The sequence below is a fragment of the Podarcis tiliguerta genome (assembly GCF_965153285.1).
Source record: "Podarcis tiliguerta genome assembly, chromosome: 17".
In the NCBI taxonomy this organism is placed as follows: domain Eukaryota; kingdom Metazoa; phylum Chordata; class Lepidosauria; order Squamata; family Lacertidae; genus Podarcis; species Podarcis tiliguerta.
The window spans coordinates 416,114-551,622 of NC_139550.1; the positions used below are offsets into that span (position 1 = coordinate 416,114).

A 135,509-nucleotide genomic window follows, 5' to 3' on the forward strand; every position below is an offset into this window, starting at 1 on the left:
TGTGCAGCTTTGCTATGGATTTACTACAGCAGCCCCTTCTCAAGAGAGGTAAGTTACACAATGCTGGAACCCATGAATTATATTTTTCACACACAAAATATTATTATGTCCATCTACCAAGCTGGGTAGCCATGCAGCCTACATAGAGCAAATCTACAAATTGATTTTGACCTCTGCTGAAAAAGGAGCTTGGCAGATTGCAATGGAGACTTGAGTATGTGCCACATCCTTGCCCAATCCAGCAGCACCTCTGAATTCAGCCAACTTTGTTTTTATTGATTTAGCATATTTAATTCCAGTGAATACATGGGAGGGTGGTGACATAGTTTCCCAGATACAACTGCATCATACAGGAGCCAGTTTTGTTGTGCTCAAAGGAGAGTGTTAAAACGTTTATTCAGGAGAATCTCTCATTTTATCACTTAGGCAGGATCCAGCCGTGGAAGAAGACTGTAACTCAACACACTCCTCTGATTGTAGAATCCATCGTATTTTTCCCCAATAAATTCATCTTCTGATAAATAAAACACCCGTGTTCAAGCAGCCATGAAGAGTAAAGTCCCCAAACTAATATTTCAACAGCAAATCACCTAGAGGGAAAAGGGAGAAAAGGTACAATAAGAAGCAGTTTTAGCTATATATCTCATCTATTAGCAATGATGTTCCTCTAAAACTTATGTTGGAAAGTTAGCTGTGAAAGCAGTACCTGCAAGTAAAACATACCAAGGATTAATTATGCCTTATTTGTAGTTATTTTACGTCTACCATCATCACCACTACCTGCCACCACAGAACTGGCGGTTTTACTTAACCACAGTGACTTTGAAGACTTACTGGACTTGGAAGGTTAACACAATGGACCATATACTTCAAACTTTTGACAGAATGTTTGTACCCAAAGCATACCTGGCAGAAGCCTATCCAAGGAAGGAGAGTCTGCAACTTGTTCCAGTGCTAAATTTCTCTTACATGTAACAAAATCTACCTCCTGGCATGTTACAAATCTAAAAGCATCAGTCATCCAACGCTTGCTTTTGTCAGGCATACAAAGTAGACAAATTGACATTTTTGCCCAACAATTTTTAAGGTGTTTGGTAAAGTATATTCACAGTACTTATGAAAGGCCTCTCTCATCATGTTTTGGTGTTCAAACAATACACTATAAAAGGAAGTTTATTTACTCCAAACTTCCTGTTTTAAATTCTTTACAAGCCTAAATCTGCAAGGGCAAGTTTACTATGTTAAAAGGTATTATCATGGTAATGACCCCTCGTTTGTTTTATTATTACATTCATATACCACATTCAAGTGGGACGCGGGTGGCACTGTGGGTTAAAATACAGAGCCTAGGGCTTGCCGATCAGAAGGTTGTTGGTTCGAATCCCCGCGATAGGGTGAGCTCCCGTTGCTCGGTCCCTGCTCCTGCCAACCTAGCAGTTCGAAAGCAAGTCAAAGTGCAAGTAGATAAATAGGTACTTTCCGTGCACTGCTCTGGTTCGCCAGAAGCGGCTTAGTCATGCTGGCCACATGACCCGGAAGCTGTACGCCAGCTCCCTCGGCCAATAAAACGAGATGAGCGCCGCAACCCCAGAGTCGGCCACGACTGCACCTAATGGTCAGGGGTCCCTTTACCTTTACCGTACCACATTCAAAGAGCTCAAAAGTGGCACAGACACTTCTCCCCCTCTCCATTTTATCCTCACAACAGCCTTGTGAGGTAGGCTGGGCAGAGAAAAAGCGACTGGCCCAAAGTCACCCAGCAAGCTTCATATGGTTGAGCATGGATCTGAACCCTCGTCTACTAGGTCCAACACCCTAGCCAGAAATCCACCCTGGTTTGTCATCATTATGATCATTCTCCGGAGAAACCTCATGGTTTCAGTGTAGTGTTGAAACACTGCATTTAGTTTAATGCTGCAGTGGTAGAACAAAGTTCTGAGACTCTATAAAAACTTTTTAAAAAAGAAGAAGAAGAAGAAGAGTTTGGATTTGATATCCCGCCTTTCACTCCCTTTAAGGAGTCTCAAAGTGGCTAACAATCTCCTTTCCCTGTGAGGTGAGTGAGGCTGAGAGACTTCAAGGAAGTGTGACTGGCCCAAGGTCACCCAGCAGCTGCAGGTGGAGGAGCGGAGACGCGAACCCGGTTCCCCAGATTACAAGACTACCGCTCTCAACCACTACACCACACTGGCTCTCAAAAAAGCAGTGTCACAGCATATTACAAAATTTAAAGGGGGAGTAGACCTACAGAAGTGTTGTAGATATCACAAGCTCTAACCAGCTGATGTCCTTGACATCACACAACAATCTCCATCTTCCACACAACAGTCAGTCACAAATGCAGTGGTAAAGAACTGCAAATCCACACACCATGGTTGAATTAAGTAGGTCGGGTTCTGAAGAGCTGCAATTCCCCCCCCCCCCCCAGGGGTTAAACTGCTGTAGCAATGTTACCTTGACAGCCACCAGCCTGCATTTCCCCTGAAAAATGGCACCGTTGCAAGAGGACATCCATTTACCTTCCAAACATTCAGATGTGTGCTTCATCTTCTTCATATCTTAAAACCCAAGGCTCTCATGCACTCCTTGTGGGCCTCAATGAGAGCACCACAGTGTTCTTCTCCTTTTTCGATGATGCTGCAAGACAAAATTCCCCAATTAAGCAATTTCACAAATTAGGTAGCAGACTTGATCAGCGCTGAGGAAGACTAGCCTGGAATTGACGGCACTCTTTGGTACAAGTAGCCAACTGTACTCCACCTGCGTTTTCAGATTATGCTTCCTTCCTCCAAAGGAATGAATGGTTGCAATTTGCATCCCATTCAGATCACCTTTCTGGGAAGGTTACAGGAAAGCTGCATGTTGTTGGTTAAAAAGAATCATGTGAACTGTCTTTTTTGTTTTACAAAATGCAGTGGCTGATGTTCTGATGTGAAGAGAGGAGGACAGGGGTCAAAGAGGCTTCCTAACCCTTTCCCCCAGAGGTGTTTTTCCACTGAAGCATTATCCGTAGCTACTCAGAAAGCATGGAAATATAAGGGATGGGAAATCCCTGTATGGGACACCTACATATTCCTGCACTGCAGGGGGTTGGAGTAGATCAGAGCTTTCCAAACTGTGTGCCGCGACACATTCGTGCGTCAACTGCAGTGTGTAGGTGTGTCAAGTGAGCACCCCCCCCCCACTCCACCCGGGGCTGGAAAGAGGTTAGTTTTGTCAGTTTGCATTTCTTAGCGCAGAAAGTATTGATCTGATGTGTAGAGATCTTTCATATTCTACTTAATTCAAGAGGGTTCTGGAAGCTTCTCTGTGTGAAAGAAACAAGCAGAAGGTTCATAACTGGATTATTCCTTCCGAGAAGCTAAGTACAGCTAGCTTAAAGTGGTTCTGTTATCTCTTCTGTCAAAGCCATGCTGACTACAGTGGTACCTCGGGTTAAGTACATAATTCGTTCCGGAGGTCCGTTCTTAACCTGAAACTGTTCTTTCACAGAAACTGTTCACAGAGCCAGTGTGGTGTAGTGGTTAAGAGCGGTGGACTCGTAATCTGGGGAACCAGGTTCGTGTCTCCGCTCCTCCACCTGCAGCTGCTGGGTGACCTTGGGCCAGTCACACTTCTCTGAAGTCTCTCAGCCCCACTCACCTCACAGGGAAAGGAGAATGTTAGCCGCTTTGAGACTCCTTAAAGGGAGTGAAAGGCGGGATATCAAATCCAAACTCTTCTTCTTCTTCTTACCCTGAAGCACCACTTTAGCTAATGGGGCCCCCCGCTGCTGTCGTGCGATTTCTGTTCTTGTCCTGAAGCAAAGTTCTTAACCCAAGGTACTATTTCTGGGTTAGTGGAGTCTGTAAGCTGAAGCGTCTGTAACCTGAAGCGTATGTAACCCGAGGTAATACTGTATAAAAGTAGGGCCAGAAGGAGCCTGGGTTTCACTTTCTCTGTCTCTTTCCCTTCCGGTGTGGTGTTCCGTACATAGTATGCTTAGTGTTAAGGTTTAGACCCGTTACAAGTTATTTGTAAGTTTAAGTGAAGTCTGCTGCAACTGGATTTCTTATGAACAGTGCCAATCCTGAATGTATTGGATTTGTGGCCATTATGCTCATTTGCCTTCAGGAGCAGTAAAGATCTGCTGGATGAAATATGAATTGCCTCTGGCCTATTTTTTGGAATCCTGCAACGTGTTTTAAGTTTTTACTCTGCTAACTATACATTGGAATCTGTTCTACTCGATATCGAGTAGAATTTCAATGACAAGTTTGACCTCAGTTTGCTAGTAAAACCGAATTACTGTGTTGTGAAAAGATGCGTGTCTAGAAAAGTGTCTTGCTGACGTGAAAAGTTTGGAAAGCTCTGTACCCTCTGTGTCCCTTAAAAGCCAAGGTCAAGGGACCCCTGACTGTTAGGCCCAGTCGCGGAAGACTCTGGGGTTGCGGCGCTCATCTCGCTTTACTGGCCGAGGGAGCCGGTGTACAGCTTCCTGTTCATGTGGCCAGCATGACTGAGCCGCTTCTGGCGAACCAGAGCAGCGCACGGAAACGCCGTTTACCTTCCCACCAGAGTGGTACCTATTTATCTACTAGCACTTTGAGGTGCTTTCAAACTGCTAGGTGGGCAGGAGCAGGGACCGAGCAACGGGAGGGGATTCAAACCACCGACCTTCTGATTGGCAAGTCCTAGGCTCTGTGGTTTAACCCACAGCGCCACCCACGTCCTGGGTCGCTTCCAACTCTGCAATTCTACAATTCTCCCACCAAGGCACTAATGCACATGGCAAGTCCCCCCAAGAGAAAAGGAGGAAGTGGGTGGGAGGCTGCCATTTCCAGCACTGGCTCCGCTTCCTTCTGCTCACTTCGCACGTGTGTAATTATGTAATTATCCAGAAGCCCAGACGCGTTTGGGGAGGAGGAGGAGGAGAAGGAGGAGGAGGAGGAGGGCTACAGCTCTCCTCTGCTGTCTTGTTTTTAACACTTGATGGGGAGCCTCCCAGAGTGGCTGGGGAAACTCAGCCCGATGGGCAGCGTAGAAATACAGTGGTACCTCGGGTTACATACTTTGCTTTAGGATGAGAACAGAAATCACACGGCGGCAGCGGGAGGCCCCATTAGCTAAAGTGGTACCTCAGGTTAAGAACGGACCTCCGGAACGAATTACGTTCTTAACCCGAGGTACCACTGTAATAATAATAATAAATATACAGTATTTGCTATATGAGGTGCCGGGTCCCCCGTCGCCCCCGAGTCGCGGATGCTCCAGGCGCCCGGCCCGAGTCTCCCGAGGGCCCCCCTGAAGCCCCCTTCCGGCCCGCGTTACCCACCAGGCGTCGCGGGCCCGCTTGGTCTCCGGGCAGGCGCAGCAGGGCTTGAGGGAGGCCGGAGGCTTCTGCTCGGCCGGCGCCGGCGCCGCGGGGGCCTGGAGAGGCGGGGAGTCGCGGGGCGCCACCGTCGACATGGCGGCCCAGTCGAGGAAAGACGCCGCCTCCCCGCCCACTCACTTCCGCCGCCTCTTCCGCCACACCCGGCTCGCCATTGGACGCCCAGCGAGGGGGCGGGGCGTGTGTGTGTCGGTGGGAGTGCGCCTGCGCGCGCCACAGAGCGGACCAAGACCCGAAATGATAGAGGTGGGAGGAGGCGGCGCAAAGAAGGGCGCGAGGGTTTAGTGCAGCAAAAGAAAATGAAATAAAAATACGCGACAGCACAATCGCCTTGCTTTGCAGTTTGGACCAAAGGGAGGATGGAGAGGAGACAGAACTAGGCTGAGCCAGCCAGCAGGCTTCAACCTTTTCAGGGTCAGATCCCGCATTTAATATTGCAGCTGCAAGAAGGGTTTGGGTTTTTTATCCACCCCTTTTTTGCCCATTTTTCTTTTTTAAAAAGAGTGGCCATGTCACGCAGGAATGGAAAAGTACCGCACTCCAAAAAAAGGGAAAAGATAAGGATAAAAGAAGGCAGGCGAAGGGGCAACAACGTCAGCGAGAAGCCGAGTTTGTTTGTTGGTTTTGAATGGAATAATAATGCACAATATTTAGCAAACCCCAAAAAAGAAAGAAAAAAAGAAAAGTATTACGCTCCAAAATGCTTTCTGACACAGTTACCGTATTTGGGACAGCAAGCTCTTCAGAAGAAGTGGCCTGCCCTCTGGTCTTCATAGATTCATGGAGTTGTGGAGGTGGAAGGGACGACGAGGGTCATCTAGTCCAACCCTTGCAAGGCAGGATTCTGCTGTGAAGTCCCATGCGCGCTGGCGATGCTATGCAAACAAATGCAGACTTAAAAGCTAAGGGAATTCTGGACTCCTTTCCCTCCCTCTCCTCTCCTAAAAGAGAAAGAAAAAACCCAAAGAGAAATTAGCAGCGGTGTCTCTGATACGATCAAGACCTGACCCAGTACTGGAAGACAAATGCACTAAGCAACACATGGATACAAGCATTACAGTGATATCTCGGGTTGCAGACGCTTCAGGTTACAGACTCCACTAACCCAGAAATAGCACCTCGGGTTAAGAACTTTGCTTCAGGATGAGAACAGAAATCGCGCGGCGGCAGCAGGAGGCCCGATTAGCTAAAGTGGTACCTCAGGTTAAGAACAGTTTCAGGTTAAGAACGGACCTCCAGAACTAATTAAGTTATTAACCTGAGGTACCATTGTATATCCCATGTCCTAAACATCTCTTTACCTGCCTTGTAAAAAAAAAAAGGGGGGGGGAACTGTCAGGCAACTCAGGTCTCCCTAGGGATGAAGTTCCACAAGCTTAGAGTTGCAAAGGAGGCCCTAATCCCACAGCTGAGCAGGAAAAAACCCCACAAACCCGTGATACAAAATTGGTCAATCTGCCTGCTGCCACGACTCCGTGAAGAAGCTTTGCACTCCTTTTAATTTGCATGCAGCAAAGCAGCACATCAGCATCCCAAGTTATTGAGAAGCCGGGCAGGGCACACACACACATCCTTCCTCAGAAGAGCATCGTTTCTCAAACTTTGGGGTCCCAGGACGTTGTTGGACTACAACTCCCATCATCCCTAGCAGGAAGGGCCGGCTGTCAGGGATGATGGGGGTTGTAGTCCAACAGCGACTTGGGCACTAAGGTCGAGATAGGCTACTCCACACTTCCGAAGAATCTTTATTTGCATCAGCCACTAGCCATAGCAATAAAACAAAATAAAATGTACTGAAGACAGAGGTAAAAACTTAACTATAGAAAATACATTTTGAGGTTTACACCAATAATCAAATAATTGCCCTCCCCAAAAAACCTTGCAGTTTTTGCTACCACCAGATCATCTTGATCTGCTAAAAAAAAAGGGACAAAGCAGCAATGGTTGAGCGACCTGGCAGGGACAAAAATTTGTTGTTTAGTCGTGTTGGTCTCTTTGTGACCCCCTGGACCAGAGCATGCCAGGCCCTCCTGTCTCCCACTGCCTCCCGCAGTTTGGTCAGACTCATGTTTGTAGCTTCGAGAACACTGTCCCACCATCTCGTCCTCTGTCGTCCTCTTCTCCTTGTGCCCTCCATCTTTCCCAGCATCAGGGTCTTTTCCAGGGAGTCTTCTCTTCTCATGAGGTGGCCAAAGTATTGGAGCCTCAGCTTCAGGATCTGTCCTTCCAGTGAGCACTCAGGGCTGATTTCCTTCAAAATGGAGAGGTTTGATCTTCTTGCCATCCATGGGACTCTCAAGAGTCTCCTCCAGCACCATAATTCAAAGGCGTCAATTCTTCGGCGATCAGCCTTCTTTATGGTCCAGCTCTCACTTCCATACATCACTACTGGGAAAACCATGGCTTTTACTATATGGACCTTTGTTGGCAAGGTGATGTCTCTGCTTTTGAAGATGCTGCCTAGCTTTGTCATCGCTTTCCTCCCACGAAGCAGGCGTCTCTTAATTTCGGGGCTGCTGTCCCCGCTCCTCCCCGCTCTCTCCCGAGTCGGGCTCCTCTATCCTTTTCCTATCTCTCCGGCTTCAGGTGTGCGAGGAGGCCACGCCCCTCCCGGCCGGACGGCGTTGCCATGGAGACGGCTTGGGCCTAGCAGCGCCGGGCGGCGGCGAGGCGGAGGCGTTGGCGTCGAGATGAGCCGCTCGGTGACGGTGGGTCGGGCGGCGGGCCTGGCGCCCCCCGGGGCTCGCTACCGCCGGTCCGTGGCGCCCAGCCGGGCCTTCGACTTCCTCTACGGTGATTGGCGGGAGCTGCGCGGGGCCGGGGCGGCGAGGGAGGCGCCGGGGCGGGGGGGGGGAGCGCAGGGCATCGCGACCGCCTTTTCCCTCCCCGGCGCTCCGGGCGCCTGACGGACAAACACAAGAACAGCTGGAAACAGGGGGCGGGGGGCGCGATCGCGTTGAACACACAATTAAACACCGAGATACCTTGGAAACACAGATAATTACTATGCAATCGTTTGTTTGTTTTTTTAAAAGCCCCACAATTAAACATGGAAATACATTAAAAACACAGGTATTTACAATACAGCACAGGAAGTGGCATTATTATTATTAATAATAATAATATTTTTTATACCCTGCTTTCCCCCCAGACACAGGGACTCACAGGCAGTTTACAGATAAAAAGAAGAAGAGCTAAAAACTGAGCGTGGGGTGGAGGGAGAGATGCAATATTTTTTTAAAAAAACAACCCACAATTAAACATGGAAATACATTAAAAACACAGGTATTTACAATAAAGACAGCACAGGAAGTTGTTACTATTATTTCTATACCCTGCTTTTCCCCCTGAAAGGGACTCCCAAGACCTCCCAAGCAGTTTACCCTACAGATAAAAATAAGAACAGCTAAAAACATGGGGGAGGGGAATAATCATTTGAAAATACAATTAAACATGAATAGAATGAAGACTAAAGCGCACCCATAAAGATATTCAAAGTTGTGCTTCAGGGAGCAGCGACCCACAACAGGCACACATAACCACAGCGTGCCGCAATAAAGGTGGATTATACCCTCCCTTCCAGTGAGTGCAGAAGACAGGAGATCATCTTCATTTCCAGCTTAAAAAAAAAGTCGTCACCAATGATGTTTCAATCAATAGTTGTAACTCATGTTAGATCACGTTGTCTTTACCACTACCACCCGCCGCCCTAGGTGAGTGCTGCAAAGTGGAATTTGTGTTTTTTTTCTTGCTACCTTTACACCTCTGCTCTAATGTGTTGGCTGCAAACGTCAATTTACACAGGTAACTACGGTATGTACCTGTTTTACTATGTTTAGGCATTTTACTCCGCATCCCAATGTGATTCCTGGAAATGCAAGTTGGCATGAGATTTTATTTTCCCTATATTTATCCTGTTATTGCCCCCCCCCCCCCGTAAAGTCATTTGGGAAGCTATTATTTCCACCAGTTTTTCTGACGCTTTGACACATTTTGACATTTAGCTCTTACCATTCGCTCACCGATGTAGGTGATGCAAGCAGTAATCAATATTATTTACCTGTTTCTGTTTTTTTGTATCACAGCCTTTTAACAGCGCTCCTCATCCAAATCAGCAGGAAAATTATGATATTTCCTTTCAACCTTTTTTTATTGTGGTAGCGCATCTGATTTGATTGATTGATTTAATTTCTATACTGCTTAATATATTAAAATTTTCTCTAATTGGTGTACAAAAAACTGAAGCAACAGAAAACTTAAGCAAACTATTACATTTTTAAATGTTACATTAATACCAAGTTACACACACACACACACACACATATATAAATTTATTTTCCTTCTGAAACATCTCTCAACCTCTGGGTTCTCACCCAGGGTCCAAACAAACTCTCAGCTCACCCTTGAAAGTCTCTCAACAAGAAGAGTTTGTGGACATGGCAGACATCACCCTAGTCTTTCACTCTAGACTTCCGCAGGCTGCCCACAGCTGTGCCCCATTCAGCTGCACACTCGACAACCAGCTCCAGGTATAGCAGGTTTGTTTATTTTTCTAAGGGGCCCAAAGAATGGGAAAAGGTACTCCCCACACTCACAGCTGTTTCTTCAACTGTGGGGCACACGCATCCCAACATGAGTGCTGTAAACAGCATCACCACCTTTTTATTGTGGCCTCCCCATCTGATCCTCTCCCCCTGCCTGTGTGGTTGCTGGAAAAAGGAACTTAAACCAACTATATTCCCCAATCTTACTTTCTTTTGTTTAGATGTGTAGCTCCCCCCCGCCCTTCCCGGCCCTTAAACACCATAGTGCTTACACAGCAAGTGACACACTAAGTCCACCTTTCAAAAAATAGGAAAACAATGGGAAGCGAAACAAAAATTTGACCAGGAGTGACACATAAAACAAACCCAGAGCTTAACCCGGTTCAGCTGTTATAAACAACGTTCCCACCACCAGCCAGATGTGCCACAAGGAAACTAGGAGGGGCTAAAAGGTACACGCCTCTGCATTTTCCATGGCAGACGTGACACGGAAAGGGTGAAGAAAACAGGCTGCCATGAAGCGCAGGGCAAATCATGGGTCAGCACTTCGCTCTCCAGACTGCAGGTGAGCCCTGCCATTGCCAAGGCTAGTTTGAGTCAGTCTTGGTGTCTCGTTGGTAGCCATGTTTCATCTGAGTCACCAGTTGCAAAGTGAAAGAATAGCTGGGAGGAAGGGTCAAGGTCCTATACGTTATCACTCAGCCTGATATTCCTTCTTAAGGTTACTGAAAATGTTTCTATTTACTGTATTTATATGTGTTTTAGATCCAATATATACACTTTCAAGTGAGAGAGACCACGCACAAGCAACAGTCCAGTCTCATCTGATTCACGATGAAATGGTAGGTGGTTACAGCCTTTAAACGGTTCTTGCAGAACTGTACTCTCATATTTCTATACAAAATACATTTGCTGAATGGCTTTTCAAGTTAATGGACTATGCAGAGATGGCGAAGCTGGCAGCAAAAATAAGAGGTCAAAAAGATGAGATCTTTGTTGAAGAGTAGAGGTTCTTTTCGGAAAAAACTATAGCCAAATGCAATTGTGAGCAGGATTTGAATAATAGGCAAGGGAAGTAGAATAAGTCAGTGATAAATATAAGGTATAATACAGTAGAATATAAATGGCAGCAGATAAAGAAGCACAACAGGAATAGAGATGTAAGGATGGAAAGTCAAAATGCAAGAAATTATTATATTGAAAGTGAATTGAGTATTGTCAAATTTTGTGTAAAAAAACTAGTAAAATTATTTTTAAAAAATTAAAAAATACATTTGCTGAGAGCTGAAATTTGAAATATACTTCATAAGCAGAGAAACAGCTTTAAAGACAGGGTATTATCTATACATGACACCAGTACTGATGTGTATCATTTTGCCCGCCCACAGATTTTTGATCAGTGCTGGCAGGAGATAATTGCACCAGCAAAAGCTGCCAACCTGCTAACACTGAGGGACACTGGGAATATATAACTCTTTATATAAAATTGTTACAGAAAGATTTTGGAATAATTACATAAAGGCAGTAACTGTCCATGGCTACTGTGAAACATTTCTTTTCAGATTCCTTTGTCATTTATAGTGTAAACCTAAAAGTGGCAGTTGATTCTCTGAGGATACACATTGGTGAGGCTTGGCAGTGAATGTATTTATTTCTCTACTATACGTTACCAGGGAGAGAAATTCCAGAAAAAGTTGTTTGTATCCTGGAAAGTCCTCTGTCATCAGTGCAGCCTTGTGTCTGTTTGAATTATCTAAGACGTTAGGCGTAGGAAAGCTGTGACTAAAAGGAAGAAGAAAAAGGCACTAATTTAAAAAGCACCAGCTTCTTGATTCAAAAGGTTTTGCAGCTCTGACCAGGCCAGGGATTTTTCCTTTGCAGCCACTGCTTGATTTGAAGTCAGGCTGCTTGATTTAAGCCCATTTGCAAAGGGACTTTTTTTGTTCAAGGCAAAGGAGGAACTGGAAGCAAAGTTGGAGGGCTTTCAAATCTTTCCATTAAAGCTGGCATCCCGTGGTTGACAAGTAGACAGCCCTGCCCATCTGTCAAGTGGTCAGCAGTAGTGGATGAGCTCAAGATCCTGGCTGTTTCCCAATATTTATGTTTCCACACAAATACTAGCTCTTGTGATGTTATTCTCCATATATTTACCTGCAATGTTTGCCTTTTCTATCTTTTTTCCCTATAAAAAAGAGGAAAGTGCCAGCATTTAAAACCATGTTCAGTAACCTGATTCACTATCCACCATACTCTATGCAATTGGAAGAAATAAACCCTGTTCCCCCGTTCATTGACCGAAGATGGAGAGGCAGGGCAGAACGGCGCATTGAGGCTCTTCAGAAGCTGGCTAGGTAAGGGCCCTCCGGAGTTGTAAGTGTTTTTTAAAACGACTGTTTAGCCTTAGTTACATTTCCCCACAAAGTAGGTCAGCCCTTGGCATTAATGTAGCTTAGCCCTAATTCCAGCTTAAATATGGCTGCAGAAACAAAGAACTATTTTTTACTTTACTTTAATTTATTGGTGTGGCTCATTCACTTCAGTGCTGATGATGGTCAGACTACCCATCTCTTTGCCATGATCACAAACTTCACGTACAGCAAAACTTTTCAGATGGTGGCTCTAGGAAATGGCCAAATGAACATATAACCAAATGGTGTAATTTCAAAGCTGAGGTCATATAACATGAGGACATAATATATTACATTATACTTTTCATGCACAGTATATTTTACTGCAATGTATGTAGTGCAGCACAGAAGCTTTTCTCACCAGTTTCACAGACCTGACAGCCCTTGCTAAGGATCCTGCTTCATTTTTTATCCTGCCTCATTTAGACAAAAAAAACCCAAGAAAGCTAGATATGCAATATTTAAAGCAATGGAAACATAGGAATCTGCCTAATACTGAGAGAGACCAATCATTGCTTTGTCTAGCCCAAAACTGATGACATTGACTTGTAGTGTAACAACTTCAGACCAGAGGGAATATGTCCGTGGTTGAGGTTTCTGACTGATTTCAAGGGCAGCCCCACATAGAATGCGTTATAATAATCAAACCCGGAGGTAACAAGAGTGAGAATGACTCTGGTGAGGTCTGGCCTATTTCAGCTGGCAAACCTGCTGAAACCGATAAAAAGTACTGCTTGTTCCTGCTTCTATCATTGGTGCCGATTCAAGGGCAGACCCCTAACCTTTTAGGGCAGGTGTGGGGGAACTATGGAACCGGCAGGGGCTGTTGGGCTCCAAGTCCCATCAGCTCCAGCCAATGGTCAGGGATGATAGGAGTTGTAGTCCAACATTGGGTAAACCACAGGTTCTCCATCCCTATTTCACGGGGAGTCAAACCCCATAACATGCTGCACCCCTAATTTCAAGACTGAAGGACACTAAATACCAGCACTTTAGTCTTGCCTGGATTGATTTCCATTTCAGCCACAAGTGACAAAGTTTAGTGTTTCTGCTGCCTCTCTGAATGTGATGTAAGTGTGAGAGGGCACTAGGTGTCACTAGCATACTGTTGGTTCCGTAGCTTCAATCTCTGTGCATCTTTACCCAAGAATTTCAGCTAGAATAATGGTGAAAAGCATGAGGGAAAAGATAGAATTCTATGGGTCCCGATAGGGGCTGTGCATTAATCTCCCGGCAATGCTTTCTGAAGTCTACCCTCTGGAAAGAAGTTTTTTTTTTTTTAAAGATAAAGGAGCCCTGACAGTTAAGTCCAGTCATGAACAACTCTGGGGTTGCAGTGCTCATCTTGCTTTACTGGCCAAGGGCAGCCGATGTTTGTCCACAGACAGTTTTTCCCGGTCATGTGCCCAGCATGACTAAGCCGCTTCTGGCAAAACCAGAGCAGCACATGGAAATGCCGTTTACCTTCCCGCCGGAAGGTAAACCTTTACCTATTTATCTACTTGCACTTTGACGTGCTTTGGAACTGCTAGGTTGGCAGGAGCTGGGACAGAGCAACGGGAGCTCACCCCATCATGGGGATTCGAACCACCAACATTCTGATCAGCAAGTCCTAGGCTCTGTGATTTAACCCACAGCACCACCCGCGTCCCTCTAGAAAGAAGTAGTGCCTTTTAAAAAGTGTTTCGCACGCCCAGAGAAGTCCAGGGCAATCAAGAGGGTCATACTTCCTCTGTGCATCTTGTGACACATCTCTTACCATCTCTGGGTGACCAGGGCAGGTTCCATCCCAACTTTGGGCCAAAAGTCCCATTGAAAGTGATCTGCATAATAACCAAGGGTGTCTGGAACAACTCTCCCTCCAGGAGATTCTTAGACAGGTGCCCAATTTATGCATTGTGTTCTAGCAGGAGATATCAGTTTCTTACCACACCTTCTTTTTTAAAAATTAGATCTCAGCCCTCACTTCAGATTCCAAGAATTGAATATGAAGATCCTGATGTTGGTGGAAGGAATCGCTGGAAGTATTTTGAACGGTGGGAACTGAACAGAGCAAATCATACTCGGTTGCAATACGTGTTTTTATTATGACCAAATAAATGAGTATTCCACCAAAATTTGTGGAAAGGACATTTCTGTCTTTCAGTTTCCCAAGGCACTCCTAGACATGGGAGTGTCTTGATCATATCGTTTGGTTTTATGTGTGTGTGAAGGCTGTCAATCACAAGAAGCACCTCTTGTAATCTATATCATGTTAGACACCCACATGCCTCCATCCAGGCAAGAAAGAGGCTTCACATGTTGAGGCCAGGAGGACACAGAGCAGGACTTGTTCAGGGTGGGTGGGAGAGTCTCATGGGCGAGAGAGAAAGGCCTGGAGGACCACAAATTGGCCCTCAAAGGCATCTTAAGCAATATCGTACCTCTAAATAGGAGTATAGTGACTGAAAAGTGTCCATTACAGCTGCAAGGTAGCTAAATCATAAACTTGTTAACGGACCAGACAGCCTAGGAGAGCTGTGCTAACTGAGGAAATGCTCTGCTTGTTTGCTTCCCTGAGTTCGCCTAAACTCACTTTTCTCTCTTTTCAGACCTTTCATCCCATTTCATAAGCCGATGCCACTAAATGTTGTCTATGCAATGTCCAAGTAAGTAATGATGTGCTGGCCTAGGTTTGTTCTCACATTGTGATCCCATTGTTTTTCAAGAAGCTGGTGTTTCTAGTACTGAAAAGTAAAAAAAAAAAAAAGGGGGGGAAGGAAGAAACTCTCCCCCCCCCCCCCCGTAGGAGAGGGTTGGCTGTTCTGAGTTATCTGATCATTGGTTGGTTGGCTGACTAAATGATTGGCAAAGATAAGGAGGGAAACATAGACTTCCCAATCCCTATAATGACCCTGTGGAAGGCATGCAGATACCACCCCAGTTCACAGGCCCAGTTATACCTTGACAAATTAGGAAGCAAATTTCTGTGGGGTGGGGACTTCAGGTAATTTTGGGGGGTGGAAGGGAGTTGCACTTACTTCATTTAACTGCTGGAGGGGTGTTTTTGCTATTATAGTTTCAGGTAGCACTTCCGGGAAAAGCCACAGTGGCACATCCAGAGAGTTTCAGACTATATTATGACTGTAAAAGTTGCATAGCAAAGAAAAAGAACCTTAGGTCTCAACCGATTGTCAGTGCAGTGCAATGCTGAGAGTGCGGGACTGTGACCATAGAGACCTGGGTTCAAATCTCTGCTTAGCTGTCAAGCAACTTGGATACTCTCATGCCAGCTTTCCCCAACCTGATACTCACCAGATGTTTGGGACTGCAATGCCCATCTTCTCCAGCCATTGGCCATACTGGCGGGCTGAAAGAGCGTTGTGGCCCCCCCAAAAGCATCTGGAGGGTAAGAGGTTGTGGAAAACTCAGAGAAACTACCTCACAAGATTCTTTTGAGGACATTGTACAGTCGCACCTCGGTTTTCGAAAGTAATCCGTTCCAGAAGACGGTTTGAGTTCCGAAACGTACAAAAACCGAAACTCAGTACAGAAAACTCAATATGTTTGACTTCTGAGGCATATTCGAAAACCGAAGAATTTTACAGTTTATGGCGTTCGAAAACCGAAATGTTCGTCAGCGGAGACGTTCAAAAACTGAGATACCGCTGTACATTGGTAATATAAACATGCGATAAACAAGGCAATAAAAAAATAGTTTGTTTCATAAAATTTATATACCGCTTGGTTGTAAAAACAACAAAAAATTCAATAACGATGGTCTATTTTTAAAAAAAATTACAGTTTTTTAAAAACAACAACAACAATGACCTTAATTTCCTTTTAGGTGGGTGAAAACATTTTGAAATGTATTGTTTTCTCTCATTTGCTTTTTAGGCCAGAGACATACATTGACAAGGTGAAATCCAGGGACAAGCCGGCTTATCTCATTTCACGAAATGTGGGCACACAGACGGATTACCGGGATGGTGAAGCTCAGACAGACCCCTACAGCCCTGAATATGTGGTGCCTCCAGGTTCCATCCCCGAGCTCTTGACCCTTGTCACGCTGACCTGGGGTGAGTTGAGCAAAGGACTGATAATTATAGGAGGGCTTTTTCCGACTTGCATGAAGCAAAGACACAATTTTCTGAATGTTAGAAGATGGGTTTGCTCCCACAGACGAAATGGACCCAGTTCCCTGATCTATTACCAGAGCATTTGAGTTGGTGGAAAATTCCTCAGTTAGGCTCAGCAGGTTTTTAGCAGTTCTAGTAATGCAGAAAAAGCTAGATCTTTTGCATTGTACATTGATTTTAACTTGTTAATAATTTCAGGTTTCTTATTCCTGCCTGTGCTAGTGGCTAAAAGACAGCTATGGAACAACAACATTCTTTATATCAGAGTTAGCATTAAACAATTTTCAACCCAGAGTTAATGCCTAATTAAAAAGCCTGACTGAATAAAATGTTTTCATCTGGCGCCAGATTCAAAGTCTATCAAAGCAGCAGCCGTACAGAAGGGCAGCAGAAAGTGCAAATTGCATTTGTCTTAATTAACATTACAGCAGCAGAAAAGAGGCTCACATCTTCTGTTATCCCAGCTACGCACAAGCGATGACCAAGCAGCCTCTCTAGTTCATTGGCCAAGTTCTGCAGGAGAAATCTGAGTCTTATCATGATTACTGTAATGAGAGCATCTGCAGTTTAGTCACTTTTAAAAAACGCCGGCTTTTGGCCACCTCGGAAGTGTATGTGTTTTTCATACTTCCGTTTAGGCAGGTTTTGGCATTGTGGTTTGTAAATTATATCACATTCGTAAAAAATAAGCTATACCCTCTTCTTGTCTCCTGCCCTTTGAAGGACGGGGCCTTCCGGCAACCCAGGCAGAAGTGGAAGTGATTGAACGAGCCCGAGAAAAACGCGCCTGGGAGGCCACGCTCCCCCCGCTCAGCGACGCGACACAGATTGCAAAGCGGCGGAGGATGATGGAGGAGATGGAGAGGAAAGAGTGGGCCTTCCGGGAAGTAGAAATAGAGGAGTAAGTCTTCCATTTTTACCTTCCTCTTTCGTGGCCCATGGTGCCAAGGAATTGGTGCTCAAGTTCAAAACAAGGAACCAAAACAGGTTCTGAACAGAAACAGTAACTTCAGGAGACCATCGCTTTAACCACAATTCAAAGTTTTGGTGCTGACCTTTAAAGCCCTAAATGGCCTTGGCCCAGTGTACCTGAAGAAGAAGAAGAAGAGTTTGGATTTGATATCCCGCCTTTCACTCCCTTTTAAGGAGTCTCAAAGCGGCTCACAATCTCCTTTCCCTTCCTCCCCCACAACAAACACTCTGTGAGGTGAGTGGGGCTGAGAGACTTCAGAGAAGTGTGACTAGCCCAAGGTCACCCAGCAGCTGCATGTGGAGGAGCGGAGACGTGAACCCGGTTCCCTAGATTACGAGACTACCGCTCTTAACCACTACACCACACTGGCTCTCAAGGAGCGTCTCCACCCACATCATTCTGTCCGAACACTGAGGTCCAGCGCCGAGGGCCTTCTGGCAGTTCCCTCACTGCAAGAAGCAAAGCTACAGGGTACCAGGCAGAGGGCCTTCTCGGTAGTGGTGCCCGCTCTGTGGAACGCCCTCCCATCAGATGTCAAAGAGATAAACAACTACCTGACTTTTAGAAGACATCTGAGGGAAACCCAGTTTAGGGAAGTTTTTAATGTTTGATGTTTTATGATGTTTTTAATATTCTGTTGGGAGCTGCCCAGAGTGGCTGGGAAAACCCAGCCAGATGGGCGGGGTATAAATAATAAATTATTATTAGTATCATCATCATCATTATCATCATCATATCCATGATGGATAAGTTAATGGTCTTCCATGTGCAGGTGTCCCTAGAGATTAGTTCCCAAACTGGGCCATAGTCAGTGGTATATAGTATATACCATATATATATATGGTATTTAGATTCTTTTGTCACCATGAACCCTAGATACCTAAGTTTGGTATGGCGTACCAGGATATGAAAACCCTCATTATCCTAGACTGTTCCCACAGTGGGATCTTAAAAAACATCATATCTGATTTGCCAAAATTAAATTTCAGGCCTGCCACCTCTTGAAAAGACCTCAAAGGCTCTTGACAACCAGCTGCTTCTTTTTAATTAGCAGGAAATGTTTGTGGGAGTGGCCACCATACATAGCTGGCAGGCTGCATTTATTTTATTGGGTCATTGGTTCTGCAAGCCATTATAAAAGGTGCATGATAAAAATGTGCACTGGATATTTGGAACAAAAAAAGAGAAACATTTGTTATAGGTAAATCCTCTAAATCAGGCTTCCTCAACCTCGGCCCTCCAGATGTTTTTGGCCTACCACCCCCATGATCCCTCGCTAGCAGGATCAGTGGTCAGGGATGACGGGAATTGTAGTCTCAAAACATCTGGAGGGCTGAGGTTGAGGAAGCCTGATCTCTATAAGGATGGCCGTAGTGTTTGAGATCTGTTGAACCCTCTTCTTTTCCTATTCTTTTTTTGAAGATTGCAAGAAGTTAGACTAGAACTCTTAAAGGCTCTGCTGAGGAAAAGGGAAGAGAACCGCAACGAACTGATGGTCACTCGCTTGGATGCTCACTGGTTTAACCTCATGCAAGAAAAAGAAGAAAAAATTAGAAAAATTCAGCATGAACATATAAAAGGTAAAGGAAATGGTAATGGAGTAGGAAGTCTATACCACTGTCTGCTTTCCCAAGCTACGGAAAGCTGATACAGATTTTCATTTAGATGTGCATCTTGTCTGAAATTCCTTCTTCAGCAATCCGAAGACTGATAGCCAAGGGGAAAAATGTGGAAAGAAAACTGGATAAAAGAAATGTCATCAGGGACTACACTGAATTTGATTCACAGCCTTATGCTCCTCTATCAAGAATTGGCTACTTTCCAGACAATAGAGCAGACCGTTTCATAGTGAAGAACCCCTTTCTCAACACCTATCAAGGTCAGTCCTGCTAAGGAAATCTTCTAGTCCATTTTCCCTTTTCCTGGACACATGTAAGCTACAAAGGACATGCAGACTTCATCTCCTTTCTGTTCTGGGGAAGGTCAGTTTCATGTGCTCTGTTGTAATCTCCGTGCCTGATCATGGGATCAAAGTGAGTCATTCTCTTCCATCACAATTCCAGTTTCTCTCTTCTTCCTCCACTTCCGCTTCCCCCCCACCCCAATGCTTGCATTCTGTCTTTCCTAGGATTACTTGAGCTGGAGGCATCTCTTCCTGACTCCGTCACTCAGCCCCGAACTGAAACTCCCAAAAGGAACACCACCACTAAGGATGGGTTCATTAAACGGTCGGCTAGACTAGAATTGGAACTGGCACAGGTTTACCAGGTACAGTGCTTTATGTGAGGCCATTGCAACTCTTCCTACCCGAAATCTGTCTCTTGCTTTGCTTCCTGAACCCCAGCTTTAGGCCATTCTAGGCAAGAAAACTGGGTGCTGAGGCATAGGCGCCATCTTGGCTGTCAAGGCTGTGGGAATGTTGTGGAAAGTAGGAGAGGATATAGTGATTAAATATTATCCCTCCTCACTCAAGCTAGTGAGCAAGGAGCAGAGCACATTTCCTTGTACATTTCAGGAAGCTAGTTGATGGATTCGTGAGAATCATTTAAGTTAAGCAATCCAGTCTGGCTTGTCCAGACTGGATTGTTCCTGGTAAATTTCCCCATTATTTCCCTCTTAAAAATAATAACAGCATGGCATTCTTCTTTAAAAGTAATGGTAGGAAGTTTACTTACATTCAATTCATAGTAGTATCCTGAAGGCAGGCTTTATCTTGTAGTTACAGTTACATTTATAGAGAAAAGAAGTCTGAGCTAGGCTTGTAAGGATGAGCCATGTGGAAGGATGAGCCATGTGTGTCCGAAAGGAGAAAATGGAAAAAGGCGAAAAGAGGAAGATGGCTGTGTCACTGTGTCACCTTTTGTAGGGTCTGCTAGGGTCACGCCCAGGGGGAGGAGGCTCCAGAGCAGGTATGGCAGGAAGTCCTTCCAGTCTGGAGCAACATTCCCGTGTGTGTCCACTCTAGGCAACAGGAATTGTATTTGACAGCTTCAGTGATGAGACATCCCACAAAGGCAGCGTGAGTGCTTTTTACTGTGAGTGCCTGGCCGGGCGACCAAATGTGTTGTGTGCTGCGACAGGGCGTTCCATCTGCCCTCCCACTGCGGCAGCGGCGTGTGACATCATGCAGGTGCATGACATCGCACACACACACACACACACACACACACTGGGCCCCCACAATGCTGGGTGGAACCTGGCGTGCCTGTGCTGCGGAGAAACCGTGCCATCTGTTTTTAGAGGTTGCAGGCTGCTATTCAACTTCTGTTGACCCTTTTACCTTCATACCATCCTTCTTCATTCTCTTCTCCTTCCCAGCCTCCCCTCATTATCCCATTACTTTCTGGCAGATTGGGAAAATATGTGAAATGAATAGTGCCAATGTAAAACATGGACCAGGTGCTATAAATGTTTTGTACTACTGCAACAGTTTTTTGGGTGAATTAAGAAAAGAATAATAGTGAAGAGATGCTCTTCAGGTCACTTAGGCCTAGTTCCTCCGATGCTACTAACTTCTTTTCCAGATACTGCAAGACAGAAAGAAAAAGGTTAAGGAGCCGCGGAAACCACTTCGTTTCCTTGAGAAGATATCAAAGATCCCCGCTCGTCCTCCCACTCCAACACTGGAAGTGCCTTCACTGGTAGGTGGAATATTTCTGACGCCTATCTCCAAGGCGGGCTGCCGTTTTGGTGTGGGGGGATGAAGATCAGAAAGGCAACAGGTAGAAATAATGACAGGCAGACAAGGGTCAGAGACGAGGGCGGAATCGAACCAGGCAGAAGGTCAAGTTCCAAGGCACAATAGAGGGTTGGAGAGCTCAGAATCGAGCAGTAGCTCAAAGGCAGGCAAGGGCACAACCTGAGAAGGTGATGGTGGTCCGGGAAAGAATGAGAGAAAGTGACTTCCACAAGAGTGGAGGCCACTGCAAGGGCTTGCTCACCGTCCTCCCTGAGCTGGGCAGCAGCACTGGAGTGGGAAAATGGGACATTCTGGGATCAAATCAGAAGCTGGGATGGCTTCTGTAAGTCCAGGATCTCCCAGGAAAGTTGAGACACTTGAAGGATATGCTAGAGTCTTCCTGATCTCCTGATCCTCTAAGCATCCTAAGCATCCTTAGAGTAGATTTGTGCTTTAAAAATCTGAAGGCCCCAATCTTTCCATTGCTAGGCTTCCCTTCTGCCCCCCCCCCCCCGCCCCATATCTGTAAACCGACTAGGCTGGGTATACAGGGATTAAAGTCAATAAATGTGAGCCACATTCTCAGAAATCTAGGTAATATTCTACAGCTCATTCAGTGCTGTCCTTTCCTGAGTGTCTTCCTGCAACGAAGCAGTTGGCAGTGGCAAACTCTTCTTGTCTTTTGCAGATTGAAGAAGAGAGGGAACTAGCTGTGATTACACTCCAGAGCTTAATCCGAGGCAGAGCTATCCAGAACATGGTATTCTCTTGGTTTTTCTTTTCTTTTCTTAAGCATCTAGTGGCAGATTAAAAACAAAATAATGAGAGAAAGGTGCTGATAGGCCAGCACAAGAATCTTGGGAGAAAGGAGAAATTGGGGTGTGTGGAATGGGTGGCTGCACTTGGAACAGAGTTTGGGTGGATCTTTAATAAATATGTAAGTAGGGACGCGGATGGTGCTGTGGATTAAACCACAGAGCCTAGGACTTGCCAATCAGAAGGTCGGCGGTTTGAATCCCCGTGATGGGGTGAACTCCCATTGCTTGGTCCCTGCTCCTGCCCACCTAGCAGTTCAAAAGCACGTCAAAGTGCAAGTAGATAAATAGGTACCGCTCTGGCAGGAAGGTAAACGGCGTTTCCGTGCGCTGCTCTGGTTCGCCAGAAGCGGCTTAGTCCTGCTGGCCACATGACCCAGAAGCTGTAGGCCGGCTCCCTTGGCCAATAAAGCGAGATGAGCGCCACAACTCCAGAGTCGTCTGCGACTAGACCTAATGGTCAGGGGTCCCTTTACCCTTTACCTTTAAGTAAGCCTGCAGTCCAGGGAGGAGGAGAAATAAGAAGACAGCTCAACCAGCCTCCTTTATTTTGTTTTGGAATGATGATATTTCTTCCCCCAAGATGTACCTTCTTTGGGCTAGATTCAAGTGGGTTTTTAAGTTATTCAGCTGCCTTGCTGGGTGTCAGGGGTTCAGGAGCAGAGTCACAGGAGAGGGAGGAAATGGAGAGCGAGGGGGAAGAGTCTGAAGGAAATGTAAGCGAAGACAGCAGTCCAAGGTCTCTGAGTCTCTCCAGTGACTCGGAAGATTCACAGAAAGGGGCCCCCATACTCAGGGCAAGGGGAGTGCCCAGGGGGGCACCTCAGGAAGAAGGGGCCAGAGGGGACTCAGAGAGTAGCAGCTGGAAATCCGGACCAGCGTCCCCCCCAGAGGGCAGTAGGGGGGAGGAGTCCCAAGCATCGGGATCAGGTGGCGCGCGGGCAGCGGGAGAACGTGAGGCAGGAGGGACCAAACCCTCGTCAGGGAGCGAGGAAACGGTCATCAGGAAAGTTAAACGCGTGCGCGCGCCAAGTTCAAATGTACAGGAAGGCGGCAAGGTGGGCAGCCCGGGTAGGGAGCCAGGTCCTAAAGCCCGCCGAAGAGAGGGGGAAGAGTCAGAGGGGTCAACGTCTGCATCAGAAGAGTCCAGGAGGGAGGAGACACCGGGGGGTAGTAGGACCCAGAGGAAGAGAGAGAGAAGGAAGAGGTGGAGTAAGATTAGAGTGTTAAGCTGGTGCGCAGGGGGGGAAGACTCAGATGGAGCTTCGCCGGTCTAGAGTTCAGACGTAGAGCTGGGACGCTGAGGCTTTGAAATGCAAACTATTCTTCAATAAAGACTTTGATACTATACTATCGGCTAGCGTTGGTCCTTGGTGAGCTGGGACCCGGAGCCAGCTCTGACAGTAAGCTCCATCTCCCACACTGAAAAGTTTTGGCACCAGGAACCTCGCCACGTGAGTCGACGCAGCGAGGGAAGAAGAGGGGTGCTTCCAGAGCTCACAACACTCAGGCAAGATGACTACGGAAGAGCAAATAAAAGCCCTGCAAGACGCGGTGACACAACTCAGCACAGAGGCACTTGCATCCAGGAAGAGAGAGGAGGAAATGGTTAACGCCTGCCGGGATCTCCAGGTCAGGTTGGACGTGCTTTCTAAACAGGGGCAAACGGGATCCAAGGCAGAAGGCATTGGCTTGGGGAGAAGGGGAGGCAGCCTCGTATCGCATTTCGACGGGAGTTTGCAGCAGTACCCCAACTTCAGAGCAGACCTGCTGTTTGCGCTGGATCTACTTGACAAAGACTTTAGAGATGAGAGAGAGAAAGTGGGGTTTATCTTGTCCCATTTGCATGGGGAAGCCAAAACGTGGCTGAGGAATCTATGGAGGGACAATGATCCAGCGCTCCAAGATGCAAAGGCTTTTATTAAAGCAATGGACTCATGTTTTTTATCAAAGGTAGACGTCGATATTGCCAGGAGGGACATACATGGACTTAAACAAGGTAAAGCCAGCGTGAGGCAGTACCATGCACGCTTTTTCGGACTAGTTCATGCCCTGGGGTGGGAAAAAGATTCTGCGCCAGTCAGAGACCTCTTTTGGGAGGGGTTGAATGCAGATGTAAAAGCGGAGATTGGAAGGGGGGAGAGACCAAGGAGCACCCAGCAAGTAGTCCAGAGGGCTCTGGAAATCGGGGTGCATCTGGAGGAACGTCCTTGGAACAGGGAAGAAGGGCGTTGGGGAAGGGCACCAGCCAGAGCACCTCCCTTCTTTCCCAGAGAAGCAGCGCGTGCGCACTCCACACCCTCGCAGGGAGGGGGAGAAGAGCCGATGGAGATCGGAAGTGCCAGGGCTCAGTCAGCTAACAGAGCCCTAACACCGGGAGCAGCCAAAACGAAGCCTCCTAGAGGGAACAGGAAGTGCTACATCTGCGACAGTGCTCAACACATGGCGAAAGAGTGTCCCCAGAGGCTCCACAAGCACACTGCAGCCTCTGCAACAGTATCAAACACAGCTTACCAGGGAGAACCACTGCAGGGAAACGGCAGAGTCTGGCTGGAGGAAGAAGCACTGGGGTCCAGCCAGACAAGTCAATGAAGCAATCCCCAGCACTTTTGCAACCCACAGACCCCCTCCCACCCAAACCAGTGGTGCAGCTTACAGCGTCTCTCCAACTGCCCAATGGACGCACTCTGGAGGTGCCGATCACCATTGACTCCGGAAGTAACGCTGACTTTATAGGACTGGAATTCATTCAGCAGCACAATATACCACTGCTGCCAGCCACGCTGCCACTGAACGTTGTCACGGTGGATGGCAGAGACTTGTTAGGGGGGCAGGTGGTGCAACAAACGCAACCAATGGTGATGCGGATTGGAAATCACCAAGAAGTCATCAGCTTCAATGTCACACACCTGTCGGACACGCCTGTAGTCTTGGGCATGAGTTGGCTGCACAGGCACAGCCCAGCATTGGCGTGGTACCAGCGCCAACTGACCTTCGGCTCCTCCTATTGCGCGGAACATTGCATCCTTCCTAGCCCGGAAGAAGGAGGGGACGACCCGCAGCTACAATTAGGCACGCTGCAAGCAGTGCCGCGCAAGTACGCAGCGTTTTTGGAGGTTTTCTGCGAGAAGGAAGCGGACAAGCTGCCTCCCCACAGGCCCTATGACTGCAAGATTGACCTCCTGCCAGGAGCGACGCTGCCAGCCGGGAAACTGTATTCCATGTCTGAAGACGAGCTGCAGGAGCTCAAGGAGTTCATAGACCTCAACTTGAAGCGCGGTTTCATCCGGGAGTCGAAGGCAGCGGGGGGCAGTCCTGTATTCTTTGTGAAGAAAAGGGACACGCCCCAAAAGAGGCTTGTAGTTGATTTCAGGCTCTTAAATGCCAAGACCAAGCCCACGGCCTTTCCCATGCCCAAAATAGATGACCTGCTGGCAACGGTGAGGAAAGGACGCGTTTTTACAAAATTGGATCTGCGAGGGGCGTACAACCTGATTCGCATACGGGAAGGAGACGAGTGGAAGACTGCCATGTTCACGCCCCTGGGCACATATGAATACAGAGTTATGCCCTTCGGTTTACAAAATGGCGCCCACTGTTTTCAAGCCTTCATGCATCACGTCCTGGCGGGTCTCCTCTACAAGACATGCGTCTGCTTCTTGGACGACATCCTGATATTCTCAGAATCTGAGGAGACCCACGAAGGTGACGTCAAGGAAGTTCTGCAGAGACTGCAGGAGCATCGGCTGTATGCCAAGCTGGAGAAGTGCCAGTTCGACAGGAAGGAGGTGGATTTCCTGGGCTACAAGCTGTCGGACAAGGGGCTTGCCATGGACAGCGCCAAGGTGCGCGCAGTGTTGGACTGGAAGAGCCCGCGCAATCGGAAGGAGGTCCAGCGGTTTGTGGGGTTCGCCAACTTTTACCGCAAGTTCATCAAGGGGTTTGCGATGCAGACGGCGGCCATTACCGACACGCTCAGCTCCAAGAAGAAGAAGTTCATCTGGACGGAGCAAGCGGAACAGTCCTTTCAGAACCTTAAGCGTCTCTTCTCATCCGAAGGGCAGCTACTGCATGTGAATCCCAGCAAACCGATGAGGGTTGAAACAGACGCCTCAGACAGAGCCGTGGGCGCCGTACTGTTGCAGAAGGACCCGCATGGGGACTGGAGACCGTGTGCCTTCTACTCTAGGAAGCTCAGCAAGTCGGAGCAGAACTACACCATCTGGGACAGGGAGTTGCTAGCCATTCATGCAGCATTCAAGGCGTGGCGGCACTTCCTCGTCGGGGCCAAACACACAGTGCAGGTTCGCACGGATCATAAGAACCTGGAGTACTGGCGCACGGCAAGGTTCCTGAACCAGCGGCACATCAGATGGGCGGAATTTTTTGCGGATTTCGACTTCAGGATAGAATACATCCCAGGCGACAACAACATCATGGCGGATGCACTGTCCAGAAAGCCGCAATACCTCGAAGAGGCGGCACCAGCAGCGGCCAAGCACATTTTCGCTCCGAAAGCGTGGGCGTGCGCTTCAGCAACCGTGGACTTGGAGGCGGTCCGTCGAGCACTGCAAGAGGACCCCTTCGCACAAGCCAAGATGGAGGAGGTGCACAAGGGCACGGTGAAGGACGACGAGTTCCAAGTACGAGACGGATTGCTCATCCGCAGAGGAGCACTCTATGTACCGGGAGACGACCTCCGGGCGAAAGTACTGCAGCAGTTGCACGACGCACCCACCGCCGGGCACTTTGGCAAGGAGAAGACGGCAGAACTAGTTGCCAGAGATTTTTGGTGGCCCAAGATGCGGGGGGAAGTCGCGGAGTACGTCTCGAGGTGCGACACCTGCCAAAGGGCCAAGTCAGTGCACAAACCTCCGGCGGGACTGCTCGAACCGCTGCAGACCCCGAGCGAACCGTGGGAGAGGGTGGCCCTGGACTTTGTCACGGATTTACCCAGCTCAAGGGGTAAAACGGCAGTGCTAGTGGTGGTGGACATGTTCACTAAAATGGCCCACTTCATTCCATGCGCGAAGGTGGCCACGGCAGAACAGACCGCCAAACTGTTCATAGACCACGTCTTCAGGGTGCATGGTCTGCCACGGTCTATCTTGTCCGACAGGGGGCGCCAGTTCATTTTGAACTTCTGGCAGAAGCTGATGGGTTTCCTGAACGTCAAGATCAACCTAGCGTCGGCGAGACACCCGCAGACCAACGGCCAAGCGGAGCGCGTCAACGCCATCATGCAGCAGTACCTGAGATGCTATGCAAATCAGCAGCCGGCAACATGGGTGGACTACCTGCCGCTCGCTGAGTTCGCCTACAACAACACGAAGCACGTGTCCACGGGGGTGACACCGTTCTTCGCCAACAACGGGAGGCATCCCAGAACCTTCCCGGGATTAGGGAGACTGGGGGAGGGAGAGCCACAAGCAGCGGAAGTCTTGGCGGCAGAATTGCAGGAGGTTCACGAACAGCTTAGGAGGCAGTTAGAGCTTGCAAAGCACGCATACAAACTGCAGGCTGACAAGCACAGAAGGGTTGGGGAGGACATAAAGGTGGGAGACTGGGTGTGGTTAGCGGCACACGCAGTGCCGGCCAGATCACTAGCTAAGAAGAAACTCGGACATAAGCAGATAGGACCTTACCAAGTTGAAGCACGGATCAATCCGGTGGCTTTCCGGTTGACACTTCCGGAGGGATCCAGAATGCACCCAGTATTCCATAGGTCGGTGCTCACGCCCTACAAAGCACCTCACCGATTTCAGGCGCAGGACATGGCACCAGACCCAAATGGGGAGACCCCCCCAAGGAGGGAGTCGCCAGGAAGGGAACTCATCAACCAGGTCACAGAGATTTTAGACTCGAGATGGGGGGAAGAGGGAGTAGAATACTTTCTCGCCAGTGAAGGTACCCCGGCCAGCGCCAACCGTTGGGTGCCGGACTATGCACTGAACGAGCCTCTTCTCAAGGAGGAGTTTCATGCCTTGTTCCCACACAGGCCCATGCCAGCCGAGTATTTCGACGACTGGCTTTTCACACCCACGCTTTCAACCAGCACCTTCCAGGGGTTCACCTCGGACGAGGAACCAGCAACGGAAACACGTTCCCCGGAGGGCTCGCCCTCGGGGTTTGCCTCAGACCGCTCGTTTTGGTGGGACGATCGAGGAGAGGAGCGGTGGAGCAGGAGGTGGCTGAGGGGTCCTTGGCGGGCAACGGACCCAGAGGACACCGAGGGTGAGATGGACATGGACGGGCTGGGGGAGGACGTTGGGTTCGAGCATGGCGGCACGGAGATGGAAGCAGAGGAGATCGAGGTCGACAAAGACAAGGAGGACGAGCCGGACTTATCCGGATGGATGCACGCCACGGGGGACGAACTGTATCCGCCATTCACCCCCACAACGACGGAGCACCCAGCACCCCCGCCGGAGGAGGGGGAGGGGGGAACGGGGGGCTTCGAGGGGGGGATGGATGTCAGGGGTTCAGGAGCAGAGTCACAGGAGAGGGAGGAAATGGAGAGCGAGGGGGAAGAGTCTGAAGGAAATGTAAGCGAAGACAGCAGTCCAAGGTCTCTGAGTCTCTCCAGTGACTCGGAAGATTCACAGAAAGGGGCCCCCATAGTCAGGGCAAGGGGAGTGCCCAGGGGGGCACCTCAGGAAGAAGGGGCCAGAGGGGACTCAGAGAGTAGCAGCTGGAAATCCGGACCAGCGTCCCCCCCAGAGGGCAGTAGGGGGGAGGAGTCCCAAGCATCGGGATCAGGTGGCGCGCTGCCAGCGGGAGGACATGAGGCAGGAGTGGCCACGCCTCCATCGGAGAGCGAGGAAACGGTCGAGAGGAAGGTGGAAGGCTGCGCGCGCGCGCCAAGTTCAAATGTACAGGAAGGCGGCAAGGTGGGCAGCCCGGGTAGGGAGCCAGGTCCTAAAGCCCGCCGAAGAGAGGGGGAAGAGTCAGAGGGGTCAACGTCTGCATCAGAAGAGTCCAGGAGGGAGGAGACACCGGGGGGTAGTAGGACCCAGAGGAAGAGAGAGAGAAGGAAGAGGTGGAGTAAGATTAGAGTGTTAAGCTGGTGCGCAGGGGGGGAAGACTCAGATGGAGCTTCGCCGGTCTAGAGTTCAGACGTAGAGCTGGGACGCTGAGGCTTTGAAATGCAAACTATTCTTCAATAAAGACTTTGATACTATACTATCGGCTAGCATTGGTCCTTGGTGAGCTGGGACCCGGAGCCAGCTCTGACACTGGGCTTTAGAGAAAATGAATCCCTTGACCTCACATATCTATTCAGGACACACTTGAGTCAGTTACTAGGGAGAAATTCATTATAAATAGAAGAGGAGCCTGGCTGGATCAGGCTGATGACCCACCTAGTCCAGCACCTTGTTCTTCCAGTGGCCAGCCAATGCCTCTGAGAAGCCTGCAAGCAGGAGCTGAAGGCAAGGGCTCTCCTCCTGCTTGCCTTCTGGGGATATTTCACATGGCTGTATTGAGAAAGACCAGCAATGTGCTTTGGCCTAGTGTAAGACCTGGTCACCCCTTGTCTGCGCACCAGGGTCTCCTTTCCGGGTTTATTTCTCACAGTCAAGATCAGGTCCCCCCCCCCCCCCTTGCTTCTCTGGAGTGCATAATCAAAGTGTGGAAATTAATGGTTCTGCAAAAATTAACTTGTCAAATACATGAAAAGCAAGTGTGATTCCTTTCCCGATATATTGTTTCCTTTCTTTAAAGACATTGTGACTCTGAAAGGGAAACAGAACACTCCCCATAAATCCAGATTTGTGTCCCTGTCTTGTCAAGCATAGCCTGGTTCTTTAACATAGGTTGTTTCTCTACCTGGAGAGATTATTCTCTTAGGAGGGAGGAGGCGGCTATATTTATGTTTTATTTGTATTTTACTTGTTCTGCTTGTTTATAAAACCATGTAAAAACTAGGGTAATTTATATTTTAAAACATGAGATGACAACAATAAAGTTTGGTGGAAGAGAAGATTCAGCAAAGCTGCTGCATCTTCCTTCCTTCCTTCCCTCTGACTTCCTGGCAGATGTTTGAAGGGAAGGAAAAGCGACTGGAACTGATCCGCGAGTTGCGCACCACTCATGCGCTTCAGGAGGATGGGCAGCTGCTGAAGAAGGCGGAGAAGCAAGTGACCTTGGCCCTGCAGAGGCAACGGGATCTGCATGAACACAAGGTTGGGCCGTTGACCAGTATCTTGTTTAAAGTCTTCTGTCTCCCACAACAATGTGAGCAACAGAAGCTTATGATGGAGGATGGCATTTGGTCAGCCAAGGGAGGAATAGAATCTCATAGTGAGTGCTTTGTTCAAGACGGGGCTTACTAGGAGTTTTGTATGCTAGTGTTACACAGAGGAACAAGATGGCTGGGTTAGCCAGTCGTTGGCGTCATTACTTCAGGCAACTCGCGCCGACTGAGGAGGGAGCTGTTAGGTGGCTTTGCAGCTAGTTGCCTGACCAAACCCAAAGAGTGCTCATTAAAGGTTCCTCATCATCCTGGGAAAAGGTGACAAGTGGTTCGCTGCAGGGCTCTCTCCTGGGCCCATTGTTGTTCAACATCTTTCTAAACAACTTGGATGAAGGAATTGAGGGGTTGACACCAAACTGGGAGGGGTAGCTGATGCTGTATAAGGCAGAACCGGGTTCCAAAATGACCTTAACAGGTTGGAAAACTGGGCTCAAGCTAACAAAATGAATTCCACTAGGGATAAATGTCTAGGTTCTGCACTTAGGCAGAAATAACCAGCTGCACAAATATAAGATGGGGGACACCTGGCTTGCCAGGAGTACATGTGAAATGGACCCCTTCTTCCTTTGGGGGTTCTCCAGCTGTTTGCTCCCCCCATTCCTGGGTCCCAACTCCCATCAGCTCCAAACCACCAACTAGTGTGGGAATTGTAGCTCTGCAACACCTGGAGGGCACCACGTTGCCTATCTCAGTGCAGCAGCAGAACACGGTTCCAGATTACTTTCACGTCTCTGAAAATAGCATGCATAATCTGTTCAAGGCTGGGTTCTGATGCTCAGGCCTGGAGCTCATTTCCTGTGGAAAAAGCAACTGGTTTTATATAACGGGGAATAATTCTTCCTTGTTGAATTTAGATGTCTCTCATGGAAAAGCACTTGGCTCGGGTGGAAGGAAGAGCCCTTTCCAACATGCTAGACTTCCTCTCCAAAGAGCTGATTCGGCTCCAGGACGAAAGGAGGATCCACGCTTTTGCGATGCTTGCCGAGAGGCAACGCCGAATTCGGGAAGCCGAGGAGAGCGGCCGCCGGCAAGTGGAGGAGCGGCGCAGGCGTGAGGAAGATGAGATCTTTAGACAGGTATGTGGGGGGACTGCAGCCACAGGGCTCAGAGGGGCCTGTCCCAGTCTTGGGGGGTTAGGTTTGTCCTGATACCTGCACAGTAAACTGAGTCAAGTGTGCTATCCCTGTGGGAATTATTTGTAGAGGACTGTTTCTGTAAGAGGGAGCTAGACTGCTGTGGGGATATGCAGGGCTCTCACAGTCAAGGGAGCATAGATATCATACTTTTTATCATCGTGTTTCATCCCAGTATTCGACATGTACCCTGAGATCACTTTCTGAGGCCCTTCTTCTTGTGCCTCCTCCTCGAGAGCCCAGAGGGTGGCAACACGAGAACGGGGCCTTTTCTGCAGTGGCTCCCTGTCTGTGGAATGCTCTCCCCAGGGAAGTTCACCTGGCGCCGTCATTATACTCCTTTAAGCGCCAGGCAAAAACGTTCCTTTTTAACCAGGCCTTTGGTTGACCTGATTTTAAAAAGTGGCTCTTTTTTTGAGGGGGAGGGTGTTATTGTTTTTATTTCATATACAGTGGTACCTCTGGTTGCGAACGGGATCTGTTCCGGAGGCCCGTTCGCAACCCTGAAAGGAACGCAACCCACGTTTGCGCATGCATGGGTCGCAGTTTGCGGCTTCTGCGCATGTGCGAGCGGTGAAACCCGGAAGTAACCCATTCGGGTACTTCTAGGTCACCACGGGACACAACCTGAAAATGCTCAACCTGAAGCAAACGTAACATGAGGTATGGCTGTATTGTGATCTTTTCTGTGAACCGCCCTAAGACCTCCGTGTATAGGGTGGTATATAAATTCAATAAATGATCATAATAATAATAATGTCTAGATTCTGTCACAGAGTACACATTCCATACTTTGGAGTAAAGTCTGACCATTCTGCGTACCTGACAGCTGATCCTTTGGCTGAATGTACCGTATCTGTGCTAAACTAAATCTGCAGATAGATAACTTAGTCACACAAACGCAAAAGCGAGCTTCGTGTTATTTATTCTTATATCTCACCCTTCCTCCCAGCTTGGGTTGGCTGGCAATGATCATTAGGCCAAGTGAGGCCAAGTCTTCAGGTGGCAGATGCTCTGGGAGGGGGGCAGCAGCGGAAGCCCCCAGCTCACTCCTCCTGAGCCTCCCCCCCCCCAACATCTTCCTCTCTTGGAGGACAGAACTGAGTAAGCCATGCAGCCTCTCCGAAGGCCACCTCACGTGCAGAGGAGGAGCCGATCCCATTGTGTATATCGAAGGGAGCTTGTGTGTTGGAAATGAAGAACCACCACCATCTTGGCCTCAGGTAGCAAATGTATTGGACTGGCTATAGGAAAACAAGAGTTGGAATCACATCAGTCCCTTCCACAATAGAGCCCTTTAGGGCTGGAGAGGCGATGCTTTTCCACAATAAATTGGAATTGCGATTAAAACTGTGATTCTACACAGCATTTAATCTAGTGCTATTTTAACTATAAATGCCTCCCCCCTCCCCCCGCCGGCCAAGAGCTTCTGAAATGCCTACTCAGAAGTAAGCTCCATTCAGCAGAGGTTATTGGCAACTTAAAAGTATATTGCTTGCCAGTCAGCTCTTCTTGTTGCTTCCAGTTGATCCTGGGGCTGACAGATTTTTGAGAAATTTATCATTGAACAGCCCGTTAATTGACACATGTCAAATTCTTTGGGGTGCGGCACCAACTAAAAAGGGGAAGAGATCGGTAGCTAAAGAATCTCTCCCCTATCCCTTCAAGAAATAAGCTGAAATGAGGCAGTTCAGAAAAAGGCTATTTAATGGGAAATTACACACTAATCCATCAGCCAGAATCAATAAAACAGGTGCAGCCAGCAAAGTGAATGTGTTTCATTTAAAGGTACAAGATGTGAAAAGCCTTCATAGCCTTTGGACAGGCACCTGATACAATTGCATTGTAGGATTTAAAAGTCACTACAAATCTTTTTTTAGGGGGTTGCCAGATAGGGGGCATGAAATGCAGAAAATACCGGAAGTCTACAATTTGGAAACATCATTTGAACACGCTGTAAAATGGGATACAAAGGTGGAAGCAGCCGACCTATAAATGATTTGTGCTCCCTCATCATAGGAGATGGTGCTAAGAAGGGAATTCTGCTTGGGGCTATTTCCAGGTTGTTAAGGTGCACCAGAGTACAGTTGACTCCTACCTGGAAGATGTCATCCTGGACAGCATGGAGACGACGGCTGACGAACAAGCCAGAGAAGAGATTCAACGAGTGGCTGTGGAAATCAACGACATCGCTTATGAAATGGAAGCACGGTATATTCTCAAGGGAACAGCAGCATAGATCGCAATATAAAGTCTTGTGGCACCTTAAAGTCTTAACCATTTTTGTGCAGGCTCGTATCCTGCCGGATACACGCAAAGTGTAATATTTTGGTTCCCTGCAGATTGCTCAGTGGGTGGATTTTATTGTGACATAAAGGTTTGTGGACTAGAGCCCCTTTGGCCAATAAAGTGCACTTCATAAAAGTGTATGTCACAGTAAATCTGTGTTCTTTGAGGTGCCACAAGACACTCTCCTGATGTTGTTGCAACAGACTAATTCAGCTATCTGTGTGAGATGCTGTGACCCTTAAAGCCTAGCAGATGCTAAAAACAAAAAGATTTGAAATGGCCATCTAACCTAGGAAGAAGCTAGATTCAAAAAGTATTTCACTGTGAGTGTGATGTGAACACCAGTTCTCTGTGCCGACCTGTGGTTTTTGTACCATATTGCAAACTTTAAAAGTCTGTGTATATTCCTTTGTACAGAGTTGTTCCAACTCGGGCATGTAGCTCGTCTATATTTTATGATATATTTTCCACACCAGCGAGATGCCTCTCCTTCCTCCGTTTGCCCTGGATCCTGCACTGCTCCTGTTTCCTGAAAGATAGAGAGCAAATGCAGGTCCTCCCCTTCCCCTGGAGTAGCACCCATCCTGATCATGGTGTGGAAGTCAGGTATCACCCCGCTCCTGCCAGATATGGTCTCACGCCCCCTTCCCATCATGTAGGAAGTGTCCTCACTGACAGAACGTCCACAAATATTACTGTTTCTCTTTTTTTAAAAAAAAAAACAACAACCCTCCTGATATGAAACAAAAAAGAGCGAAGGAATTGGGATGAGAGAGGAAATGAAGATAATGACAAAAATATAACCTTTTGTACAAATGATCTCCTCTTTAGTCGAACACATCTTCAGTCTGAAGAAATTGTGGCCGAGCTGGTTTATAGTTTCCTGATCCCTGAAGTGAGGAAAATGGCCATCAAGGAGAAAGGTAGAAGTGTGAACAGCTTGTTTATCTCCCGAGATTACTTATGTCTTAAAAGGGGATGCGGGTGGTGCTGTGGTCTAAACCACTGAGTCGCTTGGGCTTATTGATCAGAAGGTTGGCAGTTCAAATCCCCGCAACAGTGAGTTCCCGTTGCTCTGTCTCAGCTGCTGCCAACCTAGCAGTTTGAAAGCACGCCAGTGCAAGTAGATATATAGGTACCACTGTGGCAGGAAGGTAAACGGTGTTTCTGTGCGCTCTGGTTTCCGTCATGGTGTCCCATTGTGCCAGAAGCGGTTTAGTCCTGCTGGCACATGACCCGGAAAGCTGTCTGTGGACAAACACTGGCTCCCTCAGCCTGAAAGCGAGATGAGCACCGCAACCCCAGAGTCGCCTTTGACTGGACTTAACCATCCAGGGGGCTTTACCTTTACCTTTGTGTCTTACCATAAATTTTGGGTATGGTGTTTTTTTCCTTTTAAAAGAAGAGGCTCCTGCTGCAGTGTGAGCCTTTGATGCCTGCTCCCTTCCTCCACTACCGTCCTAGAAGGAAGTGGGGAATTCCTGTACATGAGTGTCCTCTGCCTTTGCCATTTTTAATTATTTTGCTCTAATTCCTTTGAGATCTCCTTTGCATAGCTCTCTGCCTCCTTTAGAAGGCCCTCCCCTGGGGGCCTCTGATTCTTCAAATTTAATCCAGGGTGCATTTTCCCATCCTTGTTCTGAAATGAGTGTGGGAGCCAGGTCTGGCAGAGTTCTATTTCTGTGTCACAGGAGTCTCTCAAAGGGTGGACTTGGTAAGCCACCTAGGTCTCTGCTGGTGATGTTAGCAGCTCTTGCTGGCCAGAGTTTCCCTTTGTTTTGGCTGACTTTGCTGAGCAGAGGCTGGCCCCTTGGTCAGGAAGTTTCTCTTACACCTCGGTCTCCTGCCGAGAATGATGTGGGAGGTTAGGGAGCCCGATTCACCATTCTCATTGTTGGCCTGCCTTGGATCTGCCACTTTCTCCTGCACAGTGAGACAGTCCCAGAGAAAGCACATTCACGCAGCTCATCAGATCATTCATGGGACTACAGAGACGACCGTGGGGCAGCTCTTTGAGCTCCAACAGGCAACTGGTGTTGAACTTCCTCAGCTAGCGATCCCAAGTGCAGATCTGCCTCCTGCAACAGCTGAAGAACAAGGAGCTCCGGAGCCCCATGAGCCACAGATTCCAGACAGTCAAACAGAGCCTGAAATGCCACCTGAAGGTGATGGTACAGACCCCTCAGGCAGTGAAGAAACAGAAAAGAAATAAGGTGTGCTTAGAATTGTGTTCTTTCCCAGTCCTGCTCATTAGGCATCATGGTCCCACCTATGCACAACAAGGCCCACCCTGGGGCTTTTTTTTGGGGGGGGGAGGTTGGTTTCAGGGAAGCTTTGGCCTTTGTTTGTAGCCGTCACTTGAATTGTTTGCTTTTCCATCAGGCATATGAGAGATGCCAGTTAGCAAGCAGAGTGGATGTACCTGCAGCAAAGTTGGGGGTGGGCTGGGCTTTTGTTGGGGGTTGCCGATACTTGCCTGGGAATTTTTTTCTTGCCCATTTTCAGAGTGATGCTTCTGTATGTCTCTCTGCCCACCCCCCCTCCAAAAAATTTGGTGAAATAACTTTTTAGTTGCTTACCCAGGGGCAAGAAAGCTTGTCCTGGACTCCAGTGAAGTCAGAAATTCTGAAACAGTGTGGAAAACAGTCGTCCTTTGAATGGATACGTAGCCTATTTCTGTGCATGTTGGCTCAGTCCTCCTGTGGTCAGTGGAGCTTACTTGCAGGAAAGAATGCAAAGGGTTAGTTGTCATTACATAGCTAATATGAAGCTTACCCTTGGGTTGGATTTTGTGAGAACTATTTGATCAGGGTTACAGATATGTTTCCAAGAGAATTCAGCTGTTGTAAGTTGAGTATTTTTTATTAAGTTCGAGTTTGTGTGTCTCTGTGTGAATCGATAGTGTCTAATTGGGCCATAAATCTGATGTTTATAGTATTACAGTGGACCCTCTGGATATGAACTTAATTTGTTCCAGGGGTCCGTTCGCATCCCAAAAATTTCATAGAGGTGCACTTCTGCGCATGCGCAGAAACCTGGAAATATACACTTCTGGGTTTGCCGTGGCTGGCTTAACCCGAAGATTCTGTATCCAGAGGGATATGTAAGTAGAGGTACGACTATATAGGGATTCTTTAGGAGAAATCGGATGAAGTTTCATTAATGAGGTGTTTTCATGTTTAAGACCCATTATGCAAACTCTTGCACACTGTTTCATAATGATGTGTATTTTTACAATGAGTTTTACAATTCTCATTATTCATTGCTGATGGTTTGTATATATTGCTTTTCTAGTTGCCCCCGAGGAACCACCAAAAGGCTTGAAGCACCTTGGACTAATATGCACCTCTGAGGTCTTCCCCCCCCCCCATTTTTTGCACTGTGCCCTCCTTTCTTTCTAAAACATCTTTGTGTGTACCATATCAAACAAACCGAGAGCAACAGCAGAATAATTTTTTAAATATTTTCATAGACTGCAGCGGTAAAATCTTGAGATCCAATTGGCAGCAAGAAAAATAAGAGTTTTGCAAGAAAAGCAGAACAATTAGAGAGATACTTCAAAAAACATACATTTCCCACCCTGAAGCTTAGGGTTAGGGCTGGGTTTTTTTGCAGCTGTGGGGAAAAGACAGCAGCACACAGGAGAGCTTGGAAGTCTTCTATCTTCTCATCACAGAGTAAATCACGCCCAACTACCAAAACTCTGGGACTAGAGGGAAGGTCTTGCAGAGAAGCCCTACAACCTCTCTTTGTCTCCTCTTCAAGCTCCAGCATCCTTGGAAAGACTTGGGCAAAGGAAACCAGAGAGAGAGAAGCAAGTAAGGAATCTGCAGAAGAAGGGATGTTCTTGTGAAGGACAGAACAAGAACAGGGCACACAAGAAGAGACGGAGTAAAAGAAGTCAGGGCTGGAACATATTGCTGCCCCGTGATCTTCCAGCTTTGGTCCAAGGAATGACTGGGTTGGCACTGGGACAGTTGCTCATAGGACAGGGGCCATTTCCTGAAGGTAGGGCATAGGAAGGTAAGACTAGTCAAAGGTCCTAGGCATGGCCAGCTCAGGGTAGCAGGGCGCAAGGCGCAGCAAAAGGGAGCTTGTGGAAAGCTCACAATAGGCATCGCCTGCCATGACACACTCAGGGACAACTGCTGAAACTTCAAGGCTTTCTGAAGGTAGGCTGGCTGGCACCTTAACCTCCCCCACCTTGGGTTTTCTGTTCTTTTCAAGGACCATCGCCTTGTTCTAGAACCACGGACTGCTGTGCATTGAGGGATGAAATGGTGGAGTGTCCTTTGGAGGAGTCCACACCTTTTGGCCTAGATGGTCTACAAAGGAGTAGCACCTCCTCCTAAGGCATCTCTTCTCCCAATCTGCCTGTGAGTCAGATGGAGGATATGGGCAGAGAAGGCAACAGTGGTGGGAGAGCCAAGGGCAAAGAGAAGCGGAGTAGGGGTGGGGAGGTGAAGCAATAGGGAGAAAATCAGAAGCAATGTAGGGGTGGCTGCCACCTCCCTCCCCCAAGATGGACTCTTCTTATTGGCTATCTAAGAACTGAAAACGAGAAGTGCCCAGGATGACTTCAAGCGTCTTCCCACAACTTCTGCTCTGCCCCAACCTGGCTGTCGCGTGTATGATTAATAAAAATGAAGAGGAGTCTTTTTTGCAATATATTTTTTTTAATTTATTGAAGCAGTAGTCACATGACCTTGCATCTAGCCTTTTAGTATAGTAACAGAATAGATCTGACCAGTCATTCGGCTTGAAAAAGAAATTTTCTTTTGCGCAAACAGACATCACATTGAATACATACATTATCCAGGACTGAAACCCAGCTCAGAGATAGCAACGTGCCGATTTGTTGGAGGAACAGCCCCACAAGACATGGTTATTATAAACTCTTCACACCATCACCAGATTTACTCAGGGGCTCAAAGAAAGGAAGTGCATTATAATATGTCTCAGCACATCTTGCAGATAAAGGAGGGTCATCGAGGATGAGAACTGTCAAAGGGTTCCTCTTCCTTTCCATCAAATCAAATGGTTTGGTGGAAGACAGAAGCTGTTATCTCTTGCAAAAGTATCACAGATTAATACAGACCATTTAAGAAAACATGCTAGCTCCCTGTGTTTATTATATAAAGAGTCAAAGCCCCCTTGTTGGGCGGGGTGAGGAGCAGTTCTGGAAAAGGGTGAATAGGAGCAGAAGAAGAGACTTTTAATGGAGGTGGGATACAGAAAAGTTCCAAGAGTTTTGAAATAAAGACCACACACTTTGTATTTTTAAATTTCATGTCCAGGCTAACCTACTTTTTATTTAATGCAAATTACAGTACCAGTTAACTATTTCCGAACCAAGTCACACAGAACAAAATGTATTTACAAAGGAGCAGAAGGGAGGAGGCAAAATAATAAAACATTAAGCATACTCTCCACAAAAAAGTTTATATTTAAAATGAAAAAATTAATCAGTCACAGAGGCATTCAAGTAGTAATAATGTTATACATGTTTTGCTTCTTCTTTGAATCAAGACAGCTTTGTACGTGTATGCAATAGTTTGTATACAACCCACAGTCCATTATATATAGATTTTAGATTTTCTGCTTTTAAGATGGAAGTGATCACGGTAATTGTGTGCACAAGCCCAAGTGATCTATCAGCAACATAGTAACAAACGCAAATTTTACAGGCAAGCATATTATTTATATATATAAACGTTCATTTATATATATAAATTGTTTTTTTCCCCCAAAAAAACAAGAACAAACAACACAAGGAAGGAAAATATGTATCTCAAGCTAACCCTTTAGGTACAAGTCTTTATTACGCCTTTTCGTTTTGCTTTTATTGCCTTGTCACAAATGAAGCAAGAAATTAGCCTCTATAGAAATATTGGGGATTCAAAGGCTTTCTGATGTGGACACACCTGGCAAATGTAGGTTCTGGGTTACATACTAAACTGTGCTTTTCATTACTGGCTTTGACCTCTAGTGGCTGGGATTTATAATGGATAATAGTTTATTGGTAGCATTTCTTAAGAAGCATTACTAATCTGGGAACATTTCAAATTAACACTAATTACGGACATTCACCATCACTTGGCTTATTTATAAAAAGAAGTATATGCTCAAGTATCAGTTAGATGACTTCAGAGTAATCTTTGTTGATTCCACACACCCCTTTGTTTAAAGGAAGGTACTTCAAAATTAAGAGAGTGTCTTGATTGACTTTCAGCTGGGGACACAGAATATTGTTAATGCCATCTCAGGGACATGCACAGTTGCAATGCAGACAAAGGATAGATCAAGAGACCATTAAGGTACTTCATTTAAAAACAAGCCACAAAACAGACTTCTGAGTGGAGTGTCAGAAACAAAATGCTATCACTGACCTTTGTGTCACCAGAAAAAGTGCAGCCTCTGCCTTACTGGAATGAACACAAGATGATTACAAAAAGACAAAAAGCCAAAAAACAAAACAGCAACCTTTGGTTTGATAAAAAGTTCAGCATTTTGCCACCGAAGAAGAGCATCTCACGTGGAATACTAACAAGGTAACACACAAGTGAGCAGAGTTTTCAAAGCAAGGCCTTTGTGCTGGGCACAGAAATTAAGGTCAACTTCAAAATGACTTTCATAAGAAAATAAAACTCGAGGGTGAGAGGGAGGGCAGGTGATAATCTACAACTACAGACTCTCAATACCACAGATTAATCTCTGGCCAAAAAAAGCAGAAAGGATGTGTGAGTGAGACCCCAATTCTTCCACCCCCCCTGCTGCCCCCACCCCCATTCCACGACAGCTTCTTTGCAAAGCCCTATTTTGCCTCTACGGAAACAAAGACTAAACTAAAGCTCCTATCTAGAAGCTGTTGTCTACAAGTAACTCCTGACAAACGTACTGGGAAAAGACGAGCAAAATGTAAACTTGCCACTTAGATGCCAAGATAGCAAACGTAAAATGAAACCGGTCACTGCTATTGTGGGTAAGAGAGGGAAACTTTTAAACGCCTACGAACAAAGCCATGGTTTGAAGTAAAAATAAAAAATAAATTGAATGAATTTTCTTTTTAATTATACTACTGACATGAAATAACTCAAAGAAGGGAAACAAAGATTTCCATGTGTGAGACATCTGGTACAAAAAAAGGAATAAAATAAAATAAAAAAAATTATGGAAGCAAAGGCACTCCAAACTATATAGATATACTATACATCGCTAGAGTTATTGTTACAATAATACAGGCCGGTTATCTACTGTACAGAGTTAAAACTATATGGCTTTAAAAAGCTCGTCTACATTTTGTCTGATTATTAAAACAGATTTAACTGCCCTGAATGGTAACGTTTTGCTCATTAACAGCAGTTCCTGGGTCCACATATTTACATACAAAGCAATACAACTCAAAATTTTAAGAACAACTAATGTACAAACTTGAATTTGGTGAGGAGCTTTTTGTCTTGTTTATTTACAAAAATGGTATTGAAACACCTGGATCTAGATTTGTATAAAATTTTGTCTGCAGTCCCGCCATGATCCTCGAGAAAATAAAACCACCAGGATCTCAGTTTACACATACACACACACATACACACACACAAAACAATTGTTTTAAAAAAATAATTAACGCTTTTCATTCTTCTTCCCTGCTAGCATCAAACTAACAGAAAGTAATGCAAATCCTAAGACACCATCTGTCTTCTGAGCCTAGACTGTCCTGCTCCCCTGACTGCAAACTGAGTTTTCTCTCTGTCATCCTCCTGCTTGTTCAAGTGTCTCAGGAGCTCTGATCGCGAGGGCTATAAATCAACATGGAAGACACCTATCGGCTCCTTTCCTACAGCAAGATCCCCTTCCAGGCCTCTCATTCACCATAGGCTCATTTATAGAAAACTGGAGGGTTTAAACAAATATGGGTTCCATACCCATTCCCCCTGAAGCTATTTTAATAACCATGTATCTGAACTTTCTGTTCATCCTTTTTTGAGACAGCCCAACGGCTCCCTCCTTGACAAGCCCCTTTAATCAGATTAGACTCTCAGACCCAGCTTCATAAACGTGAGAAGAGAGAGGAGGCCTTGTTGCCTTCCAGTGGCTGCATCTGCATAATGCTGAGTTTCCCCCGGGGCCAAATCAGCAAATCATGTTTCAAAAGATTCAACAATGAAATAAACTCTCACAAGCACCAAGATGACTGAGATTCATTTGAAGGAGTGTAAGGCTAGGTGAGCACATCTCTCAATCCAAGTAGAAAGCTAGACGGAAAGAGCCTGTCTCGGTTGCTCCGGCAGCAACGGCATTCCTTCCTGCAACTTCCCTAACGCCTTTCAAGAAGTATTGCTTTCGCTTCAAAAACAGAGAGACTTGACTTTTTGCCACTACAAAATAACCCAGAACACAGACACTAGAAACAGGCATTTCTGCTTCAGTCAGACCAATTATAGATTAAAAAATAAAAAGCAGCACTGTATCTATGTATATATTTATAATATATATATATATATGTATATGTATATGTGCATATATACACACACACTTAGCTTTTTATAAGTCAGCAAGAGCAAGTAAACTGATTTGTCTACTCATTAATATACTACCATTGTGAAAGCATCACAACAGCAACCGTGGAAGATCAATAAATAAAGATTAGAAAGAAGGAAGCTTTTTAAAAAAAGTGAAATTAAATACAAATTCTAGATTTGGATTTTAGAATCACCTAAAAATGTGTCGATTTGAAAGCTCTAATTGCAATGGAGGTTTACGTCCATTCACGTTATAAACCCCGGCATTTTTTTCCTGTTTGCTTCTTTGAGAAAGAAGCCAGTTTAGAGTTTAAAAAAGAAGGTGGGCGAGGTGCAGAGGTACCCCTCCACTGGTTTCCTGCCTGTTTTCTGCACCTGGAGGGAGGGTACACTTGCTCCCCCCACCTGCTGAAGAATGCAAGTGACTGACTATGGGCTCTTTTGTGCTTTACAGAACCTTTAATGTTCAGGGATCTTTAAGGTAGGTGAATGAGCATTTTTCATTCAAGCCGATAGTCTGTGTGTGTATATGTAACATACATATCTGCAGAATTCTCCAATGCTAGAACGGAATTTAAGATCAAGATTTGCCCTTAAGCGTTATTCATACAGCAATCGCCCCCCCCCCTCCCCTCCCCTGGCTTTGGCAATTCAGTGTATTTTAGACCTCACATTTTCCTTCCTCCTCATCCCAACTCAAAGATAGTTAAGGTCTCCTGTGTATGTTATTCACAGTGAGCAACTCCTGCTAAGCTCCCAACCAAATTCAAGTTGTGCACTACACCAAAAGTTGAAACTTCACTTAAAAATACAAGGCTTAAAAAAAGGAGCTTCAGCAGAATGAGGGTTCTCCTTTCTGTTGTGGGAGGGCATGAGATAAGATTCCTGATTCGAAAGTACACAACAGCAATTGTTTGACATTAGAAGATTGTCATGGGAAGAGACACTGGTGTGTTCTGTTGCTCCACTTCCCCTCTTCCCACCCCACCTCTTCCCCTGCCCCACAGGGCCCGCAGCAGAGTGAGCACACAATGAAACTGGTTTGAATTTCTATTTTACAAGGTTAAATAAGAACAACAATAATAAAAAAAAAATCGAACACTATAATGAACAGGGTTTTTTTCCTCTTTTTAAATTTTCTTTCCAAATGTGACCAGCGTTGCTGAGCAAGACTCAAAATTACTGGCGATTGTTCCTGTACAGGTTGCTGCTTGTGACCAGTTCAGGTGGAGTTGGAGGCTGATGCTGAAGCTACATTATTGGTCTGAACTCGATCTCCTGCGTTGGCATCTGCAAACACCGCAAAAGAAAGCAAAGGCACAGGTTAAAGATTGGAAACTTGCTGCATGCGGGCAGGCCTCTTACGGCAGCTGGGGCCAGGGGAGAGACACCTGAATGTCAGCGAGAAATTGGGCACTTTTTAAAAAGGGCCCGTTTGGTACCTGGAAAACAACAGAGTCCTCTTCTGGCAGGAGAGTTACAAGCGTGTAGAAGAGCAGACATAGGCCTCACCTCAACCCCCAATGTTTGCTGGCTCCTTTTCGATATGAAGTCCCTGGACAAGGCTTCTGCTTCCACATAATCAGGAATCCTGGAAAGGTCGGGATCCTGATCCTGTGGAGACTTCTAATTTATTTGGCAGAACATGCACAACAGCTCAGCAGGCAAAGGTCTGAGTGGAGCTGGTGTGCTGGGGGACATTGGGAGGGTGGTTTGCACTTTTAATCCTTGTGAGTTCCAGCAAACAAGCAAAGATGGCTGAGCCATAGATCAGACTATTCGGTTCAACTACAGCTGGACATGCCCCAAAACTCATGGCTCTGGGAAAGCAATAGCAGGGCCTGATGCCCAGAACAGGTTTCACGCGCCACACACTGAAGGGTTGGGAAAGCAGGGGGAAAACATCTCTGCCCCTTTTCTTGTGAACACAGCCAGCAGATTGTGAGGTACTGATAAATCAAGAGGAACCAAGCAATAGAGGAAGGCAAAGGTGGCAGCGTGTTACAGTGATGCCTGGCTATATCTGGGGCAGTTCCTTGAATAAAACCCATTTGACTAATAAACCTTGGCCAATCATGGTTCTTTACCAAATAGCTGAGGTTTAGGCTTCACATACCCAACATCTTTTGAACATAATTTACTGATGAACAGGTATTAAAACACCTGATTGATAAACAGACACAAATAAACAGGTGCTAAGAGGTGACACTATTTGATTCTACGGAGTTAGAAAAGTATTGGGAGCCCACTAGGCTCCTTTTCCCCAACTCCTCTCCTGAATTCAATAGACAATAAAAACAGGGTTCGGAACAGCTGTGTGATTTACTGAGTCCATAATAAAACACAGCAAGAGGGAAAGGATAATGAAGAAGGGTTTCATGGTGCAAATCAAAGCAATTACAAAATTTTATATCAAAAAAAGAAAAATGCTGCGAAGTTTACTGTGTCAGGGGCTCGCAGGTACTTGGTGAGCCATCTTTACAGAAGACAATAGCTCTGCAAGTTCTCATTCTCTGGTTGGTGCTGCTAAAAAGAAAGAAGGTTGACCTGATCCCTCCCTCTTCCAGAGGAGTGGGGAATCCACTTTCTGCTGGATGGTGTAGTTCTCCTAAAGTCTACTACAATGGGAAAGCTTTATTTTGCTTGAAACATACGCATTATGTGCTGGTGGAGCTCTGCTTTTGTTCTGCTAAATTGCAGGTGTGGAGGAGGGCTGCTCCCCCACTATTTAGCAAAGAAAAACCAAGCACTTCTGCACTTTGCAAGTTCTGCTTGGCATTCACAAAACCTGCTGTCATTGCAGGAGTCTTTGGGAGAACTACATTACCAGCAGACATCACCTTCTTCTCCTCTTCTAGCAGCAAGGGCAGCTGTTGCTGCCACTGCACTGGCTTTGGAGGGGGCAGTTGGTAAGAGGGTTGAAGCACAGGAATTCATATTTTGCTCAATAATGAATCAGTTTTGCCCACTGATTCCTGGATAAAGTATTTCTGAGACAATCTTATGTAAGCGAGAGCCATCTCTACCAAAAGGCTATCCATTAGATCAAACTAGGAAAATAAGGGGGGGGGGGACAGACACTTAACTTTGTGTAATATAATTAAGTAGCTCTTTAACATTTTTTAGCAGTCATATAAATACCCAAGTAGGAAAAAAAGATGAGTCAATAAATGCAGAACATACACATTAAACCAGACTCCACAGCCAGCTATAGATTACCAATACATTTTTCATTCTCTGATGAATCTGTAATTGTCCCAACATACAACGGTATGCTCCTGAATGTTTAGGCAAAGGTTGGCTGTGCCATGCAGGGCTTGACCCACAGCAGCCCCTTCCCTGGGACGAAGCGGCTGAGGAGCGCCATCCCTCAAGGACTGCCTCTCTCCTGATGAACCTCCCAGGCCCTTCTTTGGGCCCCTCCTCAAGCGCTCCAGAGGGTGGGAATTTGAGAGCAGCCCTTTTCTGCAACGGCTTCCCCTTTGCGGAATTCTCTCCCCAGGGAGGTTTGGCCTGGCACCTTCTTTATACACCTTTAGGCGCCAGGCGACAATGTTCTTCTTTAACTAGGCCTTTGGCTGACTGACATCTGATACCCTTTAAAATGTGTTGTGGAAGGGGGGGGGAGTATCAGGTTGTCTTTGCTCTTATTTCTGTTAGGTATTTTGTGTTTTTTACGTTGTAATTTTATGTTGTGAACTACCCTGAGATCTACGGATATAGGGAGGTATACATATACAAGAAATAAATAATCACAATAGGATTATACATGCACCATAAAACCATGCCTCCCAATCCCATCCCAGGGAGGCGTCCCACAGAGAAACCATGGCCAATGGTATCAAAAGTCCAGGAGAACCAACTCCTGCTGTCTGGCTCCTGGTGTAGCTCATCCACTAACACAACCAATGCTTTTTCTGTCCCATAATGGCTGGAGCCAGTATTAAATGGATATGGATGATCTGTCTCATTCAGAGAAGCTTGGAGCTGAGAAGCGGCCACACACTCCAGCCCCGTGCCTAAGAATGGAATATTGGAGACTGGCCAGCCATTATCCAAAACAGAGGGGTTCAGGGAGGGCTTTTTCAGCAGAGGTCTTATCACTGCCACCCTGCTTTGCTGAACGGGTTCCATCGCCACCCTTACCCACTTGGTTAGTCTTCCTCAGCTGCTTTCATGAGCCAGGAAGGGCAAGGATCCTGCACACACGTGGTGGCCCTCACCCCTCTAAGAAACCTGTCCCCACCCTCAGGCTGCACTGTCCCGGTATCTGATTCTGCCCAGCTTGGGGTTTTTTTTAAGTACGGGTGTTGCAGAATGCTGATGAAATTGGAAATCTGGAGTGGAAATTGCTGGTGTTCCCTCATTCACCCCACGTCTGAAATGGAAATCAATCTAGCAAACACAGTTGGTATTGGCTGCTGGTTTTTTTCTTTTCAGTTCGCAAACAAGGTATGATCAGTAACTGAGGACACTCCGTGTCAGGGAAGACAGTTTGGTGTGGGGGGTGGAATAGTTTAGCAAGCAAAAACGTGGCAGGCATGAAGAAAGTCTCACCTGAGGCTGCTGGAACATTTGTTGGGGTTGAAGCAGCTGCTTGATTCCGAGCGTGAGCAGGTATGAGGGTCGAAGCCAGAGACGGATTACTTGACAGTTCTAGAAGGAAGTTGAAGAAGAGAGTATTTACAGCCAGCCCACAGGGAGCCTCTGCCAGTAGCTTCACAGTGTCTCCTATCCCACATCAGCCACATGGCCATGTGTGGCTAAGAATCTATGATTCTAACATGCTTTCCCAGAGTTGGAAACTGCTCAGACAACTTCACTGGGGAAAGACTGTCATCCCTTGCATCTTCTTTTCTGTTGAAAAGGTGTTTCTCTGCCATGACGTCTGCCAAATTGCCTATATTGCATTTCTTTTAATTTAAATTTCCCCCTTGTTGTTTTTGTACAGACTGTGTATTTGTGCATTTCTACACCCACACACCCTGCTCTTGGAACTGTGAGCTATTTAAAACAAACAAGCAAAAGGATTAGTACGATTACACCACTAAATCACACCAATAATGTTGAAGGGAAGCGAGTATGAACTATGAGATTGAAGCAGCTGGTATTATATTGCAATCACTCTACCTTCCAAATCCCTAAAAGAAACTGTCGTTATCAGTACTATTTCAGCTAGAGCACAAAAACGAACTGCTACAGACATGCCCTTGGAATGTGAGTTTCAAAAGAGTATTATAATTGCTTAATGACCTATGGGACCGCCTCTCCTGGTATGTCCCACAGAAGAACTTATGGTCTGCAAATAAAAACATCCTGAAGATCCCAGGCCACAGAGAGGTTAGGCTGGCCTCAACTAGAGCCAGGGCTTTTTTGGCTGCGGCTCCGATCTGGTGGAACGCTCTGTCACAAGAGACAAGGGCCCTGCAGGACCTGACATCCTTCCGCAGGGCCTGTAAGACAGAGCTGTTCCACCAGGCCTTTGGTCAGGGCACAGCCTGACCCCCTCCTCTGGCAATCTTTACAAAACTTTAGTTTATGGTTGCCATCAATTTTGATTTTAATTAATTTTTATAATGAAAGGTTTTTAGAATGTGGATTATTTTGATTGTTGTTAGGTGCCCTGAGCCCAGCTTCAGCTGGGGAGGGCGGGGTATAAATATAATTAATTTATTATTATTATTATTATTATTATTATTATTATTATTATTATTACTACTGCATTCTTAATATCCTCCACTATGGCTAGAACTGCATTAATATATTTAATTAAATATATTTAATTAAATACACACTAGATTTAATTATTAAACAAATCCATTACACAGACGGAAGTATGTGCTTTCATTAACAATTTTTTAAAAAGGCTTTATGGTGTTTTTTCCTTGAATGTTGCCAAGGGCCACCCAAAAAGGCCCCGAGGGCTGCAGGTTTTGACCCCCCTGGCCTGAAGAATGCCCTGGTGGAGACCAAAGATAAGAAGAAGGAGCTTCCCCATAAGATGGTGGAGAGGAAAAGCCAGGAGGTTCCCTCCATCCAGCCTTTTGTCCTTGGGCAATAAGGACACAAGGGCTACAGATCCCCTGGAACTGGGGGGGGGGGGGGTGATTTCTGGATTACTTATTTTTGAAGTCAATCACAATCTGTCTGCTGGTGGCTAGCCAGATCAAAACAGTTCTGACCGTCTAAATGGCTAACTGAACTCTCCTCTGTCTCTAACAACTCATAGAGACTAGATGCCCCAATATTCATGGGCAAAACTATCCCTACAATGGCAGTTTTTTTGAGAGCTGAATATGTTCTTGCTAAAGCACCTCCAGATAAACCTGAGCCACAACAAAGGTTGTCCTGCCTGCTTGCTTGGGCCGGAGCCAACTAACGCATCCCATTTGTGCAAGGGGTCTCTTCAGCCCCCTCTCCCCAAATCTCTGTCAAGTTGGGGAACCCCAATAATAGATTTAAGGGGCACATGGGTGGGGGGAAGAGGCAAGGGAGTCCCTTTGCGTAAGTGGAAATACTTCCTCTAATGACAGGCTTAGTAAAGGTAAAAGGTAAAGGGACCCCGACCGTTAGGTCCAGTCGTGGCCGACTCTGGGGTTGTGGCGCTCATCTCGCTTTACTGGCTGAGGGAGCCGGTGTACAGCTTCCAGGTCATGTGGCCAGCAGGACTAAGACACCTCTGGCAAACCAGAGCAGCGCACGGAAACGCCGTTTACCTTCCCGCCGGAGCGGTACCTATTTATCTACTTGCACTTTGATATGCTTTCGAACTGCTAGGTTGGCAGGAGCAGGGACTGAGCAACAGGAGCTCACCCCGTCGCAGGGATTTGAACCGCCGACCTTCTGATCGGCAAGTCCTAGGCTCTGCGCCAGGCTTTCACTATGTTGAATACAACCATTAATTTCCCCTCCAGCCTGCCATTTACAGAACAGCAGAAATAATCCAAGACATACCAGTGATTTTAACAATATTAGTTTGAACTGCCTCAAGTAATTCAGTCCTGAGATTAAGGCAAATTAAACATCCTGTTCAGAGCAGTGTTGTGGTTACTTTCATATATGCAGAAATGGAAGTTGGCATGGTGGGTCTCGGGTCAAGAGGAACTGGCAGAATTTACTGTTACCAATGGAACCAGGGAAGGAAGTACCAGAACCCAGAGTGGAGCAAATGCTTTACAGGCAGAAAAGGTGCATCTCAAGAGCAGCAGCATTTGAGCGCTTAGAAAATACTATCCCAGCACTCTCAGCACCCTTTAGAAACCTGACAGGTGGCCACGGCCCTTTCACTGACTTTAACATAGAAAAGAGTATCTTCAAATAGGGCTGCAATATTATTAACTGGCTAGGTTTTTTTTAAAAAAAAAAGCTTTAAATTAATTAATTAACATTAATAAAAATAAATGTAAAAGGTACTGGTGATTAAGCAGGTAACATTTTATTTTAAAAAATTATTTTCCATATAAAGGCAGCAGATGGCAAATATTACCTTCCCTCACAGGCAAGCATAAATGCCTCTTCCAATGCCTGCTTTGACACATAGCATCCTATAAAAGAAAATACGCTTCTTGCTTCCGATCTTTTTTAACCATGTGCAAATTAAATTGATATGTTAACTATAGTTGCCATAAATTGTTGAGCTGCTTCTTCTTTTTGGCAAAGCTGTTTGGCAAAATTGCAAGAAGAAAAATGCTGTTTTTGAGCTATTTTTATGGGAAAACAGCCCTGCCGACATGGGCAAATCCAGACGTATGGCAACCCTATGTTAACCGAAATGCATATGAGTAATTGTAATTGGGTTGCAGCCATCTTTCCAAAGAATCTGAACAATACAGGCCACAAAGTATGCTTCTGTTTTACAACCCCTAACAATTGTACAGTTCTTGAAAACATGTGCAAAGCAACTGCGAAAACATACTTCCTTAGCCTGCATTTCAGCCGATTCCCTAAATCTGGACTCCTGGATGTTCTAAGTTATATACTCAATTAGCTTATTAAATACGATTCCTGGTAAAAATGTGAACATGAGCAGTAGTCTCTATTCTTCCAAGAATATTTCAATCTTCTATCTAACAAGCAATTTCATCTATGACTAACTAGGAATTGAATGTCCCAGTAATAATGGCAATCATGACACAGAAGCACCAGCCTATTGAGATTATGGATGCGTATCTATGTCAAACAGCCTTTCTTCGATCAAGCCAGATTGACTGAGGGGTAAAGAAGTCTCTTTCTCAGACTTTTTAAAAAACCCTTTCTCTACACCTTCTCAACACAGTTCACGCTTCCAGCTGCCCAACATTTCTATCCATCCCTTCTGACCACTATTTGAGATGATGCCATCTTTGTGCCATAAGAAACTGCGGACACACAATCTTCCTTCGTGCCCCCAGACTACCTTGAGTGGTGAAGTTAAAGAGTGCAGGTTTCTCTCGCCCACTCGGTAATTTGATGTTTGGGTCCCGTAATTCATCAAAGAAGGAGTGTGCGCAGGCTTCCAGCGGAGTCAGGCGTGCCGTGGGGGTATATTCCAGCAGGCGGCTACATAGCGCTATTGCTTCTGGTGGAGTGCGGGGCCGGAAGACCTGCGGCAGAACAAGAGGGACAGTCCGTCAATACTCTTCTTTGCTCTTGTCGTTGAAGGACTGAGAATCTGAGGAACTAAACCGCTCAGAGTAGGAATTAGACATTAGTTTATAAAGTACTGAAGCTTAATCAAGCTTCTAGGGTTGAATGGTTAAGTGCAAGGAAGGTTGTTGTACTAAGGTGAAGTTACAAGGTCACAGGGTGGGGGGGAACACAAGACACAGCTGAGAAGAACTTTTAGGAAGAGAGAAATAATCCATTCCAAACATAACAGGAATGCAGTCGGCCATGCATATGGGTTGGAGGAGAGAGAAAAGCAAATGAGCAGGATTTTCTGAAGACCACGTTCTGAAGCATTTACTGAAAGCAAAACTTTTAAGCAACCAACTGGTTTTGTACTGGGTGTGGATTTATGCTGACTGGTAGGGACACTGATCAGGTCTCATAGTTTTGGTTTATCCTTTAATAATACACAGCAAGTAATTAATTAGGATAACTTCCAAATTTTAGGCGTTTGGGAGTATTGCTGAAGCGTACTCAGCCAGCTAGTTTTTCTCTCAGACATTTGCCATCGGAGGTTAGGTCAAACAGCATATATTTCTACTATTCACAATCAGTCTTTTGTCCACCAATGTTGCACTCCATCTACCTTCTCCTCTCTCACACACATAAAAATTAAATAACCACACATTCACAGGTTCCTGAAGCATTTTCTTTCACCTACGCTACAGGTGCAATACAGCTCATGAGCAAACAGTATATGTAAAATCTTGAGACAAGGGTGGGACAAAAACTGGCAAATCCAACTCACAAAACACAAAGGATGAGATTCAGTTGTGGCAGCTCACTTGCACGGTGGAAACCTGCGCTTGCAACGAGACTTTTGGTTCTACTTATTCCCCATCCCTGCACACACCCAAAATCCGCCCAGGAAGGATACTCAATCCTCTGGAGCAGATTTCGGGGTGCATGGAAGGCTGCTAGCGGAAAGAGAGGAAGGAGAAACCCCACCGAGGGGACGGATTCCCACGCATGTAAAGTTGGACCAAACCCCAAAGCAATAGCATATACCACATGCAAAATCAACTGCAAATCTGCTCAAACAGATTTTGAAGAGAAGATATTTAAATTCAGCAGAACATAAACTGCGTCAAGAATCTCCTCATCAGCAATAATGGTATAGGCTATTGGTGGGATTTATCAAGAGTTCTGAGTTCATACAGAAAGCTAGTTTACATATGTGAGGGAAAGTAAAAAAGCTGAAGAATTAAAAGACAAGAATTAAGTTAAGGTAGGCAAACGATCACATAAGCAAAACTCTTCTGCCGTGCCCAGATGTTGCAAGAACTATTAGACTGAACCAGGCTGTGCTTACTTGCATGCCTGGGACAACTGTGGGAATAAGTAGTAATACCATAGTCTGAAAGGAATCCTGTGGACCTCTAAAACAGACAATGATATCAGGCCCTCTCCTGCTCTCGCCTGCTCAGGCCAAGAGAGAAGCCAAAGCAAGTCCTCTCCCCCCGTGGACTGAATGCAGGGGTGCTCTGTTCAAGCCAGGAGGAAATGACCATGTTTCACAGCCATCGTTTTTCTTTACTCTTAAAAATCAAAACTACACACGTGTCAATGTAGTATCAACGTAGAGGAGAAAAACTGGTCTGGGAGAATCAACAGGGGAAGGAATGTTTAACTATTCCCTCTTGCAAGCTCACTTGTCTCCCCCGCCCTCAACTGGATTTGTGCTTAGTTCTAGTTTCAGAACCAGCTGCAGAGGGAGAAAGGAAAGGGCTAAGCAACCTCACAAAACACCTCTGAAAACTCAGCACTTCTCCTCCTCTTGCTGGGCTGGGAGAGGTAATGAGAAGCTACTGCAGCTGGCTTTCCTAGTACTACTCCGGCAGCAACTCCTGAATAGGAGACAGTGGCACCTGTGCCCTGACATACTTCTTGGAGCTACCTTTAAGTGCAACCTGTGACGTGGGTTTATCTTTTACATTTTTACCAGGTACCCCCTTCACTTACAACAGGGATGGGGAATTGGTGGCCCAGGTGATGTGGGACTACAGCTCACACTATCGCTGCACACTGGCTCTTCTGGTTGGAACTGATGGCGGATGGAGTCCAACAACAAAATATCTGGAGGACCTCAGGTTACCCATCCTAGAAGCAATTTCACTGCCACAAGTAAGAGAAAAGGGCTGTCCATCTGTGATTGTGGCAAGACCAAGTTGTGGGGTCATGACCGAGTTGTTGAAGCACAATAAATTTAAAAAACCACGTTTCATCTCATAAATTTTGGGGAAATCATCTCCATTAAAGAAGTTCAAATTCTTTTTTCCAGATACATAATCCATCAAGTTACTGAAAATCCCACATTCAAATCTCAATATACATTAAACCAAAACTTTCCCCAAATTTTATGAACCTCAAATATTGTCCTAGAGCTTGTCAAATAAAACTGTACCCCACCACCATATGAAATCAGGTGGAAATTCAATCTAAGGTTGAAATGCTTTAGGTATACTTGCCTCCTTTAAAATAAAATGATGCTTTGTATTTTTCTTCATTACTATCTTTAGATGAACTGCTAACTGTGGAACATTCCTTTCTTTCTTTCTTTTTTTACTTGTCTAGCAGAACTCAGGCTGACTCTATCTTTCACTCCTTCCATGAGTAAGCAAAAGCTATTCACACTTAATATGTCCTATAATGTACTGTAGCATGTATTCTAGCTTCACTATAACTGCAGGCCCTCATGAAGATCAGGTTGCCCTTTCTCTGCTGGGACTTGGAAAAAGTAATATGATACAGAATGTACTACATTAACAATGCCAGAAAATTGAAAGCCCAACCGCCGCAAGAAACTAGCAGCTAAAACCTGAACAATGTTGAGAGAGAGAGAGAACATTTGGCTCAGTGACCTCAATGGCTGCTTGGTGTCAACTCTTCCATCCTCATTTTTGCCTCTCCTCCTCCAACAATAAACCTGATGATATGAAAAAATATTTATGTACATACCCGTACTCCTGAGGTGAAATGTCCTGTTCCTGACGAGTCCTAAAGATGATAATGCAGTGAAATAATCCAAACAGGGGGAGTCAATCCAAAAGAATAGTCCAGCAAGGAAAAATATATCCAATATTATCAGAAATCCATGGTGATGGGGAAATATTAAATGTTTAATACAATTAGAACCTTTAAACATCAGTCTCCATAGCAGCAAGTCCAACTTTAAAAAAAATGATTTTGCAAGGGTGAGGCATAGTAGAGAAACATTTTATTTTAAATGCATGTTCCAATGCCAGTGACTTTAGTAAAAGGTAACAAAAAGATGAAATCAAATGTCTATGTAGAAGTAAAATTATACTGAATTTTCAATATTAAACTGCAGTCTTCTTCCCAGTCTTGGAGACAGATTTCCACAGACATGGGGGGAAACATGAGACATGCTCTCATGTGCAGACCACTCTTCTTTTTTCTTCCTCCCCTTGTCCCAAAAGCACAAGATGAGAAGTGTTTTTGAAACCGCACATGTAATAGATAAAGGTCTTTAAGATTCAGTACTAAAAATAACTATTTTAAATTTCTATAAGCTATGTGTGTATCAGGCCGCCGCGGATTATTCTTCATTTTGGATTGACTTCCCCGCCAATGGATTGTTAGTGTTTAGCTTTTTTGGCAGATATCTCTTTAGGATGCTTCAGGAACTGGACATGACATTTCAGAAGTGCTGGTAGGATCTTAACTCTCCCCGGCCCCTTGATTGTGGCTTCCTTCCTTACGCCCTCATGGCCATTTAAAAGGGGGGAGGATTTGTTTGGTTTTTTCTTTTACAAGCGCACACTGATAATGAAAGAAACACACTACCGTTGTTTAGCTCTTCTTACTTACTGCAACCTGTTCTACTGCCTTATTCACCCACCAAGAACTACATAGAAGCATACAAACAACAAACATTAAAAGCAAGGGACTGTCACAGTTACAGGTTAAGTGGTCGATAATACAGGTTGCCAACACTTAAGCACAATGGGCCGCATTGCAAGCTGGGGGTGGTTTCAGCGTTCTATTGTGCCTAGGTGCAAAAGGGCAGGTGGCAGAGTACGCTGTTAGCTGTGAACCGTCCTCACTATTATGTTTTAAGCATCATGGTTACTGTGTTTAATGTAGTTTTCAGTGAGGGAATTTCTGGGGCAAATAATCCGCGGATTATATTTTAGTCTGCGGACTAAAATTTAGCACTCGGTCTGAAAACCGGCCCGTCACAGTGAATCTATTGCAATCTAAAATAAGTCTTGGTGAAGGAAAGGAAAAGCTAAGAGCACAAAAGAGAATGCAATTGGGCAGACTAACCTTTAGTATGCAGACTAAATACGGCCAGATAGAATGCACAGGAAAGCCACACGCAGAAAACAAAAACTAAAATAAAACATGTGAACACTGATAGGAACTTTTCAAGTAACTTTTAAACTCCATTACTGGAATGAAAAGTTAAGAATGAAGAGATGCTATTATCACCATGTAAGTTGCTTTGGACTATTTTATAAATTAACAAATATAATTCAAGTAATCTTAAATGAATTGGTTAGGCAGAAAGTAGAGATGACAAGTTTCTAAATTCTGTTTTGAAACAGTGGATCACAATAATTTAGAAAGAAGTACTTTCTAAATTATTGTGATCTACTGATTCAAAGCAGAACTTATGCTTGAAAAGCGGGGGAACAACTCAAAACATTCATTATTGAAAAAAGGTGATTTCCCCCCCTTTCCCTATTATTTGTACAAGAGCTCTACTTCTCAATATATCATCAGGGCTGAATCAGTGCCATGGTGGGTCCTGAGATGTAGCAGACTCTTCCAACTCCAAACTCATGTACCTGACAGTTGTGCACACATATGAGCACACATGAAGAGTAGAAGAGGGCTACATCATGCACAACAAAATGCAGGAGAGAAGAAACTGCTACACCTTTCCCATGCTTCCTGAAAGCAAAAAACTTCCACCCCCTCCCCACCGACATGCATACATTTTGCAAAGGGGCCTCCCTGAGTAAAGGGAAATGGGGCTGCTGGTCCTGTTTCTGACTTCATGCAACTTCTGTGGCCCAACCGATGCCGAGGATGGACAGAACGGGCACTCTTGTAGCTCTCCACTACCCTCAGAAGCTCAGAGTTGACACCCAGAGGAGGGCATTTTCACATAAGCAGTCACACAAGCTTATACAGTCATACCTCGGGTTGCGAAAGTGATCCATGCGGGAGGCTCGTTCGTAACCCGCAGCGTTCGCAACCCACAGTGCTGCGTCTGCACATGCTTGTGATGCGATTCGGGGCTTCTGCACATGTGCAAAGTACAATTTAGCGCTTCTGAGCATGTGCTGAAACCCGGAAGTAACCCGTTCCAGTACTTCTGGGCTTGGTGCGGTCTGCAACCCACAGTGTTCGCAGCCCTAGGTATGACTGTAAACCAAAGTCTGTTTTTATTTAAAAGGAACTGACTATTCAAAACTCAGCCTATCTTGGGGCAGTAGGCTGTAAGTAGAAAGCCTAAGGGCCGTCCTCCAGGAGCCTGTGGAGAAAGGGTGGACAACTCCCCCCTTCCTCCTCCTCCCGGCCTCCCTCTCTCTCATTCACACACCCACCAGTAAATCTGGAGAAGTGGGAGCATGTAAGAAGACATGGCTGAAGCAAAATACTGTGCTGTGGAATCAATGTCTGCAGGGCTGTCCCAAGACACTCTGCTAAGGTGGACCACCAACCAAGTTATTTTGGCACCTGAGGCAGAAAATCCCTCTCATTCCCAGAAGCAAAAACAATAATAGAACTAACAATTTGCTGCCCTTTCATCACCCCCCCCCAAAAAATCAGCTGCCAGAGGCGGCCTTCTCCTAGTGGCAGCACTGGCCCTTTACGGGAGGAAAATGAAGTTCTAAGGACACATCTGTGTGACACCCAAAATGAAACTTTTGCATCTCTCCTGTTCTGCAGGTGGCAGAAAACATAGGAAAAAAGAAGATGCTTTCTGCTCTACATGGTTCCAGCCATCAGATACAGCCTTTGGGACTGCATGAAGGGGGCAAATGAATTTTGACCTGGTGCAATGAAGGTTTGTCACTTGCTTTGAGGAAGGCAAGGTCTCCACAAATGCACATAATGGGAAGTAGCAACTGTCTGTTTTCAGAGGAATCCCAAGCGGCGAAAAATGAAGCAGCAGGTGAATGCAGGTTGTTGAAACATTGCAGGGAGAGACATCATGATGCAAAGCAGTGGGTCCTGAAGAGGAATGCAAGGGTGCGAAGGCACCTCATTTGCTTTCTCTCTCAGGTAGTGGGGCAACCTAAAGGAAGTGCCTGTTATAGGACTAGACAATAACAGCTATTAAGAAGAGGGAGGGAGGCACCCTGCAGCTAAAAATCCATAGTGCCAGTAGTCTTGCACACAAAGGTTACCCAACCTACAAAATGAGAGGCTGATGTGTAACCTATTTATTTAGTTAAAACATTTCTACCCCACCTTTTGAGTAAGATACCCAAGGTTGTGCAGAATAACTAAAGTCAACAAAACAGTCATTGCAACAATAAGATCAAGGAACACAACAGCAAATAAAATAAGTAGCTGAAAGGCCAAACATTTTGGTGAAAATAAAACATGCCAGGAAAAATGTAAATAATAACGTTCCGTGCACCACACTAAATACTCCAAGAGGAGCTAAAACACTTTCTAGGGGTGGCCAATAATGACTTACCTGGAACCTAAACCCTGTGGACTGGGATAATTTTTGTTGTTTTTACTAGGAGTCTTAATTAATACAAGCCCTAGGAGCACACGGTTATCCGAGGGCCACAGGACCTCAATTTCCCGAACCTAAAACTAGGGGTGGGGAGGAGGAAGCAGGGGTAACCCTGCCACTGGTCAGAGACCTTTCTAACGAGAAGAACTCTGGACTCATGGTCACCTGATGGAATACTTTGGTCCTGACCTGACCAGTTCAACCAGCGTTCAGACTTTCTTGGATGAGCTCCAATTTCCGCCAAGCAAGGCATACTTCTTATCGGTCTGGCAGGTGGGCTTGTTCCAATGGTGCCTCCCTTTGCTACTGTCTCCCCCAACCTTATGCCCTCCTGGATTGTGGATTTATCAGTTCATTTACTTCATTGGCTCCCTCTGTGACCCAGTAAGATTCCTATGTGTAGAATGTCTTTCGAGTTACACTTCCATATGCTCATTCTACAGTAACTTTATGGGGTAATTTGGATGTGAAAATGAAGAGGAAGTCCTTAGTGAAAGAATTGGGTTGACAGCCAGATACCAGTTAACAGCATCAGATTGAGAACATTTGCCATTTCCAATTTTGCGGTCTAGCTGCCACTTACCACTAGAGCTGAATCACCGTATCTTCAACTGCAGCTCCTTTTAGTGTCTATTTAGGAAATGTCAGATTTGAGTGCCTTAATGTCTCCTATTTTTGCTGGAAGAAATAACTGGATCTTCACGGAAAACTAATAGAGCGTTCTATTCATTCTATTAATGAAACACTGCTTTATCATCTATTTGGCTGTTTCTTTAATTTTTAGCCAAAACTGAGTCAACAGAACATGATGTTTCTGGTATGCTGGACTCCACCGTGCCTTTGTAGGAAGAAATGATGTAACACTGAAAATGTTTTGAGGCATACAATGTGGTCATGCTCCTATGGTGTCTTCTTTCTGGCCAGAAACTATTGTTCATATTAATGTTGTCTGGGATATTTGCAGATGATCACACACTCTTAAATTATATCCTTGAGGTATGGTGACTAACAGATGGACAACAAAAGTGAATTCTGTGAGCCTTTTGGTGGCCAAAAGATTAAATTGCAAGGTTAAAAGTCTAAACATCCACTATGTACCACTCAGTGGTCTGAAGATCTCTCCCTTTATCTGAGCACATGGTTTATAACTATTTGGACATAGGAACTGCTTATATTAATCTATACATTTAAATTAGGATTGATGTAATATTTGTATTATCAATGTCAACTGCCTTTGTTTGTTTTTTCTCCTTTCTCTCTATTATATTTTCAAGTTTGTTTTTAAATTGCCCCGTGCAACAAAAATTACCAGAAATCTACAAAGAAGGCTTCTAAATTGTTATGGCAGCAATTATAGCAATGAACTCTCAGTGCTCTAGCCACAGTAACAGAGGAAACATGGAGTAAGACTCCACCTACTGACCTGAAGATAAAATTAACCGGGCCATTAAAGGCTTTAAAAGTAAAATTGTAGTGCCTTGAACTGAACCTGCTACATGTTTCCTATACCCATGTTGAGCCTCACGAACTATCTACCAAGGATGGCTTCACACACATTGTGTTGGATAATTGTCATGAAATCATTTTTTAGTGAGGACAGGGTGCAACCAGCTCACACTTAAGGAGCTCTTTCACATAGAAAATAATCCCACTGAAAGCACAGAACCTGTTTGTCCCCAAATGAGCTGACCTCTTAAGCATCAACATTTCTACCTTGCCTGAATTCTTAAGTCAATTTAATTGCCCCCATCCAGTCAATAAAAGGCATTCAAGAAACCCTCACTATCTGGATTAGATGAAAATGAAAAACAGAGTTGGGCGTCTTCAGCATACTTATAATGTCACATCCCAAAACGTGCTTGTCTCTTCCAGCAGCCACAAATTTCAAAAGAATTAAATACTATTGGGTAGAACAGCAGTCACTCAATATTACCCTCAATTTTGCTCAGACAGGAGTGGAACTATCAGAGTGCGAAGCCTGAATACTGACAGCTTCCAGCAACCATATAGCGTACAATCCCCACAACCTTTGTTGCAGATGGTAAACCACCACAACAAAAGTGATTTCTATTCTGTATTCTGCCCTAATTCTGGATTGATATGGATCATGGAGATAAATATAATCCAAGGGTCACTGGAATTGCAACCCTGCTGCCTACCCATCATCTCTCCCTCCAATTTTGTCCTCAAAATTGATTTCAGCAAGACCCTCTCAGTTAAGAGGACATGTCTAAGCTTAAGTTGTCCGAGGACTAAATATATGTAGGAAAACACACTCTGTCCCATTCACAGCTGCAACCCTTCCCTCCAGAAGAATAATGTGGCAAGGGGGAGAAAAGCCTGCCCTGGCATCCACAGCAGAGATGAGGCAACTGCAGAGCTTGCTTCTCCCCACCCTGCTCTAAGTGAGCTGAAGAGAAGCTCACACTGGTTTCTGCCACTTTACAGAGAACCAAGTACTAAGAGGTGTGTGGATGTATGTTTTTTGCTTGTTTATATTTGTACTGTGATACTTCCCTGTGAGGCAGGAAATGATTCTATTTTAATTCTATTGCTCACCTAAAGAAAAAGAATCATATAGGTTCATAATACATCAGGCCCTGCTTGTCTCCTTATTGGTGTGGACAACAGCTATAAACATGAATAATAAGGCTCTCTATTCATTTTTCTTTTTGATTAATAGCCAGAACATTCATGACAAATGTGATATAATAACATCACCAAATTTTGTATAGTGAAGTGCTACTACTGTGGAGGAATCCAGTCGATACTTCTTTCCTTTCTCTCCCTACACACCTCACTTTTCTTTCACCCCCTCCAAAAACACTCAGCTTTCCATAGCCACAATGAGCATTCTTAACCCTCAATGGGCTTTAATTCCTAAATTTGTTTCATAAGTCTACAAGCCTTGGGGCTAACCTGAGCATACTGCAGCCTCCCTCTTGTTCCTCAGTTACTTTGTTTCAGCTAAAATCCTGTCAATATTCACCAGCTGAATCTCCTGTTAAACAGGGTGAAGCTAATCAAGTAATAAGGCACCCTGAAACTTCCATATTTACACAAGACTTCACACACACACACACACACACACACACGAGAGTTGGCTATGAAGAATAAAGGGTTGGATTCCCAGTACATAGGTAGGAGGGGTGGGATGTAAAGGAAGGTGCAGTTGAAAAGAGAAATATGTGTTTCACCCCACCTGACTGGAAGTGTCTTCCAGTTACAGTAGCAAAATTACTATTGTGAACATGGTTAAAATACTCGCATTAACATTTATAGGACCACTGAGTAATAGCGCCTTGGTTTGCCCATTAACTTGTAAAGATTAATGTATGGATCTCAGCGTATCCTCTCCAGGCACCCCCTACTAGTTCAAACAGGCTCTCACCTTAGTCCATGGATGTGCCTTAATCTGGGGAAATTTAAATTCAGTGTAGTTTGGATTCATTTCTCTAATCTGTTCTCTTGTAGGAGTTCCAAGGACCTAGAAAATAGAAAACGTGGTCTATTAGCACCTTGAGACAATGTAGCTACTGCAGCCAACATCTGTAGCGCGCAGCACTTATAGTAAAAGGAATGGATGCAAACAGGAACCGCACATCTAGGGATCTCTCCAACTGCGGCCAAGTTTACATTTTAATCACTGGCTGTATCTCTTACTATTCCCTGGAGTACCGATCACATAATTAATTCAAATGTATGTAGGACTATGCACCATAATTAACATTATGCAGACCATCTCTGAAGCACTTAGATAATTTTGTACAAAATGCACTTTAGATAAGCCAAGTGCTACCTTAAACATACTTTATTTTACTACCAACAAAAACAAGAACCTTCATATGAGTACGTTCTATATAAGAAATGCCCTTTTTTTCTCCTCATGGTGTGTGAGTGACGGATGATTTGTGTCCAGCTCCGTTAAAAAACATTGCCTTTGAGGAGATACAGCCCTATCTGCAGCATCTGATCACAGCAACTCAATCGCAGAATGTATATTCTACGAGACCTATTCAGACCTGCATTTGCAAGCACAAAAGTTGTATAAGGAGCCAAAGCACACAGCATGTTCTACAATGTGGACATGTTAAGACTTAAAATTTTGCTGTCAAGAGAAGATGAACACTGAAGGACAACAGCTGTAGCAGAAACTCCTACAGAATGAATTTCATTGGATATACACCAAGAGATCTAAATGAAGAACTAAACTGAATATGATGAACTGAACAAAATCTATTATTTTTGTCTGCATGAGAACAATATATCTGTGTGCATTTATATAAGTTTGACCATTGAATTTTGTGGAGAATGATTTTGTTCTGTCAATGACAGATTGAAAACCACCTCTTGACGCTGATATAAGCCGACCTAGTTTCACAACTTATCCTCTACGTTCCTCAATTCCAGGCATGCAATTCCTTTTGACAACTTCTCTGGCCCTGATATCTATCACATGTAAGTTACAGGGCTCTGTTTTTTGAAGTTGGATTGCGGGGACACACAACCAACTTAGAATTGGGTCAAAATACATTGAAGGAAACTTCTGAGTTGCAGCAAATACACCTGCTTCACAAATAAGCAGAAGGTTTCACTCCTTTCCATAGCTAGGGAAGACTGCTTGCTACTGGATCATGTCACAATTAAAGAGCAATGAACATTGTGAGGGTGTGGGGAGCAGGAATCATTATGTCTGGCCATTTGGTAGTGATTCCAATACGTATTTTTACACTTTTAGATACGTTTTCTGTTTTATATTTATTACTTATTTAGGTTATTCATATCCTGCTTTTCATGGTAGAAAGATACACAAAATGGGTTTCTTGCATTTCTAATGTAGTGAAGCGACTCTGAGTGTCCTATGTGCAGAAGGGGTAAAAATGACTTATTTACTTACCTGGAAAATAAAAGCCAGTATCACATTTACTTTTAAATAAAAGGAGGGTTTTATATAAACCAAAGTTACATTAAAATTACTATTATTTCATTTCCAATTTAAAATGATGCCCAAATAATAATAAAAACCCCTCATACCTTGATTATTTCCACCAACTGATCTACACCACTGTCGCCTGGAAAAATTGGTTGTCCTAGCAACAGCTCTGCCAATACACAGCCTGCAGACCAAACATCTGGAGATGGGGGAAGAAACATAGGAAGATATTGTGGGTTACATATATCCATTTTCTCTCACTCTATATATATATATGCACACGCACACGCGCGCACACACACACACACAGTATAAATAGAAATAGAAACAGAACAGTAAGGCTTACTTTACCAGGTAAGCATTTAGGCTGCTGCAGAGAAGCACCGACAATGTTCATACAAATGGTACCTTATATGAATCTGTACCAGGTCTAAACTTGCAAAGCAAAATTATATACAAAAGTAACTCAGTAAGACGGTGCCAGTGTTCTTTTCAGATTTTGCCAGTTTCCACACGCCCCTCCTCTAATATGAAATTCATTCTATTCAATAGATATTTCCATTTGCATCTCCATGCTGCCGCTCACACTCCCACTCACTCCCATTTCAGACCCTGAGGCCTTGGCTCACCACCTTCCTCTCCAACAACATCCCAATGCTCTTCCCTGGTGATTTCAACATGTGTGGTTCTTTTTAAAATGTGCTTTTAGTAACAAAATATTACTCAATATCACAGAGCCATTATTGGTTAGAGTGTTGGACTCGGAGCTGGAAAACCACGGTTCAAATGCCCACACCATCAGGAAGCTCACTGGGTTACCTTGGGACAGGTGCACACTCTCAGCCTAACCTACCTCACAGGATTTTTGTGAGAATAAAGTCAGGGAGGAGAACTATGTATGTCACTTTGAGCTCCTTGGAGGAAAAGTGGAATATAAATGTAACATAAATAAATAAATAAATAAAATGTTTATATATACAATGTAAAACTAAAATCTCAAAAGAGGAGGAAGGCATTGTGCATTCTGGCTTCAAAGAAGACAACTGAACACTCTTGTCTACAATACGGTATTGTGGCAAAGAAAGCCAAAGTCACTTTTTAGGCTGCCGGAAAAGAAGCCTAGTTTCCAATATTTTAGAAAGAACAGTGCTGCTCCACCAATACTGACAAGATCGCAAGTAGAGTACTCTGCTTCAGTCCCAGGTATATGTTAGAAAAGCCGTCCCCAATCTGGCGCCTTCCAGATGTTTTGGACTACAACTCCCATCAGCCTCAGCTAGCAGTATGCATTAGAAGAATGATCCTGCTATGCTGGAAAGGGTTGATGTGGCATGCTGAAAATGATTCAGGAAACAGCAATGATAAGGCAATGGACTCATTAACTGGAACGATGCATTTTCAAGTGACCACATAAGCTAACCATATCAGCTAGAAAACTGAAGATTTCACTTATGTAATAAATAATGGGTGGATCATGGCTGACATTCTGCTTCTTATATTTCTGTCTCATTTTAAATGCAACATGGTAGCAAACTGGATTTATACTGAGAGACCCAGATTCAAATCCTCAAGCATCCATGAAGGTCACTGGATAATTATGGACCAGCATCACTATTTCTCAGTCTAATTACTTAACAGTGTTGTTGCAAGGATAAGAACTGAGAGAGAAAGGCCATGTACATTGCCCTCAGCTCACTGGAGGAACGGCAGGATTTGTAAAATATGCAATTAATCAATCCAATAATCTCTATGCCAGTCCAGGGTCTGATGCCATAAACGTTCCTGCAGCAGACTTTGGGTAACCTTTATGCCTTTTATAGTTGGGCTGTCTCACTACAAAGCATAGCTTGCATCCTGCAGAGAAATAAACAAAGGTGGCATTGTTGATATGGCAAAAAAAAAGAAAAAAAGGATCAGAAAATGCCACGATGTCACACAGAAATAGAGGTGGAAGGTCCTGAATACTAGAATTTGCCTCAGCACCATTTAACAGGATGCTGAAAATATAGCAGATGAGAATCTTTTATCTTGATGTTCAGGTTGGTTTTATAATGGAACCGCATGGGTCACCTACAATTCATTGCAAATACTGGCTCTCCGTGTGAACTGTAGCTTTGGGGGGGATGGAAGTGCAGTGCTCCATAATAGCTCCTCAACAGGAAGATTTTAAGCGGTTTGGTTGTTGTTGTATTTCAGGATAGTTGCGATTGTGTAGTCTACCATTCTGATCACATAAAACATAAATATTTTAAAAATAAATACACACATACCTATACTGGAGGTATAATCTGTAGCTCCAAAGATCAACTCTGGTGCCCTATAGTACCGAGAGCAGATATAAGAGACATTAGGCTCTCCACGAACAAGCTGTTTTGCACTAGACATGAGGAAAGAAAAAGGAAGACGTTATTTTTTAAAACAAAAACATGCAGTGCCATTAAACATACAAATGTTATTTTGCTTTAAGATGAACCTTCATTTGCAGCTCTTCACTACGTAGACCTCCTGTTGCATAATACCTTTTCACTTTCCCAAAGTCTGGGAGAAGGCACAGATGTTTAGGATCAGGGGCAACAGAACCGCAGAATCCGAACTACAGAAAAGGCCCAACATCTTTAACAACAGCATGACAGCTGTGTTATCAAAATATTCTGTCTCATTATGAATCTAATTCAGAAAAGGATACCATTGCTATCACATTCAACAGACAGAGGGAGTTAAAACATCATGAAACACATTAACTGTGTTTTAGCTTCCTGGTCTTTGCAATACAATGTACCACAAGGTAAAATCTTGTCCCCAATGCTGTTTAAAGCTATATAAGGTCTATGGATGAAGTCCTTAGGAACTGGGGGCAAAGTGTCATCACTGCTCTACTTCGCCATAACACCTGAGTCACAAGGGGTTTTGCATGATCTGGGCCATTCTCTGGGTGCACTGCTGGACTGGATGAGGGCCAATAAACTGAGCTTAAACCTTGGAAACAAAGAGACACTCTGGGTTAGTAGTTCCCATGCCCACAAGACACATCACAGCTAGGCTACTGATGGGGACAGACCATGGCCAGAGCATAACTGCAGCGCTCAAAAGTCTGGAGCGCTCAAATGTCTGCAGCGCTCAAATGTACTGGCTGCCCGTACATTACCAGGCCAGGTTCAAGGTTTTTGTATTCATTTAAAAAAACCCTTAAAATGCTTAGAGACTATTGCATTTAAGTGGTATAGAAATTGTTCAAATAAAATAATGAATTCCCCAGACACTTCAATCATTAATTCTTCTATTGTCCTGTATTGGATTAGAAATGTCCTTATGCTGTCAAGTCTTACAAATTTCAACTACTCCATTAGGCACTAAAGTCCATCTAATGACCTGCTGGGGTCAAGAGGAGGGGTAGTCAAATGTTGCCTTCCCAGCCCTGCAGAACGGCTCTTCCATCCTCTCCTGCAGCCTGAGGAATGGCTGCTGCCAAGTGACAGCCGCTGGAGAGAGACGACTGGCATCTGAGCAAAGCAGATATTGGCCCTGCGTCCCGTCACTTCTATGCTGTAACAATAATGCTGCTGTGTAGTTTGCCTGTCTTTAAAATATTTACTTTCAGACAGATTTTCTTTGACAATATTTGCCACAAGACTAATGTATTTATTGCGACGAGACTTAATGTGTGGTACAAAATGGCCTAGCTGTTGCTTCACCATAAACTTCAATATACATACCTATCCGACATGACTCAGCCATGGAAAATTTAATGCAGAGGCAATCACGCACACTTTGCTCATTTCCAAAATTGAGTGTAATACTGTTATAAGTGGCAGCGGCCTTGTCATGCAAGCCAGAATAACCACAACTACTGAAATGGAGCTCAGGATAAACACCACTGTCCCCCCCCCCCTTTGTTCAACTGGACTAATTTTTGCCAGAGACACTTACCTTCCAAAATCACAAAGTTTTAGGACAGCTGTGTCGGGGTCCAGCAAAAGATTTTGTGGTTTGATATCCCGATGGCATATTCCAAAGGAATGGATATAGGCTAAACTTCGGAATAGTTGATACATGTATAACTGGAACATAAATAAGAGATTTTAAAATAAATATCATCTCCCATACTAAAACATGGCAGGAGGTTTAACATACTAACTTTTCTATAATGCTTGACAACTAAAAATATGGTTAAAATCAACACTTTGATGTAATGTCCAGACACTGTCCTTTTTTTTGATAATAAATGTATTCTGTGTTTTATTTCTTTCTTTCACACTTGTCTTCCACTTCAGAATTCAAAGCAGCTTAATAATAGAAACGATCAAAACAGTAGCAGAATAAAAAACAGAAGTATAAAATTATTAGAAAGATTAGACAATAGCAAATTTTAGTTCATCAGTTATTTTATCAATTAAACTAATTAACACTACTCCGCATCAAATCCAAAGAGGTTTAACACTTCCTCCTCATTTATAAAAATAGAAAAAAGCTGAATACTATTTCACAAACAAGTACTGTGGAAAGCTGAGAAAATATTTACATGCAATAAAAAAGAATGAAAATCGAAGGGAACAGGAAATACAACAATATTTTTTAAGAAAGGCCCAGCTGACAATGGGGACAATTATAGAACAATTAGCTTAGTATCCATTATGAACAAGTTATATTTCAGATTCTATGGCAGCGTTTGATTTGCTCCCCCAGAGACAAGCTATGGCTGCAACTGAGTAATGTCATTGTTGATAAAAGACTGCTCCATCTTAGTCTCTGAAAAGAAGTCTACACAAAAGAGTCAGTTATTGGATGGTCAAACTCCAGAACAGGTAAAGAGTATTAAATACCTTGGGTTACTGTTCTATACAGCATTTCCTGGACCACATATAGACTCTATGATGTCCAGAAAGTGAATACAAGTGAGAGAGGCATTACGAAGGGTGAGCTCTCTCACACAATTAAGTTACAGAGCTCAGCTCTTTTATGGAGTTCTACTGTGGGGATAGTCATCTGAGAACTGGGTCAAAATACATTAAAAAAAACTTATTGGAGTCCCCACAAATACCCTGCCTCATTAACAGGAGGGGTCTTTCACTCTCTTCCAGAGCTATGGGACAATATTTCTTACCAATTAGACTTATTAGTTGTTTGTTACCTGTGGAGACACAGGGAAGAAAAGCCGTTTGGCTCAAGCCACACCAAGAGCCTCCAAAGATCTCCAAGGAGAGTTGCACACTCTATTTTTGCAGTCAGCAAATGGGAAGCAGACGAGTGACTAAACCAGGGACCTAAAATGATCTAAATCCATCCCCTTTTCAAATTCCTAACTAATTCTCTGATTTTTATTTTATCTGTCCTAAATGTGAAACGGGTGCAAGATCTACTACCATTAAAATATAAGAGAGAAATGAAAGAGGTAGGTATACAATAAGCTTGTTTAAGTTTTACTCAAATCCATAATTGCAACTTCTGAACTCTATGGAACCATTCCATCCTGATATTTAAATTTATATTTTATTTGTATTTATATTAGATTTATGTTGTATTTAAATCCTGATATTTGAATTTAAATTCCACCTACTAATGGGTGGCTTCAATTATTCTCACATAGAGGATAATTCCAGGCATGACGAAGAGGTAAAATGTCTAAATATCCTTAAAAACGGTGCCATAGATTGGCTGGTCATGGAACCAACCAGAGGGAAGTCAGCCCTGAACTTAATTTTAAGTGGCAGGCAGACACACAGAAGCTAGTGCAAGCTGTGCTTTGGAACCGGCCGGGAAAAGTGACCACAGTACAAACAAATTCAACATATATGTAAGTGGACAACTGCCAAGAAAATCAAACACAGTCACGTTTAACTCCAGAAATGGAAACTTCCTCTTTTAGCAAAAAGAAATTTAAGCAGACAACAAAGGATACATAAATAAAATAAAAGACTGAGCAGTACGTTGCTAAAAATAGAATAAACAACGACAAAAATCTTTAAATACATGAGTAGCAGGAGACTGGCCAGGGAGCTGGCTGGATCATAGGATGAAAAGAGTGAGAAGAAGCTGAATGACTTCTCTGCATCTGTCTTTACAAAGGAAGATAAAGGGCGACTCCATACACCTGAACTTTTGAAGGAACTGAGGCAAATTGTAGAGACAAGGGACAAAGTCCTTGTACTTCTGGCCAATGAGCCAAACCATTTCCTCCAAACCAGGCATACCTGTTAAACAGCTGATGCCACTGGGTGATGGGCAGGGTTCAATTCTGCTGAGTGCTGCTTTGCCAGCATGTTCCCTGTGGGCAACATGTTGGCAGAGAAGAGCCTTTCTCCCAAACCCATGAGCCAGCCTGACTGACAGGTGGATGGTACCAAACATCTGTCAAAGTTAGCCGGGGGGGGGGGGAGATAACTATCTGGCCTGCTGAGCCAAAAGGGTTCCCCATCCTGGTTCTAGGCCTTACTGACCAAGTAAAAACTATCATAACATATTGTCTTGTCCAATCTTGTGCTGAAGCCTTGCCTGTGGGTTTCCCACAGGCCTCTGGTTGGCCACTATGAGAACAGGATACTGGACTGGATGAGCCCTTGGCCTGATCCTGCAGGCTCTTCTTATCTCACCAAGTCTAGATGGCATCTACCTGAGAGCATGTAAGAACTCAAACGTGGAATCGCTTATCTGACATTATCTGAGATTTAGAAGACATCTGAAGGTAGCCCTGTTCAGGGAAGTTTTTAACGTGTGACATTTTAATGTATTTTTTATCTTTCTTGGAAGCTGCCCAGAGTGGCTGGGGAAACCCAGCCAGATGGCGTATCATCACCATCATCATCTTGCTTTACCTTTTTTTACTAACATAAAATAAACAAGAGGTGGGTCCTTCTGCATTATCATTATATCACACCACATTTCTAATATAGCAGCTTTGTTTTATTACTGGAATGGCTCATAAGAAGGGGACAGTAGAACAGAGTATGTTACAATAAAAAGATCTATGGAGTTTGCTGGTTTTTAATCTAACTCTTTCTGTTCTATCTATACATAATCCACACCCTTTAAACACACTGAGGAGCGGGGGGGGGGCGGGCAGCAGTGTCTTTCTCCAGTTTGTTCACCTCTATTAGACTACTTACTAAATTTGAAGCAATTTTATTACATCTGGGTCATTGGGGCAGAGGACTGGAATCTGCTCTTTATAAGAAACTGCCCAGGGAAAAGGTGAAGGCTATGAAGCCTCAGTCATAGCAGACAGGAAGGCCAAGTGAGGAGTCGGCTGCATTAATCCAGCTTCTGAACTAAGAACCGTGCACTGTAAGAGTTATAGGCAACAGTAACGCTAATGGTGTGCTATTAAAAACGCAAGTGCTAAAGATATTTTAATTAATTTATTGTCCAAACACAGGCCAGGACATGTCAAGCAGAAGCTATTCATCAGAAGAGAATCAACAAAGCTATTTCTGCTCAATATCTAAAACAGTCCTTGTCGTTTTTGTTTTTTTTATCAGTACTTCCAAAATATTGCAAGAATCAGCCTTTCTAGTTTTTTGGCACTTTGCTATATAAGCTGGAAACCCACTGGATATGGCAAATGGAAGCCATTTTGGCATATGGGTTGCATACCTATATAAGTAATAAAGTTGTAAGAATGTCATCATGCTGCAGTTCATGGGGCCACCACTGGGTAGTGCTGCAAACTACAGCATGATGACCAACTAGACCAGTGGCGTTGAAGCTCTTTCCAAAGAGGGCCAGATTTGATGAAGTGAAGGGCCGTGAAGGCTGACCAAAGGGCCAACCAAAGTTGTTAACCTTTTTTATTATTTTACCCCAGGAAAAACTGCCACAGGGGCCGGATTAAACCGACCGATGGGACGGATTAGGCCCCTGAAACGGACTTTGGACATGCCTCAACTAGACTCTCAAAGCTACTCGGCCATCACAGCAGCTCGGAGGCAGAGGAGGAAGCCAGAGGCAGGACATCCCTGGCCCAGGCCAATGAGGGTATCGGCATGCCAGACAAGTAGACCGGCTAAGCCAGCCTTCAGCTTAACAACTGCAGCCGACTGAGATGGAAAAGGGAGAGCAGCCCTGCACCGCTCCTTTCTGATTGGAGTTTGAAAGAATCAGTGTTGGGCTTAATTTCCAACCTTCCCATACACCCTTTGTTGCTGCCACTGCTTGCAAAATTAAGGGGAAACAAAGGAGATAAAGTCTCCTCTTCCCTCCCCAACATGGCTGCCGCCACCACAGCTGTTGCTGTGATAAAGAGAAGTTTGTATTTTAAAATGCAGCGGGGGGGGGGGGACTACATAAAAGTTTGGTAAGGTGTATGGGGAGGAGGAAAGGGGTTGGCAGGTGGGAGATGGGCTGGAAAGCAGGGGTAGTAACCCCTAGCAACCTAACAGAATCATAGAATTGTAGAGTTGGAAAGGACCAGAAGGGTCATCTAGCCCAACCGTCTGCATAAATAAAAACATATGCGTATCATCTGTACACTTCCCTCACCATGTGCAATACCCCTTGAAAAAAGTATTCTATGAAATCTCATGTAGATATGACAGCATGTCTATATCAACCCTCACTCAGACAAGCCTGTACTTCCTTTCAAGAACAGGGCAGTCATATGGTACACCTGAGCTTCCCCTTTGCAGTAGCAGCACGCTCCCCAACCAAGTGTCTCCATTGTCAAGGAGCTCTCCAGAGCAAAACTACACAATGTGCAAGAGGCCGCCATTAGAAAGAAACAAAGGGCATTAGCAGACCCATTTCTACCTATGAACATCTAAACCTGATTGCTGCCCTATGTCTGATGTAACAACCAAGCAACCAACCATCTAGGTTATCGTTTCATTTTACCTACCTTCACAAATATCATCGGGAGTGTCTGCTTGGCCCGACTATAATGCCTGGCAACTCTGTATACTGTTTCAGGAACATAGTCCAGAACCAAATTAAGGTATACCTCATCTTTCTGGAAATGGGAAAAAGGAAAAAGACAGGGATGAAAGAAGAAAGATTATATGAAACCAGAAGTATGGTATTTTTAATGGTGCTTTTTACAGGAGGGAAACCATTTTTTTTTTAAACACAATCTTGTTTACATCCATAGACTATATACCAGTAAATGCATTAACTTTTGTAGCACAAGACAACCATGTCTGTAAATGCCATATCATGCTGATTACATTTTTTCAGTGCAAATGAGGCCAGGCAAGTAGTAGGATTACTTTGACCCATATTTCAACCCCTTGAAAAAGGTATTCATCTATTTAAAAGGAACTGTATTTAAAACATATGCAAGTATATGGTGACATGGTATCTTCAAGTACTAGTAACAGATTGAAGGACAGGCTTTCTGGACGATGTGTTTATGAGAACTAGGTACCATGAAGCATGGCATGGGAAGACTGGAAAGAAGAAACCAATAAATTTAGAAACTGCAAAATGTGTCCTAAATGAGGCACGTGGTTGTAACAGTTCCTTCCCAGTGAGTGCCATTTGCCATTATATTTTGCACATTTGAGATTTTACAGGGTACAGTTAAAATGCTGCCTCTGTAGGCATATGCGTTCCAAATGACCAGCATGTAGTAGCAGAAGGCAGGGTGGGGCACTGGTGCTCTAGCCTCCGATGTCACTGTTGCACACTGGGAGGGTGAGAGGGAGGGGACAGGCAGCGGCAAAGATGGCCTGGAGCAAAAGCACTGGCAGAAGTGGTGGGTTGCCTTTGCTGGGCATGTCTTGCCCCCCCCCCCCCCCCCCGCGTCCCAGTATGCAGCAATGATGTGGGCAAGCAAAGATCAGATGAGCACTACTGCCCCCCCTGCCACATGCTACAGCTCCTGACCAGAGTCTCTCTAACCAATTATTCATCTGATTTAGCTTCTCTATATCTTTCTCTTACTTTCTTGATAAAAGATTCTATTAATGTGGTCTCCCTGTCCAGAAGAGGGTGCTGAAGGTGCCAGCTCAAGTTCTCATTAAATTCCTCCTCCTTGCCACTGTTGGTTCACTCCTCCACCTTCTGGCTTTGAGGGCTACTTTTGTAGAATGGAGGCAAGAATGAGGAGGAGGAGGAGGAGGATGCACAACTGCCTGAAGTTTGCCAGCAACGGCTGATTCCACTGCTCAGCTGCTACCATCTCACAAACCCAAATGATTTGCTTCCTGCATGCCTCTCAAAACGTACCTTCTCTCCACTGGAGTAAAAGAAATAGCGCAATCTGACAATGTTACAATGATCGAGCTTTCTCATGATTTGAAGCTCTCGATTCTGAAAAAGAGAATAATATTTGCCAGATATTACAAAGGGACACAATCTTTGCGTTAATTTATTTATATACTGCTCACCTGTCAAAATGGCTTCTAAATGGTTTGCAAGTATACAGCCAAGTATAAAAACATATTATTAATATTAACAGTAATATAATTTTATCGAAACATTTAGAATGATACATTTTAAGACAATTAAAATAGAGTAACAGTTAAAACAGAAATTACAACAAATAGATCGAGCCAGGAATTGAGGGTAATGCTTCTCTAAACAGGTGGGTCTTCTCGAGTCAGCAGTATGCCAGTGAAGCTCCTCATATTTCAGCAGGGAGATTAATTTCATACTTAAGAGTTTAAACTCATTTGTTTTGTTATAAATTATCTCTCATCAAAACACAATCGTTTATTTACAATATTTATATACTTCCCAATAACCAAGTTTTTCTGGACAGTTAACTGTAAAAACCGAAAACTTCAAGAAGTAAAATATAAACATGAAAAATGAGACAGAACCAAACAGAATATTACATTAGTGCAAAGAATTTTAAACACACTAAAATAATTAAGACTAAATGGTCTGGGGAACTAAAATGGTATTTCTCTGGCACTGAACAGACCCCCCAAGTAAGTGTCAAGTGATCGTATCTGATGAAGGCATTCCACAACTGGGGTGTGACTACTAAAAAGGAATTCTTTCTAGTAAGTGCCCACTGAGCTCCATTTGTCAAACTACGTTAGTATGTGGAAGGCAGGAGGAAAGGATTCAAGAACATTTCAGCATGGCTAACCTATATTTTGCTTTTCAGAAAAGCTTATGAATCTTAGACAGTGTCACACACCATTGTGCATAATTCATCCAATTTTGCACTTTAATTCACTACAGAAGTAAGGCGACACCTGAAACTAGCATTGACTCTGGGACAGTAAAACTCAGTCTACAATCTCTGTCATTCTCTAGTTCACGGCTCTACCACTGTGGGGGGCCTGAGGGCACATTTGAAAATCTAAGGAAAGTTCACAACAGTGAAGCACCAATTTTACAGAAAAGACTGGTGTACTCAGGGACCCCCATCGCCATCACAGAAAAAAAATACAACAGGCCAAATCCATGGAACAAGCAAACAACCCCAACCAAAACACACAAATAAAATTTAAAAACTGAAGGGGCACAAGGCTTTGGTGGGCATCGTGATACCTTTGAGTATCTATCTAGGGACTCCAGCTTTAGTTTGGGGGCAGATAGGCAAGTTAAAGCTATTCCTAAAGCCTTAAAGCCTAGCATTAGAGGACTCTCTCCTGCTCCAAAGCAATATCCTTATTTCCAAATTCAAAAGCAAAAAGGTGTCTCTCGACATAAAAAGATTACCTGTTACTTATTTTTCAGGCTGTTTCTCTGCACCAGATCATCCTTCCATTTCAGAGACCTATTACTCTCTCTTAGCCCATTTAAACTAGTTATAGCTAATTAACATTTCAGACGGTTAAAAAAGAAGTACCTTCACAAAGCCCATTTCCAGGAACAACCTGGACCTGAGCAAAAGTATCAGTCAGAAGAACATTCCACACATTTATAAAAAATATTCATCTGTGTTTGGTAGACAATCAAATGGACACAACTAGGTCAATTCCAATTAAAGCAAGCTGGTTCCTCAATATCTTCTCGGTACTCCCTGCAACAACACATTTACTTGAGTCTGCATGTACGCTGGTCATCAGATGAAACTTTCGGAACCCATATTAGAGAGCCAGAAGAGTAAAATAGCTATTAGACTGTTCATTTGGGCCTCAGGAGAACCTAGGTTTAAATCCCTGCTTAACTATGAAGGTAGCTCAGTAGCTTTGAACAAGTCATTATCATGCAGATTAGCCTACTTCATATGGCTGTACAAGGATAAAATGAGAATAATTCCATGTATCCCACTTCCCTGATCTCTTTCAACAAATAATTTTCAAATCCACTTCAGGGCCAAATTACATGTAACATTAAACACATCTTTCTATCTAGCCTACAGGATTGGTTTTTTAAACGCAAACTTCAAAGCCAAGGAAGGCTGATAATTAACAGGATCAGAGCAGAAACCAAGAAGGGATTTCCTCCTCTGTTGCAGTTCCAAAGAAAACATCTCTCCTAAACCTGGTACCGTATTTTTCACTCCATAAGACTCACCTGACCATAACATGCACCTAGTTTTTAGAGGAGGAAAACAAGAAAAAAAATATTCTGAGTGAACAGTGGATGTGTGATTTTTGTGGTTCATGCTTTGGCCACAGACATGTGATCTGATGGTGAATTTGGGGTGACCCAATGCAAAAATCCTGAGAATCCATCTGGATCCATGCTTTGTAACCACATGTTTGCACCACTGTGGCCCCATGAAACAGTGGGTGCATGGTTTTTTTGGTGCAGGCTGTAGCCATGGACATGATATGTGATCTGATAGTGAATTTGAGGTGACCCAATGCAAAAATCCCGAGGATCCACGAGCTTTTACCTCCCCCTCTCCCAGGCAGCCTCCTTTATCGCTAACATCCCTTATCTCCCTTCTGATCGCTTGTCGATCAGCTGCTCAGTGGCTTCGTTTCAACACCCCCTTCCCTCTTGTTTGCTTTAGCACCTCTTCCTTAGCTGGAGCAGTTTTTTGCTCCTCCTTTTCTTCTAATTTCTCTCCTCATTGCTTGTTTTAGTATTCCTGTCTCCTCTCCTTGCAAGTTTGCTGTCTTTAGCCCCCCCCCCCCCCGCAACCTCCTTTACCCGCAGCCTTATCTCCCTCCTGATCGCTTGCCAATCAGCTGCTCAGCAGCTTCCTTTCAACACCCCCTTCCCCCCCCTTTTTTTTAAAAAAAGCAAGATCTGCTTTTCGCCCCTGGGCAATGCGGTTCCAGGGAACACACATTCGCTCCATAAGACGCACAGGCATTTCCCCTTACTTTTTAGGAGGGAAAAAGTGTGTCTTATAGAGCGAAAAATATGGTATTTGCTTTGGAGGTTGTTGGGTCAAGCAAGGAGAGGAGGCAGACCTCAAAACCCTCCACAATAAAACCCTACACCACCCCACAATAAAATACAAAACAGTCTATTCTTGCTTGGAGTTAATTTTAATTGTGATTGCTCATATTACATCGCAGAGCCTGACCCCCCCCCCCTGAATCTTTTTGTCCCTCCTTTACTTCAGGAAGTGAGCAAGACTCTTCCAGACCCCGCACACCAATGAAGCTTATTTTCTAATAAGTGAAGGGTTAAGGACATAGTGAATCCCAAACTTTGGTCTTCTGTTTGTAGGTGTATGGGCTGTCCAGGTCCTTACTTCTGTCACTCAGGATGCCTGGGGAAAGCACTGAGTTGTAAGCTAAAGCCCAGGTTCCCTTTGTCCCTTCACACTCTTTTGGCCAGTTAATAGCTGGTTCCGTTCCCTTTCTAAGGGCCAGGTAAGCTATAAGGGGTCAGGAACTTTGACTGAAACCACCATCTTTTTCTTGCCCCTTCCCTGTGCAGCAGTATCACCAGAAATTTAAATGCCTCCATGTTGCTTCACTCTGCCTCATGGGGTTCATCCCTGTTATTGACTTGCATGGAGGCTGATCTGCTCAGCAGAGGTGTACTGCACCAGCTGTGTGGTTCATAAGCAGTTGAGTGACTCAGCTGCTTCTATGTAAAGCCAGATTCTCATCTATCCCTGGGAAGCAGTGACAGGGGTAAATCTCCCACTGGCTCAATGTTTTGTTACTTGGTAGATGGTCTGAAGGCTGGCATAGTGAGGGAGCCGTTGAGTCCTTTAGCCACTGCTGATCAGAGATGCTGGAGCAATCTCCAATTTCTCGATGGGAGAAGTGTCTGGTGGCAACAGATAAAAAGACTGGGCACAATAGAATCACATTCTGCTGGTTCATCCAGACACCCTCCCAGCAAGAAATAGACTGCCCCAGGGGAAATCTCCAACTACCCAGGGGTGAGCATGCCTAAAGGAAGCAGTGCAACCTTAATATATTGGAAAAATTTGAAGTTTTAAAAATGAAATGACTAAGAAAGTAGTTTTCTTTCCACCTGATTGTTGAGATGTCATCACATCACTACAAGGTCAAAAGAAATGCATTACAGTTCAAAGGCAGAATTTCCAGCTTCCTTCCTATATATCCTGCACAAAAATACAATCATAAGACTACAGTGTCAATGCTCACAATATACTCCCTAGGGAAACATCATTCATCAAGGACTGACTCATAAGAACAGAATAAATAGTAGCATGAATGTTCTCAACTTTTCTTACTTCTTACCTTAAACCTCTTGTCTTGCAGAACTTTCTTAATGGCAACCAGTTCTCCTGAATCACAGAGTTTGGCTTGATATACAACACCAAAAGATCCATTTCCAATCACTTTGGTGTCTGTGTAACTAACTTCTTGAGGCCTGTCTGGACCCTGTCCAGGAGTTGCTACCACTGTGGTCACTTTGCTGCCATCTTTGTCTCCTGGAATATACAAAAAGTGAGAGAGTTTATATGGAAAAATCTATTACAAAAGAAAATATCACACAAGGTATATGTCCATATAGAAAACTGTGTTATGAGAGATAGCTTTTTTCCTTATAAAAAAGAGTATTCCAACTACTTATTTGTTCCACAATATATATATTTTATTTTTGCAGTTTTCTATTTTCATAAGATGGAGAAATATAAGCTGACATATTTGTTATTGCTTATACTGTTCCAATGAATATTGATCTACTGATTTTACTGAAACTACTGCAATAAATCTTGAGTATCTGGCTAAAACCTGTAAAGTGCTATTCAGGTGAGATCCTGATAAAAAAAGGACATTGCTGTGCAAAGTCAGAGATCTGGGACACATGATGCCCACTGTAACACATTTCTACTTTTCTGCAGATAAAAGCATTCCTATCCAGTTCTCCTTTTAGCTTCTTCTCTCTGAAGACTTTGAAGATTTGGCATTCAGGTTATCAGTAGCATCAGGGTTAAGAACACAAAAAGATAAAAGTTCTTACATTATATTTGGCAGAATATCAGTAAGATTTGGGCTCCCTTATTGTTTTTCAGTGTTAGTTACAACAGAGTATATTGGCCAACTATGAAAAGAACCTGAACTCAACTGGGTTGCTTCTTTGAGAAACATATTCTTTTAAATATGCAGAGCACTGAAAAATACTATAATAAAATCAATACTGAAAGGTTAACATTGCAGAAGCACTCAAACAGAAACTCTGTGCTGGAAAGAACTCATCCTTTTTTTGTTTTCAGTTTTACAATTACACCATTTTCCATTCTTATACAGTAGTTCTTTTCGACTTCCCACTCAGCATTCCATGACAGCTCTTTTTAATTCTTGCTCAGCTGCATATGCATCAATTCTTTCATCTTATTTTCCATACTTTAGTATCTTTTATATTGTCTACTGTTGGTCACAAAGTATCCCCTACCTGGAATTTATATTTGAGGACTTTTTTTGTAAATATTCCCCTAGATATTCTCACTCACTCTTCATCTTTTTGTCATCTTGATTTCTTATTTTGGATGTCATACTGGCAAGCTCTGCATATTCAGTTAATTTATTTAGCCATTGTTCTTTCCCTGGGGTCTCTCTTTGTTTCCAGTATCTTGCCTATACTATCCTCACAGCTGTTGCTGCCTATAGAAATAGGCTGTGAGCCTTCTTTGGTAACTCATTCCCAAGTATGCCTAGAAGGAGTGCTTCCGGTTTCTTGGGAAATGTGAATTTAAATATATTTTTTAACTTCTTGTACACCATCTCCCAAAATTCCTTTGCTCATTTACATTTCCACCATAAATGAATAAATGTACCCTCTACTTCTAGACATTTACAGCATAGTTTTGAGCTTCTTTTATACACTATAGTCAGTTTGATTGGTGTCAAATACCATCTATATTGTATTTTTTTTGGCATATTTTCTTTTATATGACCATGCAGAGTTCATTATTGAATTCCATATTTTTCCCCACTCAGCAATTTCAATAATATGCCTAATATCAATAGCCCATTTTGTTATTGCCTCCTTTATAAGTTCATCTTTAGTCTCCCTTTCTAGCAATAGTTTATATGTTTTAGAGTTGCTGTTTTTTTGTTAGACCCTAAAATCACTTTTTCACATTCTGATTCTTCTTGTACAAATCGTTTTCATCTTTTTTTAAAATCTGCTTTGTTTGGAAGTATTGAAACCAGTCAAGTATCCAATTTTGACACCTCCTCCCTATCGCTTAGTTTTATGTTGCCATTTTATATTCAAGGAGGTCTTTGTCCATTTCCCAGATCATATCCATATTTATCCTTTTTACTGCAACCGCTTTCACCAACCAGGAGTGTAACTTTCTAAAATATATTTATGCCTCATCCAGACCTTAGACAGACACATGATTTAAAAATCCCTTGTGAACCCTAGTTTTCTTATACCAGAGATAGGGACGTGGGTGTCACTGTGGGTTAAGCCACAGAGCCTAGGGCTTGCCGATCAGAAGGTCAGCGGTTCAAATCCCCGTGACAGGGTGAGCTCCCGTTGCTCAGTCCCTGCTCCTGCCAACCTAGCAGTTCGAAAGCACGTCAAAGTACAAGTAGATAAATAGGTACCGCTCCGGCGGGAAGGTAAACAGCGTTTCCATGCGCTGCTCTGGTTCAGAAGCAGCTTAGTCATGCTGGCCACATGACCTGGAAGCTGTACATGACCGGTCTGCCAATAAAGCGAGATGAGCGCCACAACCCCAGAGTCAGTCATGACGGCACCTAATGGTCAGGGGTCCTTTACCTTACACGTGCCACCCATAGATCAGATCAGCACCAGTATATTTACACCCTTCAATTTGATCCTCTCTTTCATCCATCTTAAACAGGTTGCTTCATAATATAATTTCAAATCTGGGAAAGCAAACCCCCCTCATGTTTTTCATCTGTTAGTATTTTATATTTAATCTTTGTTTTTTTCTTTTCCCATAGAAAGTTTAGTATGTCTTTTTTCCATTGTGTAAAGCAATTGGAGTTGGATATTACCGGTAATGATTGAAATAAAAATATCATTTTGGGGAGAACATTCATTTTAATTACAGATATTCTACCCAAAAATGACAGATTTGTTTGCTCCCATTTTTTAAAGTCTTTTTTAATTTCGGTTCACACACTTTTATAGTTATCTTGAAATAAGTTCAGATTTTTAGATGCAATCCAAACTCCTAAGTATTTAATTTTCTTTTCCACTTTATTTCCTAAGTCATTTCCCAATTTTATTAATAAATCTACATTTTAAAAAACAGACAAAGATGGTGGACATGTTGCCACCTAATAAAGCATAAAATCAACAATATGCATACAGTATAGGTACAAAATATCCATTCCTCATTCATTCAAATAAAAATGTTTATAATTCACTAATCACTCATCTCCGGCCCTGCTCCGTCCAGACCCGCTGGTCCTGGAAACAAGGAGAAACTGTATTATGAAAGAGCCCTGAGTATCTGTTTCTTAAAAGACACTTAATGCAACATCCAGATCAAGTTTTCACTGAGGAAGGGGCATATTATTGTTTGGTGTGGTGTGAAAATAGCAAAAAACTAATCTAGAGTTTCCTTGCTCCCAACTACTCATAACTGATGTGTTAGTTTGTCCACAATGGCTACATCCCACGCATTGTGATACAACAGTGATAAGTCCAGGCATTCCATATTCCTCTATTTTTGAACTATCGCTATTAGAAATATTAGTAACTCTTTTAATGTCTGAATTACTATGCTCATATATACTTAATAGACATAATTGAGGGGTAAGCTCAATGTTTTATTTCAATATCTGAACTATTTTCTGAGAAACCTCTAACAGAAAGCATGCCACTAACAAGCATTCCTAATCCTACCACCTTTATGACTACAATTTCTCCAACATATTTGAGTTACGCCTACTAAAACCACTGGGGCAAGCAAAGTTGCAGCTGTGTCAAAAGGGATTTGCAGAGAACTTTGAAGCCTCAACTATCAGCTGATTGTCAGTGCTTCAAAGACTCTCTGCAGGCACCAATGATCAGCTGATAGTAGGAACCTGAAAAGAACCTTGCACAGCTGAAATCCCAACCATCATCTGAGATCAGCTGCACAGAAAGCAGTTTGTATTCAAAGTGCTTCCTCCAATGCTTTGAATGCAAACAGCTTCCCCTGGAAAGGAAGAAAAAATGAGGGTTTTCTTTTCTTTCCAGAGGAAGCTATATGAAGTTTTTTCCACAAAGGCAAAAATGCTCCATTTTAGGAACATTCTCCCCCCCCCCCCCCGCAGATACTTTAAGGCGCCTCCTTGTCCTGGCTCCACTCACCAAATTCAGAACTTGAGCTTTCACCACAACCAGGTTTTATTCAGGAATTCAGCACAGTGCCTAAACATAGGTCTACAGGTGACAAAATAAGGCACCACAGAGCTTTAAGTTATATGACCAGGCATTGCTAAGCTGCTGATTCAACGAGCAACATACACTCCACACTGTGCCGCCTAGGCACTCCTCTGAGTTGGCCAAACATGCAGTGTCCGCTTGCACCACCACTGGTGTCACTGTGTCCTTTGAGATTGAGATGCCAAAAGTAGCTTAACTACCTAGGGACCTCTCCTAGGGGGAAGGCTTCTCCCTGAAAGGAAAGGGCTCTCTAGCCAGTTCTCTCGCAGGTACAGAAGCACCCAGAAGACCCACAGATAATTCATTCAAGCCCTCCTGGAGATCCAAATCTCCCCCCATCCAATGCCACTAGGACCTTCCCCTACATCATCCATGTCTTGTTGGCCATAACCATAAACCCACTAGAGCTCTCGCCAGATCAGACTCCCCCAAAACCACCCCATTCCTCCTCTGCATCAGACCACCATCTCCAGGAAGTGCCCTAGGGACTCATTACATCGCTCTTTAACCAAGGATGAGCTAACTGACGTTTACAGGGACCCTCTTTGAAAGTGCGCTCCCGGCTGGGTGGTATCTGGTTTTCAACACTGTGATATACCATCAGTTAAACATCGTGATATACCAACATATCATGATGTCCAAAATAAGGATGTAGAGGCATCATTGTGATTTTTGCCAGCACTTGTTCTTGTGATTCACTGCCCCCTGCATAAGGCAGGGGAGAGCTGAGTCGGCAGAGTTAACAGGGGGCGCAGGAATCAAGAGAAGCTTTGGCTGGCTTCATCATTTTTCCCACTGTATTTTTTGCATGGCACACAGACACATACCATGATTCGCGATATATTGCCAGGTCAAAAATTATGAAACAGATATCACGAAATGGACTTCAAACTGGTTTTGGACAATATATCGATATTTCACCCAGACCTACAGATGACTGGTGCTGAAAGCACAGCTTCAAAGGGGGTTGCTATAACCACCAAACAACAGATTGACAATTGTACAAAACTCCTTTGAACTTTTAACAGATTATGCAATGATGTCAAGTGATTTACAGGTGGCCTGTGTGTGAAAGGAGAGGTAAGCATCTCGCTCACTGGCCAGATCATGTTTCCTAACCTTGCTCTAAAACAAAATTTTCTTTTTCCTCTTTCACGCACATTGACTACACAGTATCACTGAGATTCTTGGGCTTCCCAAGTATTGCACAGCACACACACCAGAAAAAAGCATCCTGACAATATATTAAAAAGCATTTGTACATAGGCTATCAGCAACCAAGGGTTTTCCAGACTTTTTAGGTATTCTTGGCAGATCCCAAAGCAATTATTTTCAGTTCACAAAAAAGTATTATCAAGATACTTAGCATGTGGACATGCAGGTTTATGTTTATGCAGCACTGTCCAGTAATAGGGACAGGCATTCTGCCTAATTAGTAACACAACCACTTTTCAGTAGCTAGGGTTATCTACACACATGCCTTCTCATTCCATTTAAGACAGTTAGTTCTAATAGAACTGGCTGCAAACTTGGGACATTATCAAGCTAAAGTTAAGCATGTTTAAGACCTGTTATTTCAGTGCCAGAGATATATGAGCAGGTGCTTAACCCAACATGGTTAATTGGGCACATACTCAGCTCCATGCAGAATTAAGCATCTACATTTTTTTAAATTAGGAAAAGCAGAGGGCCTTGGTGCCAAGGGAGATGTTTATGATAGTGCAGTTTCTGCTGCCATTGTGGTGGGGACTCCAGGTCTAGTGCATGCTGGTTGCTGGGACACTTACAAAACAACGCATAAGCACCACATTCCTTCCCTCTTGCAGTTGTTATTGTCATATGCTGACAGTGAACTGCTTTTCCTTTGCTTCAAAAGTTGGGAGGCAGAATACGACAGGGCTCAACAAACCTCTCCCACATTTCCATTTTGGAGTTGGAAAGAAGAAGAGGCTCATGATGAACAGAATGTGTTTCTAGCCCTAAGATTACTTCAAAAAATTACTTTTCCTTACGGAATATGCCTACCAATGGCTATTGATAGCGATAATAGCCCCAAATGGAACCTCAATAACAGACACCAGACATAAACAGTAGGGGATTGCTATTAACATTAAATCCTGTTTGTGAACTTCTCAAAAGCACCTAACTGGCCACTGTGGGAGAAAAGATGGACTAGATTGGCTTTGGTCTGAATGAATATTCAGGATCAATTTATGTTTTAACTGTGAAGAAATCTTAAAATTTGTTGCTTTGTAAATTTAAATACATGCCAATCAATGGATCATGGGAATTCCAGAAAGGGAGAAAAAGCAGACCCTAAAATTGTAGGCTCAGCCTATTCCTGCCATTCAGGCCCCACTCAAGCAATTTCACCATTCAAATTAACCACTTTAGTGAAGGCAGTTGGCTTTACACTTCCTCAGATTCAAAGCTATATAAATCAGTTATTCTCAGATCATACTTTATGAGATGTTCTGACAGCTTTTACAGGCTAAATACAGAACAAAATCCCTAAACAAAACTCACTTCTATATGTGAAATAAACATTATAGATTATAAAATGACTATGGCTTCATTCAGACTTCATTCATATCTTAATAATCCACAAGATGAACAAGGCTTTTGCTCTTCAGGCAAACTATGATTAAACCAGGGATATTCTAATTATTAATAATTCTATGCTTGTCTAACTATGGGGAAATGTGGCTACAGCAGTGTTAGAAATTAGCCAGGCACCAAGCGGATGTGCATCCACTGGCAGAGGAAGAGGAGTGCGGGGGGAGCGCACCGCCCCCGGCAGCGCCATCCCAGTGGGGGTGCCATCGTGGCTGCCCCGCCCCGCATTCTGGGTGCCATGCCCCCGGGACGCATGCCACGCCCCTGCGGGCGGCGTGTCACACCCCCAGGACGTGTGCCAGCCCCACCCCCGCCTACTCTCTGCCCCCCCCCCCACTGTGTGCATCTGGCTATCAACCACCTGCGACCAAGTGAAGAAGCTTGGTCACCAGGATGGCCCCTGACATCTCCACCATCGGGAGAATTCGATCAGTTATATTTTATCTGCACAATCAGAATGAATTTTAGAAATCAAAAAGTCATACTGAAAATGTCTTGCCCAAAAATGGCAACTAGGCATTCCATTTTTGCAACTGTTACCCTTGCTTAAGGAATCATTTGGCACCTAGCATATATATTTGAGTTTCTAAGTCTGGGCTACAATTGAGGAACAAGCCCAAATCTTAAAACAAATTTCAAACCACAGTTTGCTTATAGTCCACTTGATTGGGGGGGGGGACTGACCCCAGGATCTTTGCTTGTCTTGAAGCTGGCAATCATAGTTTTCCAGTTCAAAAAAATGGAAAACTATGACTAGGCTCTACTGCATAGCATTCCAGTATACCACAAAGGGATGAATGAAGAGGCTTGCTGTGTATTCATTTTGTATTTTATGTTATGAACCACTTTGTGACCTTCAGATGAAACAGGGTATTCAAATTTTAATAATAATGATGATGATGATGTCAGATCTATAAGGTCCTGTTGACTGTGGAATGTGGAGTTAACTTTTGGTATAAAGGTTAACATCAGTCCATTATACTACAAGATCTCTATAGATTATACACAATTCTTTTAAGATGGACAAGGTCCCAAGTTCAGACATGAGTCTTCCTCAGGTCACAGAAACCAGGAACAGCACTTTGAACAATAGGATTCAGAGTGGCACCTTCTTCAGGGGCTTGAACAGTAGGTGTGGTAAGACCATCATGACAGTATGTCGATCCCATGTTGGGAACCTATGTTGTATCACGGACTGCTTGAGATCAGGATGTGAGCCGATGAACATCTAGATAGGATCGAGGACAATGCTGAAACCTGTCTTTTCAACATGTTTGGTTTGAGCCCCAATTTGAACCCATCTTGTAGGAACAGTACAATTTCTGGTAGTGGAACTTTGGAAGAGCTTTTGTGTTTCTTCTTGTACCAGCATAAGAAGGTCTCCCAGGTAGAACCACAGGGGTGGCTGGTTTGTGGGAGGGAAAAAATGCTGGGATTATAGTCCAGAAATCCACCCCTTTGTGAGTCTTTTCCCGGTGGTCTTCCAAATGGTCAAGTTCAGCCATACTGAGTGGATGTTTGAGCAGAGTCCATGGTAGCGCTCTGGCCAGACACAATATATCTGAGAACCACAGCTGACTTGGCTAAAATGGCACTGAGGCATTGCAGGTACCATTAGAATGAGTTCTGTCTTCTCCAGCCATATTTTCTTTAGCAAACTTGCAAGTAAGGGGGTCAGATGAAAGGCATCCATCCCTTCCACCATGTGGGATGGGAATCTGATGAAGCATCTTCTGAGTTGGTGGTCTGAGTCAGATGTGAATGGTTTCACTCCATTTTGTGCCACATTTTCTTGTATATCTGTCTACAGAGGTGCTACAGCCCAGGCATTAGCAGTGGTCTGCTCAGCCAGTCCACCTGAATGTTCTCTGTCCCCTTGACGTGGCTCATTGTCAGGGAGGAGAGATAGCAAGCCTCCTTTTATTGACAGTGCCCTGAGTAGGATGACATCCAGTTAGAAGAACAGATGAATCCCTTCCTTACATATTGTATCATGAGTGACCATGATTGTCATGAATATTCTTGATGCTGATGTCAGGCCAAACAGTAAAACACATGTGATCACTGCCACACAAGTACTTTATAGTTTCTTGATCTTTCATTATAATCAACACAACTGGACTGAACTGAACTGCTTTATCAACCCACTCATATATTTGTAGAATGCCAGCACACTGGGGGGGAAACTGAAAAGGATGAGCCAATATGATACAAAAAAGGGTCCAAATTTGCAGACCCCTGGATGGATGCTATGCTAGTTTCAAATGCCTCTTCTTGATTGACGTAACTGGCAGACATATACCGTAGAAGTCCCTTCCCTGCGTTTTGAAATTAGAAGTCTTCTCCACATTTTCTCTGCCTAAGCCCTCTTAGTGATGAGTTCCCTTGATCCAACACATACTGTAGCATTTTTAAAAAGAAACTTTTGCAACAATATCCCCAGAAGGAAGGGCAATCCTGTTCCTTTCCATTACTGAACACAAGGTTCCTACCTCAGGTGGTCAAGATAGTGGCAGTCACCAGATATTCATCTCCACACATTATCAGATTTTTTTTAGTCAAAACTGTCACTTTCTCCTTCTTTTCCCATCAGCAAACATCTCACTGCTCCAAAGGTTGATACCAAATGCTCTCCATCGTTGGAAACAGACAATATTATAATGCTTGGAATACTATATACTATATACTGCCTTAGCTCAAAAAAGGCTATTGCGAAGTTGGGAAAGTTCAGCAAAAGGCAATGAAATTATCAAGGAGCTGGGAAAACATTCCTGTGAGGTAACATTACATTTGGAGGGGTTCTAGTTTGGGGGGGGTGAGTAAATGGGGAGGGGGCATAATAAAAGATGCATAAAACTCTGCAAGGTGTGGAGAAAGGGAAGAGTGAAGAATGTTCTCAATAATACTAGAACTAAGGGTCATTCAATGAAGCTAAATGTGGGAGGATTGAGGGCAGGAAAAAAGAAATACTTCTTCACACAGAGCATAGTATAGAACTCACTAGCACAACATGCAATGACAGCCACCAAATTAGACAGCTTTAAAACAAGTTTAGACAAATCCATGGATAATAAAGCTATCATCAGAGACTACCGCTATGGGAGACTATATGGCTCTGTATACCAATGGCTGGAGTGGAGATTAGGAGTGGAAGAATGCTTGTGCACTCATGTCTTGCCTCCAGGCTTTCCACACACATCTGGTTGGACCCTGCAGGAACAGAACGTTGGACTAAATGGACCTTTCTTCATATGTTCCTTTTTAGACCCCGTGGCTCCAGGCATGAGTGAGTTAACATTCAACTTCCTCCTCTAGGCACACCTCCCACAGGAAATGGGAAAGTGCCCTAGTGACCCTTGCAACCTCCAATTTCATGATTTTTGGGGGGGGGGTGTTGCCTGGCTACAGTGTTGTTGTTGTTGTTTAGTCGTGTCCGACTCTTCGTGACCCCCTGGACCAGAGCATGCCAGGAACTTCTGTCTTCCACTGCCTCCCGCAGTAGCCTGGCTACAGTAGCTCACCTCAAAAAAGCATCATCAACGGAGGACTGGGAGCATCAATTTTTTAAACAATTGGGTCAAGAACTTTCATTCATCATTTTGATTCATCAATTAAAGCTGCAGCCCTAATTTTAAAATAAAGGGTGGCATTCAGCATAACACATAATGAGGTCCACTCACGCAACAAGACTCCCCCCCCCAATAAGGCTGAATGTCCCCTAAACCTTTTCTGTGGGTTCCCCCAGCCTTACAGGGGGCAGATAGAGGGACGAGAGGAAAGAAGTCCCAGGTGTGCAAGCAAACATCATTCCATGCATGTAACAACTTAGTTGAATATCACCTTTCATTTCCACCAATGAATACCTTGAAGTCATCAGGAACTGTAAAGGTTTTTGATATACCTTATTTTTCGCCCTATTGGACGCACCGGCCCATAGGACGCACCTAGGTTTTTTGGGGGGAAATCAAGGGAAAATCCCCCCCCCCCCAGATTTGCGCAGCCATCCCCAAGCTAGAAGAGGGAGATGGAGCATTCCGTCTGCCTCTTCTGCCTTCAGGGACAGCCTCTTTAGCCTCCATGGGGCAGCGGCTTGCCCCGCTGTCCCCCAAGCTTGTGGGGCTGGCGATGGGGAGAAGCAATCTTGCTTCTCCCCCCCCCCGCCTCCAGATCAGGTCGGGGAATAGCGGGGTGGCGGCGCTGCGCCTCCCCGCTGTCCCCTGAGCTTGTGGGCTGTAGGCTGCTGCCCGCAAGCCTTGCGAGCCCGCGGGACCTCCCGCCGGGCTTGCAAGGCTTGCAGATAGCTTCCTGAAGCCTGGAGAGTGAGAGGGGTCGGTGCACACCGACGCCTCTCGCTCTCCAGGCTTCAGCGAAAGCCTGCATTCGCCCCATAGGACGCGCACACATTTCCCCTTCATTTTTGGAGGGGGAAAAGTGCGTCCCATAGAGCAAAAAATACGGTAAGCATGTTTATATTGAAAGTATTAATAATTATGTAGCAACCCTGCATAGCAAACAGTGACCTCTTCCAAGCTCAGGAAAATACAATCCAAAATGTTAATAATGAAGGCGAAAATTGTAACAAGTAATGAATATAAACAAAAACTGTCCTAAGCCTGTGTAAACAGTTGGTAGCTGGATGATGTGGCAGTCTGTAGTGATGAAATGGGACTCCATGCAAACTAAATACAAATAAATTATTTGAAAACACAAATTTCATCATAATTTGGGAATACATTGTTTCCCTCGAGACAAATCCCATTTGATAGCTTCTGTTGTAACCGTGTTAACTTGATAATCCAAACAGCTATCACATTATTTCTCACTTTCTCTCTCTCCTACCCCATATACGAAGCTGCCTTTTTTCAAGTTCAACCAGCAACCCATCTGCCCAATACTGCCTACTCCAGCTATGTCCACAACATCTGGAGGTATCATGTTGGCTTACAACCATTATCCACGATCACTGACCATGGTGGGTGGAGCCAATGGGTTGTAATCCAAAACACCTGGAGGGTGCCATGTTGGCTTTCCCTGGTCTACTGTGTCTGGCAGTGGTTTTTAATGGCCACAGGCAGAAATCTTTCCCATCACCTGCTGTTTAATCTTTTTAACCAAAGACGCCAAGGACCGAAACTGAGAAGCATGCAGAGTGTGCACTCTAACACTGAGCCTCCCCATTCTTCCTACCCTTACTGTGTTGATTTAAAAAATTGTTCTTAACATGATCTTATGCATGTTTGCTCCAAAGTAATTCTTACAGACTTCAGTGATACTTATGCCCAAGGAAGTGGAGAGATTGGAATATCAAAATTGACTCAACTGCAACTTCCAAGTGCTGTTCGCCCACATGCGCAATGAAGAAGCAAGAGTGAGGTCAGTACTATGCATTGCACAGCATGTTTTAAAACACAGCTAGACAACAAAAAGAGGGTACTCTGCTGGAAAGTCTACTTTTTCATACCCCAAATACAAAATTAGAGTAAGCAGAGAGATGTCACCATAAAATCAGAACTTTTGCAATCAACTGTTCCAAGGGAAAACCAAGTATGTCATCAACAGATAAGTCAGCATCCTCAGGGGCATTTCACCTGCTTTTCTGTTTTCTTTCTGTCAATCTGGCCTTGAGGTAAGAGAGAAATTGAGACTGCCTGGCCAAGGGGTCTCGGGGAAGACAGCAAGAGTTAAAGCGAGCCACCCCTTCCAGAAACAATAATCCCAGAGTCTGTTTCTCTCCTGTGACTCAACTGATTTAGAATGAAATAATTCACATCCCTGCCACCACCATTTAAGACAAAAGGAAACTTTCAGGTAGTTGCAGGTGGAAGATAAGAAGGAGCAACTGTCACAAGGAGGTAACAAGAAATATGAGCAGAATTATGGTTGCATGGGCAAAGAAAAAGATTTTAAAAGTACAGACAAGTGTGCTGGGTAGCAGGACAAGATGGTAGCCAGTGTATACATTTTAGAAAGTTTCTGTGAGAGACATGACTGATTTTGGAAGCAGAAAGTGAGAAGACCTAGCTGTATCAATGAACGGTCCAAGAGAATATAGGCCGCCTTCTTATGCAACTTTAGGTGAGAGTTTAGCCCCAAAAACATGGTAGGACTTTCTTTAAGTAAACATTCATAAGTTGGCGCTGAAAACAAGAGACCAACAGGTTGCTTTCTTTGCGTGCAGAAATACAGATCACTCACAGATAGGAGAAACCACTTTTAAGACCTCAAGATGATAAGCACACTTTCAGGGACTGCCTCATTGGTCATCAAGACCATGAACAGACCCTACATGGCTATTTATCTTAATGACTTGAAGGATGTAAGAGTCATGAGACAATCAAGAGGAGGCAACCAGGCTACTGAAGACCAGCAGAGATGTGTGTCACTCCTTGCAATGTCTCCTAATGTGAGAATAATCTAAAGTGACCTGTTTTAAAGTGGCAACAGTAATGTCTATCCCAAGTAAGACACAGGAGGAAAGCCTATTTTCATTCAGTCACATTCAGTGTGAAAAAGAGTGCAAAGAAATTTTGAATTATTATTATTATTTATTGAATTTATATACTGCCCTATACCCGGAGGTCTCAGGGCAGAAAATATCAACCTAAAAATGAATGATAGTATTATAATATATAAAACAGGTATGAGTAAGAAAATAATTTAATGTGGAGTGTATGAAGACTCAAGAGATTCAATTGGATCATTCAAATTACATTACTGAAGAGACATTATGACTTTATGCACTGAAAACTACTCATCCCTACCAATTACATGAACATGTTGAATAGTGACATTTCACGTGGTTTTCATTCCTCTTTTTGTAACAATGAGTGTAGTGGCAGCATTTACACTTAGGAAGGCCACAATGCTTATTACATTTCCCTAGCTGTAACCTCCACTGAACACAATGGCCAGAATTGGATTATTTATATCCTGTATTGCTGAAATACGAATGAGACTTCTGGGCACACATGCAACCACTTTGTGCAAGACAACAAACAAATTAGGAAGTTTTCAGTTAGCCATGGTTTCCTATTTTGCCAAAGTAGGGGTTGCCTTTGAAGACTGTTCAGAAACTGCAATGGGCGCAGAATCTGGCAACCAAATTGCTGACCAGACAGTCTGAATGTGTAACACCAGTTCTGGCACAACTGCACAGGCTTCTAATTAGTTTCCAGGATCAATTCAAGATGCTAGTTGTGACCTGTTAACCCTTATGCAGCACAGGACCCCAATACCTCAGGTGGCACCTCTCCTCACATGAACTCACACAGATTCTATGCTCATAATCTAAGGCCCTTCTCTATGTGTCTTGTCCGAGGGAAGTGAAGAGGGTAGCAACATGGGAACTGGGCTTCTTAACAGCTGCTTCCCATTTACATAACACTCTCCCCAGGGAAGAACACCTGGTGCCATCATTACCCATTTTTAGGCATCAGGCAAAAAACTCTTTTCCATTGGGCTTTTGACTTTTAATTATCTGTGCCCCCTTCAGTGGATTGGATGTCTTACTCCCTAGCTTTTACTCCATTTCAGTTGTACGTTGCTTTTAATGTATGCTTTAAGTTGCTTTGAGTGACTTTTGGGGTTTTTTAAAAAGTGACCCATAAGTTCAAATCAGAATAAGATGCTTTCTAACAAAGGGGGGGGGTGCATGCACAACCGTAAGGCTCCTTCATATGCATTCATAAGCAGAGATGTGAGACTATACAATCATAGCCAGTGGACCTTGCTTTCAAGAAAACATGCACAGGATTGCTCTGCGTTGACTTTGTGGTAAGTAACACTCCTACATTTATGAAAAGCTTTTGTTACAGAAAAGAACATTATCCACAATATAAAGTAATATACTATCAGTATATACAGTATTTTTAAGACAATCCATTTTATACCAAATCAATAGTAGAAATTGCAGAAACAGCTAATTAAATGCATATTGCACATAGGAGAAATGGATCTATTCCCTTGGTTTATTAACAGACAAAAGGGAACTTTTAATTTATTTACAGAATATATGCTGATTTGTTTCTGCAAACCTAATTTTAAAACATTTAAGCCTTTTTGTTACCAAATATATATCTTTAAAAAATTAGTGGCACCAAATCAGATTTAGACTGACCTGAGTTCTTTTGAGATTGCTTCCTTTGTTTGACTCCTTGTTTGTAAGATTTTAAAACTGCAAGCAATTTATATTTGTTCAGATTTTTTTCATGTAGATTGGCTTTTACTTTATAATGTGGGGACTCGTATAGACTGCTCAGGATTCACTTAAAACTTTATGCCAGACAAAGAATCTTAGCCACAGAATTTGGATATTTGATTCTGGATATGTGAATTATGTGAACTTTCAGATCTGTCATTTGGTAGGAATTATCAGTAGTTTTCTATGTATTTTGGGACTTGGTATTACTATTATTCTTAATGATCCTGGGTATTAGGGCCATGCGAATTATCAGAACAATCTTAAATACATAATTGCATTGTTTGGTCTGACATTTATTTGAGGTTCAAATCAACACAACTGCCACTCACCTTAGAAAACATGCCTCCAACTCAAACCTAAGTGATCTGGTTGAAGACTCAAAAAGGAAACCTATTCTGATTCAGTCATACAGTGACTACAAAGAAATCTTGAATGGTAATCCACATTTTATGTATTGTATTGCTGCCGTAGTCGAAACAAAATGAAAAAAATCCTTCAGGTAGCACCTTAAGAGGCCAACTAAGTTCGTTATTGGTATGAGCTTTTGTGTGCATGCACACTTATTCAGATACCATATCTTGCTGACTGACTGTATAAAGCGTAAGAGGTAATAAGAATTTTACAGAGAAGATCCATGGTACACGGAAAGCCATTACCTTCTATATAAATCTCACCAAGGAAAACTGAGAACAACTAACTGACGAAGTGGTAAAGAAAAATATGTAGGACCCAGATATATCAAAAATAAGGACCAAGGCAGATCTGCCATAGGATGGCTAGGGAAGGATTGCCCATGCATTGACACCAGTAAAATCCTGCAACGAAAATGCTGCAGTGTCGAGTGCTTCTGTTCAGCCATTCCATTCTGCCACTCCATCATATCCCACAGTCAGTTCACATTCTGCACCAAGTATGCTTAGACCTCAAAGGTTTGAGGGCTTTTCCGCGCTTCATGGGAGGGGTTGGAGAGGACTAGACACACAGAGGTCAGATCCCAACTAAAATAAAAGCTTGGATTTCTACATTGATTTCTATGTGCAGTTCTCCCATAGACATTTAAAAATAGCTTCTTATTGTGAACCAGGAAATGACCTACCCAAACAATGAGACTGTTTTCTATAACCTTTATTTATTTAGAACCATCCAGCTAGAAAAGACCTCAAAGGTCATTTGGTCCAAATCCCTGCTGGTGCAGGAAAACCCATTGCTACAGCACACATCTTTGTGTTTCTTCCTTGACCCTCCTTTTCCAGTCATTCCATTTCCCTTCCCACCCATTTTTTCCTTCTCTATGGTCAATCGGCACTCCATGGGTACTGAGCAAGCACAAGACTCATTGGGCTGTTTTTTGGAGGGGGGTACACAAGTACTCAATCTCAGCTAATGTATTGGATTTCTTTATTTCATCTCTCTGAGCGGCTCTCAAATCCAGTTTTCAAATTTCCCTCACTCCTCATGTCAGTCAGCATTCCATAGACATTGAGCAGCTTCGGTCTTCATTAGATCGTTTTGGGAGGTGGAGAAGGGATGAGGGTTTTTCCTAAAGATTTGTTTATGCTTCTGCAAACCTTCGTTTCCCCAAATCTGTTCATACCTCCCTCTTCTGTGTTGTCATTTTGGCTATGTAAGCAACAGCAGTCAAAGAACAGAATTGTAACTAAAATATAGGATTATGGCACAAATGAAAGTTATTTTCCTCATTCTTAAACAAGAACTGAAATAGAAAGGCACAGGTCAAACCATGCTATGCTTTGATCAGCCTAGTAGGTGACTGAGCAAGTGGGATGTTCCTCTCTTTAGAACTAAAGGCAAATACTGTATCAAAAGGTGGAGTCGTCCAATTTCACCTGAAGACAGAGCTAGATATATCCCAAGGCCCTCATGTTATCTGGTGTCAAAAGTGATATAAAGTGTTACTCTTTTCTACCTCAAAAACCACTGATTTCTGCATGGGGTGAAATCAATTCGTAACAGCCAGATCCACAAAATCTGTTAGCCAATAGGCTTTAGCAGATTTAGACCCTCCAATGTAGCCTCAATTTGACAGTGCTTCCAAGTCTCTAGGTGCTTCCAAGTTCTTCTAAACAAAAGGCACTAAAAGAATAAAGAAATAACCTTAAACTCAGGGAGAGTCAAGTCCAGACTCACTAGGATGCTCAACAATATACAAATCCCATTCTGCTTTAAATTAAAATACCACTAAGATTTGTGGTGCCCACTAATAACTGAATAACTTGATTAAACATTACAGTCCAGGTTATCACTTAGGTTAATCTTTTTAAAAAGATATATATTTGAAGAATGTCACAAATTAATTACATAGCAAATTTCAAAAAATATATATTAAAGCAAGTGTTTAAAAAATTGCATGTGGCAATTTAAAGAGGCATCCATCACAACCTGGGCTGCTCAAACAGTTAAAAAATATTTCTTACTAATATAACTATTAGTTTGTCGATATGCTTACTAAGTATCATCAATTGGGGGGGGGCATCAATGGATGGCATCTCTCTGCCACAAGGATGGGGAACCACTCCAGACTGGTAAACCAGATTGTTATTCTCCCCGCCCCGCCCGCTCTGCACAGGCCTAGTTTGACAGGTAGCTCACCTGTCAATTGCCTGACATTGTAATAACAGGAGGTGACCTTTTTTGCCTATTTTGCACAGCACTTTGAGCAGGGCTTCTGAAAATATGACAATTGGCTGGTTGCTGGATCTTCCAAAACCCAATTCAAAGCACCACAGAAAATAGCACTTTAGAATTCTTCAGAAGCCACACTGAGACTGCTAGCTTGCCCTGCACTGTGAAAGAGCCTTGGCAAGCACTGCCAATGAGCTAATCAGTAATGCCGGCAAGCACCCCTTCTGCCAAGCCCCGCCCTTACCTGCCCCAGACCTGACATCATACATGACATCAGGTTAGGGCAGGTGGACGTCACTTAGTTGAAATAGCCTGATGGGCCAAATGTGAAAGGCCTGGCAGGCATAATTAGACCCACAGGCCAAAGGTTTCCGACTACTGCTCTATCACAGAATTGCAGAACACACAACCAGGACAAGAATTATGGCAAGGAAGGTTAGACACCCCTGATCCTGATTTTCCCCTAGGAATGACTTATGTACAAACCCCAGCCTGCATTACTGTGATGAGATATACAGGGAACCTCACGTTTGCCTTATGTATAGATTTACCCAGAGAATTTTAATACAGCACTGTGAAATTTAAAACAATCTTGAAAATCAGTATGTAACTTACGACGAAATCTAGGAGTTGGAAACCTGTGACCTTCCAGATGTTGTTGGATTTTGTAAATCACTTAGAGGTTTTATTTATAACCAAGCAGTATATAAATTCTGTTAAGCACATTCCGATTCAAATCAGTCCCAGCCAGCATGGCTGCTGTCAGGGATGATGGGAGGTGTGGTTCAGTAACATTATGCAGGTTCACAAGTTCTCCATCTCTCTTAGATGTGTCAAATAGGGTTTACTTCTGAATAGACACATACAGTACAGGATTGACTGTTACTGCCATGTTGTTCTAGGATTCCAAATAAATAATATAGCAACTCTAAAAAACCAACACCACAGCTCTGCAAACTGATTAATAATAGTTTTTTAAAAATGTTTAATTCTAAAATTTGTGGTCAACTAACATTTCTTCCAAGAATACCTCAAAACTGATCAAAGAATCGCCCACAGAATTAAAAATGAACACTTCCAAGTCTTAATATGCTGTGTTGTCCCACAGTTAAGTTATGTGGTCAACAAAGCTTTGATGAATGGGCTGCAACCTCTCAATGCTTTTTACATGAAAATAAGTAAAACACAGGCAATGTGTCTAGTATTTCTGAAATAAGTAAGTTTTGTAACACCAAAAGTATATTATCTAAAGCATCCAACATGTGTCAATTATATTCTACATTTTTACAAGCACTACTGACACTCAAGGCATTAAATTAAGACTGTTTACAACTTGAACCCGCGGCCCAGGTCTTCATAACTCATAACCAATCAAACAAAAAAAACCAAGAGCCTGATAAACATGTTGTGCTTGTTGCATGGTCCTTCAAGAACTGCAGGGCTGTCAGGCACCTGGCAGTCTGGTGAGCTTTTTTTGGCTTGGTTCTGAAGGCCAACGCCTCCTCCCGTCCAACATTCTTACACATTTATTTGCTGTGACAAACATTTCAGAAATGAATGGATAAATATTCCATAAAATTTCTGCCAAACAATAATCCTTACTACAAGGCCATATTATTGCATGTTCAGATAACATCCCAAGCAAGTGTTTTTAGGACTGCAGCCTTGGGGGTGGGGAGGGACTTTTTCAGGTCCATAAAAAGGTAGCCAGATTAGAGCCTTATTATAAAATCCATGTCCTACAATGGAGCTAACCACAAAGTCCTTTTAAATACAAGCTACATCCATAAATACGAGTTCTTTGAAAGCAGCTGGATTAAAACAAATCTGAAGTTCTATTTGTAGTAAGTTTTACAATACCACACACATTTTGATTTAAACGATTTGAGAACTGATAGTTCACCAGGAAGTTCCATTAGCTATAGGCATAAAGAAATCAATCATTGTTCAGGTGTATGAAACAGTGGTGTATAAGATCAAATGGAAGCAAGGCCCTCGCCATTAGAAGGCACCCCTCATAAAAAAGGCAAAAAATATAAGAAAACCTGAAATAATATGAAGAGAGTCGATCAACATCTAATCACTTCTTAAAGGTTGTGTGAACAAATTCATCCTTGACAAAAGCCACTATGCAGATCCGAAGGATAACTCCACAGAGGCATCTAGCAGAAGCATCAAGCAACACTTTAGGCTAGGAGGAAATGCGGAGAATCCACGGCCGGCTTTTTATTCTAAATGGAAGGCGGCGGAGGGTGGGCCTAGTCCAAGTGCGGGCGGAGGGGGGTGGGGGGGAGAGGAGGGAGCCCGGAGAAAAGAAAGGAAGCGCCGCCGCCGCCAGGCCTCCTCCTCCGGGTCTGACACTTCGCGAGAGGCAGCGCGAAGGGACCAAGAGGAATCCGAGGCATCCGCCGAGAGATGCGGCGCTTAGGGGAGAGAGCCACGGATATTTGCGCAAATCAATACTTACGGCTAACTTTCATGCTGCCAAAGGCCGAGGGCTGCTGCACCGGCTTGCAGCTCTCTGCAAAGGAGGTGGTTCTCGGCCGCCCGGACATGGTTCCTCGCCTCGCCGCCACCCCCCGATCGCGCCGGATCAACTCCCCGTTTCTTCCTCCTCAGGCGCCGAAAGGGAAGGAGAAGGGCGGCGGGCGGGCAGATCCAGGCTCTCCCGCGCCCACCCAAAGACACCCACCCTTAAAAATGTGAATATGGGGGGGCTCCCCCTCAAAAAGACCGTCTCTTCCCCCCTTATCGCGAGGGGGCCGCCATCCTCTTCCTGCCTTCCCGGCGGCGGCGGCGGCCCAACCCTGCCCGATCCAGTCGCCGCCCCCCGAGGCCCTGCTCGGGGCGCCGCTCCTCCGTCCTTCCTCGGCGGAAAGTCAGTCACATGAGGCGGCGGCGGCTGAGGGGAAAAAGAGGAGCCCCTTTTCTTCTTCGGGAGACGCGGGGAAAAGGGCGGACTCCGCCTGGCGGAGGAATACGAGAGGAGATGCGGGGCGCGGGTCCCCCAAGGGGCGGCGGGCGAGGGGAGCCTTTCTCCTCAGCGCGGACACAGGCCGGGCCTGGCGCGGCTGCTGCTCCTCATAGCGCCCACCCGGCGGGCGAGCGGCGGCCGGAGGGGCGGCGGAGGCGGAGGGCGCTGCAGTGCGGCGGGCGGGCCGCGGCGAGGGCGGCGGGGCGGGCCATGGCGGCGGCGGCGGCGCTGCTGCTGCTCCTCCCGGCCCGGCCGGCTGAGGCGTCGGGTCGCGCTGGGCGCCGCCTTTTCGCCCGAGCTCCTTTGTCCGCTGCGCGCTGTGGGGCCGTGGCGGTTCCTCCTTCGCTAGCTGCTCCGGCGGCGGCGGCGGCTTCCGTACTCTCTGGGCTGCTAGGGCTAGCCGCGCTTACGCAGCCTTCCTAAGTGCCCTTCGAGAATGCCGAAACGAGCGTCCCCTTCCGAAAGGCGCCGCTGCGCTTTCTTCCATACTACACCAAAAAAGGGGGAGGAGGGAGCGGCGGCGGCAGCCTGCTCGCGCTTACGCAACCCGGCTAAGTCTGCTCCGTGAATGCCAACCCGAACGGCCGAAGCTGGAGAGACCCGAAAGGATTCGGGCCGCCAATCCTCGAGAGCTGCCGCGGAATGCCCTCCCTCCTGGCACTACCTCGCCACCAATCAGCGAGGGCGACAGGAAACTTCCTCCGCTCCGCGAGGGCGGCCAATCACCTACGAGCTACGAAAAGAACCCAAGGGTGTACCCGTCCCTTCCCTTTCGGGATCCAATAGGAAGCCGGTGTCCCTAAATTGTCGCTGCGGCAGAGCCAATGAGACGACAGGATGTTTCCCACGAGAGAGGGACGGGCCCGGAGACCGTCTGATGCAAAATGGGTGGGGCCTGAGGCCAGCGCGGCTCCGCCCTGCGCAGAAGAAGGGAAAGGAAAAGGCCTCGCCCGGCTTGGGCGGAGACTCGGCTTTGGCCGGATTCAGATTGGGTCTTCGCGCCCGAAGTGCTGCTTTGTGATTGGGCGGCCGCGCTGAGGCGGCCTGGGAGCGCCAACCAGCTTCCTTTCCGGCCCGCTGTTCGCCCCGCTCTCGCAGCCGACGCGCGCTCCTATTGGAGGAGCTGCCTTTCCTGTGATGGGCGCGGCCTCGCCTTCCTTTCTCGCCTGGCTCCCTCGGAGGGGCCGCAGCTTCTTTCTTCGGCGAGGCGGGCTGGGCCGCAAATGGCAGCTGCCTCCCGGGCTGCGAGCTTCCTTCGCCCTCGGCTCTTCCTCGGAGCGGCCGGGCAGATGCTGCCCCAAAAGAGAATTACCTTCATAATGAGATTTGTATGGCCCCTTTCAGCCGAAGACCTCAGGGCGCCCGGCAGCAAAATACAAACGCAAAATACATAAGAAGAACAAAAAACAAGCCCAGAGCCGCCTTTCCCACACAAGCACGTTCAAAAGGACGTAGTATGTGAATCCGGGCCGGTCCTCCCGTGAGGCAGAGTGAGCCTCAGGCAGGTGCTGAGGGAGGGGGAGCCACCGGAGGCATGAGACCTGCCCTGTCCCCCCTATGCCAGCCTGCTGCCCTCACAGGTGGAAAACGCTCTCCTTTCACCAGGCTCCTATATGCGCCTGGATGGGTAAAGGCAAAGGGATCCCTGACCATTAGGTCCCGTCATGACCGACTCTGGGGTTGCAGTGCTCATCTCGCTTTATTGGCCGAAGGAAGCAGCGTACAGCGTACAGTCATGTGCCCAGTGTGACTAAGCCGCTTTCTGGTGAACCAGAGCAGCGCACGGAAACACCATTTACCGTATTTCTCACCCTATAGGACACACTTTTCCCCCTCCAAAAATGAAGGGGAAATGTGTGTGCGTCCCATGGGGCGAATGCAGGCTTTCGCTGAAGCCTGGAGAGCGCGAGGGGTCAGTGCGCACCAACCCCTCTTGCTCTCCAGGCTTCAGGAAGCTCTCCGCAAGCCGTGGGAGCCCGGCGCAAAGCCGCGCCGGACTCCCAAGGTTTGCAGAGAGCTGCCTGCATCCCGAAGCCCAGGGCGAGCTGAGAAGTGTTCTCCAGGCTTCGGGCAGCTCTCCGCAAGCCGTGAGAGCCAGCGCGACCTCCCGCCGGGCTCCCTAGGCTTGCGGAGAGCAGCCTGTTCTGGAGTCGGGGGAAACTCGGGCTTCCCCAGCCCTGTGCCTATAATTCCCCCCCCCCCAAAAGCTAGGTGCGCCCTATGGGGCAAAAAATACGGTACCTTCCCGATGGAACTTTGCCTATTTATCTATTTGCACTTTGATATGCTTTCGAACTGCTAGGTTGGCAGGAGCAGGGACCGAGCAACGGGAGCTTACCCCATCGCGGGGATTCGAACCACCGACCTTCTGATCGGCAAGTCCTAGGCTCTGGTTTAACCCACAGCGCCACCCGCGTCCCTTGCCTGGATGGTTAAGTCCAGGCAAAGGCGACTGGGGTTGTGGCGCTCATCTTGCTTTCAGGCCAAGGGAGCCGGCATTGGTTGACAGACAGCTTTCCGGGTCATGTGGCCGGCATGACTAAACTGCTTCTGGCACAACGGAACACCATGATGGAAAACCAGAGTGCATGGCAACTCCGTTTACCTTCCCGCCACAGCGGTGCCTATTTATCTACTTGCACTGGCATACTTTGGAACTGCTAGGTTGGCAGGGGCTGGGACAGCAACAGGAGCTCACTCCATCACGCAGATTCGAACCGCTGACCCTCAGATCGGCAAGTCCAAGAGGCTCAGTGGTTTAGAGAACACAGGGCCACCCACGTATACAGTAATGTCAGGGGTTCAGGAGCAGAGGCACAGGGAAGAGAGGAAATGGAGAGCGAGGGGGAGGAGTCTGAAGGAAATGTCAGCGATGACAACGGTCCGAGGTCTCTGAGTCTTTCCAGTGAATCGGAGGATTCACAGAAAGGGGCTCCCATGGTCAGGGCAAGGGGGACACCCCAGGAAGAAGGGGCCAGAGGGGACTCAGAGAACAGCAGTTGGAAATCCGGACCAGCGTCCACACCAGAGAGCAGTAGGGGGGAGGAGTCCCAGGCATCGGGATCAGGCGGCGCGCTGCCAGCGGGAGAACATGAGGGAGGATTGACCACGCCTCCGTCGGGGAGCGAGGAAACGGTCAAGAGGAAGGTTGAAGGCTGCGCGCGCGCGCCAAGTTCAAATGTACAGGAGGGCGGCACTGTTGGCAGCCCGGATAGGGAGCCAGGTCCTAAAGCCCGACGAAGAGAGAGGGAGGACTCAGGGGGGTCAACGTCTGCGTCGGAAGAGTCCAGGAAGGAAGGAACCCCGGGGGGTAGCAGGACCCAGAGGAGAAAGGAGAGACGGAAGAGGTGGAGTAAGGCTAGAGTCTTAAACTGGTGTACAGGGGGCGGAGATTCAGACGGAGCTTCGCCGGTCTAGACCATAGACGTAGAGCTGGGGCGCTGAGGCTTGGAAATGGAAACTATACTTCAATAAAGACTTTGTTACATTACTACAGGCTAGCGTTGGTCCTCTGTGAGCTGGGACCAGGAGCCAGCTCTGACAAGTAATGTGGAAAGAAAACAACAGATCGCAAAGGATGAGTAAAACTGAAAATTTGGAAGAGAAGTATAGCCATACAAACAGTATGATTTTAAAAGTATTATAGAAAATAATAGTATCTCCAAAGTCCTTTTTCTAAAGCAAGATTACCATGAAAAAGGAACAAGGGCAGATAGGCTCTTTGCTTAAGGGCTCTCCAAAAGACTAATACAATAATTGTCTCTACAGTTAAATCCTCTACCATTGATAGCTATTTAACACTCTAGAAATAGCTAGTACGTTGGCTGTTTACTATGTGTCACTGGGAAAAGCCAAGGGAAGAAGATTTTGCAGCATTTCTGCGATCTACTTTACCCAAACCATTAACAGCTCACAGAGAGTTCTTAGAAAGGGCAATGCTGCCAATGAGAGTCCATTATAAAAGTATTGAAGAGTGATAAAATCTTGGGTCGAGGTGGCTTTCCTGCATTTTTTTAAAAAATCACAAATATTTTGGGCTCATTGACAGGATCCTGATTGGTCCTTATCATCCTCCAGAATCAATATGTTTACATCCCTTTTAGCTCATTGGCTCAATATTATTACTAGCTTTTATATAAACCATTTAAACATGATTTTATCTAACACAGACAAAATAGTAGGCACTGTCAGTAGAACTATAGATGAAATACTCTGGTGTCCATCTGCCAGTGGAACAGATTCCATTGGCAGAACAGGAGCAGGGTTGCCATATTTCAAAATGTGAAAATCCGGAAAAATTCCACCCAAACACCTTTTCCACGGGCAAATTCCGGCTATGTCTGGGAAATTCTGGACATATGGCAGCCTTAAACAGGAGAGACCCTCTGGAGCAAAACTGGAATATGGAGAAAAAGAGTGGCAGATGGAGGGAAAAGAAGTCCCTTTGAGCCATTGGAGATCCACTCACATGATGTTGAATCTCACTCTTAGAGCACAACCAATTATTGTGAATAAAATACCATGTCATTGCTATTCCAGGCTTCCTCAACCTCGGCCCTCCAGATGTTTTTGGCCAACAACTCCCATGATCCCTAGCTAGCAGGACCAGCGGTCAGGGATGATGGGAATTGTAGTCTCAAAACATCTGGAGGGCCGAGGTTGAGGAAGCCTGTGCTATTCTGTCACTTGATGGGAAGAAGCCTGCCTTTTAAAACTAGACAAACTATAAAATTTACCTGTGGCTTCTTCCAGCGTGCTTCACCAACTGCTCAAGTTAAAATCAGCCGTTAGACATGATGAATTCTTGATCTAGAAAGGAAACTGCCAGGGATTTTCTTTTTCTCCCCTTTTATCCACACTGTTTATTGATTCTGTTGGCAGAAACAAGGCCACAAAGGTTAAAGGCAGGGCTGGCCTGAGACATTTTGGCCCCTGAGATGGACCACAAAATGGCTTCCCCCCTCCCTGCCAGGGAAGAAGGGGTGAGTGACAATCTACATTGGGAGCAGGCAAGTAATAAAGACCTACATCGGGATCTGCTGCTCTGGGGATCCTGCCACCTGAGGCAGTTGCCTCACCTTGTCTCATGGGTGGGTCGGCCTTGATTCATCGCTTATTTTATAAGCCACTTATAAAAGGGACTTATAGTTTTTCTGATTTTCATTCTTCAATACTCTTCCTACAAGAGCTAATAGGTAGCTCTTGCAAAAGGTCAGGTTTCTATGTAAACCATTAAAAGAGCTGAAATCTTGTCAACTAACATTTCTGATCATGCTAAGACATTCATCCAATCTCCTTTCCAGTACAAAGGAGCACTTGGGAGCAAATATGACAACCAACTTTAAGTTTCTTCCCATAAATAATTATGATAAACTCCATGTTTGAGGCTTTCAGGAATGGTTTAAGCTGAAGCTGTTGTTACTAATTAAATTTAATGCTGTAAAACCCACTCACCCTGAATTCCCCACAAATGGACGAACTTTTTAGGTGCAATTTTAACTCCACTTCTCTGAGAGTAAGCACCATTGAATCCAATAGGATTTACTTCTAAGTAGTTATGGTTAGGATTGTGCTGTTGGATCTGTTTATACTGAATGATAAGAAGGAAATCAGCCCTGAGTGCTCACTGGAAGGACTGATCCTGAAGCTGAGGCTCCAAGACTTTGGCCACCTCATGAGAAGAGAAGAGTCCCTGGAAAAGACCCTGATGTTGTGAACGATTGAGGCATGTAAGTGGTTGTCTCTCCTCAGAAATTTCTGATGGAATTACATGACACACAACCTAGGATTACCCAGAAGAAAACTTTATTCAATTCAATAGTTAAGTAAGGTGGCCGTATCTGGAAGATCTGGAAAAGGTGGTCCAGCACTGCCCCTAACATATATCAGCAGTTTCCAGCAGAGCACACACACTCTTGAATCAGGACAGCTTCAGTCTTTTCCAGCCCCTATTTGGGAAAAGAGGTTTGTTCCTGATAGAAGCTCATTCAAAAGTATACAGACCTACAAAAAGTGAGTTGATACCGTCAAGTGAGGAACTTAACAGCTGGTTTGTAGAAAACCCAAAGATCTATGGCAGTGGTGTGCAATTGCCTATGCACTGATGGCCTGTCAGGACTCAGAGGCTGGCCTACTGACCTATTTTTGACAAGCCACACCCACAGTTTCTACACCCCGTGTCCTATATATTGGAGCAGGTGCAAAAAAAGTTCAAGCCATGGCTGCAAAGGAAGAATCAGGAGCACTGATTTGCTTTTTTTGGTCTCCAAAACTAGAATTTAATATAGGTTTCTGGTTTGCAGTAGCCCCTCAAAGACCTCCCTGCTAGGGTAGAGCTAAAAAAACTGGTTCTGCAGGCTTCTCACCCCTAGAATTTAGCTCATGTGTTATAAGTTTGCAGGATTTAGTTCCTAACACACAGCGCCCTTACTTTAGTTTAATGTTATGCATTTAATGAATGAATGAATGAATGAATGAATGAATGGTGTTTACCTTCTAGTCACTCAGATGCCTGCTACCTTGGCTCGCTGCTTCATCACTAGGACTGAGATGCTTCAATAGCTGGGGCTCCACTTATGGAATGAGCCTCTTCGCTAGATTGTTCCAAATTTATAGATCTGGCTAGCTTCCCCCAAGTTGCTGCAGACAATTAGATCAGGAGGTTCTCATTTGGAAAAAAAATATCACCATGTACTAATGAAAGGAATGAGAAGCCAAGCTATTTTTGTTGGTAAACATGGAGAACTCAACTTAACCTGTTGCCTCATGACTCATTTTTTTAATTGCAAGATCAAAGCCAAGGCACGCGAAACAGGTCAGTCACTAGAGACAGAATACGTTCTTTACTCTCAGTGATGTGCAGGTCAAGCAAGATCTATACCAGCAATGACCATTTGGAAACCTATCTGAAGGCTGCCACTTAGCGACCCTTACGGGGCTCCTGGGGCTTCCAGAGTGCTTTGTAGACAAACATAACAGCTGCCGCCACATAGCAGCCAACCTCTAGGGGCTGAGGCCCTTTGGCACCCCCAATAAAATATTTAAGGGGGCTGCCCTGCCCAAGTTGATGGACATTGCCATTCAAATGGTGTGTGTGTGTGTGCTTTGCCCCATGTGATGTGTGTGTGTGATGTACCCGGCCTCCCCAAATATTTTATTCAAGGTTGGCACCCCTGTGCTGCCCACCGTTGGCATGTGGCTGATTGGGAAAGTTGTGTTGCTTCAGCTGCGAAAGGCACAGGGGATCTACAAAAATGAAAAGTTGGTAGCCCCATCCCTCCATCTTGCTGTCAGAGCTTGCTTCACAAACAATGCTATCCAATAAACACTGCAGTTAGAATCACAGCTACGTTATGTCCGTGTTAGTTCCTCCACATTAGCCAATGACATAGCAGGGCCATAAGATGTACCTATCCAGCAAGTTTTCTTATGTAACATGGTTAATAAAATGCCACACAGAAAACTGTACAGTGGTACCTCGGGTTAAGTACTTAATTCGTTCCGGAGGTCCGTTCTTAACCTGAAACTGTTCTTAACCTGAAGCACCACTTTAGCTAATGGAGCCTCCTGCTGCCGCTACGCCGCCGGAGCACAATTTCTGTTCTCATCCTGAAGCAAAGTTCTTAACCCGAGGTAATATTTCTGGGTAAGCGGAGTCTATAACCTGAAGCGTCTGTAACCTGAAGCGTATGTAACCCGAGGTACCACTGTATTTGGATAGGCATGGATTCAAGTTCAGTAAGCCCACAATTGCCTTTCATTTTCATACAAAGCTGTTTCTCTTGATTTATTGCCACTAGATGGCAACACAGACAACCATTTTTAAAGTCCTTTTTTTTTAAAAAAAAAAAAGGACAACTCCCCTTCTCTCTGGGGTGCAAGTCTGGGCCGTGTGTATGGAGGTTCTGGGCTGCCCAGATGACAAGAGCGTGCACACACCTTGGTCTCGCTGATGGGGTCCAAAGGAAAACACAGCAATACATTTGGCACCAGCTTGGCTGCAGAAGTCTCTGTCCTCGATGAGAGAGCTTGTTGGGAGGCAGCTTCTTAAATCCCTTCAAAAAAAGGCACCTGGGACCACCACCACCCTGCATGCCACTGCCCTCCCTGCCAGACCTCCACGGCTGACCTGGTCTCAAGGTTTGCCTGACCCCCTCAAGGTAGCAGAGGGAGGCCTGCACACCAGGATACCACCAGGGGCCACCCCCAGGTCTCAGGTTTCCACCCTGAAATATCAGGGTCTGGGGGGGGCGCTCTTGACTTGACAACCCCTACACATAGGTGGGCTCCAAATCCTCAATGAAGTTCACAACTGGTTGACGCTTGCCATAAAGCTTTGCACAGTAGTCCAGGGCCACACCAAACTCGGGATCTGTATCAGTGATGCAGCTATCGCTAGAGGAAGACAGGTGGTCGTGGCAAACTTCGCAGCGCTGCCTGAGGTCGCAATGGGTCAGCCTCCCAGAGGAACTGCTGCCAGAATCAGAATCAGGATAAAAGTGCTGAGAAGGGACAGGGCCGAGCATTGTGTGTGTCAGGAAATTCTGGTGATGACGGAGATTCCTGGATCTGCTAAGATAAAGAGTGGACACGCCATTCTTCCCTTGGCACTTGTCTAACAGCCAGCCACGCCCATCGTTGCTGGAATGCTTGGACCAGTTTTCAGCCTGGTAGTTAAGCGTTTTCTTAACTGCCGGTGATGACAAAGAGGGTGGCTGATGCAGAGAACATCTGTCCTCAGTGTCTCCTGCTGCAGCCTGATGAAATTCTGCTAATCCACTGAAACGCCTTTGCCTTCTGCTGGTTGCCTTGTCCACAATATGCCAAGTATCAGGAGCCGTGGAGCTGGGGGTTTTCCTCCCCTGTCTTGACTTACAAGGACTAAGCTTCATAGACTCTCCTGTCTGGATCTCCTCTGGCTCCCATAATGTGCACATGCTGCAACTGACACTTGGCTCGGGTCCCCTGGGAGAGATCTGGGCAAGAGGAACGTGGTTCATACTTAGCTCTTGCAATATTTCCTGAAGCTTTTCACTGCTCACATAGCTGGTCCCCGGAAGCTGCCTCTGAGGCACACATGGCGGCTTTGCTTCCTCCCTCGGTGTGGAAAAACTCTGCCCGAGTGGGTCCTGCGGGGTGCCCATACTAAGTGTGGTGGTATATCGGGTGAACCATTGATCTTGGTCACTTGAATGACCAGCGGCGTTCTTGCATCCATTCAGAGGTCTGTACCCAACAGCAATTTCTGGCAGGATTTTCTGCTGGTGTTGATTTGTGCATTCCAGATCATCAGTGGAAGCTTTTTTACTAAGCAATCCTGCTTTGCACTGTGAATGTGAGAGCTTAGGATGCTGCCTTGAATTTAGCCCCTGACCAGGTGAAAAAGAATAACTCAGTGGGTTTTCAACTGCTGCATAAGAACAATTGGCTGCAGAGTAGGAAGAAGGAGGAAATGGAGAGTCAGTCGCATTGTATTTTTCCTCTGCAGTCACAAGTCTCATCAGCTTCTTCTTAGCATTATTCACTTGCTCTTGAAGAGTTGCAATTGCTGTATCTTTCTATATTGAATAAACCAAGGGAAAATTTGTCAGAAAAGCGAGAGTGTGCAGGTAAAAAACAGAAGTTAGGCCTAATTACCCATACAAAAGAATTGAGGTAGAATAATTCAGAAAGAATGAATAGATATGCAGTTATTTAACATATACTTCCAAAGTAAATTATCTATGCCCTTTACAAGTACAGTCGTACCTTGGTTGTCAAAACGAATCCGTTCCGGAAGTCTGTTCGACTTCCAAAAACATTTGACAACCAAGGCATGGATTCCGATTGGCTGCAGGATTTCCTGCACTCAATTGAAAGCTGCGTTGGACGTTTGGCTTCCAAAGAAGGTTTGCAAACCAGAACACTCACTTCCGGGTTTGCGGCATTCGGGAGCCAAAGCAGACGAGTACCAAGGCGTTTGGGATCCAAGGTACGACTGTACAAGTTACAAGCACATAGACATAAAAAATAAGCAACATAAAACCAATTGAATACTGAAATCTCATTAGATCCTAAAAGCCTGGAAGTTGTTGTCTGGCAATAAAAAAAATTATTTATGTATTTATTAAATCCAGTTCACGGCATAAGAATACAAGATAAAAACACAATACATAATTTTTAAAAAATAAGAAGGAAAACAAAACAATGACTCTCCCACTCACAACCTAACAACAAATAAACAACACTGGTTCTATAGATGGGGTGCAACCATGGAGGAGAACGTGCGGCCAAAGAACCTTAAGGACTCTCTGATTCCTTATGCTCCACCTGGATAACCGAGGTCCTCTGAGGGGACACTCTGGGTGGTTCCCCCCAGTCTCAGGTTCACAAACGACCAAGCCTTTACTGTGGCAGGTCCTGCCCTGTGAAACTCCCTGCCAGCAGAGCTGCTATAGGAATCATCCCTCCCTTTCTTCATTTTAACCAATCAGTACTTACTGGTGGTTTATGTTGTTGCTTTTTGCTGATTTTATTCTGATGAGTTGTATACCATCTCTATATATATTTTTATAGAAGTGTGGATTATAAATATGTAATTAAATAAATAAGCTTTGCATTTTGCCACCCACCTTACATCATTGGGTGAACAAACTTCTTGGGGCATAAAGTTAAGGGTACGCACATATTCATCACGGTTGCACATTCGAAACCTCTTGGTCGTGTGTGTAGGAATGCACAAAAGTGTTGGACATGCGTTCAGACACACACAGCATCTGCAATATTCGTTTATGGTTTCTTCTCAAAGATAGGCTAGTTTTCTGACAGAAATTTGTGAGCATCTCTTCATTAAAACAAAATGATATTTTCTCAAAGAAACTGTTCCACCGAATCAAACTGCCTGCCTGTCAAATCCAACATCCAGTGAACTGAACACCCCCTGGAAAGCTCACAAACAGGGCAAGGTCTTTGTTCTTGTGACATTATGTCACCATCGGTCCTAAGAACCATTTTCGTTCCTCACAATGTCTAGACAGTTTTATCTGAAAGTATCTCCTACTATGTTTTGTTAACTGTGTTGTGTATACGATGCACTTTTCTTATGCCAATAAAGGAGATTGATTGAGTGAGTGATATTCTAGTACCAAAAAACCTTGAACTTGGCTTGGTAGCAGACTGGCAGCCAGTAAAAATCCCCTAGACAAGGTCTTGTTATCTGCTAGCAACTGTTTGCCGCCACAACTGAGTGGACGTTCCTCCTCACCTCTACAAGCTGCTGCATCATGGAATTCTTTTCCCCCAGCAGCTGGTAGATTTCTTCATCGCTGTACATGGCAGAGTGGAAGTTCTTGCTTGAGCTGGTAAAATACTTGGCCATATTGTTGACGTCATCTTTCTGTTTCTCAAAAGCCTTCCATTTTCTGACCTGCTGAACATTAAAGTATATTGTAGACCTATAAATTAGTTGTATTAGAGGAAAACTGAAAGATGACGAAGATGGAAAGAGGAAAAAACAAGTGAAAGAAAACAAAAACACTTATCCCTGAAGCCGCATTATAGGCTTAGGCCTCTGTCTGTCAACACAACACATACCTGAAGCTAATGCCATATTTGAACCTTTTTCTTATTTTGTTCCTAATATGAAAAGGCATTGCTCATGCAGATAAGTTTCTTATCCTATACGGTGGTACCTTGGTTCTCAAATGGCTTAGAAGTTGAACAACCTGGAGCCCAAACACTGCAAACGCAGAAAAAAGTGTTCTGGTTTGTGAACTTTTTTCAGAAGCTGAACATGCTCCATTTTTAGTGCCACCCTTCCATTCTGAGTGTTATGCTGAGGTCTACCTTCTCTTGTTATTTATTTTGTGTTTTTGCGGCTTTTTTTTGTTTTTGTGACTGTGTGGAACCCAGTTCAGCTATTGATTGATTGATTGATTGTATGGTTGCAGTACATTGTTTATTGCTTTCATTTTATGGATCAATGGTCTCGTTAGATAGTAAAATCTATGTTAAATTGCTGTTTTAGGGGTTGTTTTTAAAAGCCTGGAACAGATTAATCTATGGGAAAGCACGCCTTGATTTTGGAACGCTTTGGTTTTGGAATGGACTTCCAGGACAGTGGTACCTCGGTTTCCGAACGTCATCCATTCTGGAAGACCGTTCGAGTTCTGAAACGTTCAAAAACCAAAAACTCAACAGCTGACAGCTAGGCCTCAGGATCATGCACTCAGTGGAAGCTGCGTGGCATGTTTGACTTCTGAGGCATGTTCAAAAACCAAAGCATTTACTTCCAGGCTTATGACATTCGAAAACCGAAATGTTTGTCAACAGAGATGTTCAAAAACTGAGGTACCACTGTATATATTTAACTTCTACCCTGCCTATCAATCCAGAAGATTCCCTAAAGTTGGCTACATACAATACAATACAGTACAGGCTGCTTCTATCCACTGGTTGATTAACAAACATATTTGAGGCTAAATTATCTCAGTAACGCATTCCCAGCTCACTGCCGGCACCTCAGCTATCCTTTACAAATTTCATTTTTGGGGAAACGTATTGAGCTTTTCTGGGAGGCAGAGGGCAGTTAGCAATGTTTCGGGTGACTTCTTCCTCCTCTCCAGTTTCTTACCTGTGGAATAAAGATTAAACAATTGATTGTAGATGTGCAGAGAAAGATTCCTCCTGAGGTAAATCCAAAGACCAGGTTGTGCCACAAGTGGAAAAAACGATTCACCAGGAGCATAGCACCCGTTGAGAGGAAAATAATGGCTATTCCAATGATGAGGGTCAGGGACTGGTTGACAGGCGAACAGCTGAGATCATCCGTCAGGCCAGCCAGGTAGGCTCCATAGATCAAGAGGATGCCCTGCGGTGAAACAAAACGACAACACATGGTTATAGAAGCGTTAATTCAGGAGAAAGAGTTCTAGCATTTTGCAGAATGTGGGTATTTTAGTAAGGTGTCGTCTTCCAATTAACCACCCCCTTATTATTATTTTCATTACAGTATTTATTAAATTAATATACCACCCTTCCTCTGAGGATCACAGGGTGGTCTACAATATAAAAACACAAAAATAATGTTTCTGGGCCCAATTCAAGGTGCTGGTTTTGATCTATAAAGCCTTCCAGGGCTCAGACTGCCTCTCCCCATAGGAACCAGTCTGGACCCTGGGATCACCAGGTGCGCCTGTTCTTCTTGTGCCCCCAAGAGGGATGGAGGGTGGCGACTCAAGAACATTTTCTCCAATGGCTCCGTGCTTACCTGCTTTACTTATAGACTTCCCTGCTTTACTTATATTTAAGACACCAGGCAAAAACATTCCTCCTTTGGCTAATTAAACAATCTACAGCCTTTTAAACTACTTGTGTGGAGTGGGGGGGGGGGATTGTTTAAGGCTTTATAGGTCAAAACAAGCACTTTGAATGGGGCCCAGAAACTAATTGGCAGCCAGTGCAGTTGAGCCAGGATTGGTGTTATAAGCTCAAACCATCTTGCCCCGTTGAGCAAACTAGCGGCCAAATTCTTCACCGGCTGAAGTTTCCAAACCGTCTTCAGAGGCAGCCCCATGTAGAACATGTTGCAGAAACCTAATCAGATTCAAACACATATTTGTTGCAGGGTCAGCACCTTTACTGTTGATTTAAACTAAAATTTGTTCAGCCAATATGATCTAGCAATTGCCTTCAATAATCTGTTCCTCCCTTGCAGATTTAAAGGGAAAGTTGAAAGCAACAATGTGTTGGGAAAGGAGAGAGTCTGAATTAGGCCACCCACCAAGAACCCTCCAACCAAGCAGTCTTACCAGATAATTATAAAGGTAAAGGGACCCCTGACCATTAGGTTCTGTCGTGGCCGACTATGGGGTTGTGACGCTCATCTCGCTTTACTGGCCGAGGGAGCCGGCGTACACCTTCCGGGTCATGTGGCCAGCATGACAAAGCCGCTTCTGGCGAACCAGAGCAGCGCACGGAAACGCCGTTTACCTTCCCGCCGGAGCGGTACCTATTTATCTACTTGCACTTTGATGTGCTTTCGAATTGCTAGGTTGGCAGGAGCAGGGACCGAGAAATGGGAGCTCACCCCGTCGTGTGGATTTGAACTGCCAACCTTCTGATCAGCAAGTCCAAGGCTCTGTGGTTTAACCCACAGCACCACCCGCGTCCCTTACCAGATAATTAGCAAGCATGAAATACAGAAGAGGCAAGGAAGCGCCTATACAATAAGAAAAGCAAGGCAGGTATGGGAAACCTGAGGTTCTCTAGATGTTGCAAGACTACAACTTCCATTTGTCTTGACCATTGGCCCTGGTGGCTGGAAACAGTGGGAGTTGGAAGACCTCTGGAAAGGCAGTAGTGTTCACCAGCCCTGCTATAAAATAATAGGTTTAAAAAAAGGTAAAGGACCCCTGGACGGTTTAGTCCGGTCAAAGGCGACTATGGGGTTGCGGCGCTCATCTCGCTTTCAGGCCGAGGGAGCCAGCGTTGGTCCACAGACAGCTTCCCAGGTCATGTGGTCAGCATGACTAGACCGCTTCTGGCGCAACAGGACACCATGATGGAAGTCAGAGCGCACAGAAAAGCCGCTTACCTTCCCACCGGAGTGGTACCTATTTATCTACTTGCACTTTGACGTGCTTTCAAACTGCTAGGTTGGCAGGAGCAGGGACCAAACAACGGGAGCAAACCGTCGCGAGGATTAGAACCGCCGACCTTCTGATCGGCAAGTCCTAGGCTCTGTGGTTTAGACCACAGCGCCACCCGTGTCCCTTTTTATAATACAACTTAGAGAAGAGCTTTTACAATGTGTGCCAGCAGAGGGGCCAATGTTCAGGAAGAGCCCTGGGTATGATAATGAGTTACAAGTGTTATAAAAGTTCGTCTGCGAAATGTGAGCCAAATGAGATATGGCGTTTGTCACACACTTTGCCTTTGCCTGGTTGATTTTCTAAAAATAAATAGCCATGATCAACGAGAAACTGGAACCAATTTCATACCTTAAATCCCAGAAAGAGAAGAAGCCAAAGATCAGAGTACGCTGATGTGCAGAAGTACCCTTGGCTCACTGTGCAAGTCAAACCGCTCTCTGTCATCTAGCAGAGAATTGAAACACAAAACAGAAGGCTTCTTCCCAGCTGCAAAATGCCCAGGATGCAACAGAATTGAAATGTCTACTTCTGATTGCACTTCAGTGCTGAAATCAGACTTGGAATAAATAATGGATTCACATGGATATGTGGGAATTGTTTGCTTTCTTGCTTGCTTGCTTGCTGCAATCACTGGCAACATCTATAAAGGTAAAGGGAGCCCTGACCATCAGGTCCAGTCGTGGCCGACTCTGGGGTTGCGGCCCTCATCTCGCTTTTTTGGCCGAGGGAGCCGGCGTACAGCTTCCAGGTCATGTGGCCAGCATGACTAAGCCGCTTCTGGTGAACCAGAGCAGCGCACGGAAACGCCGTTTACCTTCCCGCCGGAGCGGTACCTATTTATCTACTTGCACTTTGACGGGCTTTTGAACTGCTAAGTAGGCAGGAGCTGGGACCGAGCAACGGGAGTTCACCCTATCGCGGGGATTCGAACTGTCGACCTTCTGATCGGCAAGCCCGAGGCTCTGTGGTTTAACCCACAGCGCCACCTGCGTCCCACTGGCAACATCTATATTGTCACTATTTTCAGGTGGGATTCAATCCTATCCTGGCAAATTCAGGCTGCACTATTAAAGCATATTTGGAGCTTTTACATAACAAACCTGCTTCCCCGAAAGATAATACATTTTGCGATAAGAAAAGTGACGGGGAAATGCACTGTCAAGCCGGATAACACCTGCTTTGATGCACATTATCTAAACTCTCCACAAGCTGATCAAGCTGAGTGCGTGCTGAACAGCTAGTCTGAAAGCAACCACAATCACACCCACTTCAGCCACTGCTTTCTTTAGCCTCCTTGTTTCCCATTTGTAAAACAGAATGGTTGTCATTAGGCTCCTTCTATGTGATGAATCTACTAATTAGCCGGCATTTTTAATCTTTCATCCTCTATATTCCCGAGCTGTAAAATGGGAACAGTGCTGTACAAAAGTCTGTTGAAGTTTGCATGTAGTAATTCTCTGGCATGGATTTACTAAGCAGCTTGGCTAGTAGTCCCTTCTCTCTGATAGTCACTGTTCTGTAACAACAACAAAAGATAAGTGTGTCCTAAAATACCTAATTATACAAGCTAAATTCCACAGCAATGGGTTACATATGTGTTTTGTTACATGTTTGACTAACTCAATAATCTGAGGTTTGCCTAGGGAATTATCTGCTCAAGGTCTGCCTTAAATTCTCATTTCTAGCACATTTACAGCAGTGATTGCATTGGCTCTATCTTCAAACTCAAAGCTCCCCCAACCCCATATCATTAAGCTCCAACCTGACCTCACCCAAGTACTGTATAATATGGGGGCAGAGTTTTCCTTGTTTTCATATTTTGAAAGTTGGAGGGTGCGCAGCTTTCTCTTAGTGATGCACCCATGTTCACAATTGATGTCCAGACATCCAGCCTGCACTCCCTCCTCATCTTACCTTCAGATCTGCATTGAGACTTTGGAGACACTGGACTGGATCCACGGACATCCATGTCAAGAGCAGGATAATGTCCGCCAGCACTAACACAGACACCATCACCAGCAGCTGGAAATCCTTGATAATCTGTAAAAGAGACGCCCAACTTGCTCACTTGGTCATCTGTTGTGTCAATATCGCAGTTCATCTTTTGTGCGCACAGAGGAGTTTCCCCCAAAACCATATACAGTGGCACCTCGGGTTAAGTACTTAATTCGTTCCGGAGGTCCGTTCTTAACCTGAAACTGTTCTTAACCTGAAGCACCACTTTAGCTAATGGGGGCTCCTGCGGCCGCCACATGATTTCTGTTCTCATCCTGAAGCAAAGTTCTTAACCTGAGGTAATATTTCTGGGTTAGCGGAGTCTGTAACCTGAAGCGTATGTAACCTGAGGTACCATTGTACAGTACTGAGATAAACAAGACTAGAGAACATAGCCAGAAATCAGGACCAGCTAATCTTTCCTTTGTTATCAAATACCAAAAAGAGTGAGATGACAAAATAACACCACAGAAAACAAATTCTTTATCGTGCCTGGACTCCCCTTCTAATTTCTGAGTGCCAGGTGCTGAATTTATCATGTTAAAATATAAACCAGGTTAAAATATAAGCCAGACTGGCTTCCTGATGAAGTAATCGCCTGGCAAGATGGGCCATTAAAAGAGCACAAAGGGGAGGGTGATGGCCCATTAAGGGAGTCGTCAGCAAAGCTAAAACTGCACCAGCAGGAAAATGGGTGACGCCCTTCCCTGACCTCAGAGTTAGGTAGAAGATCAAGGTCAGTGGTAGAGTTTTTGGGATTGCAGTTTTGCCTGATATAAGCAAAAGGAAAAGATAGTTGCAGTTTGCAAGCTGGAAAATGGTATTTTGGTGCGCTCTGGCACTCATCACAGTGTTCTGCTGTGCCAGAAGCGATTTAGTCCTTCTGGCCACATGACCCGGAAAGCTGTCTGTGGACAAACAAACACTGGGCTCCTCAGCCTGAAAGCGAGATGAGCACAGCAACACTATAGTTGCCTTTGACTGGACGTAACTGTCCAAGGGTCCTTTACCTTTACTTATCTACTTTGAGTGGTCAGTACAGCTTCCGGCACAAGGCTGAAAGCTGTATGGGAATTCAAGGAACGGCCAACTAATCTGAAAATACTGCCAGCCTCTGCAACCACCTGCCATGTTCTGAGCCCAGCACTGCTGAAGGAAAGTTCCACTGACAGGAGTGAGGGGGCATCCCCAGGTGAGGCCTGCTGCCTCCAGGTAGCAGGACTCACTGAGCGCACTTTGTCCAGGGGCCACTGAATCCGGCCCTATACATGGTGACTGCTTCCAACATGTATATTTTAGTCCCAATAACTGTGGTCCAGTCTTCTTTGTGTCTGACAGCTGGATGTACATTGTAAGAACTCACCACTCTCTTGTCTGGAACTTGCCGACTGAACACCTTATACAACCGCCAACTTTTCCCTAGAATGGGGCCGAAAGCCAGAGAGACCCCAATACACAACAAGCTGATTCTCACCTGTAGGGGAGTGTGTTGGGTTGTGGAGGAGGAGGAGGAGGGGAGAGAAACAAAAACACAGAGGTCCATAAAGCGAAGTTTCAAGATAAACATGGGATATTTGTAATCAAGATCTCCTGTAGCTTTTTAAAAAATGGCAGCCACTCTGCCACAAGGACAGAAGAAGCGTGATCCCACTAATTCTCTTCAGTGCCACTAACAATGTTATCCTGGTCCTGCTCACATCTTGGGAGCCAATTTCAGGAGCCTGGTGCTGGGGAACGACTCAATCGCACACCCAAGGAATACAAAGAGATAAATCACAAACTAAACAACTCTGTATGCTGATTTACAAAAATTTGTTAACAATAATGTATGACATTTCAACAACTTCTATTCCATGAAATCTTAAATAATATACACAATGCCAAAATAACAACAAGATACCCTGATTTCAGTCTCTGTTTCGTAACTCTTCCTCTGGTTGGACCGAAAAGAAACGATACAATGGTAATTCACGCTCCGCCAAACAGGTCAGCTCCAGCCTTAGAACGGCAGTTTGCTCTTTACAAAAACAGAGATTGAAATCTGGGTATCTTTTTGTCGGAGTTCCATTGGGATCACACTAGCAAAAGTATATACAAAGAGGGTTGTTTTCATGGACTTATTTTAGGAATATTCAGACTGTTTGGTTTTAAGATACTGAGCTGCGCATGTCATTATTATTTTTGGCATAGTAGATATTATTCAAGATTTCATGTAATGGAAGGTGTTGAAATGTGAGTTTCATGGCAGAATGAGGATTATAACCCCAGTCTGAGTCTATTCCCTACATTGGACTGGCTCTCAAAAACTATTTATTACATCTCTCAGATATTTATCTCAGCATAGGCTACATAGGATTCCCAGGCAGAAGATGCCAATAGAACCAAGCCTGCTTAGTTTCTGCAAGGTCATTGCATCACATTCCTTCAGCCCATGCCTTGGAATGTTACACTTTAGGAGTTGAAAGAACAGTTTGGACCTTGTGGAAGAGTTCTTTCTGAAGGGGAGCTATGGGGCAGGATTGATCTGTCTGCGCATGCATGATTTGTCCACATACCCCTTTGAATTCTGCCTAATTTGCAATATAAACATGTCCCCACCAGAGCAATGCCCCGTGAGCCACACCTCTGGCTTTCACCCACCTGAACCAGCATCTCCAGGGATGGCCTGGTCAATGAATTGTGTATTTCAACTCCAAAGAGGTAAGCGCTACTGTAGGTCAAGCCACTTCCCAGCAGGGTCACCATGTTCAGGTTAGGACTGGACATTTTCACAATCCTCCAGCAGACAAGGGAGAGAAGAAAACATGGAGGCAAGGGTTATGAAAGAGGAACCAGAGAATTTTGAAGCTCAGCATCAAAAAAACGAAGATCGTGGCCACTGGGCCCATCACCTCCTGCCAAACAGAAGGGGAAGAAATGGAGGCAGTGAGATATTTTACTTTCTTGGGCTCCATGATCACTGCAGATGGTGACAGCAGCCACGAAATTAAAAGATGCCTGCTTCTTGGGAGAAAAGCAATGCCAAACCTAGACAGCATCTTAAAAAGCAGAGACATCACCTTGCCAACAAAGGTCCGTATCGTTAAAGCTATGATTTACCCAGCAGTGATGTATGGAAAAGAAAGCTGGACTGTAAAGAAGGCTGATCGCTGAATAATAGATGCTTTTGGATTCTGGTGCTGGAGGAGACTCTGGAGAGTCCCATGGACTGCAAGAAGATCAAACCTCTCCATTCTGAAGGAAATCAGCCCTGAGTGCTCCCTGGAAGGACAGATCCTGAAGCTGAGGCTCCAATACTTTGGCCACCTCATGAGAAGAGAAGACTCCCTGGAAAAGACCCTGGTGTGTGTTTTTGGTTTCTGTGGGAGCTGCCCAGAGTGGCTGGGGGAATTATTATTATTATTATTATTATTATTATTATTATTATTATTATTATTATTATTTTGTTGTAAAGATGGAGGGCACAAGGAGAAGGGGATGACAGAGAATGAGATAGTGGGACAGTGTTCTCGAAGCTACCAGCATGAGGGAGGCAGTGGAAGACAGGAGGGCCTGGCGTGCTCTGGTCCAGGGGGTCACGAAGAGTCGGACACGACTAAACGACGAAACAACAACAACAAATAGAATTGTAGAGTTGGAAGGGACCCTGAGGATCATTTAGTGCAACCTCTTGCAACGCAGGAATATGCAGCTGTCTCATACAGGGATGGAACCTGCAACCTTGGAGTTATCAGCACCATGTTCTAACCAAGTGAGCTATCCAAGCTTCCCTTGGATAGAGAAGTTAGGCTTGCCCCACTCTTACAACCCATGTAATGCAATAATTTCCCCCTCCTGCTATGCTTTATCTGAGAAGTCCTTTTTCAATGCTCCCCAGTGCTTTTTGCCCCTGAAGACAATCGGGCCTCCAGAGCTAGAGAGCTGGGTCTAATAGCACCTCAGACTGCAGACCTGATCCCTCAGAAAGTTGGCAACGTCATCCAAAGGAGGCCCAATACTATCTCTGAAACCAAAACATCTCCATCTTACCAGGATTGAGCTTTAGTTGGTTGGCTCTCAACCATCCCTTTCCTGGTCCAAGGCGCTGGTTCACCTCTTCCACAGCATCATTGATGAAAAGAAGATGTACCACCACACTGTTGTTGCCACCACACTGATACAGCATAATAGGGACACTGCACTTGAATATCCCAAGTGGCATCACTCAGTAGCGAGGCTGGATTAAAGTGGTTGGGGGCTCAGGTGCAGTTTCCAAAATAGGAGGCCTCTCCCCACCAAAAAGGAACACATAAAATCACCACAAACCCTTCCAGGCCCTCCAGGCGTCCCTATTTTCCAGGGACAGACCCGGATTTACAGGAGCCATCCCGGTTTCTGATTTGATCCCAGAATGTCCCCCTTTTTCGTAGGAAGTCCCTAGGATGAGGATTCTCAGTAAGTTTATGTTGATCTTTTCTGTGAACCGCCCTGAGACCTCTGGGTTTAGGGCAGTATATAAATTCAATAGGGAATAATAATAAGAGGTTCCTGAACTTCAGCTCCTGCACAGCAGAAGACACACCTAAACCTCTTTGCAAAGTTTTCACATTTTGCGTCTGAAGTTGTCCTTTTGGAGACACGTAAACACCTTTTCATTCCTCCCAGACCTCCAGCCATCATTTTCTGTTGCTTGTTCTGAATTTGTTCTAAACCGTTTTATATTCATTGTTTTATTTTGCTGACTTAAAAACAATTTTATTAACCTGTGGCAACCTTGGGAATAGTTGTTGTTAAATATCTGCAGTGTAAATGTAGACAATCATGCAGTTTTGCACAACATGATGATATATTCTGCTCTTTTTAAAGCTAATTTTCAAATGTTCAGAGAAAAAATGCCTTTCTGTACTGTATATGATAGCAAAAGATTTTTCCAGAACAATGGAGCCTTAGAGCAGTATGCCCAGCTACTGAAAACAGAACCACACTATATTTCTGGCCTTACCTGTTCTTTCTGAAGTGAATTGTGAAGATGAGAAAGAAGAAACTGAGGAGGACTCCACTGGTCAGAAAGACCCATGCAATGGCCAAGACGGCTGCTGAAAAGGGGGAGTTCTTACAGCTGCTCTCAGAGGATGTCTGAGGAAAGACAGATGGGAGATAGTAAGGACCCCTTTGTCTCAAAGACAGACGGGGGGGGGGGACCTACTTAACTTGAAGCAGCATAGTTTAAGAGCTATATTGGCCATCTCAGGAAAACCAGAAATAATTAATATCCACAAACAGAATGCACACCCTCAAGGGCCCCTATTTTCCAGGGACAATCCTGGATTTACAGAAGCCATATTGGTTTCTCATTTGATCCCAGAATGTCCCGCTTTTCCTTAGGACATCCCTATTTTCATCGGAGAAATGTTGGAGGGTATGGAGTTATCCAAGCCCCGAGCCATCTGAGGGCAGCCTAGTCTAGGGAAGTTTTTTAATGCTTAATAATGTTTTGATATATGTTGGAAGCCACTCACTTTGGGGATAAAGTTGATTGCCTCTAGTCCAGCTTAAAATGCTCTTCCATCCTAACATTATAAGAATCCCCAAACCCCCACACATTTTAAACTGGCATATAAAGGTAAAGGTAAAGGGACCCCTGACCATTAGGTCCAGTCGTGGCTGACTCTGGGGTTGCGGTGCTCATCTCGCTTTATTGGCCGAGGGAGCCGGCGTACAGCTTCCGGGTCATGTGGCCAGCAGGACTAAGCCGCTTCTGGTGAACCAGAGCAGCACCCGGAAACGCCGTTTACCTTCCCACCGGAGCGGTACCTATTTATCTACTTGCACCTTGACATGCTTTTGAACTGCTAGGTTGGCAGGAAAACTGGCATATATTTACTTCAAATGACATTAAAAGTTGTAACTCTTTCCTTATACATTTACCCACAATTGTTATAGTACAGAGGTCCTGCACGGTCTTCGGCTGTTGTTTCTGGGTGTTATCGCACTGGTTAGAGTAATTCAATCCCATTTCCACGGCGCATTGTAAGCCTTCGTTCAACCACATTGTCTGGGCACTGCAATTTAACGTGTCGCAGTCCCAAGAAACTCAAGATCAGGTGTACCCAGTGGCAGCAAGCAAGATGTGCAACAAATTCCTCCCCTCTAGGGTGTCCTGAAAAGGGGGAGGGAGGGTTGGTCATAAGCAAAACAGTGACAGAAACATGGCAGCAATTAAGTTAACAATCAAAGTCAACTTGCTCATGGGAGCCAACTTGAACCTTGGTTTGGAACTCTTTGTTACGTCTCACCAACTTTGAGGATATGCCATAATTATCGTGTGAATCAGGGTGGCAGAAGCATTTCTCGTTTCTCCCAGTTACGTGTGTCCAGGCAGGCGGTCGTTGTCTAGATTGTGGCTCACTCAAGAACTGGTGGAGTGGCCTGGCTGAGGCATGAATGAGGAGGTCTCTGACTCGCCCACCTGGTAGCTCAGTCAGCGGAGCACGAGACTCTTGAGCTCAGGGCCATGGATTTGAGCCCCACATTGGGCAAAAGATTCCTGCATTGCAGGGGGTTGGACTAGATGATCCTCGTGGTCCCTTCCAACTCTGCAATTCTGTGTTTCTGGGATCTCTGCCATACAGAGGTGTGCGGTGAAATTTTTCATAGGGGGACAGTTAGGGCCAGAGGTGTCAGCTTGTGAGTGCTCTGGGGGACAGGGAGGTCATGCATGTGATGTCCTGATGTATAAGCATCAAACCTCCCACTCCAAGCTGGGCAGAAGCTTTCCAGGCTTTGGGAAGTTGGCAGGAAGGCTCTTGGACCCGTCGGAGCATTGCATCTCCCTCCCTAAGCCACGCAGAAGCTTCCTGGGCTTTGGGAAGGTGGCGCCAGGGGAACATTCAGACAACTTGCCCAGTTCCCCTAGTCCAATGACCACATGCCACTGCGGTCATGCACTCCTTCATTGGCCTGAGGTCAGCCCCTCTCAGCTTCAGTCCCAGGGAGGAGGACACCAGGGAGAGATCCTGGACCTTTCTGTATGCTAAGCATGTGCTGCGCCACTGAGCTACAGCCTCTGTTCCACACAAACACACGCCGTGTCTTTCTGCTTCTTTTCAAAAAGTCTTGGTCCAGGGAAGAATGGTTTAGGAGTGGTCTTTCATGTTTGCCTCTTTCAAAGCGCTCTCTCTCTCTCTCTCTCTCTCTCTCTGTGTGTGTGTGTGTGTGCAAAGGATTAACTGGCCTTGTGTAATAAGCCAAAATGGACAATGGTCAAGCACAGAGGCAACAGGCAGCAGTCCTCCTCCCTGTCAAGATCTCAGTCTACAATATCCAAAGTTAGAGGTAGGTAGCCGTGTTGGTCTGCCGTAGTCGAAACAAAATAAAAAAATTCATTCCAGTAGCACCTTAGAGACCAACTAAGTTTGTTATTGGTATGAGATTTCGTGTGTATCTGAAGAAGTGTGCCTGCACACGAAAGCTCATACCAATAACAAACTTAGTTGGTCTCTAAGGTGCTACTGGAAGGATTTTTTTATTATTTTGTTACAATAACCGAAATTCATCAAGACACAAGCAACTAGCTGACCCTGAGAGTAAATTCTGGTTGGACAAGAGGAGTGTCCAAGTCAAAGCAGATTCAAGTGCTTTACATCAAAAAGCCACCAAAGGTTTAAATTACTATTTGAGGGGTGAGATGGAGAAGATTTGGAGCAGTTCCACTGGACAGCTTTGCCCAGGTATTGTGCGCTCAAGACTGGCCACGCCTCACACCTGGACTTCCATTATTGGAAAACAAGGGGAGAAAGCTGTGCCCTCTTCCGTTGTCATGGTACATAAGTGGGGGGGAGAGCGCAGAATATAATGTCCCCCCCCTTCACAACAGCCTTGTGAGGTAGGCAGCAAGGCACCAGCCATCTGCCTTGAGAGAAATTGATGCTTACAAAGTGAGCAAAATGAAGTCCAGACAACCAGCCTGGCGTAGTGGTCAGAGTACCTGACTTGGAGGGGAGAGACCTGGGTTCAAACTTCTGGATGATCTTGGGTGCGCAGCTCTCTCTCAGTCTAACCTACATCACAGGGCTGTGGTGCATCTAAATTTGGAAGAGGGAATGAAGCAGGTATGGCCCCCATCCCTTCCTGAAGGGTCCATCATGCCATACATACATTAACCCTTACTCAACTAGGCAGGCCAGTTATTACTCCAGGTGAGAAAAGCCTTCCCACTACTGAGGAGGTCATTGGAGCCAATTAGGTGGCTGTTTCACGGCCAAAGGGGAGAAGGTGAACGAAAGTCCTGCTGCAATGAGTTCTGCAGATCCTCCTGGAGCCCCGCCAGCCGCAAAGGGTCAGGGTGCGCACGAAGGTGAGCATGGTCACAGAATCATAGAGTTGGAAGGGACCCAGGGGTCATCTAGTCCAACCCCCCCCTTGCAATGCAGGCATCTCAACTAAGGCATCCGGGACAGATGGCCACCCGACCTCTGCTTAAAAACCACCAAGGAAGAAGAGCCCACCGCCCTCCAAGGGAGTCCAAACAGCTTTTGCTGTCAGAAAGTTCTTCCTGATGTTGAGTCGGAAACTCCTGAAGCCATGGGTTCGAGTCCTAAGCTCTGGAGCAGGAGAAAAGAAGCTTGCTGCCATTTCCATGTGCGCAGGGCGCCCCTTGAGATATTGGAAGATGATGGCTATCATATCTCCTCTTTTATCCAGGCTAAAGATGGTCCTTCCTCCTCCGCCCTCCGCCCTCGACCAGGCAGCGCAAGAAAAGTCCCTCCTTCTTACCTGGCTGGGCGGCAGGTGCGCAGGTTTCCCCAAGCAGCCCCGCCGCCGCGCGCTTCGAGGGCGCACCGGAGCTGGACACCTCCGGCCAGGGAGCGGAGCGCAGGAGGAAGAATCGGTGGAAAGGAGGACGGCCGCTTCTTCCAAGCAAAGGAGGGGACGGGGGGTGGCTGGGGGGGGGCAACCTCGGCTGCACTGCCCAAGACGAGCTGGAAGCGGGTTCCTGGTCCAGAGCAGAATGGAAGGGCGTGCGCCTCCCGCGCACCCAGATCCAAACTTGGGCTGCTGTTGCTGCTGCCACCCCGAGATCAGGAGCCGAAAAGGGGACCCCGCGGGGGAATCAAAGGCCCCCGAGTCCAGTTTTGAAGACTCCGCAAAACAAAGCAAAATGCCTCCTGGGTACCACCCCCCCCTCCAATCCGTCGCCTTCATTTCAGCCGCATGGGGGCTGGAGAGACGCTTTGCTGCTGCTGCTGCGAGTTAGAGAAATCCCTTGCCGGTCAGTCTAGTCCCTTAAGAGATCTCTCCACCAGAAGATTCCAGGGAACTTTCTTTCTCCCCATCTCCCGCGAGATGCTCCGGCCAGTGCCATTATCTGCCTCTCCCCGTTGAATCCAGCAGGTTTCTTCGGACAGCAGCCAGACTTGGCTTGAGAGGAGTCGGAAGGGGGCTATCCTGGCCTTGGACACTTCTATGACCCGTGTATTTAAGCAGGGATTTGCGGGGCTCCTGGGTTGCATCACATTATTGTGCTTCATTATTTATTTGTGCTTCACTGAATGTTTTATTGATGGCTTCTCTGTTTCTAATGATGTATTTATTTGTACAGTATTTGTTGCATTTTGCATATTAAGCGGTATATCACTGTTATCAATTATGATTGTTTTCTGAGATGGGGGGGGGGATTTCCTCCTAAGGCCTTGGGTCATGGGCAGATGCCCTGGGCTGTCAATACAGCTGCACAGAGTGGCTGGGGAAACCCAGCTGGGTGTGTGGGGTATAAATATATTATTATTATTATTATTATTATTATTATTATTATTATTAATCACAGCCTGTCAGCTCCTTGGTATTCTGAAGAACCATGTAAGGGTAGACCAGTGACTAGAGAGTAAATGGTAAAAGACTCATGACAAATATGACCAAGCACACATGGGAATCTAACTGCAGCAGCCAGTAAACTCTCCACTTTTATTTCTACCCAAAAATCCCATCTCCAAGGTTTACACAGGTAAACATGTAAGGCTGCATAATACATAAAGCAGGACATGTACAGGCTTAGGAGAGGTAAAAGGGAAAGGACCCCTGGATGGTTGTTGTTGTTGGTTAGTCGTTTAGTCATGTCCTCCTCTTTGTGACCCCCTGGACCAGAGCACGCCAGGCCCTCCTGTCTTCCACTGCCTCCCGCAGTTTGGTCAAACTCATGCTGGTCTCTTTCAGAACACTGTCCTACCATCTTGTCCTCTGTTGTCCCCTTCTCCTTGCGCCCTCCATCTTTCCCAACTTCAGGGTCTTTTCCAGGGCGTCTTCTCTTCTCATGAGGTGGCCAAGGTCTTGGAGCCTCAGCTTCAGGATCTGTCCTTCCAGTGAGCACTCAGGGCTGGTTTCCTTAAGAATGGATAGGTTTGTTCTTCTTGCAGTCCATGGGACTCTCAAGAGTCTCCTCCAGCACCAGAATTCAAAAGCATCAATTCTTCGGCATCAATTCTTTTGGATAGTTAAGTCATGTCAAAGGTCACTATGGGGTGCGGCGCTCATCTAACTTTTCAGACCAAGGGAACTGGTGTTTGTCCACAGACAGCTTTTCGGGTTATGTGGCCAGCAGGACTAAACTGCTTCTGGCGAAATGGAACACTGTGACATAAGCCAGAGCGCACATGTCAGGGGTTCAGGAGCAGAGTCACTGGAGAGGGAAGAAACAGAGAGCGAGGGGGAGGAGTCGGAAGGAAATGTCAGCGGCGACAGTAGTCCAAGATCTCTGAGTCTCTCCAGTGACTCGGAGGATTCACAGAAAGGGGCCCCCATGGTCAGGGCAAGGGGAGTGCCCAGGGGGACACCTCGGGAAGAAGGGGACTCAGAGAGTAGCAGCTGGAAATCCGGACCAGCGTCCCCCCCAGAGTGCAGTAGGGGGGAGGAGTCCAAGGCATCGGGATCAGGGAGCGCGCAGGCAGAGGGAGAGCGTGAGGCAGGAGTGGCCACACCCTCGTCAGGGAGCGAGGAAACGGTCATCAGGAAAGTTAAACGCGCGCGCGCGCCAAGTTCAAATGTGCAGGAGGGCGGCAAGGTGGGCAGCCCGGGTAGGGAGCCAGGTCCTAAAGCACGCCGAAGAGAGGGGGAGGAGTCAGAGGGGTCCAGCTCTGCGTCAGAAGAGTCCAGGAGGGAAGAGACCCCGGGGGGTAGTAAGACCCAGAGGAAGAGAGAGAGAAGGAGGAGGTGGAGTAAGATTAGAGTTTTAAGCTGGTGCACAGGGGGCGGAGATCCAGATAGAGCTTCGCCGGTCTAAAGCTCAGACGTAGAGCTGGGACGCTGAGACTTGTAAATGGAGACTATTCTTCAATAAAGACTTTGATACTGTACTACCGGCTAGCGTTGGTCCTTGGTGAGCTGGGACCCGGAGCCAGCTCTGACAGTAAGCTCTATCTCAATTTTTAAAGTTTTGGCACCAAGAACCTCGCCACGTGAGTTGACGCAGCGAGGGCAGAGGAGGGGTGCTCCCAGAGCTCACAAAACTCAGGCAAGATGACGACGGAAGAGCAGATATCAGCCCTGCAAGAAGCTGTGACACGACTCAGCACGGAGGTAATTGCATCCAGAAAAAGAGAGGAGGAAATGAGTAGCGCCTACCGGGATCTCCAAGTAAGATTGGACGTGATTTCCAAACAGGGGCCACCTGGATCCAAAGCAGAGGGCATTGGATTGGGAAAGAGGGGAGGCAGCCTTGTATCCCATTTTGACGGGAGTTTACAGCAGTACCCCAACTTTAGAGCAGACCTGTTGTTTGCGCTGGATCTGCTTGACAAAGACTTTAGAGATGAAAGAGAGAAAGTGGGGTTTATCCTATCCCATTTGCATGGTGAAGCCAAAACGTGGCTGAGAAATTTATGGAGGGACAATGATCCGGCGCTCCAAGACGCGAAGGCTTTCATTAAAGCTATGGACTCGTGTTTTTTATCAAAGATAGACGTTGATATTGCCAGGAGAGACATACATGGACTTAAGCAAGGCAAAGCCAGCGTGCGTCAGTACCATACGCGTTTCTTCGGACTGGTTCATGCACTGGGATGGGACAAAGCGTCTGCGCCAGTGAGAGATCTCTTTTGGGAGGGCTTGAATACAGAAGTAAAAGCCGAGATTGGAAGGGGGGAGAGGCCAAGGAGCACCCAGGAAGTGGTCCAGAGGGCTCTGGAGATCGGGGTGCATCTGGAGGAACGTCCTTGCAACAGAGAAGAAGGACGTTGGGGAAGGGCACCAGCCAGAGCACCTCCCTTCTATCCCAAAGAAGCAGCGCGTGCGCAGTCCACGCCCTCGCAGGGAGGGGGAGAGGAACCGATGGAGCTCGGAGGTGCCAGGGCTCAGTCAGCTACCAGAGCCCTGACGCCGGGAGCAGTCAAGACGAAGCCTCCTAGAGGGAACAGGAAGTGCTACATCTGCGACAGTGCTCAACACATGGCGAAAGAGTGTCCCCAGAGGCTCCACAAGCACACTGCAGCATCGGCAACAGTGACAGAAGCAACGCAGCAGGGAAACGACAGAGTCTGGCTGGAGGAAGAGGTACTGGGGTCCAGCCAGACAAATCAATGAAACAATCCCCAGAGATTTTGCAGCCCACAGACCCCCTCCCACCCAAACCAGTGGTGCAGCTTACAGCGTCTCTCCAACTGCCCAACGGAAGCACTCTGGAAGTGCCGATCACCATTGACTCCGGCAGCAACGCCGACTTTATAGGACTGGATTTTATTCAGCAGCACAATATACCACTGCTGCCAGCCACACTGCCCCTGAAGGTTGTCACAGTGGATGGCAGGGACTTGCTAGGGGGGCAGGTGGTGCAACAAACGCAACCAATGGTGATGCGGATTGGAAATCACCGAGAAGTCATCAGCTTTAATGTCACACACCTGTCGGACACGCCGGTAGTCCTCGGCATGAGTTGGCTGCACAGGCACAGCCCAGCATTGGCGTGGTACCAACGCCAACTGACCTTCGGCTCCTCCTATTGCGCGGAACATTGCATCCTTCCTAGCCCGGAAGACGGAGGGGACGACCCGCAGCTACAATTGAGCACGCTGCAAGCAGTGCCACGCAAGTACGCAGCGTTTTTGGAGGTTTTCTGCGAGAAGGAAGCGGACAAGCTGCCCCCCCACAGGCCCTATGACTGCAAGATTGACCTCCTGCCAGGAGCGACGCTGCCAGCCGGGAAACTGTATTCCATGTCTGAGGATGAGCTGCAGGAGCTCAAGGAGTTCATAGACCTCAACTTGAAGCGCGGTTTCATCCGGGAGTCGAAGGCGGCGGGGGGCAGTCCTGTATTCTTTGTGAAGAAGAGGGACACGCCCCAAAAAAGACTTGTAGTGGACTTCAGAATTTTAAATTCCAGAACCAAGCCCGCGGCCTTTCCCATGCCCAAGATAGATGACCTGCTGGCGACGGCGAGGAAAGGACGCGTTTTTACAAAGTTGGATCTGCGAGGGGCGTACAACCTGATTCGCATACGGGAAGGAGACGAGTGGAAGACTGCCATGTTCACGCCCCTGGGCACATATGAATACAGAGTTATGCCCTTCGGTTTACAAAATGGCGCCCACTGTTTTCAAGCTTTCATGCATCACGTCCTGGCGGGTCTCCTCTACAAGACATGCGTCTGCTTCTTGGACGACATCCTGATATTCTCAGAATCGGAGGAGGCCCACGAAGGTGACGTCAAGGCAGTTCTGCAGAGACTGCAGGAGCATCGGCTGTATGCCAAGCTGGAGAAGTGCCAGTTCGACAGGACGGAGGTGGATTTCCTAGGCTACAAGCTGTCGGACAAGGGGCTTGCCATGGACAGCGCCAAGGTTCGCGCAGTGTTGGACTGGAAGAGCCCGCGCAATCGGAAGGAGGTCCAGCGGTTTGTGGGGTTCGCCAACTTTTACCGCAAGTTCATCAAGGGGTTCGCGATGCAGACGGCGGCCATTACTGACACGCTCAGCTCTAAGAAGAAGAAGTTCATCTGGACGGAGCAAGCGGAGCAGTCCTTTCAGAACCTTAAGCGTCTCTTCTCGTCCGAAGGGCAGCTACTGCATGTGAATCCCAGCAAACCGATGAGGGTTGAAACAGACGCCTCAGACAGAGCCGTGGGCGCCGTACTGTTGCAGGAGGACCCGCATGGGGACTGGAGACCGTGTGCCTTCTACTCTAGGAAGCTCAGCAAGTCGGAGCAAAACTACACCATCTGGGACAGGGAGTTGCTGGCCATTCATGCAGCATTCAAGGCGTGGCGGCACTTCCTCGTCGGGGCCAAGCACACCGTGCAGGTCCGCACGGATCATAAGAACCTGGAGTACTGGCGCACGGCAAGATTCCTAAACCAGCGGCACATCAGATGGGCGGAATTTTTCGCGGATTTCGACTTCAGGATAGAATACATCCCAGGCGACAACAACATCATGGCGGATGCACTGTCCAGGAAGCCGCAATACCTCGAAGAGGCGGCACCAGCAGCGGCCAAGCACATTTTCGCTCCGAAAGCGTGGGCGTGCGCTGCAGCAACCGTGGACTTGGAGGCGGTCCGTCGAGCACTGCAGAGGGACCCCTTTGCACAAGCCAAGATGGAGGAGGTGCACAAGGGCACGGTGAAGGACGACGAGTTCCAAGTACGAGACGGATTGCTCATCCGCAGAGGGGCCCTCTACGTACCGGGAGACGACCTCCGGGCGAAAGTACTGCAGCAGTTACACGACGCACCCACCGCCGGGCACTTTGGCAAGGAGAAGACGGCAGAACTCGTTGCCAGAGATTTTTGGTGGCCCAAGATGCGGGGGGAAGTCGCGGAGTACGTCTCGAGGTGCGACACCTGCCAAAGGGCCAAGTCCGTCCACAAACCTCCGGCGGGACTGCTCGAACCGCTGCAGACTCCGAGCGGACCGTGGGAGAGGGTGGCCCTGGACTTTGTCACGGATTTACCCAGCTCAAGGGGTAAAACGGCAGTGCTAGTGGTGGTGGACATGTTCACTAAAATGGCCCACTTCATTCCGTGCGCGAAGGTCGCCACGGCAGAACAGACCGCCAAACTGTTCATAGACCACGTCTTCAGAGTGCATGGACTGCCACGGTCTATCTTGTCCGACAGGGGGCGCCAGTTCATTTCGAGCTTCTGGCAGAAGCTGATGGGTTTCCTGAACGTCAAGATCAACCTAGCGTCGGCGAGACACCCGCAGACCAATGGACAAGCGGAACGCGTCAACGCCATCATGCAGCAGTACCTGAGATGCTACGCAAATCAACAGCCGACGACATGGGTGGACTACCTGCCGCTCGCTGAGTTCGCTTACAACAACACGAAGCACGTGTCCACAGGGGTGACGCCGTTCTTCGCCAACAACGGGAGGCATCCCAGAACCTTCCCGGGATTAGAGAGACTGGGGGAGGGGGAGCCACAGGCAGCGGAAGTCTTGGCGGCGGAATTGCAGGAAGTCCACGAGCAGCTTAGGAGGCAGTTAGAGCTGGCAAAGCACGCATACAAACTGCAGGCTGACAAGCACAGGAGGGTTGGTGAAGACATACGGGTGGGAGACTGGGTGTGGTTAGCGGCCCACACAGTGCCGACCAGATCCTTAGCTAAAAAGAAACTCGGACATAAGCAGCTAGGACCTTACCTAGTTGAGGCACAGATCAATCCGGTGGCCTTCCGGTTGACACTTCCGGAAGGATCCAGAATGCACCCAGTATTCCATAGGTCGGTGCTCACGCCCTACAAAGCACCTCACCGATTTCAGGCGCAGGGCACGGCACCAGACCGGTATGAGGAGATCCCCCCAAGGAGGGAGTCGCCAAGAAGGGAACCCATCAACCAGGTCACAGAGATTTTGGACTCGAGATGGGGGGAAGAGGGAGTAGAATATTTTCTCGCAAGGGAAGGTACCCCGGCCAGCGCCAACAGCTGGGTGCCGGACTATGCCCTGGACGAGCCTCTCCTCAAAGAGGAGTTTCATGCCTTGTTCCCACACAGGCCCATGCCAGCCGAGTATTTCGATGACTGGCTTTTCACACCCACGCTTTCTACCAGCACGTTCCAGGGATTTACCTCGGACGAAGAACCACCATTAGACACACGTTCACCGGAGGGCTCGCCCTCGAGGTTTGCCTCAGACCGCTCGTTTTGGTGGGACAATCGAGGAGAGGAGAGGTGGCTGAGGGGCCCTTGGCAGGCAACGGACCCAGAGGGGAACGAGGGTGAGAGGGACATGGACGTGATGGGGGAGGACGTTGGGTTCGAGCATGGCGGCACGGAGATGGAAGCAGAGGAGAACGAGGTCGGCGAAGACATGGAGGACGAGCCGGATTTCTCTAACTGGATGCACGCCACGGGGGACGAACTGTATCCACCATTCACCCCCACAACGATGGAGCACCCAGCACCCCCGCCGGAGGAAGGGGAGGGGGGAAGGGGGGGCTTCGAGGGGGGGATGGATGTCAGGGGTTCAGGAGCAGAGTCACTGGAGAGGGAAGAAACAGAGAGCGAGGGGGAGGAGTCGGAAGGAAATGTCAGCGGCGACAGTAGTCCAAGATCTCTGAGTCTCTCCAGTGACTCGGAGGATTCACAGAAAGGGGCCCCCATGGTCAGGGCAAGGGGAGTGCCCAGGGGGACACCTCGGGAAGAAGGGGACTCAGAGAGTAGCAGCTGGAAATCCGGACCAGCGTCCCCCCCAGAGTGCAGTAGGGGGGAGGAGTCCAAGGCATCGGGATCAGGGAGCGCGCAGGCAGAGGGAGAGCGTGAGGCAGGAGTGGCCACACCCTCGTCAGGGAGCGAGGAAACGGTCATCAGGAAAGTTAAACGCGCGCGCGCGCCAAGTTCAAATGTGCAGGAGGGCGGCAAGGTGGGCAGCCCGGGTAGGGAGCCAGGTCCTAAAGCACGCCGAAGAGAGGGGGAGGAGTCAGAGGGGTCCAGCTCTGCGTCAGAAGAGTCCAGGAGGGAAGAGACCCCGGGGGGTAGTAAGACCCAGAGGAAGAGAGAGAGAAGGAGGAGGTGGAGTAAGATTAGAGTTTTAAGCTGGTGCACAGGGGGCGGAGATCCAGATAGAGCTTCGCCGGTCTAAAGCTCAGACGTAGAGCTGGGACGCTGAGACTTGTAAATGGAGACTATTCTTCAATAAAGACTTTGATACTGTACTACCGGCTAGCGTTGGTCCTTGGTGAGCTGGGACCCGGAGCCAGCTCTGACAGCACAGAAAAGCCGTTTACCTTCCTGCTGGAGCGGTATCTATTTATCTACTTGCACTAGTGTTGCATTCAAGCTGCTAGGTTGGCAGGAGATGGGACAGAGCAACGGGAGCTCGCTCTGTCGCGGGGATTCGAACCGCTGACTTTCCGATCAGAAAGCCCAAGAGGCTTAGTGGTTTAGACCACAGCGCCACCCGCGTCCCCTAAGGACGGGGATGACAGCTCAGTATTGACTGATGTTCTCAAATTCCACCAGGCAACTTCCCACTGTACACAGTGTGCTATCGATTACAGCTCTCACCTGCCCTATGCTCATTGTTTTGTGGTATTGTGTTGCCTTTTAAAATCCACTTCTTTTGTTCCAGCAGCTGAGGGAAAGCATCTGTTTGCTGCTGGGTGCACAATGGGCCCTCTTGGTACCTTGATAAAACTATGAACTTTGCAGCTGTGACTGGTTTTGTTTGTTTGGAAGGAAGGAAGGGGAAAGAAGACTGAGCAGCTTTGCCGCAAGGAAGGCAGGAATTTCCCCATCACATTGCACTTCTATAGCTGGCAATTCCAACTGGAGATGGCTTGGTCGTTGTTCTTCTCAATCCAGTACCTCAATTGCTGCTGAGATTGCTACATGCACAAGTGACTTAGTCCCGGACTCCTATGTGACAATGCTTATATTATACACCATGGACTGACATAATCAGCAATGATCATTTATGGGCACGATCCCATCAGCTAAACAAAGTCTCATCTCATAGTCTTGAGAACTTAAAAGGTCAGCGAAACAGCACCTCTGTTAGAACCAACCAACGTTCCCAAAACAACTCTTCCTCAGCTCCCAAGAAGTCCACATCACACTGTATTTGAAGTTTAAACAATATTTGCTTTTTCAAAAGTAAAGACTTTGTGTTCATAATTCAGCTTTGGGAACTTAAAAAGCAAATGCAATAGCCCTCTTGTAATATGCTGCTTCCTTCACCACAGCTCTATTAATAGAAGTTTTTTACATAGAACAAAGCAAGTTGTGTTGTGTATATTGCATGTTATTCGAGAGCTGAATGACCTCCAGGCCTCAACGGCACGACAGACAGAGCTGAAAAATCATCCCCATCTATCTTTAATCATCCCTTTTTCAAATTACACAAACCTCATTGTAACAGGCCCAACTATAAATTATTCTGTGCCAAAGGAGGAGATATCCTATCAGCTTGATCATTAATAGAAGTTATAAAGATGTATCATTACACATTAAAGCTTTAAAGATGTACCACTGCTTATTAAAATTACCTACACTCACACTGCTCCTCATAGTTTTGTAGGTTTTTTCTCCCACAGCAATCTGACATGCAGAGAGAGAGAGAGAGAGAGAGAGAGAGAGAGAGAGGTAAAGGTAAAGGGACCCCTGACCGTTAGGTCCAGTTGTGACTGACTCTGGGGTTGCGGCACTCATCTTGCTTTATTGGCCGAGGGAGCCGGCGTACAGCTTCCGGGCCATGTGGCCAGAAGGACTAAGCCGCTTCTGGTGAACCAGAGCAGCGCACAGAAACGCCGTTTACCTTCCCGCTGGAGCAGTACCTATTTATCTACTTGTACTTTGACGTGCTTTCGAACTGCTAGGTTGGCAGGAGCTGGGACCGAGCAACGGGAGCTCACCCCGTCATTGCGGGGATTCGAACCACCAACCTTCTGATCGGCAAGTCCTAGGCTCTGTGGTTTAGACCACAGCACCACCTGCGTCCTGCGTATATATATCCCTTTCCAGTATTTTTGCTATTACTTAGTGTCCCATTATATCCCCTTCTACGTTAATGTATTATTTTGGTCCTTCGATATAAATAAGAGCGCTCACACTGGTCCCTCGTTGCGTGTCTAACTAGTGCTTCTCATGTTTCGGGTGCCGTCACTTGTTTCCCTAGCACCATCTTCTCATTAGACTAAGCCATTCTTTTCATTACATTGTTTTGTTGTATTGCTAATTTCAGAGAAAAACATTTTCAGAAATAACTTTAACTGTTCCTCGTAATCTAACCTACTTACCGCGGCTACTCCTCCGCTCAAAAGCACACATGGAAGGACTTCGTTGACTTATCTACTAGGGATCTTAAGATGCCTCTGACAAACTGCAGATCATCCACTCGTTAAGCCACTTTATTATTAGGAAATGTGATCTATTCCTTCCTGGTCCCCTGAGCTTCCCAGTCTACTGAAATATTTAGCGTCCATTTTTGCTGAATACAAGCAGGTGTTCGGCTCCACGGTTGCCTCCTCTGAATCATTCGGAGATCTGCTCACAGTGCTGAAGAGAAAAATCTACTCTGCTGGTTTCTTGTTTGCAGCAGATACAACATCACACTCAGCAAGGCAGGGATATGTATCTCTCTTTGGATTCACCGGGGAAAAACCTCAACACTGGAATTAATGTTAGCAAGACAGTATTACAAATGTATCGCTTCTATCTGACACGGTAATATGGCAACCATAAATTTAAGGATTTTTTTTTTAACCCACAACTGATCAAATCCCATAGGTCGGCAACGTAGCTGGCAAGTGTCCCTTATTTGAAGGGACAGTCCCTTATTCCAGCGCCATGTCCCGCACTGATGGATGTCCCTTAAATTTCAAAGGAAGCAGCTCCTCTCCCTCCCTCCTTACCGGCCAGGGAGGAGGGAGGCTCCAACTGTGTTGCTTGGCTGTGTTGCTCACCCAATAAGAAGTCTAAGAACGACTGGGGCGTGGAGCTTGCATGCCTTGTGTGTGGCTAGTTAATGCAAGCTGAGGGGGTTTTTGAATGCTGGACGCCATTTTGTTGCACGTGCTGCTGCAAACTTTGCAGTGCAAAGCCAGGCCGGGGAGCCATCTTAAGTTGAGGCTGCATAGGCCTTGTGGTGCATGTGATTCAGATTCTATTCAGTTGAACCTCTGGTTACAAAGTTGGTTGGATAGTGTTCTCGAAGCTACCAGCATGAGTTTGACCAGACTGCAGGAGGACAGGAAGACTAGAGTGCCTGGAACAGGTGAGGCTGCAGGTCCCTTATTTTCAAATCTGTGACAGCTATGGTTGGCAATAATTAAAAGAGGTAAGAGTTATAGTTAGAGCATGGTGCTGATAACGCCAAAGTTGAAGGCTGGATCCCTGTATGCGACAGCTGCATATGCCTGCTTTGCAGGGGGTTGGGCTAGATGATCCGCAGGGTCCCTTCTAACTCTACAGTTCGATTCCCTCCCAGTTGTTGTTTCTTTAAAAGTCAATCCAGGTGGCTGCACTTTTGAATAGAGGAACGGGGAGGGAGGTATATTCAACAGGGTACATCCATATTATGATCCACGCAATGTGATGTTGTATGTAGCCATCTGTTCCCATTAGGTAACAACCATTTCTGATCTTTTTTACTCAACCTGTTGATCTAGATGGGTCTTCAAAACATCTTACAAAAAGAAGACTGAAATGCAACTTGCCTAAAGGTTGCTTCTAAGTCGTCTGATCTGTAGCACTGCTTTGGGGTAGCTTGACTGACCCACCCACACAAATTTCTGGCCTTATGAGGACATTGTGGCCATTTCCATTGCTATTCACCCCAGTTACTTCTGTTGAACTGAAGGCACAGTGCTGTGATCTATATTCCCTTTTGCTTATGACTGCAAAGTGCTTTCATGGTCCAGAGGCAGAGCAGAGGTGGGTGGGAGAGGGGTAGCCGCTGACTTTAAAAAAAAAACAAAGACAAAATCTTCTTTATTTTTGAAAATACAAAATAAATGGTAAGTTGGCAATATGGCAAGCAAACAAGCATGCTGCTAAAACCTGTAGGAATCAAATAATGTAAGAAGAGGAAGCCTAGCCTAGCCTAATCACAGAGGAATTGCTGAAGGATAGACAGAAGTATAATTATTTGATCTCTTCGCTGTGGAAGGTGCAGATCAGCTTCCATACCTGCATTGGGATTTATTTTCCGGAAGCTTGTCTGAAGAAGTAAGCCAAATAGAACTGACAAAAGATTAGGTTGTTGAACTTAGCAATAAACCAAAAATCAATTGATTTACTTCAGCCTACCTGCCTTGTGGCTGAACTTTCACAGCTACTTAATTTGTCTTGCTGCTTTTCATTTCCTTGACACTCGCTGCATCTATGAAGGCTCCTCCACAAGCTAGCCCTACACATGTAGGCTAGCAATTTTTTGTAGATCTAATTATATTGCAAGGGCCTAGTTGAAAAAAGAGTAGTAATTTTATCAGTTGCAGTCTTCACTACACT

General features: G+C 45.5%; 4 protein-coding genes across 9 annotated transcripts; 1 reads left to right on the plus strand and 3 right to left on the minus strand.

Annotated features, from left to right (window-relative positions):
• Positions 1 to 251: 251 nt before the first annotated feature.
• On the minus strand, positions 252 to 5,449 carry COX17 (cytochrome c oxidase copper chaperone COX17). The gene is made up of 3 exons (XM_083420915.1): positions 5,315 to 5,449; positions 2,520 to 2,637; positions 252 to 590 (listed from the first exon to the last, which is right to left on the minus strand). The coding sequence occupies exons 1-2, from the start codon at positions 5,446 to 5,448 to the stop codon at positions 2,553 to 2,555; spliced, it is 219 nt and encodes a 72-aa protein (XP_083277041.1). The 5' UTR covers position 5,449; the 3' UTR covers positions 252 to 590; positions 2,520 to 2,552.
• A 2,547-nt stretch (positions 5,450 to 7,996) lies between these two features.
• On the plus strand, positions 7,997 to 39,329 carry CFAP91 (cilia and flagella associated protein 91). The gene is made up of 18 exons (XM_083419818.1): positions 7,997 to 8,164; positions 10,681 to 10,757; positions 12,109 to 12,266; positions 14,276 to 14,359; positions 14,915 to 14,971; positions 16,200 to 16,381; positions 17,165 to 17,342; positions 18,837 to 18,994; positions 19,111 to 19,293; positions 19,543 to 19,682; positions 20,939 to 21,055; positions 21,782 to 21,853; positions 29,945 to 30,091; positions 31,017 to 31,238; positions 33,358 to 33,506; positions 34,416 to 34,507; positions 35,516 to 35,797; positions 36,879 to 39,329. The coding sequence occupies exons 1-17, from the start codon at positions 8,062 to 8,064 to the stop codon at positions 35,794 to 35,796; spliced, it is 2,400 nt and encodes a 799-aa protein (XP_083275944.1). The 5' UTR covers positions 7,997 to 8,061; the 3' UTR covers position 35,797; positions 36,879 to 39,329.
• Positions 38,241 to 98,107, minus strand: GSK3B (glycogen synthase kinase 3 beta). Of its 3 annotated transcripts, none has more exons than XM_083420326.1 (12): positions 96,966 to 98,107; positions 76,920 to 77,113; positions 72,565 to 72,648; positions 71,237 to 71,347; positions 66,337 to 66,467; positions 64,680 to 64,786; positions 62,511 to 62,608; positions 60,868 to 60,963; positions 53,708 to 53,746; positions 50,499 to 50,685; positions 46,661 to 46,759; positions 38,241 to 43,393 (listed from the first exon to the last, which is right to left on the minus strand). In XM_083420326.1, exons 1-12 carry the CDS (start codon positions 97,051 to 97,053, stop codon positions 43,326 to 43,328), a joined length of 1,302 nt encoding a protein of 433 aa, XP_083276452.1. In that variant the 5' UTR covers positions 97,054 to 98,107; the 3' UTR covers positions 38,241 to 43,325. The 3 variants fall into 3 exon arrangements, with proteins under 3 accessions (XP_083276452.1, XP_083276454.1, XP_083276453.1); XM_083420328.1 differs by lacking the exon at positions 96,966 to 98,107 and adding an exon at positions 96,583 to 96,625; XM_083420327.1 differs by lacking the exon at positions 53,708 to 53,746 and having other exon boundaries at positions 96,966 to 98,103.
• Positions 98,108 to 105,316: 7,209 nt separating this feature from the next.
• On the minus strand, positions 105,317 to 121,469 carry GPR156 (G protein-coupled receptor 156). 4 transcript variants are annotated; one of them, XM_083419786.1, is made up of 9 exons: positions 120,009 to 121,469; positions 119,079 to 119,212; positions 116,738 to 116,873; positions 115,461 to 115,571; positions 114,017 to 114,142; positions 112,451 to 112,546; positions 110,083 to 110,319; positions 108,715 to 108,879; positions 105,317 to 107,029 (listed from the first exon to the last, which is right to left on the minus strand). In XM_083419786.1, the coding sequence occupies exons 1-9, from the start codon at positions 120,126 to 120,128 to the stop codon at positions 105,743 to 105,745; spliced, it is 2,412 nt and encodes an 803-aa protein (XP_083275912.1). In that variant the 5' UTR covers positions 120,129 to 121,469; the 3' UTR covers positions 105,317 to 105,742. The 4 variants fall into 4 exon arrangements, with proteins under 4 accessions (XP_083275912.1, XP_083275913.1, XP_083275914.1 ...); XM_083419787.1 differs by having other exon boundaries at positions 108,715 to 108,876; positions 120,009 to 121,468; XM_083419788.1 differs by lacking the exons at positions 115,461 to 115,571; positions 116,738 to 116,873.
• Between the last annotated feature and the right edge of the window lie 14,040 nt (positions 121,470 to 135,509).

Coding starts and splice junctions, on each gene's coding strand:
- GPR156 (XM_083419786.1), bottom strand. CDS start 120,128: ATGTGGTTGAACGAAGGCTTACAATGCGCCGTGGAAATGGGATTGAAT. Junction 119,213..120,008: donor ACCTCTGTACTATAACAATT/GTGGGTAAATGT, acceptor GTCTTTCCTCAG/ACATCCTCTGAGAGCAGCTG. Junction 108,880..110,082: donor GTTTAATCTTTATTCCACAG/GTAAGAAACTGG, acceptor TTTAATGTTCAG/CAGGTCAGAAAATGGAAGGC.
- CFAP91 (XM_083419818.1), top strand. CDS start 8,062: ATGAGCCGCTCGGTGACGGTGGGTCGGGCGGCGGGCCTGGCGCCCCCC. Junction 16,382..17,164: donor CCTTGTCACGCTGACCTGGG/GTGAGTTGAGCA, acceptor TGCCCTTTGAAG/GACGGGGCCTTCCGGCAACC. Junction 19,294..19,542: donor CTTTCTCAACACCTATCAAG/GTCAGTCCTGCT, acceptor TGTCTTTCCTAG/GATTACTTGAGCTGGAGGCA.
- COX17 (XM_083420915.1), bottom strand. CDS start 5,448: ATGTCGACGGTGGCGCCCCGCGACTCCCCGCCTCTCCAGGCCCCCGCG. Junction 2,638..5,314: donor AAGCGGGCCCGCGACGCCTG/GTGGGTAACGCG, acceptor TTTGTCTTGCAG/CATCATCGAAAAAGGAGAAG.
- GSK3B (XM_083420326.1), bottom strand. CDS start 97,053: ATGTCCGGGCGGCCGAGAACCACCTCCTTTGCAGAGAGCTGCAAGCCG. Junction 77,114..96,965: donor TGGCAGCATGAAAGTTAGCC/GTAAGTATTGAT, acceptor TGTATATTCCAG/GAGACAAAGATGGCAGCAAA. Junction 72,649..76,919: donor TGCAAGACAAGAGGTTTAAG/GTAAGAAGTAAG, acceptor TCTCTTTTTCAG/AATCGAGAGCTTCAAATCAT.